The sequence below is a fragment of the Lycorma delicatula genome, chromosome 5 (genome assembly GCF_047948215.1).
Source record: "Lycorma delicatula isolate Av1 chromosome 5, ASM4794821v1, whole genome shotgun sequence".
Lineage (NCBI taxonomy): Eukaryota > Metazoa > Arthropoda > Insecta > Hemiptera > Fulgoridae > Lycorma > Lycorma delicatula.
In genome coordinates this window covers 3,095,009-3,203,382 of record NC_134459.1, presented here as the reverse complement: position 1 = coordinate 3,203,382, position 108,374 = coordinate 3,095,009, and the positions used below count along the sequence as shown (strand labels likewise).

The following is a 108,374-nucleotide window of genomic DNA, read 5'->3' as shown; positions in this document are numbered from 1 at the left end:
ATGTGACTGAATTTTGGATTAATAATAAATATTCAAAGCTTTATTGATAGCGTACAATTCAGCATTGTAGACACTTGTAATATCAGGTAGACTAAATATATGTTTTGTCATTAACAACAGAAACGCATCCAGCAGTATTGTGTTTGGACCCATCTTTATATAGTACTGCGTCTGGGTTTGTCTTCAACAGAAATTGGTAAAACATTTGTTGAAATATGAGTTTTTTTATTTTTTATTATACATTGTGAGATCATAATTAAAATTTATCAGATCGAGTCTCCACGAAGGATATAAACACATAAGTGGGAAAATAGAATGTGTCAAAATTAAAAAAAATTTTTAACCATTCAACATGGATGGTTTACATATTTTTGTAAATGAGAATTTGCGAGGACTGACTTAAAAACCACGTGATATGGTTGTCCTTTAAGATGGGCAAAGTAAGATGCTTAAGAGATATGATTTATTCTGTGGAAACTCTTGATCATATGTATTAGATTAATGTATTTAATGGGTATACTGATAAAACTCACCGTCAAACTTAATAATTTTTAACTTTCATTGTTGCATATCTTCCCTTCCATATAATTATGGAATAAGATACTTCTGAAAGTTGTATTAGAGGGTTATGTTATCAATTACAAACTTTAATAAGAATTAGAATAAATAAATATTGAGAAATGAATTATCTCCACCAATTGATGAAGGTTTAATTTGTTTTACCATCATTTTAATGTTAATTTAGGTAAGAGTGCAACAGGGAACAATATGTCAATAATAATAGATCTTTACTAATAATTGTCATAGCCTAAAACTAATTTTATGAAACTTTGAACAGTGCTGGCTACAATGACCAATATTTTAATATAATACAAATTTTTAATAATAAAATGTTATTATCTACATATAATTTTAATTTTATTAAACATTGCTAATTGCAAAAATAAACAATAGTAGTATTTAATATACATGACATATAAATTTGATATTTTTACTTATATATGATTTTTTTATATTTAAAATCTCAATATTATTAAGTCTTTTACTGAAATTATCATTGTAACCGTTGACTGTAGAAAAATATTCCAGTATCTGATAAAAATAAAAAATTCGCTTACAGTTATGGCTTACGCCTTGTAAGAATTCAGTTGTAGATAATATGGTAATTCTGCTGCAGATAATAATTATTTAGGCTTCCATATTCTTGAATCATCATAAAAGCAAGCAAGCATCAAAAAATGTAAGTTAAGTGGTTAGTAAAGTGGTCAGTTATATTTACTGAGAGACAGCTTTCAGGAAACCAGTGTTCCAGGGTAAAATCAGTCAAAAAACAATCATGACATAATTTAACTCAGGAAAAATCACCAGCCTTAGACGCTTGTAGAAACATCCTTTCTTCATTGGTTGATCGGTCACGCTAGTAATAACAATCATATCACCAGCAGACTATAAATATCTTTTTAGAGAACCAGTAGTCTAATAACTCCATGAGACTTAGCAATAACAAATCTGCTGCACTTTAGCAGAACCAATGCAATTCCTTTAGTGCAGCTGTAGCACTGTACTAAAGGAATCGGCATGATTCTTGGTTTTAAGCCCTCGTCCTAAAGACAGGGCTTGTTGTTTCGTGTGAACAAGGAATAATAAGCTCAACTTAAGTTGTTCTTTTACACTTTACACATTAATAATTAATGTAATAATTATTACTAACAGTAAATGAATTAATGTGTCTGAATTCCATTTAGTCTCAAACATTTGTGGAGATTTTTTCACATAGAAGAAATAAATGTTGCAAATAAAAATAGTCTTCAAGTGAACCTGCATAAAGATCAATAATGATATGTCTGTGCTTAAGTTAGCAGCATGCTGTTCATACTCATCCAACCAGATAGGACATGTGTCATGTAAAGTCAGAAACTCGGGTGGTCTTTCTCCTAGACATTAAAACTAACCTGAGCTCAGTTTATGGTTAGGAGTAGATAAACAGTGGATTCACACAGCGCATGAAAAATTTTGTTTCAAGATCAATTAGTGATTTTTATTTTGGCTTATCTTTAACTGTAAAATTATGCTCGGTCACTTATTTTGTAGGGTGATTATAAATAGAATAAAATCAAGATGTACGAGCTGCTAGTTTCATGATTGATGCTTTAAATACAAAATTTTATTTATAGATTATTAAACAAAAATGAGTTAAACAAGATTTAGAAAAAAATCAGCATAAAGTTCCTTTTTAAAAATCAAATCTAGAAACTGCTACTGAAATGTCAGAACATGAAAATTTATAATAGAAAAAACAATTTTCAGTAGATACCGTAGATTTTATTTTTTTCAATAGAAGTACCGTAGATTTTATTTAAAGGCTCATTTCCTCCTTAAAGCAGTGTATAAAAAAAGAAAATACTGGTAAAAAGTACAACCAAATAATAATAATAATAGGTCAGGTCAGCTGAACTTGAAGATGAATTATAAGAAAATGTTTAATGGAGTTAAGCATTTGTAACGTCCAGTGCAATGAAAATAGTTGAGCTAAATAACACATTTGATTGGTTAAACCTTATATTTACATACACAAAAATAATAAAACGTTCAGTTAGCCAAATAAATCTTCATTGCAACATTATTAAAGGCAATACAGATTGAAATAACCAGGTAGTTAGACTTTATAAAGAAAGGTAAATAAAAATGGCAATAATCCACATTTGTAACATTATTAGTAATAATACATCAATGAATTTTTTCTTACTATTTATAATAATGTTGTGATTTAACAGAAATACAGTCTGTAAACTTCATTCTTAGACCCTTCAACTAGTACATTCTCAGTCAATGTCTGACAATATTATCCTCATCAATAATAATTCTAGCAATAGGAAATACTATTCCATCAAAAGCAATATTTTTGGAGTTGATTTAAACAGGACACTAAGCATTGTGTATCAGTGCTTTTTACACCATCTCGTCAGGATGGAAAAATCGTACTACTACATAATCACCAAATACTGCATAGAATACTATATATATTAGAAAAATCAATTCCTTTTTTGTTACTGTATTTGTCCTGTCCATATTCCCCTCTATGCTAATTATGTCACAAAAAAAGTATAAAAAGTTTACCACCAAGAGTACAGAATTTAGTAATGCCTCTTACTTTAAGCTTGTTATATAAAAGCGCTTTTGAGGGTTTCACTCATCTTCAGTTATTAAAACATATTCTTTTTAAAAATCACACCTAAAAATTGTAAACATATAAAAATATGTAGTCATAAAAGTTAAAAGATAGAATAGAGTACAGTACTGTATGCGTGGCTAGCCACATATATTTAACATTTTAATCTTTATGACTGCATATTTTTATAATGTTTAGAATTTTAAGTTTTAAAATTTAATGTATGATTTTTAAAAAGAATCTGGTTTTATTAACTGATGATAGGGAAGAGGAAGGCGACTTTTGGTCGGGTGACTTTAGAGTAATTAACTCAGCGTCAAATAATGGGCAGGCAGGAGTAGGTTTCGTGATGAACAAGAAGATAGGGAGGAGAGTGGAGTATTTCAAGACGCATAGCGATAGAGTCATTTAATAAGGATAAAATCAAAACCTAAACCGACAACGATTGTTAACGTCTATATGCCTACAAGCGCCCATGATGATGATGAGGTAGAATGTGTATACGAAGAGATTGATGAAGCAATTAAACTCTTAAAAGGAGATGAAAATTTAATAATAGTTGGAGATTGGAATGCAAGCATTGGAAAAGGCAAGGAAGGAAATATAGTGGGTGAATACGGGCTGGGCAAAAGGAATGAAAGAGGGGATCGACTTATGGAGTTTTGCACGAAGTATAATTTAGTAATTGCCAACACCCAATTTAAAAATCATAATAGAAGAATGTACACTTGGAAAAAGCCAGGCGATACTGCAAGGTATCAGATAGATTATATCATGGTTAAGCAAAGATTTAGAAATCAACTCGTCGACTGCAAAACTTACCCTGGAGCAGACATTGATAGCGACCATAATTTGGTGATAATGAAATGTAGATTGGGGTTTAAAAACCTGAAGAAAAGGTGTCAGATGAATCGGTGGAATTTAGAGAAGCTTGAGGAAGAGGAGGTAAAGAAGATTTTTGAGGAGGACATCGCAAGAGGTCTGAGTAAAAAAGATAAGGTAGAAAATGTAGAAGAATGGGAGAATGTTAAAAAGGAAATTCTTAAATCAGCAGAAGCAAACTTAGGTGGAATAAAGAGAACCGGTAGAAAACCTTGGGTTACAGACGGTATATTGCAGCTGATGGATGAACGTAGAAAATATAAGAATGCTAGTGATGAAGAAAGTAAAAGGAACTGTCGGCAATTAAGAAATGCTATAAACAGGAAGTGCAAATTGGCGAAAGAAAAGTGATCAGAAGTGGAAAGAGAAATGAACATTGGTAAAATAGACGGAGAATACAGTAAAGTTAAGGAAAATTTTGGGGTACATAAATTAAAATCTAATAATGTGTTAAACAAAGATGGTACACCGATATATAATACGAAAGCTAAGTCGATAGATGGGTGGAATAAATTGAAGAGTTATACGGAGAAAATGAATTAGAAAATGGTGTTATAGAGGAAGTTGAGGAGGATGAAATGAGAGAAACAATACTGAGATCTGAATTTAAGAGTGCATTAAAAGATTTAAATGGCAAAAAGGCTCCTGGAATAGACGGAATACCTGTAGAATTACTGCGCAGTGCAGGTGAGGAAGCGATTGATAGATTATACAAACTGGTGTGTAATATTTATGAAAAAGGGGAATTTCCGTCAGACTTCAAAAAAAGTGTTATAGTAATGATACCAAAGAAAGCAGGGGCAGATAAATGTGAAGAATACAGAACAATTAGTTTAACTAGACACGCATCAAAAATCTTAACTAGAATTCTATACAGAAGAATTGCGAGGTGAGTGGAGGAAGTGTTAGGAGAAGACCGATTTGGTTTCAGGAACAGTATAGGGACAAGGGAAGCAATTTTAGGCCTCAGTTTAATAGTAGAAGGAAGATTAAAGAAAAACAAACCAACATTCTTGGCGTTTATAGACCTTGAAAAGGCATTCGATAACGTAGACTGGAATAAAATGTTCAGCATTTAAAAAAATTAGGGTTTAAATACAGAGATAGAAGAACAATTGCTAACATTTACAGGAACAGCAACAGTAATAATTGAAGAACATAAGAAAGAAGCTGTAATAAGAAAGGGAGTCCGACAAGGATGTTCCCTATCCTCGTTACTTTTTAATCTTTACATGGAGCAGTTAATGATGTTAAAGAACAATTTAGATTCGGAGTAACAGTAAAGGTGAAAAGATAAAGATGCTACGATTTGCAGATGATATAGTAATTCTAGCCCAGAGTAAATAGGATTTAGAAGAAACAATGAATGACATGGATGAAGTCCTACACAAGAACTATCGCATGAAAATAAACAAGAACAAAACAAAAGTAATGAAATGTAGTAGAAATAACAAAGATGGACCACTGAATATAAAAATAGGAGGAGAAAAGATTATGGAGGTAGAAGAATTTTGTTATTTGGGAAGTAGAATTTTTGGGAAAGATGGACGAAGCAGGAGCGATATAAAATGCTGAATAGCACAAGCGAAACGAGCCTTCAGTCAGAAATATATTTTGTTTACATCAAAAATTAATTTAAATTTCAGGAAAAGATGTTTGAAAGTATATTTTTGGAGTGTCGCTTTATGTGGATGTGAAACTTGGACGATCGGAGTATGTGAGAAGAAAAGATTAGAAGCTTTTGAAATGTAGTGCTATAGGAGAATGTTAAAAATCAGATGGGTGGATAAAGTGACAAATGAAGAGGTATTGCGGCAAATAGATGAAGAAATAAGCATTTGGAAAAATATAGTTAAAAGAAGAGACAGACTTATAGGCCACATACTAAGACATCCTGGAATAGTCGCTTTAATATTGGAACGACAGGTAGAAGGAAAAAATTGTGTAGGCAGGCCATGTTTGGAATTTGTAAAACAAATTGTTAGGGATGTAGGATGTTGGGGTATACCGAAATGAAACGACTAACACTAGATAGGGAATCTTGGAGAGCTGCATCAAACCAGTCAAATGACTGAAGACAAAAAAAAGATAGGGAAATCTTCAAGCGCTTTTATATAACAAACATAAGGTAGGAGGCATTATTGAATTCTGTATTCTTGATGGTAAACTTTTTTTATACTTTTGTCAAATGTATATATATATATATTTATCAGATCAACCCAAATACAGAATAATTGAAATAAGAGTAGGATGACTTACCTTATTTTATTACCTAAGCAGAAGTGCTTTCATGAACTTAATTCACATATCCAGCTGCATTATATTTAAATATATATATTTCAAAAAACATCATAAACTTGCCATACGTAATATCATATCGCTTATTCATTTATATTCTATGTTAAAATATAATATAATTATGTTATGTTTTTGTGAGTTTATGATTTTTTGAAATACATATATAAATATAATGCAGCTGATGTTGCAAATTAAATTTGCAAAAGCAATTCTGCTGAGGTAATGAAATAAGTCATCCTATTTCAATTATTCTGTACTTGGGTTTATATATTAAATATAAATTAATTTGTATTGCTACAGAGAGTATGGTTATTAAAAGAATTGATTTTAAAAATATATATATTCTAGTCCCCATTGCAGCTTCGCCTGTGCTATATGGTTACTTGCATTTCCTATAGCAGTCAATTCTTTTATTTGATGTTCTGTAGTCAAGTAACCAGAGACAGGTTCAGCCAGTCACAGTGGCAGTGGCTGTGTTGGTTGAGCCAACACAGCCACAGAATTAAAAAAACCCTAAAATAGTTTTTAAATATTTACTTGATGGGTATTTGCAAGGCCAAATCTACTGAATATCTAGTTTATTATAGTCTGGATTGTGAAAATTTACAATCATTGTTGAAAATTTTTTTACCTTTCTTCATCCCCTTTGAAGGTCGAATTTCCAAAATTTAGAGATTGGTTTATTGACATGACGATTACACTAGTCAAAAATCAGATTCATTTCTTCATTTGTTATCAAGAAATTAAAATAATTAAGAAAAATCAAGGATTGTTTTTAACACTTTTTATCTCTGAATTTCAAAAGATGTAGAAATCAGTTTTTAGATATTCTTATTAACATTGCACACACCAAAAATCAAGTTGATAATCTACATCTGCTACCAACAAATCAAAAAAAAAATTTATTGTTACTCCATTTTAACTTATAAAACTCAGAATGGATTTTCTTAGTATGCATTTACACCATAAGGAGAAAGTGTATAAAAATTTTCATCGATTTATCCTAAGTAGTTTTTGCTGAGTGTTGATCACTCTCATGTTATTTTATATATATATAGAGGGAGAGAGAGAGAGCATCCCCAGTCTCGGCTACACCCGAAATTATAATGTAGCCAACCCATTTTCTTACAGTATTAAATTGATAAAACTTCCAGGTATATGATAGTTTCTGTAGCGTTTTGATTTTCTGGCAACAGAATGCATAGACTTTACAAATGACCAGTTCTGAAAGTCCAACATATAATTGTCCATGAGAAAAACAGTCTGATCGTAAATCAATACAATGTGTTTGAATGTCTGGCCTAGTGCTTTATTGTTATAGCAAACAAGAGAAGTTTTACAGGGAATTGCAGCCTCTTGAATTGAGATGGTAAATCTGTTGGGATCATTGAGATGCAGAGTATAAGAGCTAGTTATCCTGCAGCTGGACCTGTCAAATAGTAGTAGCCTCAATCATGTGATTTCATATAGTTTTGAAATCCCATTACATAAACCTTGGAGGGTTAAGGTTTCATAGCAAAACAATTGGAACTCCCATTTTAAAATTGAGACAGCTAGAAAACCTGCAGGATTAAGAGAATAAAAAATTCTGAAAGATAATGGACTGCATCTTCAGTGTTGATTATAGAATATATAGATCAATATTCCTTGCTTTGCCCTTTTTTTAAACCCAAATAAACTTTTTTTTAAATCATATTAATTTCAAATGCAGAAATATTTCAAGGAGTTACGATAGATCTTTTGTAAAGCCACTTGTACGGTTTTTGTAAACGTTTACTAATCTCTGGGTAAATACTGGGAATGAGATCATAGATTGTATGCACAACGGTACCAATGTTTTTTATCTACAGAAATGTAACCATCATTGTGCGTGCCATTTCCAGTGTTTAGTAGTTGGAAGGGAAAGTTAGCATTGCCACCCCCAAGATGAACTCTCATATTAGTTCCTAAGTTAATAGTGAGGACAAATTTCCATAAGAGTGATAATTTAAGGCATGCCTGAACATCATGTCATTGTGAGAGGAACTAGTCCTCTCACAATGACATGCAATGTTTGTCGACAGTCTCCAGCAAACACAGTTATATCACCCATTAATTTACTGCATGATATAATACCTCAAAGGGTTCGATCAATGGCTTCAATATGAGCTCGATGATTCTTATTGTGCATTCATCCCACGCTATAAGTTTAGCATCTTGAAAAGTTTGTCCCAAGTGGACCATTTTCATGAATATAACAAACAAATTCTTGCCCACAAGCAAGATTTAACAGTAACTAAAAGGGGAATGTGCAGGTCCCCCAATGTTATAAATGTAGCACCTATTCCTGATTATGCTACACAGACTACAACATTTTTAGTTGAGCAAGAAGCAAATTAAGAAAGTTTTACCAATGCCTCAGGATCATCTAAAAAAAAAAATGTTTGGGTTGTTGCTAGCAATATTGTCATTTATATCATCAAATGCCTGACGTTGATCTACTACTATTTTAGGAAGATTTAATACTTGCAAATTCTTTCTGTTCATCGACGTCGAAAGAAAGTCTTTGTATCATAAGCATTAATAGCTTTTTGATTATCACGTGTTGGTATTGGTAAACTGAAATCGGATAAGTATTTTTCACTTAACGTAACGACAATATCTTCAATCTCAATGAGACCTTTGTTCAATATTTCATATGAAACTGTAATCAAAATGTTATTTGTTTGACGTCAGGTTTGATATAAAATGTCTCTACAAAATCCTTTTTGGTACATTTCCCACAATTTGTTCGGTTCGGCAGGATGACAAAAAACTAATATAACTGCAAATAATTTTCTCAATTTAATTTAATACTGACAGATGGAAGCATCAGAAAGCGCGTCTTTCCAGTAATTATCATTTTCCGGTAAGGCAAATGCAGCTTTATGTATTTGGTGTAGCACACCATCAACAGTTTTCAAATAATCAAAAGATGTAAGTCCTTAACATTATACAATAACATATGCAGATGAAAGCATTCACTTTGGTTTGGATGAATTGTATATACTATACCCAGAGCAGCATCTTTTTGATTCCAGGAAATCCTACGATGTCAGTCCACACTTTCTTCCTAAACTTTCATTATTATATAGGTTTAGTATCTAGGAACTTCAGAATATAAGTGTCTTAGTGAAATCATTGGACTGACAAAGTTCAAAAAAGCAATAAGAGTGGTTTTCTGGACTTTCAAGGACTCTGAGATTTTGTTCAGTGAAATAAATACACAATAGTTTTCTGAGTGAACAATATATGTACTAGAAAGTTAAAAATCACTAATCTGGCTGCTCAAATGTACATATATATCTACCATTAATGTACTGATTCATCTCTTTTTCTACCAAAAAAGTTGCTTGATCTGAACTTTTGATAATACAATCGCTTGCATGGAGTTGCAAAATTCAACATTTATGTGGGCATTATAGAAATGGGACGACCTATTTATTATCAATATCAGTTATGTTACCTTGCATGTTTTAAGTTGTTGTATGACCTCCAACCTTTGAATTTCTCCTGTGATATGTCTGGTTACAGACATCTGCAGTTTGAGTGTTGGAAATACACATTCAAGGATACTTTTTTGAACATTTTCCATTTATCATGCATGGTGATGAGCTATTTATATCACCACATGGTCAGAGACATAAATTTACAATGTCGTAATGATGAATCATTTTTTTTTATCGGGGAGTTCAGCAGATATGATAAGATCAATTTCGTCAGGTCATATTTTAGTTACTAGACCATTATATATTATGAACCTATTTCAGTTGTTGGACCGTACAGATTTGTGACAGAGGTAAACCTTGTTTTTGCCACTTGACACTTAGTGCATAGCAGTTGGCTAAACTAAACATTTCTTTTTTTGTTAATAATGTCTAGGAGTTTTTTCATTTTCAAATGGAAAACTCTGGATATAATATTGTGTGTTATTAGATTTTAGACCAGTAAATAGTTAATTTTTTATTTCTGGGCATTTAGGATTCCATGTAAAAGTTATAAATAGATCTGGATGCCCATGTTTACGCACATATGTCATAGCATCTTGAGATTTCTTATGCACATACCATAGTGAACCAGTAAAAGATGAGGGAAACATGACACTTTGACCCATGTTATTAGCATTACATTGGTGTCTTGTTGCACAGTACCTCGAAGATGAGTGTAATCATCGCCAACTAATTTTTTTTTGTTATTATGAATAAAGGCTAATCTTTCAGTGATCATTTTGGCCATCATGTCAACACAATATTGATTAAATAAATTTCTGTAGTAATGTAAAAGATTGTCAATGTTATCTTGAACCATAAGTTGATAAGCATAAAGTTACATGCAGGAAACAGTTTTATTTTGTTCATTATTATTTAGCGGAATAGTTAACCATCTTCATCCTTCAGAAACATAAGGGGTTATTTAAATGACCATAAGAGCGATGAAGCTCAGACAAATGTTGCGTTTGACCATCACGACAACATAAGATATATCTCTAGGTCCCATCGACCAGTAAAACAGCAACTAATGAAGTTGCTGGAGCATTATAGTGACCCCTATGCTGATTAACAGGTACACAATCAACATGAATTATTAATTTAATATCTTCCTTGTTACCCAAAGGTGTGTTGTCAATACTGTACTTAAACTCTTTGATCAAATTATGTTCCAGCAAAACTTGCTGGAGTGCTATTATTAGTTCCTTTAAATTTGAAACAATATTAGTACAAAGAAAAGTTTGATCATCAGAAAGGAAGTAAATTTGTAAAAATTGGTGATTGACACCAAGTGTTGGCAATAAATTTCTTATGCGATGGTGAACTTTACCTTGAATTTTAAATGTAGGCATAAAATTTTCTTCTACAATTTGTTTAGCAATGAATCTGAAATAAAGTGTTGTATTTTCCAACATTATTGAGAAAATGTTTTGACAAAGAAGATCCTAAAACTAACCTGTCGATTTTTTATGATAGTTCATTAAGTGTAGAAAGTGAAACTTTCTCACCAGAACACATGCCAGTTGCTTCATCTTTCCATTTCTTTGCAAAACAATGATTGTATATTTTAATCATTAGACCAATTTGTAAATCTTTACCATTAATAAAACCCAAATGCGTATCATATTCAAAAGCAGATCTGAACTTTAAAGTGCTTTCCTATATTGTACAGCAGTGTAAAATAGATCCTCATGCTCTTCCATAGTCTCATGTAAACACGATGTAGAAATTTGCCTCACAGCTGTAGTTTTTCTACCAATATTACGTCTCTTCCGTTTCGGCATAATTTTAGAAAAAGAACTCAACAAATTCTGCCAAAGTAGATAAATAAATAAATTTGAATAATCAAATATTTATTGCTGAACAAATTCCGCCAAAATCATTCTCTAAAAAAAAAAAAGAAATGGTGGTGCGTGGGTTTGTTTGTCATAGCTGCTATTGGCACAGAGCAGACCAAGGGTGGTGCACTGGGCAGCTGCACACAGCTCCCTCCATGCTAAAAGCAAAGCTTTACTATATGCTCTCTCCTGCCAGAAGCAGTTCGCTGTCAATTAATTTACAGATTACTTAATTTCTAAGTATAGATTATTTTTATATTTGTATTTTTACTTACCTACTATTATTATTTATTAATTTTATTAATAAAAGAAAGGGATTATTAATTAATATTTAGCATTAAAAAAAGGATTCTTTATTTAGCGTGAGAGCTATTGCACATGGCTCCTCCATGAGTCTCTCCACTAAAAGCAGTCGTTGATTAATTTACAGATTTAATTTAATTTCTAAGCATAGATTATTTTAATTTACTTATTTAATTAAAAAAATTATAATAATAATAAAATAATAAGCGATAAATAATAATTATTTATCGCTTAACAAATACTGTCAATATAGATAAATAACCTGAAATAACCCAATATTTATCGTGTCAATCACATAACCAATATATCATATTACCTGAGAAATCGAATACAACTGCATTAACCGAACCACTATATGTATATCAAAGAAATTAATTAAATTTGTCTGATATTCAATAATTAACAATTATCGGCAGCTTATGCTCTCATGATCAAGTAGATTAAATTTGGCACAACCTGTCCACCACTTAGCGGAGAGACAATATACTATGTAAAAAGTTGTTGCCTGAACACAACATATCAATCACCTAGTCAAGAGTCAACATACGACATATGGAGACAGTGAAGCATTACCTTTTTAACATGTTTTTTCGAGATGAAATATATATATATAAATCTTCTCAGTTATGCCAAGAAACATGGGTAAAAATTTGGTTGTGATTGATCGCGTAGCTTTTTTTCTTTATCCCAAACAAAAAACCCCTTCCTTTTTATATAATAGTATATATATGTATTATTATGTAAACTGTATCTGTGTGTGTGTGTGTGTGTGTGTGTGTGTGTGTGTGTGTGTGTGTGTGTGTGTGTGTGTGTGTGTGTGTGTGTGTGTGTGTGTGTGTGTGTGTGTGTGTGTATATAGCATAAGAGGGAATTAAAAAGTGGCATTTTAAAGTAGAAATTTTCTTTTATAATTATGTGCTAAGAAATCAGACAAAAATATTTTTTTAAATTCAAATATATTATAATTTTTCACAATACATTTACACAAAAAAGCATAATATACTTTTCACAAAATGTTATTAATTAAAAATAATGTTTATTCTACACAATTTTTTTTTTCATTTAAACAACAGGTAATCCTATGAAAAATATCTAAGCAAAAGTTAGCTAGTACTGGCATTCAGGAGAAAAAGCTTTAGGATTTATTACTATAGCAGTTATCAAAATTTCTTAAAATTTCTTTTCTTTTACAGCAAAAAAACTATATTGCTTTAGTAGTAACAAAATCAAACACTTCTGTCAACAGTTTTTACTTCTTATACTTCAAAAAATATTTTTTTTAAGATTTATCCTTTACTGTATATTACCTAAGGAATTATAACAAAACTAAACCTGAATGCCTCTTCTACAATTAATTGTATGACATGTTACCATGTTACTTAATAAAAGAATAATAAGTAATTTTTTCTTTTCCTTTTCTTTCTTAATAAATAAAATCATATTCTTATGATGATAAATTATTTTTAAGTACTAATGTTATAAAGGTGTTGTATGTTTAAGCCATAAATTAACAACTGACACGCCATCAATTTTACAATCTTTAAAACCTTTAATCGAGTTTGTAAACTGAAAAAAGCAGTAATCTAAATCTACATCATTTTTTTCACAAGCATTATTCTCTGCAGAATTTGATGGCACAACCATTTTATTTATTTCACAAGGCTTTGAATAGATTACATTGTTAGATACATTGAAATGTCTAGAAGGTGTGTCACAAAAAATAGCTACATTATCACTATCACATCCACAATGTTTTGGTAATTTTTCATGTTTTAATATAAATTTAATATGAGAAATTCTAACAGGTATTCTGTAGCTGTCTTTTTGATGAAACTTATCGCTAATTATATCTGAACCCTCTTTTACTTTTAAAAGTATAAATGTATTTGTCGGGCTAAGTTTTTTGCTGAACAGTTTATTTAATTCTTCTGATGATATTAAAGCCCTGTAAAGAAAATATAACAATTAGATATAAGCAAACAAAAATAGCACAAAAATCATTTTAACTCTAGCTAATAGTTTCATAATAACAACCAAATTAATTGACATCTTTTACAATTTATCTCATCCCAACCCCGTAGGCGGAAGACACCCACCTTGTGATGTTACCGATCGCCACACCACCCCCTCTGTTCCAAGCCCTGAAGGGCTGGCTTTACCAGAGGTTGTCTTTAGACCCTCTAACTACATCTCACAGTCATCAGCCAGGCCTCGATCAGGATGCCACCAATGTAAATGCCTCAGCAGACATTTGCATCAGTAAATACATATCAAATTTCACCTTCATGTAGGCCTCAAACATACATTTTCACATCCAACCTAACATGATTCCCTTAAACTAACTAACCGAAACTGCGAAAGCGCAAACCCCACGCCTAATACAGATTTGACAACACCATTTGTGACTGAATGTCTCAGAAAACGAATGAGTTTAAAGTTAAACCAATGCTAAACTCATACCAGTCAAAATTATGTTTTACGCGGCATAGAAATTCAGACCTACACCCAAATAAGTCTATCAGTTTAGGTCACCTAACAAGGGGAACGCAACCTCATTCCAGTCCATGCAGGAACCGGGGGCAAACCCTGCACCCCCACTCAGTCCATCATGGTGTCTCGCACGGCATTACCAAGTTACGATCAGGATCGCCACCAAAGGAGGGAAGCCACAACCCCGGTCGCACATGCTACCATACCCCGGCAGCGCAGCCACCGCCACCAGCGGGAACCCCAAATCGAATCACAAATAATACCAATATAACTGTGGCACGATGTCTACCTCCAACCAATCCAATGCCCAAGCCAGAACCCTAGCCACCCGGATCCTACCATGACCAAGTACCTTGATCAAACTCCCTCTGCAGACCTACACATCGTAAGGGCGCAAAGAAAACCAGCCACTACAGACCATTCCTCACAGATCATCCAGTTGGTACAGAGATCCAGAAAGGAATGTATTCTCACAATTTCCCTCAGCAGAATGTACCAAAAGAAGTACAAATTGAAATTAAATATTTAATATCGAAATACTTTTTGAAAAGTATTTTCATAATTATATTAGCTATCTTGATCAACAACATTGTATGAAATTTTTATCTATTGATAGATAGGCACTCAGAAATAAAGTATACTTTTTCAGGCTATACATATATCATTATTATTCACAAATATAAAATGATAGGATAAAGTGTAGCACACCAGCGTAGCAAGAAAAATTGGAAAAAAATATTTAAGATGAAACCAAAATAGGAAATAAAAAGATTATGAATAAATATTACTCGACAACTTGAAGAATTATTATTTAGATGTGCTGACTGACAATTACAGTCAACACCCTTATGCACTGCTAATACAATATTTTGATGAGGTAAACATTAAATATCAAGCAAAAGAATAAAAACAATTTTGCAGTTTAATCAGCGAAGAGAATCAACCAGGAACAAATGATTCAACTGATCTATAGATTCAATACACAAGATATAGGTCTGTAAATGAAATGCAGCTCAGATTTAATAATATGAAAGAAGAACCACAGTCAGGAAAAAATTGCAAGTGAGCTCTAAACAAAGTAGATTTTCATAAATTGATTTTTTGAAATGTGGGTTCTGGTTGGCAGGGACAACCTAATGGATAAAATATGATATAGTGCTAATGGGAACAAGTTTTTCCTGAGGAAAAGAACAATGCCCAGAGTTGGTTAGAACGGGATGTATAACAGTATATATTAAATTTACAGGCAATCAGATATCAACATGTATGTAGGTAGGTTGTATAATTGCCTTTCAGGTGGAGAGGGGATAACCCTCCGGGTTGGTCTAGTGGTTAACACGTCTTCCCAAATCTGCTGATTTGGAAGTCGAGAGTTACAGCGTTCAAGTCCTAGTAAAGCCAATAATTTTTACACGAATTTGAATACTAGATCGTGGATACCGGTGTTCTTTGGTGGTTGGGTTTCAATTAACCACACATCTCAGGAACGGTCGAACTGAGAATGTACAAGACTACACTTCATTTACACTCGTACATATCATCCTCATTCATCCTCTGAAGAATTATCTAAAAAGGTAGTACCGGAGGATGCTAAACAGGGAAAAAAAGAAAGAAAGGTGGAAAGGGGATACATGTTTAATTCTTAGAAAATATATTTATAGAGCAGTTTGATAAATATTATTAATCATGTTCATTCTATTTCACGTTTTTCTAAGACTGCATGCTGATTTACGAGGGTAAATCAAATATAAATGGTATTTAATTTTTTTTTTAATTTAATTATTGAAAAATAAAAGGCAAATATAATTTATTTTTCTACATAGCTTCCTGTTTTAGAAATATATTTTTCCCAGCAAGATGGAAGGTTTTTTATCATAGCATCTAGGATGAAGGTGGTTGCGTCAGGAGCCAATTATACATGAATCCCTCCATGCCCTCGTCATCTTCAAATTGTTGTCCTCCTAGTGCGTCTTTAAGTGGCCCAAACAAATGAAAATCCTCCTCTTGGATCGGTTGGTCTCATCTTTTGCGATGATATGCAGCCCTCACCTCATTCAACAGCTCGCAGTAGTAAGCAGCATTGATTGTGCGTTGCTCATGCAAAAAACAATGAGTAAAATCCATCGTCGGTCAAAAAAAACGGTTGAAAGAACCTTGCCGGCTGACAGTGAAGTCTTGGCTTCCACGGGGCTGCTTCCTCTTTCCTCAACTACTCCATCAAATATAAATGGTATTTAATTTCTTTTTAAATTTAATTATTGAAAAATAAAAGGCAAATATAATTTATTTTTCTACATAGCTTCCTGTTTTAGAAATATATTTTTCCCAGCAAGATGGAAGGTTTTTTATCATAGCATCTAGGAGTGTAGTGGTGGACTCACATTTCATCACAGGTGACGATCCAATTCAAAAATGCATCACCTTCTTGGTTGCTGTAAACCTCCGACAGACCACCAAATTTCTCTCAACTTCTGATCTGCGGTGAAAAGGTGATGGACCCGTCTGGCACACACTTTATGGATCTGTAGGTTGTTTGTGATGACTGCTTAACAGCTCCCATAACCTTACTTTGACCTGCTCTGCAATTTCGGATACTCTCACCAATCGATCGTCTTCAAGAATGTCTCAAACCGTGCGAATATTTTCGTCTGTAGTGCTGGTCCAAGGATGGCAATCGTGTTCCTGATTTTCCACTCATTCTTGTTCTTCCTTGAACTCTTTATGCCGGGCAAACACATGAGTCCTTGACACTCTTTGGTCCCCAAACTGTGCAGTCAATTTCCAGAAAATTTCCGTCGCTTGAACTCCTTCTCGAACAAGAAATTTTATAATTATGCGTTGCACAGTGCAGAGGTGCACCTGCTACTCAGACATTGTGAGCGTTACTGACAAATTGGTTGGGAGTGTGGAATGGCTGGCTCTCCCCACTCCTAATGAACCCACCATAGACACTCGGGAACAAAAATCCCGTTTATATATGATTTACCCTTGTACTTCCCAACATATTTCCAATTCATTTGGCCATCATTTATGTTGTTGTGTGTGGGTTTCACATTTGTTTCTTGTAACTGTTGAGTTCAAGACAAAATTAGCAAATATGCTTATTTTACTTTTCTTTTTTTTCCCCCTGTTTAACCTCCGGTAACTACCGTTTAGATAATTCTTCAGAGGATGAATGAGGATGATATGTATGAGTGTAAATGAAGTGTAGTCTTTGTACATTCTCAGTTCGACCACTCCTGAGATGTGTGGTTAATTGAAACCCAATCACCAAAGAACACCGGTACCCACAATCTAGTATTCAAATCCATGTAAATATAACTGGCTTTACTACGACTTGAACGCTGGAACTCTCGTCTTTCAAATCATTTGAAAGATTTGGGAAGACGCGTTCACCACTAGACCAACCCGGTGGGTTATGCTTATTTTACTGGTTGTATGATGGGTACCTTATTCATAATTAAATATTTTCTATACATACCATACATGCTACTAACTTTTATACAATTTTAGTCACTTGTTGTCTTTCTGTAAGAAAATAATATTCAGAATTTGTCAATGACTGCTTTAAACTTTCCAGCATTCACTAAAGTCATTAAAAAGGGTTCCTGTTTTCTTCATAAGAAGAAAGCAGGCCTGTAACTTTACTCATGAACTTTAATAAGTTCCTTAATCTAGTTATGCTAAAATAGGACACCCAATTTTTTTTCAGATATTGTATGAGTTATTTTCAGAGGCAAATTCTAGCTTTCATTATAACTGGATTGCATAAAATACAGGAAATACAAAATCCAATCTTAATCTAGCTCCACTCCTTTTAGGTTGGTTTAAAGGAAAAATCAAAAATGTTTTCTACAATGATAAATCACCATCTGCAATGAAATTCAAGCTTCCATTAAAGCAGTTGCAGAAGGTAGATGAACAGTAGGAAATACAACTTTAATTCCTTTTAACCCTCATGGTTGGTTTTAAGGGAAATTCCTTAACGAATAAATGAAAATGTGATTATTATTAAACTAAATTTTACTTAGAAATTTCAGTATTCTGAAATTGAATACTAAATGGAGATGAGACTGCTAGCTTTAAAAAATCCTTAAGATGCCTGTCTTTAGCATACCTTAACATGTTTGGAGCAAGCAGAAAAATAATCCCTTTGTTATATATCCAAGAGAAAGTAGCTACTATGTTTCAATTGCACCTCTCTTTTTGTCGCAAAATCTCTTTTTAATTTAAATTTAAAAGAGTTAAATTAAAAAAGAGATCAACCCCTTTTAGGATTGTTAATGAAGGAAATTTTTGTATTCTTTTCTTAAAAAGACTAACTCTGAAGTAAGAAGAATTAATGAGTCTGTTAGGATTTCCCATTTCTTATCCCAACTAAAGAGCATTTTCATTATTTTACCCACACTTCTCTTTCCTCATAACATGATAGGATGATGTAAAACTACAATACTTGCATAATTGTTTTTTTTTTATAAAATTTTCTAATGTCCAAACAGTGTCTTTCACCTAGACTAATATCTAAAATCATTCATATATTTTAAAATCTTTAAAGATTTTAGACTTTTTGTTTCACGTCCAAGAATACATAGCAAGAAATTAGTCGACTAACTCTTGAGTTACAGATATATTCAATTTCAAGTAGATTCTCAATTCAATTTTAAAAACTGGTATAGCCGATTCCTGGTGACAAAGTAGTCAAATGGATTTAAATTATGTTTATTTACCGTCTCCAGACTGACCTAACCAAAACTGTACTAGATTAATTTGACATGACTCAAGGTTAAAGTACTCATCTATTCCTGCTACAATGTTAACCTGGTTTACAATTAGCAATTTATTATTTAATAGCGATAATTCAAACCAGCCATTACAACAAAATCGTAAATTAAAAAATTACTTACTGAAAAAGACATGGAAGATGTTTTCTTGTCGGATGGTTTTCCTCTTTATGTTGAACTTCAAATAATGGAATCTGTATTCTAAAGATATTTTGTGCATGTGAAGGAGTTGCTCCAAACATCAGTACAATTTCATCAACATTCGATGATTCTTTCAATTCTAATTCAATATTCTATAGTAACAAATAAAAATATCATTGAATGCTGTTAACTGGATAAAGTTAAAAATGAATAAAAATGTTTAAATATAGATATGAAAATTGATTAAACAATACAAGGTAATTTATTAATTTTTTACTTGGGGATAAATGCTGGGATATTTAGTTAAAATTCAAAAATTGTGTTTGAATTATGTGTCAAAATTGTAACAGTCAATTGAGTTATGAGCTTTTTTTAGTTGTCTTAATTAGTTAATGGTATTTTTTTAGTTTTCCTATTTCACTATAAAACATTAAAAAATATAGAAGCTCTCAAACTTTCATATAAAACTAATTTAGAAAATTTGTCTTAAGTCAGATATTACGTTTTAGATGCAATTAATAGGATTCTATTCTAGGGAATAAAAATCACAACTAGTAAAGATTGAAATGTAACAGATTTTGAAGTACAACATACAGTACCAATACTTGAACGCAAAATTATAATTATTCACACAAGATTTAATAGCGTTTTAATTCATTCTACTTGTATTATTAAATACTATCATAAACATGAAAAAAACAAGCAGCTTCTTTTCCAACAATGAAATATTATTCTAAGTGAAACATCTAGCATTAATTGTAATAAATTGCATTAAACCACTACAATAATATTAATGAAGAAAAAACTAGCTTTAAAAAAAATTGAAAACTTTCAATCGTTATTAAAATAGATAATATATATAAGTAATAATTTTTACCTTAAGTAAATAATTTTGTTTGCTAAATATGAGTTGGAGTATTTCACAGTTGTAGACTTGTGTAGCATTAACTATCAAACTGATAACTGTTATACTATAACAGTCTGTGCCATAGCCTACATAGCAGCAGCATAGTGTCAAAATTATTCCTGCTTTTCACATTAACACTATTAATAATGTGCCACTATCTCAGCCAGGAAAATAGCATTACGGTTCAGTTTTATAAGAAAGTATATGCAGTACTAATTTAAAATAAATAAACTTAATCTTGATATTTGGTTTTTGTAAGACGATAAAGTATCCGGATAAAAGACATTACTCTTCTCCTCTAGTCTTACAATACTTTTCATCCTTTTTTCCTTAGATTGTTAACATGAATTTTATAAGAACTGCATGAAACCAATATCTGAATATGTACATATTCAAATATTTATATAATGTATATGTTGAGCTTATGTTTATGAGCTCATTTTACCTCGGAATACAAAACTTGAGTGTAGGGCTTGTAGTCTGAATGTAGATAAACATGTAAAACAGCTGTGAAACTTACTGCGTAAATGTATAAGCTCTACCAATTTTCATGTGTAATCTATCGTAATTTTGTTGGTGAACTCTGTCAAAAGTAATTGATTACATGGACTTCCATGGTAAATACTTCATTGAAGCACGTTACATGTGTATGGCTGTCACATTCTGACATCGCTTCAAAAGTTAAATGTAATTTACATTTCTACAAATTTATCTAATCATATTCCTAGAAGTAAAAAGCAGGTCTGTTGTGTATGAGTAATAAATGGATGCTGTTGTAACATGAAATCAACAGTATGCTATATAGTTTGTTAAAATGTAATAATAATATTTTTATCGGTCAAGGATAAAAATGTAATCCCAACAAAAAAAGATTTTTTTAAAGTACAAAATTTTCTGTAGCAAAAAAAATAAGTGCAAATCTGGCAAAACAATGAACGGTTAATCTCCACGTGCACCAAGCAACTCTTGACAAATTTTGGTAACACTTCGGGAATTAGTTAATTAGTAATATGTAATTAATAGCAATATTTAATGTAGTTATATTAATATATCATAATTTATTAACCTTAAAAGCACAATGTAAATTTTCATAAACTTCTGCTGCTTTTGTATAGTAGCGTTCTGCTGCTATCCTTGAATGCAGTGAAATGTGTTCTTCATTTTCATTAGGTGGCTACAACAAAAAATATTATTTATTTTAAAAATACAACCACAGAATTGATCTTTTCTTTAACTTAGTCCTAATGAGCTTGGTACATCAATTTTAAATTTGGATAATAAATTGTCCAAACGATCACTCTATAAAATTATTAAAAATGAACTCAGTTTTTCTTCATTATTAACATTTATGAGATTTAATTTTTAATGCTATTAAGAGGGATAATGCACAGTCCCTCGTAACTCATAAATACGGCAAAAAAGTTTGCTATATTTGCTATATAAACTTATGTTTATTTTTCCATGTAGTCACCATTTATAGCTACACGTTTCCCCCAGTGAACCAGTTTTCTCAATCCATCAATGAAGAATACTGACAGTTTCTCCTTAAGCTGTGAATTCAATGTGTCCTTTTAATTCATCACCTGTGATTAAATAAACACTCTAATTGCAAAACGAAGAGAAAATTATACAGCATCAAATCTGATGAGAATGGAGAGTGTGGAACGGTTCAAATTTCAATTTCACAAAAGCCTCAGCAGCTGCAAATGAGTATGGTTGAGCATTGACAGAATTATTGGCTCCATGGATTGTTAAACTACAACACACATCTCCTAAGATGTTTTAACCACCTCTATATGTGATGTAAGTAATTTTTAATTAATTGATCCACTTCCTTTTGGTGCTTCTCATCGGTTGCACCAAATCTGACGTATGGAGGGTGTGGAATAGATTCAAATTTCAGATTCAGAAGTCTCAGATGTTGCATGTGAAATATTATCGTATTACAGCAGCAATGATGTTTGCGAGCATTAACATGTTGCATAAATATCAGTTCCATGAATTTTCAAACTTAATACATCTCCCCTAAGGTGTTTTAACATCCTCTATGTACGATACAGAATTAACAATCGACCCGGCTTCCAGTTATTTTTTTTTTTATTGCAGTAAACCAGAGTTAGTATTTCATGCTCTGCCATTTCTCTTCTGGTTGTAATGATGCACTCAAATTTTGTTTCCAGTCACTATTATGAAAAGAAGCTTGAAAAAGGTTGGTAGGCTAGAAAATTTGAAAAGGGAAATGGGTAGGACAAATGTGGATATAGTAGGAATTAGTGAGGTTCGGTGGGAAGAGGAAGGCGACTTTTGGTCAGGTGATTTTAGAGTAATTAACTCAGCATCAAATAATGGGCAGGCAGGAGTAGGTTTCGTAGATGAACAAGAAGATAGGGAGGAGAGTGGAGTATTTCAAAACGCATAGCGATAGAATCATTGTAATAAGGATAAAATCAAAACCTAAACCGACAACGATTGTTAACGTCTATATGCCTACAAGCGCCCATGATGATGATGAGGTAGAGTGTGTATACGAAGAGATTGATGAAGCAATTAAACACGTAAAAGGAGATGAAAATTTAATAATAGTTGGAGATTGGAATGCAAGCATTGGAAAAGGCAAGGAAGGAAATATAGTGGGTGAATACGGGCTGAGCAAAAGGAATGAAAGAGGGGACCGACTTATAGAATTTTGCACGAAGTATAATTTAGTAATTGCCAACACCCAATTTAAAAATCATAATAGAAGAATATACACTTGGAAAAAGCCAGGCGATACTGCAAGGTATCAGATAGATTATATCATGGTTAAGCAAAGATTTAGAAATCAACTCGTTGACTGCAAAACTTACCCTGGAGCAGACATTGATAGCGACCATAATTTGGTGATAATGAAATGTAGATTGGGGTTTAAAAACCTGAAGAAAAGGTGTCAGATGAATCGGTGGAATTTAGAGAAGCTTGAGGAAGGGGAGGTAAAGAAGATTTTTGAGGAGGACATCGCAAGAGGTCTGAATAAAAAAGATAAGGTAGAAAATGTAGAAGAAGAATGGGAGAATGTTAAAAAGGAAATTCTTAAATCAGCAGAAGCAAACTTAGGCGGAATAAAGAGAACCGGTAGAAAACCTTGGGTTTCAGACGATATATTGCAGCTGATGGATGAACGTAGAAAATATAAGAATGCTAGTGATGAAGAAAGTAAAAGGAACTATCGGAAATTAAGAAATGCTATAAACAGGAAGTGCAAACTGGCGAAAGAAGAGTGGATTAAAGAAAAGTGTTCAGAAGTGGAAAGAGAAATGAACATTGGTAAAATAGACGGAGCATACAGGAAAGTTAAGGAAAATTTTTGGGTACATAAATTAAAATCTAATAATGTGTTAAACAAAGATGATACACCAATATATAATACGAAAGGTAAAGTCGATAGATGGGTGGAATATATTGAAGAGTTATACGGAGGAAATGAATTAGAAAATGGTGTTATAGAGGAAGAAGAGGAAGTTGAGGAGGATGAAATGGGAGAAACAATACTGAGATCTGAATTTAAGAGAGCATTAAAAGATTTAAATGGCAGAAAGGCTCCTGGAATAGACGGAATACCTGTAGAATTACTGCGCAGTGCAGGTGAGGAAGCGATTGATAGATTATACAAACTGGTGTGTAATATTTATGAAAATGGGGAATTCCCATCAGACTTCAAAAAAAGTGTTATAGTTATGATACCAAAGAAAGCAGGGGCAGATAAATGTGAAGAATATAGAACAATTAGCTTAACTAGTCATGCATCAAAAATCTTAACTAGAATTTTATACAGAAGAATTGAGAGGAGAGTGGAAGAAGTGTTAGGAGAAGACCAATTTGGTTTCAGGAAAAGTATAGGGACAAGGGAAGCAATTTTAGGCCTCAGATTAATAGTAGAAGGAAGATTAAAGAAAAACAAACCAACATACTTGGCGTTTATAGACCTAGAAAAGGCTTTCGATAACGTAGACTGGAATAAAATGTTCAGCATTTTAAAAAAATTAGGGTTCAAATACAGAGATAGAAGAACAATTGCTAACATGTACAGGAACCAAACAGCAACAATAAAAATTGAAGAACATAAGAAAGAAGCCCTAATAAGAAAGGGAGTCCGACAAGGATGTTTCCTATCTCCGTTACTTTTTAATCTTTACATGGAACTAGCAGTTAATGATGTTAAAGAACAATTTAGATTCGGAGTAACAGTACAAGGTGAAAAGATAAAGATGCTACGATTTGCTGATGATATAGTAATTCTAGCCGAGAGTAAAAAGGATTTAGAAGAAACAATGAACGGCATAGATGAAGTCCTACGCAAGAACTATCGCGTGAAAATAAACAAGAACAAAACAAAAGTAATGAAATATATTAGAAATAACAAAGATGGACCACTGAATATAAAAATAGGAGGAGAAAAGATTATGGAGGTAGAAGAATTTTGTTATTTGGGAAGTAAAATTACTAAAGATGGACGAAGCAGGAGCGATATAAAATGCCGAATAGCACAAGCTAAACGAGCCTTCAGTAAGAAATATAATTTGTTTACATCAAAAATTAATTTAAATGTCAGGAAAAGATTTTTGAAAGTGTATGTTTGGAGTGTCACTTTATATGGAAGTGAAACTTGGACAATCGGAGTATCTGAGAAGAAAAGATTAGAAGCTTTTGAAATGTGGTGCTATAGGAGAATGTTAAAAATCAGATGGGTGGATAAAGTGACAAATGAAGAGGTATTGCGGCAAATAGATGAAGAAAGAAGCATTTGGAAAAATATAGTTAAAAGAAGAGACAGACTTATAGGCCACATATTAAGGCATCCTGGAATAGTCGCTTTAATATTGGAAGGACAGGTAGAAGGGAAAAATTGTGTAGGCAGGCCACGTTTGGAGTATGTAAAACAAATTGTTGGGGATGTAGGATGTAGAGGGTATACTGAAATGAAACGACTAGCACTAGATAGGGAATCTTGGAGAGCTGCATCAAACCAGTCAAATGACTGAAGACAAAAAAAAAAAAAAAATTATGAAAAGGAAGTCATCTTGCTTGTCACTGTAACATTTCAGAAGCTGTTCACAACACTCCTTAAGCTGATGATTGTTCTTTTGAGTTTTTGCCTGCCATGAAGAGATTTTACAATAGTCCAGTTCACGATACGTGTACCTGATATTGGAAGGACAGGTAGAAGGAAAAAATTGTGTAGGCAGGACACGTTTGGAATATGTAAAACAAATTGTTAGGGATGTAGGATGTAGAGGGTATACTGAAATGAAACGACTAGCACTAGATAGGGATTCTTGGAGAGCTGCATCCAACCAGTCAAATGACTGAAGACAAAAAAAAAAAATGTCTATTTAGTAAAATTATCTTTTTCTATTTTTACATATTTTACACTATTATCAAATCTAGCACCAGTAAAAAATATATACTCCTAAATCTTAAATAATAACTTCTGTTTTTTGTTTGACGATTAACTTACCATAAAAGCTCACCTCTAGTATGAGAAAGTGCACACATTTCTAAATAAATTCAAATCAATTTATATTATATGTAATTTATGTTATGGGAATACACTTTTACCAAATATAATTTGAAAACACTCTTTTAATAGTAATAACCATTTCAATTTTTTTATGCTAATTTAAAATCAATTTAAATTTTGTACAAATAGTTTATATATAAACATATTATAATTTCATATTGTTACAATGTCCACTAAAATTACAAACATTTACAAAAGATAAATTAATAACAAAACTTTTAATTTAATTTTCATTTATTGTCTATAATAAAATCTTAGTATTTTGTCAGACATTGTTAGGGTATTCGCAAAGAAAAAAAAGTTACCACATTATGTTTACAGAATACCTTCAACAAGGTTAACAATATATAAAATACAATAATACCACAACACACACAATACAGAAATTAATCTTGCACACAGTCCAAATAATAAAGCCCACTGTGTTGGTCTAATGGTGAACACGTCTTCACAAATCAGCTGAAGTGGAAGTCGAGATTTCCAGCGTTCAAGACCTAGTAAAGTCAGTTATTTTTACACGGATTTGAATACTAGATCGTGGGTACCGGTGTTCTTTGGTGGTTGGGTTTCAATTAACCGCACATCTCAGGAATGGTCGAACTGAGACTGTACAAGACTTCATTTACACTCATACAATCATCCTCTGAAATATTATCTGAAAGGTAATTACTGGAGGCTAAACACAGGATGAAGAAAAGAAAAAGGAAGAAGTCCAAATGCTAAATAATAACAATAATCACTTTTTTATTTGACTGGCCTCTTTTGCCACACAATCAGCCCGCTCATTGCCTGACTACGGATCCAGCAGAAGCTCACAGTTGTGTTATGCCACATCATTTCAGAGATAACACACTGTAAATCACAGACAATAGGGTGTCTGGAGAACGTGTCACTAATCGCCTGCAAGGCACTCATGTTATCTGAACAGACAAGTACATATCGGAATATCGGGCTAAGTATATTTAAGGCCTTATAAATAGCATACATTTCTGCAATTAAAAAACTGGCGATGCTGTGGAGGACAAAGATGTATATTCCATTATCAACGACTAAGACACAACCAACAGAATTATATTGTATCTACAGCCGTTTGTATAAACTGTAGCATCCAGACCAGATAACCAGACCAAACCAGATAACTGGATTCATGTCCTTTTCTTAATATCTAGCAGTAGGTCTTGGCCATTTCTCATATCGATTAACAAGCTGGTTAGAAAGTACTAAATCAAAGGTAGAATGATTTGGTTGTGCTTTAACACGAGCTGCATAGGAGCATATCATTTGGTTTCATCTATTCCAAAGAGATGGTCACCACTGTCGACCAGAAGACTTACCATGGAGCTTGAGCAAAATGCATCTGTTGAGAGACGAATAAATGAATAATGGATGCATCGAGCATCTTTAAGAGCATTAGCCTGTGTGGATGAATAAGCAATCCATAGTCTAAGCAGGAATGGATCAGAGACTGGTAGAAGCGTAACATGAATTTTCGATCAGCAACCCCAACAAGTATTAGACAAAACTCTCAGCATGTTTCTAAACATTTTACCTTCAGCTCCTTTAACCCTTCACGGGTGAATACTCATATATGGGCTACCTGTACTTACGCTGGAGGGCGGAAACCACATATGAGTCTCTGAATGTGACCGGCTATTTGTCTTCATGTAGTTACATATAAATTCCAAGAGATGGCATGAGATGTTCTTTCAATCATTTTGAGGTGGGAATTCCTGATACAATGTGATTGGGAACCATTTTACTTCCGTTATCAGATGAGTTCAATGATCGTGCGTAACAAGACACGTGCATTATTTTTTCGTGTTTTTCCCTCTTTTTAAAGTAATTTGTTATAAACTGTTCCTTCCAAACCTTCACTTTCAGCTTGTTTCATTTGAATTCAAACAAAATTTTTGAGACAAAAATTCAGAAGGAAATGAATAAAAATATTTATATTATAATAATAATAAAACCATATTATTCCCTCCCTAGGTCCACAACTTTTTCAAAATTGCTATTACCATCAATGTTACTATTATTATTCAGTGTTTTTTTACATGAAAAGAACTCAATGTAAAATATAACCAAAATCATCAACTATAGTTTACGAGTGTAAACGAAGTATAATCTTGTACAGTCTCAGTTCAACCGTTCCTGAGGTGTGGTTAATTGAAACCCGACCACCAAAGAACAGCAGTATCCATGATCTAGTATTCAAATCTGTGTAAAAACAACTGACTTTACTAGGACTTGAATGCTGAAACTCTCGACTTCCAAATCAGCTGATTAGGGAAGACACGTTCATCACTAGACCAGGTAATGCTACCTAAATATGCCAAACTATAATGCTAACAACAGATAAAGAAACTAATAAGCAGATAAAGAAATGTCAACGTTCCAACTTGCAGCATCATAACGAAACATGCTTCTAACTTGCTCTGCTCAAATTTTTTCAATCCTAAATTGATCATAACTCAACAACAACTAAAACCATCTTCATCAAATTTTCAAATGCATAACTTCAGATATGCTACAACAGCATATCCAAATTCAATGAACTTGATCTAGTAGTTTTGTAGATTTAGAGCCACAAAATTTTACAAATGGGTCTATAAATATATAAGGAAACCACAATTTAAGTAAATGGTATTTTCGTACTCCTTATACCGCAAAAGGTAAAGAAAATTCATTTTCACCCCCAAACCCACCGTACGACCAAAAGTAATACTGTTCTTTCATTCGAAAAGTCGGTAAAAATAGCAACACCACACAAAAGAATAGTTTTGTTATATTCTCTGATAGTTTGTTCTACACCTAAGATGGTTTGCCTTACAGAGATAAAAAACTAAGGGGTAAGGGCGGAATTAATTGTTATAATTTTAAAGCGAATTATTGGTTTTCTTCAACAGTAACAAAAAACTGGACTTGCCTGGGCCCTTGTATCATAGAATTGATAACAATCGAATGGACAACTATCCACTAAGCAGGTTGATTTAAACTTCACTAACAGATAATATAGGTTAAAAATCTTAGAAACCAGAATCAGAATAGTCCTTTGGTCCCCTCTACACATTTGTTCACATCTTACAAGCAACAAAGATAAAAATGATGGATTATAAAATCAGTGAAACTAAAATTAATTCCATCTAACAAAATCACACCTTACAGCATTAATCAGATACATTATTATATACAGAAAACAACAAAGATGTCTGAAAATATAAATTACTTACCTTTGACATCAATTCTTTTCTCTTAGTTATCAAATATTTTAAACGTTCATACGTATACGGTATTTGTTCTCTTTGGTAGATTAAATATTTAATTAGTTCACAAACCAACACTGCACAAGATGTACGAGTCAAAATATCAGATAAATTAATTTCTATATTAATAACGTCACCTATCATGGTAAAAAGTTTCACACTAACAACTCACAGAACATCCAAAACGATAAACTACCGAAGTTCAACGGTTAACACACAGCATACCAACTTACACCGTACGTTCATTAACCACAGCCATTAACGTAAGTTTTCACACTAAAAACGTCGTACAATATTTATTGATGGATATTCATTCTCTCTTGATTAAAATTTCTATTTCATTCATTATTTCACTTTATTTAATATATCCAACAAACGTTTTGGACCATTGAAATATTATTTTATACTGAATAAAATAAAATATTATACGTTAATTTTTTTTTAATTTACCGAGTTAGTTTATGAACTCAAATTATGATAACAGTTTTAACTCAACAACCGTCAAATATTTAGTTCATAAATATTTATAACTGACAAACCGTTATAAGACCTGACAGCTGTGTTTACAACTGTTAACATGCCAAAATCAAATAGCACGATATCGGACGTGACAAATACTAAACAAATTCAACTTTTGAAATTTCGTTCTTTAAAAATTAATTTCAAAACTGTACTGAAAATGAATAAGATTTTTCATTTTCAAGTATGCTTTAACTATTGAATAAAAAAATATTTCTTTAATTTTCTAGCAATGGTATCATCTGAAGATTGCAAGTGAGTTCCTTTCTAATTTGAAAGGTTTTGACTCTGACAAGACTGTGTGTTTGCTTTACCAAGGACCATATTTTTTTCAAACTAATCAGTCATTCAGGACTAACAGGCAGTAAACCATGAATGTGACTGATTTGTGCTACTGCTCTGTGGGAGCTTTCCAGGTACAAGACAGTACTACCAGCTTGTATGAAATGTGAAATTGTGACATTAGTCAATAACAATATATCTCTCCACTTCTTAGTATAAGAAGGGCAATCTGCTCAAGAATTTCGTTGTTCAAAGCACCAGTCCTTACCAGTAAAGAGGAAAAGCTTCTTCAAAAAAAATACCAATGATCCTAGTTCGTCTGAGAAAATAATAAAGAAAATTGAACCACCTGAAAAAAGCCAAATTCATCACAGATGGGAGAAAAAAATCCATGAAATGAAAATTTTGTTTCATTAGGGATAGAAAGTGAGAGCACAAAAAAATTAACAGGGTAGACTGCAGTAAAGGGTAAAATAATTGTAGTGTCATCAAGAGTAGTTGTTTAAATTGAAACAATTTCATGATAAGGAAAAACTCAGAACAAGGAAGCAAAACCAGCAAATCTGGGTTCTTTAGAGAATACAGATAGATTGTCATCTAATCAAGTAATTAGATGACAATCCAAGACAGTAGAACATTTATCCATTTTTATATGAATACATTCTAGGTTTCAGATAGTTTTTGCATTCTCTTAAGTTCTGAAAATCACAAGTTCTGACTTAGTAATTTCATATTTTTTAGCATAGTGAATTTTCTGAATTCACTAGTTTGTATACAGACAAATGCTTACATCATCTCATACGCAAACAAAGAAACTACAGAATTAGCAGCGTACAAAAAACTTTTAGACTGAATGAGCATAGTGCTAAAAAAACCTGCCTCTAATCTAAAACTTAATTTGATTAAATTATTACTCATTACTTTATACATATTTTAGCTAAATTCTCAGTCAAAAAGGCACACACTTAAATGTGTGTGTTAAAATGTAGCCAGTACTATTCCCAGCTAAGATTTTTAAATATATGACTATAACTATTTTATTGTAAGCTTGAAATGAATTCTCTATATTTTATCTTTACATCTGTAAAACTATTTAGAATAGTTTTTATAAATTATCTGATTTTGTTTAATTACAATCTCTTTGCCAGAAATTTTACTTTTGTATTTTAAATAACTGGTCATGGACTGTCTTCTCTTTATAGCTAGTTGTAGTAAATTTAAGATATTTCCTTTACTCTAATTATACTTAGTGTTACTTAGTTTGGATGGCTAATACTATCGGTCAACCATTTATTGCCAGAGGTAGTTAACATCCATGATAACTTTTCATTTACCATGCCTAAAAATATTACACTTTAGTGTGTTTTTTTGTATTTTTCTGATAAAGATGTTAAGAACATGCAAAACATAGCAAATTGTGTTTTCAATTTAAAGCATGAAGAAGTAATGTTAATTTTTTAAGCATCCAAACAAAACTTAATGAAAGACAATCATTGTTACAGATAAAATTTCCAAATATTATAGACAATATCCATTTAACATCATGAACTTCTCCAGAACTTCAAGAACAACGTCCAGCAGCAGGATTAGGACTTTATGAAACAAGTACAGAAAGGTTACAGCATAAAAAAACTGCATACAGTGTCAAAAATACTTATCAGAAGAGAAACTAATAAGTGATTCTTGCTGTACAAACATTCTTTGCACATCATAAGAATTAAGGCAACAGTTCTGGCATACATTATGACAGTTAAAACATGTATACATCACTACCATACCTCTGAAAAATAACAATCAGAATAATAGAATGGCACATATTCACCATAGTGAAATATATTTCAATATTAACACAAAAAATCAAGGTAGCTTCTATGACAAGAGGTTTTTATTACTCAATAATGCTTTTCATTGACTTTTGTCTGCAAAAACTCACACTGAAGCTTACTGTGGTTTCAATATTGCTTACTGTGGTTTGTTATTCTATATAAATCATAATATTTATCAAATTTAAAATACTGGAAATGTGTCAATTTTAGTCTGGATTCTGTGAACAGGATGTTATATATATAGTCCATTCGGATGGACTATACTATGGCCAGAAATAAAGCGACCAATTAAATGATTATATTAAAGAAAACTAAAGACAAGAAGGCATTACAATTACCTTCCAAACATTTAATCTTATAATGAGCAATACATAGAGCCTCAGTTGGCCAGTGCATAAACTGATGTTACCAACCTTAAACATTTAGGAATGGTGTGCTCCATACCATAATGTGCTTCCACTTGATAATTAAATACCAGATAAATTATGTTTGTTAATTTTCTAGCTCTTAAAATTTAAAGCACCTTTTCCATTACTTTAGATTACTTTTCCATTATTTTGAGATTAGATATTATCAATCTTTAGACCTGTTTTCAGCAGCAATGTAAATACATAATAAGTAAACAAAAAAGACAAAGTAATGCCATACATAAAAATATATATAAAATATAAAGCAGATAATTAATTTAGCATGCACTATATTTAAACAATTTGCTATGTCAATAAATTTAGTACCCTGTTTGTTATTGAAAAAGATTATACTGTAGTTGCTTATGAAAATATATTACCAAAAAAGTAAAAGTTTAGGTAGGAGTATCAGATCAACAATTATTATAAAAATTAAAAAAATCTGTTGTGGTCACTACATGACTTCCTTTATGCCTATCAAATTACATATAACTTTTTTTTTTTAAATAAGTACATAAAATTTTATTTCATTAATAAATTATGAAAGTTTTTCATATTTTTTACTTCTTTGTAAAAGCACAGGTTTTGGTTTACAGACTTCAATGGAAATATCCATTTTGACCATCCCTGAATCCATTTTGACTAGTTTCTGCATATCTGTACATACGTACATGCGAATGTATCTCGCATAACTCAAAAACGATTAGCCATAGGATGTTGACTATCCATTTTGACTAGTTTCGGCATGATGTCTGTAATAACTCAAAAACGATTACACGTAGGATGTTGAAATTTTGGATTTAGTACTGTTGTAACATCTAGTTGTGCACCTCTCCTTTTGATTGCAATTGACTGGTCCAAAAAAGCCCATAATCCAAAAACAAATTGGATTTTGGACTTTTTGTTAACTGCAATAATAAGCTCTCATTTAGAGCTTTTTAATGATATATCATAAGTGGTACTTATTTTCATAGGTTCTAAAGTTATAGCCAAATAAAATTGTAATTAATGAAATATTTGGATCTTACAAGAGGAAGGAACATCAATGGTTTTTTGTTTTTTCTATGTAAATATATTTATTTATTAATATATTTCTTTCTTTTTATAATATACTCGTACTTAATATCTACTATATTAAGATTGATATATATAAATATAATAATATTTATACAAATTAATATATTTTTATTAATTTATTACTACTAGTAATAATATATTAGTACTAGTTTATAATATTTATAATATTATTTACTTATATTTATTAATATTTATAATATAATATTATTATTTATAATATTATTAACCTGTGATTGTAAAAACGTTTTACACATAGAAAATAATTCAATAACAATAAAAAGAAAATATACAAAAAATATCAGAAATTATTAATGAAATAAAATTTTATGAACTTTTCATTTTAAAAAGATGTGTATATGTAATGTAATAGGCATACAAGGAAGTAATGTGGTGTCCATTTCAGATATTTTTATTTTTATTATTGAATCATTATTTATTGTAATTTTTTTTTTACAATCACAGGTTAATAATTATTCATAAATCAATATATTTAAATTTAGAAAAAAAAAGTTAAAAAAAAGGGGATGAAGTTGGATTTGAACCGATGTGCCTTCCCCTTGTAAGATCCAAATATTTCATTAATTAAAATTTTATTTGGCTATAACATTAGAACCTATGAAAATAAGTATCACTTATGATATAACATTGAAAAGCTCTAAATGAGAGCTTATTATTGCAGTTAACAAAAAGTCCAAAATCCAATTTTTTTGGATTTTGAGCTTTTTCAGACACTTTTGGTTCAGTCAACTGCAATCAAAAGGGGAGGTGCATAACTAGAAGTTACAACAGTCCTAAACATAAAATTTTAACATCCTATGGCTAATCGTTTTTGAGTTATGCGAGATACATTCGCATGTACGTATGTACAGATATGCAGAAACTAGTCAAAATGGATTCAGGTATGGTCAAAATGGATATTTCCGTTGAAATCTGATAACCGAAAATTTTCACGATCACAATACTTCATTTACTTTGTACAAGGAAGTAAAAATTTTAATTCCCAACACACACACACACACACACACACACACACACACACACACCAACCAACAATATTCAATTCCCAACAATATTGACATTGACCAGCTACAAATATAAATATATTAAGATCCATTTAAATTTAAAATTGACAACTGTTTCATTTAGACTAAATCATCACTGAATATAATGCTTCCACCTCAACAATTGTAAAGGGGAAGATCCGCTCCTTTAAATTATTTAAATTGATTCAGATTACAGGCATTTCTTATAGTACCAGGCAACAGTTAAAAAACTAAAATGTTAGAAAAAAAGTTTTTTTTGAGACATTGACCAATAAGTAGTGCTGTTCCAAGGAACAGCAATACTTCTTTTAAAAGTCTACCTAGTTTTATAATAGCTTTCACTTTTAGCTATCTCACCTCCTACATTACCCCTTAATTTATAAAAAATTAGAAGTACCTTATAAACAAACAAAAAGAGATCTAATGAGAAACACAGACATTTTCTGGAAAAAGGGAAAGAATGAGTTCTCCTACTCGCACCACACATTACTTGTACAATAGCTTTTTCAAAACTATAATCAGTTGAAGATAAGTGATGTAGATTGATCCCCAGCCATTGCAATCCATAGTTTAATTTCAAATGAACTAGAGCAAAGTAAATTTGATGAAGAATATCTACTGGAAAAAATTTCCTAAGAAAAACTAGCTGAATCTTTTAGAACTACTGAAATAGTTCTAAACGATTCAAATAATATAGTATGGAAATGTTATTCCACTTTTTATTAATAAAACTTTAATAAAATTGAAATACCAGTTTTTCATCGGCACACACTAGCTATCAAGCTGGAATAGATGTGTATTTTCATCTTATATTGTTCTGATTCAAGCGTAGAAGCAAGATTATGTGAAAACACTAACACCCTTAAAATCTCAAGATAATCTGATTTTCATTTTATTTATTCACTTTCTAAACTTATAATGGTGCTTAACTAATATGTACATACATAATAGCAGATTGTAATTCATAAATGCTTGTCTTTGTAAAATTGTATGCCTTTTATCTACTTTATTAACCTTACTCTGTAGGTTTTGAGTGAGTAATAATGATCATTACTACTCTTGTTCTTACAAACTAATATTGATAATAGTACCCAACTAGATGATCTAGTTTTATAGGCTAAATTTAGAAGCTATATTACTGCAACATTATAATTCACAATTCTTCAAAAATTTTTTAATGACATACAAGGCTTGGCTGAAAAATTTTTGCACATATGAGGGTAATTCAATTATTATCTGCAGTGTAGTTATAAATTTTATTGCAATACAAATACGAAACTTACATGTACATCATTTTTCAACATAGTCCCCTTGCATTGCACTTGGTCCATCGTTGCACAAGCTTCCTGATACCCTCATAAAAGAAGGTATTCGATTGAGCTGCGAGCCAGGAATGCACCACTTCTTTCACTGTTTTGTCCGAGGAAAATCGACGGCCCCTTAATGCCTCTTTGAGTGGACCAAACAAGTGGTAGTCAGAAGGGGCAAGATCAGGACTATACGGAGGACGAGCCGGTATTTCAAAGTTGAGTTTCTGGAGTGTTTCAGCAGTATGTGGACGGGCATTGTCGTGCAATAACACAACACCTTTCGACAGCAATCCTCGGCGTTTGCTTTGAATTGCAGGCTTTAGCTTGGCAGTGAGCATCTCACTGTAAAGCGCACTGTTTATTGTCGTGCCCCTTCCTCATAATGTTCCAGTATCCAGTATTGGGCCTTGTGAGTCCCAAAAAACCGTAAGCATCAGTTTTCCTGCAGATGGTTGGGTCTTGAACTTTTTTTTTGCAGGGCGAATTTGGATGTTTCCATTCCATACTCTGCCATTTACTCTCCGGCTCGTAATGATACATCCATGTTTCGTCACCAGTGATGATTCTGTCTAAGAAGATGCCCTGTTTGTTACCATAGTGATGCAAATGTTTTTGGCAGATGTCCAAGTGCGTTTGTTTATGCAACTGTATAAGTTGTTTTGGGATCCATCTTGCACAGACTTTATGAAACCAAAGTCTGTTGTGGATAATTTCGTAGGCAGAACCGGGACTAATTTGCAGACAATGTGCCACTTCATCAATAGTTACTCGTCTGTCTAAGAAAACCATGTTATGTGCACACTCAATGTTTTCCTAATTTGTGGTGGTAAACAGTCGTCAGGCTCCTTCATCAAGCATAACATTTGTGTGACCATTTTTGAATTTTTCAATCCATTCGTAGACCCTCCATTGCGGCAGTACACTTTTCCCATACTGTACCGAAAGTCTTAGATGAATTTCGGCCTGTGATACACCTTCTGACCACAAAAAACGGATCGCTGAACGTTGCTCTTCTTTGGTGCAAACAGAAAGCAGAGCAGCCATGGTGAACGGTAGGGCAGTGATAATGGAACTAACCTAGCAGCATCAAACCTGCACAGACATAATAACAATTAAACCACGCATGCATCATCTACACAATACGACAGTACTACCACTAATAGCAACACGATATTATGACTACTAATAATTGACTTACCCTCGTATATGCATAGCACGGGAAAGAAAAAAGATATTGGAATGAAATAAAAAATGAATAAAAGTGCATAACCTTAGCTATAAAATGCAGTATTTATTTTTCAATATAATCTCCATTTACACTGATATATTTTTCCCAATGTGTGACAAGTTTTTTCATTCTGTCACTGAAAACTTCTGGCAAGATCCAAGTGGCCACAGCTTCCGTCACCTCATCATCAGTGGTGTAATGATTACCTTTGAGATCCCTCTTGAGGGAAAAAGTGGAAGTCACTCGAAGCCAAATCAGGCAAGTATGGTGGATGTAGAATAGGATCAAACTTCAACTTGCAGAATCATCAGAGAGTTTGCAGATTTTACGGTAACCCAATTGCTCGATAATATGGCCTACTTGTTCTTTAGATATGCCTAACTGAATAGTGATGCATTGCTGGGTGATTTGCCAGTCACTTTGAAGCAAATCGTCCACCTCCTCTCAATGTTTCTCGTCAGCCACAGAAATTGGTCGTCCAATGCAAGGTGCGTCCTCAATTGTTGCTTTATCAGCTTCACATTCATGAAATTTCAATGTCCACCTATTCACAGTATTCCTGTCAACAGTTTCACTACCATAAACCACTTTTAAACGATGAAAAATATTCGTAGGATTCACATTTTCTGTAAAAAATTCGACCACTGCGGCTATTTTAACTGTATTGACATTCGGGCATACTCAACTCCATTTTAACTGCTACTGAGAACAAACCAATACATGGATTTCAATGCATTATCGTAGGTTTGTAGGGGGGGAGTTTAGCTATCATGTGCTGTCATGGCCAACTCGATAGTACCTTTTGTCACCGTGTAACATGCTAGTGTACAAAATTTATCAGCTGAGCCTCGTACCTCAAAGCCATCTAGGTTTTTATATACACTTTTTTTACAGTACAGTTTTCTACAGTTCTAATAAATACATTTTAAACGAAGGCACTTAAAAAATCATGATCTGTTATAAATTAACTTTTGTGATTTTTTTCATTACTTTTTTTATAGCTATTACCTATTTTTAAGTAGTTTTGTAAGATCCCTATCATTATGGATTAGGGATTATATTCTGTGCACTGCAAGTAATGTTTTCGTCCAAGGTGGTAATCCATCATTGTGTGGAGTTTGATTCTACAAGCTAGTCAGGCTAGTGACCTAAGACGAGAAGACATGTCTGGTTCCTTGTTCCTTATTTAGTTTGAATGATTGAGACCATGCTAGTTCAGAATGGTATTAACTTTAGAACAGTGAATATTTCTTACTGAATAAGTCTGTAAGCATTTCACATTGACAAGTTCATGAGCAGACAGTGAAAGACCAATGTTCCATTAGATTTCTTGGTACACTGGTTCCTAATCAACATAGTGGAAGAAAGGTAATCAGTATTTGATAAAGAAAAACTGCAAGGCAAACAGATGCTGTACAACATAGTTCCAACAAGTTCATGCAAAATTTGGTCCAACAGAAAAACATCAGTGTTGCTACTTGATATAAGGCAGTTCATAAGAAGCTCAGTTTCATACTGTATAAAATGAATAAAAAATTATTGTACACAGACTGTGGAAAGCAAATTCAATGCTGTAAATAGTTTCAAGACTTTCTAGTGGAAAATTCTGATGATATTTTGGACTAAGTTTTCTGTTTTCTATACTGATAAGTCATAATTTCATTTATCCGGGTATATGTACACATAGAGCCATGAATTCCTCTATATAACCAGAAGACTGAGGTTGGACTGCAACATCCAGTAGAAGAATAGTCAGCCCAATATTCTTCACAGCCTATAAATCCAGCTTGTTGTAATGAAATCATTCACAAATTCTTGGGAGAGCTTACAGAGGATGAAATTAATAATGCTTGGATTGAACAAAACAGTGTGACCGCACATACAGCAAGATGTTTTAGACCATCAAATAATTTCTATAGGCTTGTGGCCACTTCATTCTCCATACTTAAGATTACCAGATTTGTACTTCTGGGGTTATGAAAAAAGTAATGTTTATTGAGGAAGCTATCATCACAACCTCCAGGAAATTCAAACTGCTATTCATGATTTCACCAAGAACATTCCATATGAACAACTTGTGAGAGTCTTCAAGAATAAGAAGAAATGCATCTTAGATATGTTTGAATATTTATGGGGAACAATTACCAACTACTGTAGAGTTAGTTAATATTACAATTGTTGTGCTAGTGCATGACAGGAATATAGTTACTTTTTGAAAGCGCTGTACATTTTATATTTTTAATTTATATTTTCTAACAAGGAGTGTGTAATATTTTACCGATATTACATTGTTTTCTTATGACCTTTGGTCACTAAAGTAATAATTACAAACAAAAGATATGCTCATTTGATTTAGTGTGTACATACACATCACGTGTGTATTAATTATTTAGGGAGAAATTAGTATTTTTTTATTTTTAATTTTGGTGGTCTAATTTCTATACATACTTCAACTTTTACTAAATTAACTGTTATGTCATGTCTGTTATGTCATGTTTTGCTACGAAACTGGATTTGAATCATTATCTTTTTTTTTTTCAAAACGGTCATTAAATCAATCTTAATCTACTAGTTTGAAATTTTGTAATTTTAACAACTATATTAAATATTATTCATGCTTTCTTTACAATTGATATTTTAAACCTTTTACAATTTGTTCCAGACCTAAAAAACTTACACAAGTTCAGCCTAACAAAGAAAAACTAAATTAAAAAAAAGCATTTTGTAATTTTATAAGAAAATAGAAAAAATCTTTTACTTATTAAAAAACTAGAAGCCACAAAAGAAACTATAAGACAATTTATTCTTGAGTAAAGAAACAAGTTTACTATAAAAGCATCAAGAAGGAACTGAAAGAAAAACAAGCATCAAAGCTCTGCATTACATAGAAATATAACATAAGGTATCTATAGTTAAACAAAAGTTAATCTAAGATAAAATAAAACAGAAATAGTAGAACTATCACACTAGGGCAGGGAATGATTAAGAGTGGTGGGTTAGAGGGCCTATCCCAAAAATTCATGTTTTTACTTTTGGATATTCATTATTTAAACAATTACGTAAAAAGTAAAATTAGATTGTATTACATATCTTTAACTGTTTTGCAAAACAATCTGTATTAAATATCACTTTTTAAAAAGATGTTTAAGAAAAGCATTGTCCTTTTTATTTATATTATAAAAAGTTAACCTGTTTATATTTAATAATTCATACTATGATTGTATAAATGTGCAAAAAATAGAATATAAGGGCTGTTTTTTTTTTTCAACCTCCGATGAGTTATAAAAAAAGACACATTGACGTAACAAAAATGGATTTTATTACTAAAAGTTGAGTAATACCTTACTTATTTTTCTACATAGTCGCCAAAACGACTGAAACATTTGTTATACTGTGACATCAGCTTTTCGATGCCTCTTCAAAGACATTTGTCACCAGTCAGGGAAGGTACATCTTGACAGCTTCCTGAAGTTCTTCATTGGTGGTGAAGTGTTGTCAGTACAACCATGCACTCAATTCTCAAAAGAGGTGAAAATCGCTAGGTGCTAGGTCTGGACTACATGAAGGATGGTCCAAAACTTGCCATTTGAATTTTTTGAGAAGGTCTTGAGTCACATTGGTAAAGTGCAGTTGTGGATCAAAACCGTGCCAGACGAGAGCATGCTAATCATTTGTTCTGGATTGCTCTGTGGAGGCAACGTAAAGATTCACAATAAACTTTGTTATTGTTATCTTCTGCTCCATGAAAACCACCAGCAAGACACCTTTATGGTCCCAATAAACTGTAGCCATTGTTTTCCTGTTTCTCAGTGTCTGTTTGAAATTTTTTGGCTTGTTTGGAGAAATGTGTGCATCCACTGCTTAGCCTGTTGTTTAGTTTCTGGATTGTCATACTGGATCTAGGTCCCATCACCAGTAATGATAAACTTTAAAAACTCTTCCCTTTCATTATTTTAATATGTGAGAAACATTAAGACTAACGCCATTTGCTGCATTTTGTGATTATCACTCAACATTTTTAGGACCCAACATGTACAAAGTTTCCGGTATCCCAGGTCACAATTGTGTACAGAGAAGACCTTGAAATTTCTGTAGAATGTTCATTTATTGTAAACCTCCATTTGTCACCGACAAAATCATCAACACGCTCAACCAGGCGTACAGGCTTGCATCCTTGCCCAACTTCATCATGGAAATCCATTCGTCCTTCTTAAAACTTCCCACACCATCACTCATAATGTTTTCACCACACACTAGGCTCATTCTGCAAAGGATTTCAGCAGCACTACATCCTGCTGCTTACAGAAAATCTATTACACGTTAAACTCACACTTGGCAAGAGCATCAATCGTAGCGGCTATGTTCAATTGCCTATAGTTTGGCTGACTGACGCAATGGAGCAACTGGCAAAGGTTGTGGTAGGGGGATGATGCAATCGCACGACGTGCATACCTCACTCCTGCCTATTTCTTGTTTACTTATATGGACAATTGGAGGTTGAAAAGAAAACAGCCCTCATACATGAATGAATGAGACCAACTTAAAATATAATGAACAGTATCACTAATGAATAAACAGCACATAACATATTGTTTTCCTCAGATAGGAGAATATCAATTAGCTGCTTTATACTACGTTATGTTATTTCCATTAACGTGATACACGAAATGTATCTAAGGTAGAAGCAGAACTAATCAGTATGTTTTCTTTTAAGAGTAACGACATTCATTGCGTAGTCAAACTGCGGTGAATAGAGTAATATAGTCAGTTGTAGGACTAAACATTATCTGTATTTCAGTGGGCTTTACATGCTAATTTGCTAGTGTGTTCCAACTCTGTGAAAAGCCACTTCATTCCATACTCTCCTTACCAAGCCTAGCATGGGATTTCATAATTCTTGGTAATTTCTGTACCAGTTTTGGGAATGATTTAGTCTTGGTTAAGGTCATCTATAACCACTGTAGTTATGAGATCATGACTTACAAAAAAAGCTGACCACACAGTTGTATAACTTTCCTATCACACAGCTTACACACACAACTTAATTTAAAATATTTATCATTTTATTTAAATAAAATATTTTTTGCTTATTTAATTTAATAATTCTAACTACAGTGTACGCACATTTAGTATTTCATTCACATGGGTGTGACAGTACTAGCAGCTACTTTAAATACTTTTTTACACTTTAAATATTATTCATTTATTTAATTCTATTGCTAACCTCTGATGCCACAACATAGCAGACTACAGCAGCTGTACATTAGTGCTCCTTGTGGTAAAAGGGGAGATCACTATTGACACAGCACTTAGCTGCTAGTTTATTTAGAGCATTTTTGGGGATGGGGTGCAATTTTTCAAAGCTTTTTTTGCAAATATTGTTATTTTTTAATTATTAACAAATGTGCCTAAAAAAAATATGACCTTAATTAGGTGAAATCTCGAGATACTGAGGGAGACCTTGCCTACAGCCACACCCCCTTGACCTTTTAAGTTGAAAATTTAATGGCATCACATATAGAAGTAATCTAACCAAGTTTGGTCAAAATTGGTGTAGTAGTTCTGGAGATATAATGTGATTTAGAGGAAAACACTGAAAATATATACGAACATCCAGAAAATTTCCATCCAGCTTTTGGGTTTTTTGGATACCTTAGGTGTCAAAACATAAAGATAAAGTGAAAACTGCCTATGCCCAAATTATAAAAATTACAATACTATCTCTTCTAAAGCTATAGCGCAGACATGAAAGTAATTAATAGCAAATGTTTTCATCTATTTAATTTTTAAACATGTCAAATTTCATACACAGAAGCTTTTAAATTACACTGACAACATCCTTTTCAAATATAAAAGAAATCACACGCTGAAAGGTTAGATGACCTGACTGGCTACATTATGCTCCCATATAGGAATAACATATACCTATATTTAAACTTGTCTGTCTTACACTACCATCTTTAAGGTATTGTATCTTTAAGGCACTACAATAGGTATTGTAGTGCCGAGTAAGGAAGGTGTGACAGCAGCATACTGAGACAAATGTTGTCAGGTCCAGGGGAGATGTTTAATTTGTAAATATTTTTAAAAATGTAACAGAATTTTTAACAAGTTAATAAAAAGGAATCATACCAAAACCAAGACACAAATTTCTTCGATCATCTTCACTAGCTTTATGGCAAAGAGCAACCAGATTTCCATTCATTACATCCAAAATATCTTCTTTTGTCAAATTCTCATTCAAAACTCCAATATGAAGATTAGCAATACTAACCCTGCACAAAAATAAACAATATTAATAAATAAAATATACTGCAAGACATACTCTACAATTATACTATAGACAGGTAAATATTAAATTTGTAAATGAATTATCCAAATACAATCTAAAATTCTAAATCAGCAGTATTACTTATAGATATTATAAGTATAAAGATCTTATAATTTAAAAATTTACATATTTTAAACAGATTATAGTCAAGGTAACAAAAATTTTTTTTATGAAAGGTATCAAGATATGAGTACACAGGTTGAATTCTTTATAACAAAATCACCAGGACCGCTATGATCCTTTCGTTATACATTTAATTATGTAGTAGCAAATCTTAAAAAATAAACAAGCAAAATGAAATTTTTGATTTATTTAAATGATACCAGTACAACATTAAGGAAAACTCATTACAGACAAAACAGAAATTAGTGAATCATTGTCCCCTGTTAAAAAAATCTGTAATCTTTTATTGCAATGCCTTTTAAGTTTCATCATTTAAAATGAAAATTTGAATGAAATTAACATTTTGAAAAATATTTTCAGAACATCTGGTAACAAAGTGAGAATATTTATTTATTAAACTTGTGTTTACATCAATCGGAGACAATTTTATTTATCGTCTTCATTTTCACTGCTTTCTGAATCACAAGCTACTAAAACTGAAACAGATGTAGCAGAAATAGGCTTTATGTTCTCTACAACTTCTTTGTCACTTATTTCATTTGCAACATAATTTCATTTCATCCATGCCAAAATAGTCCTGGAATGTCACTGATTTTTGAATAAGAGCTAAAGAATTCACTGCTGAATCCTGCAAGACCCTCCCTTTCAGGACTATCATCTTCAACGTAAGGTTCATCAAGGTTGCTATTTGTGCAGTCAAATATTTTTGATTTTCCCCAACATTTTTTACGGTCAATTCTTTTACCAGCGACCACGAATCTGAAATCATTTTGCAAGCGTGTTTGACATTTATTTTTTCATTTGAATTTGAATCTATACAGAGTAGTATTTTCTTTCGATCTGTACTGTACTTTTAAATACCCAGATCAAGTGGTTGTAAAACAACAGTGCAGTTTGCAGGAGAAAATTCAACATGAACATTTTTTAATCTGGTTGTAACATTATAAGCAGAGCAAATATTTACAAAAAGCAGCTTCAGGAACGCACGGGCATCCCGGTGATTTTGTATGTTTAACAGAACAACCTGTCTCAATGAAGGTTTGATGCCAAGAGTAAATATTGTAAGCTTACTAGAAAGCTTGCTACCCTACTCTCTATGAAAATTACTTTGAACTGCAGTTGCTGACTGCAAATCATGAAACCAAAACACACAGTGAGAACATTCCACACCAGTAAATGTATCCATTTTTAACAATACTGGTGGCATACTTCAAAACTAATAAACTATATAAATCAAAACTTTGTGTTTTGCTACAAAATGAGACCTCAACTGAATTTGTAAGTTATCTAAATAAATTTTCATATGCTTTTAAATTTGAGAAATCCTTTTTGAATCGTCCAGTACTTTGGTCACAGGATAACTTAGTGACACTGTCTCAAGTTCAAACTAGACAAAATTAAATAGGTGCCAAAGCCAATTAAGATGTAGTATATTTTTAATATTAATAAATTAGTAAAACTTGCATGAAATTAAAGCTAACTGAAATAAATATAATATAATAAAACATATCAACAATTTACTTAAATTTTCTTTTAACATTTTTTAAGCTAATTAAAATCACTAGCAAAAGACAATCTTAATCTCTCAGCTGTATCGACTAATATTATATTTAATATTGTATTTCCCCTTTATTTCATTTATCATATTTTGTAGCCAGTGTACTGATTAGCAAGCTGGTCTTGGGTTTGATTCTCAGCCAAGATCAGACATTTTTACATCAGTTATTTCATCCAACATATCTTGCTATTAAAATAGATGTAGAAACACGTTTGTAGTCATAATACAGTTAAAAAATTATAAATTACTTCAAAAAATGATTTCTCATTTCACTAATATTTGTCTGCATGTACTGGTGATTTCCACAATTGTTGCTGAAAAAATATTTTGTAAAAAAATAGTTTTCTTATAACATTGTAGTCAGAGAACCATTCTTACTTATAAATGTGAGTTTAAAAATATATTAATCAAGGCTTCAACAATTAAAGGATATAATTACATTTTTTAAATCCTTCATTTCTTAAACGTACCAAGTCTGTGCTTGCTGTTTCTTTTTATTCTTTTTATAAAACCCTATATTTTCTACAGCTGATGGTATAGGTAATAATTCATAATTGAGAACTTTTGGGTCATGTTCACAGAGATTTAAAATGTTATCTTCAACAAACTCAGGATCTAATAAAGCAGGAAAGTTACGAGCTTTATGTTGTGACTCAATCTGTACAAGAACAGTCGGTGATACTTTTTTAATCATACTTGACACAATAAGAACACCCATCCCTGTAAAAATAAATAATTCAAATTTATTTGAAAACAAAATCATAGCAATACAATTTTATATATCATTACTAATTGATGTACTTCCAAGTAACTATCAGTCTAATTTTACATAAACTAGAAGTTTTTTAACCAAGAAAATATAAATTTAAACTAAACTGATAAAAATGTAAAATAATAAACTGTTTCACAATGGCCCAAGACAAAAATGTATAATTATGCAGCCAGATGTTAATGGTTCATTAACACCTGAAATGTCTCAGACAGTAACATCTTTGAAAATAAAACAAAATGAAATGCAATATAATGTGCATGGAATGACAATTTAGTATCTATATATAATCATCCGATATATAAGGCTGCTTTTCTCATTTTACAGTACCGTTTTACAGTACAGTTTGTGATATTATCATGGCTCAACCAATCTCATTATCAACTTTTTACATTTATCCTTTACTTTTTCTATTTATTATCATTATTATTGATATTTCATTTTCACTTCCATTGCTATTTTTAACAAATTAATGCAGTGTAGGACCCTGTGAGTGTGCCTCCTAGGAGGAACATGTTAACACTAAATGGGGGACGTGAGCATATCGAAAAGAAAATATTATTAAAAAAATGTATTAATTTACTGAAAGGAAAGCAAAACAAAATACAGCTGACATAAAATACACATTTACACTGACATAATGCACTTATAAATAGGATTGTATCAGTACTGCAAAATGTACTTAATAATTAATTTATCAATACTAAATTAAAAACAAGTTTAATAATTATTAATGACTCCCTTGGGCCTGCCTAGCAGAACAAAGTTTTTCAAATGATAGTTTAATATTAGAAATAAACATTCTAAGTTCTTTTTCTACATTTAGCTGAGATCTATATTTTGTCTTCAAAGCAGCAATAGCAGAAAATCCAGTTTTGTAAAGGTAGGTTTTGAAAATGGTAATAGTATATGAAACGCTCTTGTTTTCAGTGCAGAAAACTCATCATCCACCCCTGCTAAATATTCAAAGAGCAATTTATTATTAAATTATCTTTTGTTTTTCCACTTACCATGAAGTCTATGAAGATTTCTTTTTCGGCAGTTGAGCGCCTTTCAGGAGTATTTAGAAATGGATCCCTAACCCACTTGTAACTTGCTATCAAGGTATAGTCAGCAAGAAAATCCTTTTTAAAATTCTTTGCCAGCATGGCTACATGATTTTCAACAGTTACAAAAACAACTTTCACATGCTGTTCTTCATCCTTGTAAGTTTTAACACATTCATCCACATCTGTAAACATTTCTAAGGTGTTTACTTTAAATTCAAATTTTTTACAAAAAGCATTAATTTTATCACTCGTATCCAACATATGTGTACTTGCTCCTTGGAGTTGAAGATTCAAAGTATTTAATTTCTTGAATATGTCACCCAAGTAGCTGAATTCCATCACAAATAAACCACCTTGAAATCTCTCGGCTTCTGGTCAGTTTTCCTCTTCTAGAAAAATGATGATTTCATCTCTTTAATTCATAAACACATTGCAAAAATTTTCCATGTGACAATCATCTTGCCTCACAATAAAATAATATCGCTAAATGTACTGCACCCATATCTTTACAAAGTGCAGAAAAGATTCTTGATTTTAGGAGTTTCATTTTTATATAATTTACTATGGTTACAACCAATGTTAACACAATATTCAGACCAGGACTCATTTCTTTGGAAGCCAAAGCTTCTCTGTGGATCATGCAATGTATCCAGATACACTGTGGAGATTTTTATTTCACAAGTGCTTGTATACTTTGGAATCTTCCAGACATTGAATAAGTACCATTGGTGCATATTCTGACGCAATTTTTTCACTCAATGTTTGCCTTGTGTATAAAATCATTTAAGATAGCAAATTAGCAAATAAAGCGAGTGCTGTTGCTTTGAGTTCTATTGGTTTGCAGAAGAGTAGTTCTACTGCTGACATGTCATCACAAAATTGAACATGGGCAATGAGACAAGCATATTTATTGCTTTGCCTTATCAAGCTGAATTGAAAACAATTTGTCACACAACTTTCCAAAAAGCTGATGTTGTACATCTTCAGGTATATCACCAATTCAACAGGCAGCAGTATCATTTGATAGAGGTATGAACTGCAATTGTTTGGCAAAATTATAAACATAATTTCTACAATCTCAACTGCAGCTGGAAAAATAAGCTCTTCATCAATAGCATGAGGCTTTTTACATCTGGCTATTTTATATGAAACTGTGGCAAATAAAGCTTTCATTCACAAAGTTTTTTTTTTAAATGTTGTTTGCTTTTCATACAAATTTAATTTTAATTCAAAGAATTCTCAGGGTTTGTTAACTTACTCACTATGAAGTGTTTCCAAATGTTGTTTAAGTTATTTTAAGTTTCATGCTGTCTGCTGCCAAAATTTTTGAGCAAATTACACACAGGAGCCTTCTTCTTCATTTACTTCATTAATGGTAAACCCAAAATTTAAGTGTTCTTGGGAGTGTTTCTCAATTTTATTTTCAGAACCATACTCATCTGTGTACGTTTTGATGCTTCACTATCATCTAATGCTCGCTTCTGCCCACTTAAAAATGTATAAATGTATTGTTGTGAATATTTCATATCATGAATAGCAATTAACATGCAAATTACAACATACACATTGATGATAAGATTTGATAGCAATAGAAGGACTCAACTGAGACTAGCTGGAATTGAACAAGATGCAGCATTTATACACATTTGTGCAGACGTTCAAGAATGTTCGAGACAAACTGGAACAGTTTCTCTCGAACATTCTTGAAGTTCCTTCTGCGAGAAGTTCCTTCTCGCAAAACTGCAAGAATGTTTGATATGGTGGAAATAAGACAGAGAGCAATATAGAGGCATCAATTTTGGTTTTGTCAATGCGGTGGGGATCGGTGTTACCAAATATCAATAAATTTACTTATTCTTGAAAGTTTGTAATTAAGGTTGTAGTGTATTTTTAGCTTCAAAATACATTATTATTGTACGAGAGGGGGGCACAATGAAAATTATGATTAAGAATTGGGTTGTAAATACTGAAAGGTTGAGAAACGTTGAATTAATGACCAATCTAAAAGATTTTCTTACAAATTTTTACAACAAAGGTAAAGAAATTTTCTTTCACAGAAATCTTTACCCAGTCAATAAAATTACAAATAAAAACTTTTCTGCATCTTTGTTTAATGAGTACAAATACGTAGTTAAATAATTTACATTAGTTCTTTCTATACTGTTATTTTATATTTTCAAATAATTTTTTTATTATAAAAATTGTTCTTTTAAAGTCGAAATGAACTTTAATTACATTTATTATAATTTTTTATAATTAGTTGTACATTTGCCCCTGCTCTGATGAAGATTTTACCACAATCACTTATGACCCACATAGGCAAATTCAGACCAGATCCTTTTTATCCACGGAGTAGAGCATTACATTCAACTGGAATAAAATATTTATTTACTTCTGGAAATAGCAGCATCACTTTGTCCTCAAATCCAAAGCATCAATAACAATATTTATTAAATGAGTGGACCAATTTAAAAAACTTCACAGGTCTGAAGCCAAACTCATCAATTTCATATCTGTGTCCGTAAAAATAAACTTCAGTTGTCCAGTACAGACAACTATCTTGAAAAAGTTTGAAAGAATTGCTAATACAGCAATGTTCCTATATTTTTCTTGATTTAAGAAGCATTTTTTTAGAAATAGGAATAAATGTGAACGTTATAAAGGGTTTGAGGCATGAATCCCTTAATCAAGTTATCAATAATAGCAACTTGTGGTTTAAACGGTTAGAAGTACATATCTTAGAATGACATCATGCTGTACAAAGCAATTAGGCTGGAAACTGATCATAACTTCACAAGAGCAAAAACCAAATATCAGAATGAGTAGTTTGTACATATCAAATCTTGATTATTTGAGATTCAATCCTTCTCATAATCAAATCTTGACTATTTGAGATTCAGTCCTTCTCATAAATCACTGCAAGTTAAGCAAAGCTGAAGGTAAAGTAATTTGTTCATGTATCCTAGTGATTGTACAAATCATAAATAATAATAATAATAATATAAACTGTATACAGTAATAAAATTAAGGTTATAGATACTGTTGTTAATTGATATTACCTTTATTATATCCAATAGTATTAATAAACCAAGGGATATTTTTCAATTCCTCCTGGGAGTTACAATAATCAATCACATTTTGAATACAAATAAAATAAAACTTCAGATTATGGATAACATCAACGCTGCCGTAAAAGAAAGATCTGAAACAAAAATATAAACATTATAAAAAAACTTCTAAATTAGACAATGAAATAAAGAAAAAACACAACTTCATTTCACATACCAAATAGAAACAGGATGTGTATACAAAGAAATTAACTACAACATGCAAATTTTACATAAGCATAAGTTGTAAAATTAATATACTAATCTGAACACATGTTACACTGGTTACCTAGCCATCTTCAATGCCACTTGCAGCATCAATTAGCATAAGACTAGATCATTGCCAAAAATAAATTATGAAAGAATATTTACAGCTACTACGAAAGTGAGTCTCAATTTTAAACATTTTTATTTTTTTAATATTAAAAAAATAACCATCAAAAAATAATCTAGAAGTGTATATTGGATGTATCAAACTGTAAAGCAGTTATATAAACTATGTAATTTTTTCATTTTATAATTTTATTTTATGTTTTCTACCAATGTAGAGATGATTCAGTTTATTTTTATAGAATACTATTATTATATAAATGTCCACAACATTTACATTTTTTGATAATAATAATAATAATAGATTCTAGATTTGAATCCTAGTCATGTTGGGCAGTTTTCACACACTACCAAAACACATCTCTGATCACATAAAAACGTTAAGTTGACTGAAAGTGTAAATCAGCTTATTGTCACCAATACAATAAAAAATGTAATATCACACAAAAAAATACTGTAATAATACAAATCATAATAAAAATAATATATTACATATTCAGTCCAATCTTTGTCTTCCTCTACTGCTTTCACTCTTTACTCATCCCTCTATTATAAAAATTAACTAACCTTAAAATCTTCTTAATACATTGCTATTTCATCGTCTTAAAGGATTTCGCCAGAAATTTCTCTTCTCTTCTATTTATTTAAGACTTCTTCATTTCATTTTATACTTTATTAACCACCCTCCTAATTTTCAACATCCTCCTAAAACACTGTTCAAAATTCTACGTCAAGTTCTGTGTCAAAGTTGTCTGAAACATTTTGAGCCTAACATAGAAAGACATTTTTTCTGTCAAATATGGTTTTATTTTTCAACAAAGTCTCCTTTTAAGTCGATACACTTTTTCCAGCGATGCTCTAACCTCTTTAACCCCTCCAAATAGTAGCTGGTGTCTATCTGCAAAACAGACATTTATATATGCGATAACCTCCTTGTCCGATGAAAATCTTTTTTCCTCCAAGCAAAACTTTAAGGTTAGGAAGCAAATAAAAGTCGCTCGGGGCCAGATCTGGTGAATACAGTGATTGATCAACTAATTCAAAGTGCAATTCATGAATTTTAACCGTGACAACCATCAAAGTGTGGGCAGGCACATTGTCCTGATGGAAAAGCACTTTCTTCTTCTACAAATGTGGTCACTTTTATGTAATTTCTGCCTTCAGCTTTCAAGTAATGATGTGTAATACTGTATCATTCATTAGTGTTTTAACTTTTTGAAGATAATCGATAACCAAAATTCCGTTACTATCCCAAAAAAAATTCGGCATCACCTTCCCGGCCGATGGAACAGTCTTTGCTTTTTTCAAAGCAGATTCACCCTTTGCAGTCTGTTTTGACTGTTGTTTCATCACAGGAGTGTAGTGATGGATCCACGTTTCATCTACGGTTATGAATTGATGCAAAAAATCTGACTCATTCTGCTTAAACTGTTCCAGCAGGGCCTTGGAAATGTTCATTCAAATGCGTTGTTGGTTCAAAATGAGCAAATGTGGCATGCAACACGCGGATAGCTTACACATATCCAATTCTTCAGTTAATATATGACAAACATCTTCATTTGATTTGCCCAAAGCCTCTGCTATCTCTCTAACCTTAATTTGTCGGTCATCCAGTACGATTTGGTGAACTTTTTCGATATCGTTAGTGGTTGCAGTTTTTGGCTGTCCCAAATGCTCATCAACCAAGCTGATATGACCATGTTTAAATTCAGCTGCTCATCTTTTCACAGTGACAAATAATAGGACAGAGTCCCCATAAACAGCGTTCAACTTGGTTTTAACTTGCAAAGGCGTACTGCCTTCAAATGCAAGTATTTAATCACGGCATGATATAAATACTTATAAATTAATAAAATTTTACATTTTCATACCATTCAAACAATAATCTAATTTCATTTAACTGACAATTACATAACGTATATACACACACACATATATATTTAGCTCGCTTATTTTTACCCATCTCTGTAATAAAAATTGTAGTTCAGTATTGTTAGTGTGAAACACTCTTATACAAAATCTATATCAAAAATGCTTTTACTAGTCACACCTGAGGAGGATGATCAAGGACTTTTATAGATAGCAGTATGTTGTACCACTGCTATCTAAGTACAACCCATTGGGGTGGTTCTAATGGTGAATTTGTCATCGCAAATCAGCTGATTTTGAAGTCGAGAGTTCTAAGGTTCATATCCTAGTAAAGGCAGTTTCTTTTCAACGGATTTGAATACTAGAGCGTCGATGTGTACTTTGGTGGATGGGTTTCAATTAACCGCACACCTCAGGAATGGTTGATCTGAGACTGTACAAGGGTAAAGTAAATAAAAAGGAGTCGATGCTATCACTACAATATTTCTAAGTGGTAACTAACTTTGGTGTGAAGTTGCAAATTTGTTTTTCCAGAAAGGTAGTTAAAACTTCACTGTTAATAAAGTGAAGCCTGTGAATAAAGTGAATATATGATGAAACTCTGGAAATGCAGTAACCCTTGGAAATCACCTGGAAATATTTTTATGTTACACTGCTGAGCTGGATTTCAGAATGGAATGGCGGAAGATTTTGGAGTGACAACATGTAAAAGTAGTAACAATGTTATGGGTCATATTCTTGAAAAAGCTTATAACTCAATTTATTTTCCCAGTAGAGCACAACAAATAAATAATGCAAAGTTACTATGGCAAATGTACTATCATTTACAAACTTTTGATGCATTAGATTGCACCCACATAAAAATAAAAAAAAAACCAACAATGTTTGGGGACAAATATATTAATTCCAAGGGTTACACCAGCATAAACTTTCAGGTGACGTGTGATGAGGAAAAGTGTACAAGCATTAGCACCGAGTGGCAGGGCTCTGTTTGAGAATACAGACGAGTGATATTCAGGACATTATCTCTCAATGTGACGCCACTGCTTATTTGCTAGGCAACTCTGGCAACAATATATCTCCATGGATGATCACGCCATTCAAGACACCTGAAGGCAACATTAAATATTGATTTAACAGCAAACAAGCTAAAGAAACAGTCATAATAGAAAGAGTGTATGGTCAGCTCAAACAGTTTCCCAATCCTTGGTAACTGCATGCAAATATCACTAGAAAAGGTACCAAAACTAACAATGAGCTTCACTGTGCTTCACAATATTGCCAAACATCTTAGACTTATTTCATTTCGAGGACATGGAAGAAGGTAGAGAGGAATATGAGTTCACCGAAGAAAAAGTTGGCGAAGAGATAAGAAAATACAAGAAAATTATGTTGGGAACAGAAACAGTAGTATATGTTACATTTTATTTAATTTGTAATGTTTTATGCTGAATGTTGAACCTAAATTTATTGTTTGGAATACATATTGTATAGCCTCAATTACAGTACAATCTGTTTTTTAAAATCATGATTACAGATTTCTACAATACAAAATAATGAGAATAATATAAAAAATTAAAATTATTTTTTGATAGTCAATAACCAGCTAGCTACTTTACTGGTTGGCCTATCAATATCACATCGCAGTTACATTCTTTTCTTCACTTGAACTACAGAGATTTCAATCCCAGTACCTTGGGGATACATACTACATACATCTTCCTTCTTTTTTTCATTAATAACTTTTGGCACTCTTGACATTTTTTTACAACATTGGGTGTTCTGCGAGTAATTTGATGAAAAAATAACTAACTGTCCACAGTGTTCTTATCGTACCCTTCACTTGATGACATATTAAAAAAATCTAATGTAGACATCACATGACTTCCTTGTACGCCTATCAAATTTTATGTACACATTTTTTGTTTCACTTCATTTAAACTTATTTCATTTGAAAGTGAGGTATGATCCTCCAACTCTTTAATAAAGTGAACATTTACACAACTGCTAAAATATTAGTTAACATCAAACATTTATTTAATTATTAATTCTACAACCTTACTTGAAATATTAGGATAGAGTAAGTCCATTTATTACTCTTTAAATAAATGTATGTCTTTATCTAACACTATGTTTTTCTTAAATTATTACAATGTAACCATCAACAAAATGAAAAAAAAAAAACTATTAATCAGATGTTTCACCAAATATGATGTGGACACCACATGACTTACTTATACACTTATTAAATTACATAAACACATTTTTTAAAAATGAAAAGTACATGAAATTTTATTCCATTAATAACTCCTGATATTTTTTCATATATATATGAAAAAAATTTAATTGTTATTGTTGAATTATAATTTATTGTAAAAATGTTTTACAATCAATATACTTAAATTAAAAAAAAAATAAGTTAAAAAAAGTAGATGAAGTCTGATTTGAACTGATGTGTCTTCCCCTTATAAGATGCAAATATTTCATTAATTAAAATTTCATTTGGCTATAACTCTGGAACTAATGAAAATAAGTACCACTTATGATACATCATTGAAAAGCTTTCAATAAGGGCTAATATTACTGAAGTTAAGAAATAGGTTTTTTGAATTTTGGGCTTTTTTGGATATTTTTGGTTCAGTCAACTGGATTCAAAAGGCGTGTACAACTAGATGTTGTAACAGTCCTAAATCCAAAACTTCAATATCCTACGGCTAATCGTGTTTTAGTTATACAAGATACATACATACAGATGTCACGCCGAATGGATATTTCCATTGAAATCTGAAAAATATCTAGATGTAGTGTTGATTATTCACTTCAATTTGACTTAAAGTTATCACTACACTCTAGATTTTACTATGAAGTTGCTATGTTATATATAACTCACCCTTCATTTACATTCATAAACATCATCTTCATTTATCCTCTAAAAAGTAATACCTTAGGGTGGTTCCAGAGACAAACAGAAAAAGAGAGTCCTTAGAAGTACAAAACCTTCTAACCCTACTTCCACAACAATTATTCCTAATGCAAAACAAAAAAAAAACTCACCCTTTCACTTTTTCAGATGTGCTCCAACATTTGCCTAAGTTGTTTAGTAAATAGTGAATAATTTGAACTACTTATAAATATAACCAATACAAACAGTAAAATATTTGAATTTTTAAACTGTCGCAAATTAAGTTTCCTCGAGTAAAAACATTATTATATAAAAATATTAAAGATTAATTTTTAATATAATAAAACTTTCAGTAGTAAGAAACCGTTAACAGAGTTTACTTCATTTGAAAATTTTCCCCTTCTACACAGGTCTGTGTCTGCACATATTCATTTTTAAATGTTTTGTACATATTCTCACTCATTCTTACTTTATTGAATTGGAATTCATGTAACTTTCTTTTGTTTTAGGTTAAAAAAACAATCCCCAAATCTATACAAAATTATACATAATTTAATTATTGATTTGTGGCAGAAAGTACAGTTTTATATTCTTGAAGGATGTCATATGAGAAAGGAACAATGGTGAAAATATTAACAGAAATATTTTTAAAAACCAATTTTCAACAATAGTTCTGAAAAAAATTATTTTGTTTCATGGGTTTTATTAATAGCAAAAGAAAAATTATTTTAACTAACCTTAATGGATTTGAAATATGAGTAAAATTAGGTCCCAAAAGAGGTGTATTAATAAGAAATGCAGATACACATCCAGGAACTGTGAATTCTGACTGTCCTGGATCAAAATCTATCACCAAAACTTTATCCCAAGATGACAAACTACGATTAACAAGATATCGAAGCAATGTAGATTTTCCTACACCACTACCACCACAAAGAATAGTCCTGGATCCTAGAATAACAAAGAATTGAACAATAACAAAAGAATATATGAATGACAAAAAATACATGTACATCACAAATTATATTATCATGATATTACTAACTTGCACATTTCTATTATAGTGAACAATAAACCCACAATGTCTACTGGAAACTTCTGAAAAGCATACAGTACAGGAGCCAGAGAAAAATATCATTGTTAGGAGATATTTAGATCAAATATTTCAAGTTTGTTTTAATTTTATGACCCCCAAAAAATAAAAAGAATATATAATGAATATTTCACAACCCCCAACCTCAACCCAATAAAACTTAATTAAAACTATTTTAGCTGCACTAATAGCAACAGGTATGAACACGCATGTATGAAGTACAAAAACTAAGCAATTTACAGGTTCCAACTTGATATGTACGTGCTCCTTGTAATTTAGTCTGCTTGCATAATATTCACTATTAAGACGTTATGTTCAAACATGCATGTGATACACGCTTGAACACATCATGCTCACAGCAGTATAGAAAAGGCATAAGGGATTGCAGAATGTCCGTTTAGTTTCGAATGCAAAGCAAGTATCTGGTGCCTTACAGTTTTTAAAAGTGTAGTTTCATTTAAAATAATTTTAGTTTCAGTGTTGTCAAACAGTGTAACTTTTTTTCAATTAAATTCTTATGCAAAATGGATAGATAATTTTTGAAAAAATGAAGTAAGCCATCTACATCCATTGAATTGCCTGGTAAAAAGGCAAGATTGTACAATGAAAGTTATTTAAATTGCGGTTTTACCACATTCAATCGAAAGCCACACTGTGGCTTTCAAGTCCTCTCCAATGTAAGAATGAAGCTATCAAAATTAATTCGACACTTTGAAACTAAACAACTGGATCATAAAAGCAACCTGTTGACATTTTTTTAAAGATTACATACTTTGAGAAATTAGCAAGCTTCTATTTGTAAATCAAGCTATACTGATATAAGTACACTTGAAGCATCTTATCTTACCTCATAGCATTAACTATGGCTAATATGTCTAAACCCCATAAAATCGCAGAAAACCTCATACTGCCTGCTGCAACTGATATGGTCAGTATTTTAATAGGCATCAAAGAAGCAAAAGAATTGAAAAAATGTGTCATTTCTAATGAAACAGTATCAAGGAGAGTCGTTGACATGGCTGCCAATGTTCATGATCAGATAATTCAGCAAGTAAGTTCAAGTGAATTTTTTAGTATTCAGTTTGATGAATCAACAGATATAGCAGACATTTCTCAGTTCTTATGTTTTGTGAGATATGAATGCGATAAGGACAGATCAATCAAAGAAAATATGTTGTTTTGCAAATCAATAATACCTGGTCAGGACAATGTTTTTTGATGTTTTTTTTTTTTTTTTTATGAAAGTACTAAAAACTATAACATAGATTGGACAAAATGTATTGCAGAATGTAGTGGTGGTGCCAAGATGATAACAGGAAAGAACTGAATTTCTGAAAAAATGAAAAGCTCTGTCTTATACCAAGGGTGGAATGGACACAGTGCTTCTTTCACAGACATGCTCTTACCACAAAAAAATTCTGAAAAATCTCAAAATCAACTTAGTAAAGCTGTAAAAATGGTTAATTTTATTAATAGCTGACTGTTACAGAATAGGCTGCTTGCTGAACTATGCGATGAAATGGGCGAAAAGAAAATATTTCTTTTTTTCCATATAGGTCAGATGGTTATCACAGGGGAAAGTGTTAACCGGTTATTGAAATAGCAAGATGAGTTAATATTTTTCCAGGATAAACGAATGCCATTCTCAATTCTGTTACAGAATAACAAGTATATGCTACTGTTAACTTACATAACTAACAGCAAACTTAACCCAACATATGTATTTTTGAATTTAAAACGACTTGGATGTGAATTTACAAGTGCCTGATCAAAATATTTTATCAGACAAAGTTCATGCTTTCATCAAGAAGCTTGATATCTGGATTATTTGCCTTCAAAGCAAACATTTTGATATTTTTTCACTCACTTCCAATTATACTGAGAAAAGTTTGGATGAATAAGAGACACATTCACCACAGTTTGGTTAGCATGAATATGTACTTGTGCGAGCAAAAAATTCAGTCTGCAGAGTATTTACCAAAAGATAAAAAATCACTTCTCAAAGAGATGGGTATTGAATTCATTTACTGCTAAGTTACCAGTTGAGATTCATAACCAGCCCATTAAAATATCTACTGATAAAACATTGCAACTACAATTCAGATGTTGTGAAGATTTAGATACATTTTAGTTTACTTGTCGAAGTGAATATGGAAATTTAGTAAAAGAAGCACTGAAAATATTAATCTCTTCCACCACATCTTACCTCTGCAAAAAGGATTTTTCATCTATGGTTGCACTAAAAACTAACTATAGGAATGACTTTTATAACTTGAAAACAATTTTCTTTTGTGTGTTTCTAACATTGATCAATGTATGGGGAAACTTTATAATAAATGATTTTTTTTCCCATAAAATGATTTCATTATTGTTTTTTTTTTCTGAATTTTTACGGGCATCGACTGCTAAGGTCATTAGCCCTCGTCACATTCTTTAAAAGAAATTATTATCTCCATCAGGATCGTCATATGTAAGGGTGTAAAGGGCCCTTACATTTTATTTAAAAACACAAACTTCACAATAAACATTAAGACATAAAAGACAAGGACAATCACAAACACTTATGGGGTGTAAAGGGCCCCGATATTAAAATTTGAGATAAGGTTCTCAAAAGACCATGAAATTAAAATTTCAACTTATCAATACCATTTCTTTCTTTATATATATAAAAAACTACCCCTTAGAGATTCTTTTATCACAACTTTAAACTTTCATTTTATAGACTTTTAAGAAGTCCACTGGCGTGTAAAAATGCAACTATATTTTCTTCATTTCCATTATCCCAGATCAGCACTAATATTATTTCTAAGACGGAACCTCTTTCTGAGGTCCTCATATATGGTACACTCTTCTATTAGATGCTTGATTGTCAGTGTTTTATTACAAACACCGCACATTGGTCTCACTTCGCTGGTTAACATATATAAATTTGTTAATCGCGTGTGACCGATTCTAAGTCTGGTCACTGCTACTTGTTCACGGCGAGTCAACTTAAAGTCGCTTTTCCATTTATAAGGAGAAGTTTTTACTGAGTTTAATTTTGTATTTAAACTCCTCCATTCAGCATTCCACTTGTTTTTTACTATGTTTGTTAGACGGTTTTTAACATCTGCCACTCTTACAGGATGCATCCAAATCATCGCAGACTGTTGCCTTTCTGGCAGCTTCGTCTGCGATTTCATTACCTGTAATACCAGCATGCCCCGGAGTCCATACAAATACGCATCGCTGTCCTCGTTGTTTTAGAACGTATAAAATGGACAGGATGTTTGCAATTAGGACATCCTTAATGTTCTTGTTCCGAATTGCGACAAGTGCACTTAAAGAATCGGAACATATTAACACTCTCTCTTCGCAATAGTGTTCAGTGTAGCGAAGAGCTTGCATAATTGCAGTGAGTTCTGCCGTGTAGACACTGGCCACATCTGGCAGTTTCCAAAAGTGGGCTTCTCTATTTACATGTATTGAGCATCCAACACCATGTTCGGTTTTAGAACCATCAGTATAAATTCTAATATGATCTTCGTAACTACTGACGGTTGCCAAAAATTCCTGTTGGATGATCACTGCTGGTTTCTTTTTTATTTCTCCTTGAGAGAGATCCAAACTTGTATTTACCGCTGCCAAGAGCCATGGCGGTATTTCTCTAGTAGAAATTGCCAATGTATCTGGAATGGCAATTTCGTATTTACTTCTTAATTCGTGGTACCTAATTCCGGCTGGTCTGGAATAGGTAGCACGACGTTCGTATAATGCAGCCATAGGATGGTTATTGAAAAGTTTATTATTTATATGGGCAGGATAAGCCCAAATATTTTCTGCGTATCTTAGTAAAAGGATCTCTCTTCTATAATGTAGTGGCATTATTCCGACTTCAGACATCAGACTAGCCGCCGGACTTGTACAGAAAGCGCCAGTTGCATATCTTATTCCGTTATTATGAACTACGTCTAACTTTTTTAAATGCGACTTTCTAGCGGATGAATATACGATACATCCATAGTCTAGTTTAGATTGAACCAATGCTTTATACAATCTCAATAATGTCTCTTTGTCTGATCCCCAATTTAAGTTCGATAGACATTTTATAATGTTTTGGTAGGGCTCTTTTGCATCTATCACTCAAGTCCTGTATATGTAATCCCCATGTAAGGGATTTATCCAATACTAGTCCTAAATATCTTACATTTTCTTTATATTGTATTGGATTATCATCAATTGTCAACGCAGGACTTTGATGAGGAATTCTCTTCCTACAAAAGTGTACACAGCACTTTTTTCTGGTGAGAATTGGAATCCGTTATTCCTTGCAACTTCATTTAGAGCATTGATCGCTCGTTGCAATTTGTACCTCACCATAGCAGTCTTGTTGCTGGCATACATAATTGCCAGATCATCAACATAGACGCTTTTGCTGATTTCTACTGGAATGGCTAAATGGCTAATATCAATTTATTAATGGCAATGGTAAACAAGGTACTGCTCAACGGCGAACCCTGCGGTATGCCATTTTCCAAGATTCTTTCACATGAATATTCATTGTTGACGCGTACTTGGAAGGTACAGTCATTCATATAGTTGCTGAGCAGTATAGGCAGATTGCCACAAATGCCCCATTCATGTATCTGGAGCATTATACCATGACGCCAGGTCATATCGAAAGCCTTCTGAAGATCAAAGAAGACTCCGACACAATGTTTCCTTTTAATGAAGCTGTTATATATAACGTCCTCTAAGCTGATCATTTGATCAGTGGTAGAATGGTATTGTTTACATGTAAAGTAGAAGGCTATTGCGATCTCCCTTTCATATCACCGTGACTCCCAGAGATTGAGAAATGCTAATCTAGAGGATTGAAAAAACATATTACTTGATAATAACAAACTTTTATCTCCATTACATCATCACACTATATTCTGAAAATAAATTATTAAAATACTTAATTAATTTTTAAAATACTTATAAAATATTTATCAAAAATAAATTATCGTGATATGATCAAATTACTAGTACATAATATATGTTGGGGAACAAATGAATCCCACTAAATTCAATTGTATAGAATTTTATTTAACAATATCTTATCACTGGATATTAACCACTATTAATCACTGCTTATTAACTAAACTGAATTTTTAACAACGAACATAATTAAATATAACTGAATTGTATAAATTAAAATCTGTAATTGTTCTGGTTGAATCTACTGATTATGTATCATGTTAACTGTATGAGCTCTGCATCTGAATTGAACTGCCAGCTCTCCGTGTTATTTCAGCAACCGCCCGTAGAGCAGCACTCAACAACACAACAATATATTAGATCTAAACTTAAGCATAATGTGAATTACAGTAGGGTAAAGAAACATTTTTCAATTACTGATGTTCCATATAAATATCAGATCAATCTCAGTCATATCTCTTTAGAATGATAAGTTACGGAGTAAAAATGTAAATTTATATTACAGTTATTATTCATTCGGTTAATCAGTTTATTTCCATTTATATTTCATAAATAAAATAAATTTCCAATAAATTTCATAAATAAAAATATTTTCATAAATAAATGCATTATATATGTTCCACACAATTAAAAATAAAAATGCAGAATGATTTATAAAAAAACAAAACCCTTCATGAATTAAGTAAATTTAGTATAAACAATTTCAATCTTTATTTTAGCAATAAATAATAAAACCTAGCATGCATATTACTAAAATGAAATGTATTAAGCTGAGAGAGCTAAGAAGTTTTCTACTATTTTACATTATGATAATGAATCACAATTGAAAGAATCATAAATCACATCAAAAATTTACCAACAAATTTAGAAATTTACCAACCAGCAACTCTGCTGGTTGGTTAGAAGTAGAACTTTCACTCAAAGAAGTGAAAGTTCTACTTCTAACATAAACATAAAGGTGAAATAGATCCTCTACTACCTAATGTAAAATAGTATAGAATGTTGATGTAAATAAATCTTTTTTTTTTCTTTTGTTCCTGTTTAGCCTCCAGGAATCACTGTCAGGTATTACTTCAGATGATGAATGAGGATGATACGTGTGAGTGTGAATGTGTGGTTAATTGAAACCCAACCACCAAAGAACACCGGAATCCATGATCTAGTGTTCAAATTTGTTTAAAACTAGCCTTTACTAGGATTTGAACATTGGAACTCTCGACTTCAAAGTCAGCTGATTTGCACACACCACCATGTGACACATTCACCACTACACCAAACCGTGGGTCTATATAAATCAATCTGTTCACTGTGGAGTACACATTCCACAAGTTTAATGCACCTAATCAAGGACTTGTAATGCTACATGTACAGTTTAAAGGTATAAAACCACGTACAGTAAAACCTTTCTATGCAACCTCTCAATATAATGCTAAAAATTTCAGATGCAATCACATCATAATGGATAAGGCCCTTAATAAAGCAGAATTGGAAAGCTTATTTTACTTTTTATTAGATATTTTCTTTTATAAAGTGGAAATAAAAGAAAATATTTTACTTTACAATTACAGGAGTTAAATGAAGGAAAAATATGTAACATCAATAATAGATAATTCTTTCCCAGCCTTGCAGGCGTGATGTTTTAATACATTATATGTTTTCTAGTACACAGAATTCTAAAATGAATTGTACAAAATAGGCTATTTCCACTCTTAAACATGATTCTGAATTTAATTTTAAATTAAATTTACATTGGCAAAAGTTAACATACTTGCCATATTTTTGAAAAGATATTCAAAATAAGCACAGATGTACACTTTTGTGCTCAAGTGATATTGCAAGTCATCTGATACAATACGTTGCTGTCAATGACAACAATTTCTTGTTGAATGTTCACATTCAGTTCATCAATACTGTGGCAATTTGATTCATAAACTCTATCTTTCAAATAGCCCCAAGGAAAAAAATTGCAACTAGACAAATTTGGGGAACACAGAAGTCACCAGCTGGTGACCTCCACCAACAAATTTATCTAGCAGAGAGTTCTGCTGATAGTTCATTCTTCTGTAAATGAAAAAATGAACACATGCTACTGAACTCTTTGATGTGTGACACATTGCTCTGTCTTGCTGGAAGAAGCTCTACTCTTTTTCCTATCTGTTAGCTGAGCATACAATTCTTCACAACTGTACAATGCACTTATGTACTGATAAGGCTGGTCAAATAATATTGGCTCCAATATACAATTACCAGAAACAGCACATTACACACCAATTTTCTCAATGTTAAGTGAATGCTCAAACATCTTATGAGGATTTTCAATCACCCAGTACCTAATGTTGTGTAAATTAACATGCCTCGTGAAACCAGCATTGCCTGATGTGAAATACAGCATCGGGTCTATCTGTCTATTAACAATGTTTTTGAAAAGCCAGTTGTAACAAGTTTCAGTTTGTCCATTCTCTTAATTTGTTTGGAGAACTGTTACACATATGGTTTAAAATTTAAATCATGAAGAACTTATGGTAAGATATGTATTTTACACACTTGTTTTAATAAATCATACAAATTTTTTTTCAGACTGGCAGAAATTCTTCTTTGAATATTGGCTCCGACTTCTGGACTACTAACAAAAGGCTGCCTATTTTGTTTTGTTTTGAAAACGACATTGTTGTACTATTTTTTAACCAAATCATGTGTACTACTTCTTGCTTTCGTTATTAGCAATTGAAAATTTTTCAGAGAATATTTGACATGTTTCTTGAAAGGATCCAGAACACACATAAGCTTCCACAACAGCAACCCTTTCCTCAATCGAATAAGGCTATTTAGAAAAACACAATTGTAAAGAATAAAACGATACTCCACTACAACATGAAAAATTTACCAACTCACAATAATAGACAAAAGTAGTAACATATACAATCAGTAATGGTGGTATTAAGAGCATTAAAGGTGATCCTCAAATAACTGCAGTTCAAGTTGGCTCAGATCGGTTTTAAGTTGCTCACACACTGTATTAGTTGTTTCAAAGGTTTAAATGTTTTTTAAATAGTATTTTCATTTGAATTTCATTTATTTTAAGTAAAATTTTATATCAAGTATAAAACACTAATTACGAGTAAAATATAATATAGAATTACATACAGCACACCAAATTTTATATCACTTTAAAATATCACTGTTTTAAAACACAAACATGTAACAATTAAAATAAAAATGTAGTAAATATAAATGTGAAAATAAATCAAAGCTGGAAAAATGGTAAAAAAATTATTCAAATTTTTAAGAATTGAATACTTAAAAAGTAAAGCAAAATATAACATCAATTTTGCAGCAAAGCCAATGACATTAGTAGAATGGAAAAGAAAAATATTCTCACCGGTCAAAGATACAATATAAAGAAAAGTATACTTATGAAAAAGCTGGGTCATTTTTCAGGTAATTGTAGTCAAAATTCTTGGCTGAAAGTATAAATCAGATAATTTAATAAGTGCTTTCAACAAATAAATTGATAAAACTTCGGTGACATATATTTACAGTCCCATCTATACAAAAGAGTCCCCATTAAAAGTAATAACCATCAAATTTTTTTAATGCAGAAAATGTTTCTTGCATTTCAATGGTTTCCTCTTTTTTAAGGTTTTACATTATATAAAAAAAACAGTAATTTTAAAAAACTGAAAAGAAGTTTTTCAAGTTAAAAAAATTTACTACAGTCACCAGTAATGATAAATTTCAAGATTACAATCTTCATAAAAATAAACAGAAAATTAACTTAATAATTACATACCTCCTTTCACATGAGTTAGAATATTGTTCCATTCTAGCATTTCACGATACAATTTAGTATTTTGTGAGTGTACCTGGAATGCACTCTGTAACACATTCTCAATTTCATTTCCTGAATATAATGATGGTAATAAAATCTGTTCTGAATATCTTTCGACAAACTTTGGCCAAATTATTGAGGAAATATCACCTCTTTCCTTATTTAAAATCAGCATAACAAAATTATTATTAAATTTTGTAGTTATACTATTAACTTTTTCTTCAGATATTCCAAATCCTAATATATGTTGTAAAGAAATATCATCTAATTCCTCTTTTTCTTTTGTTGTAATGCACAAATGACCAACACCTCTAGGCGAGTACAATATCTGTTTTCCAGATAATCTATCAATAGTATAACCAAGTACATTGATACTTCCAACCAACACTTCTATTTCAAGCACACCGATTAGATATAATGAAAATGGATGCATTAATGACAGTAAAACATGGTTTTACCACTATTTTTATTATTAAATAATTGTTCACGTTCCTTATTATAAGTATCATTGTGTTCATTAATACAGTTATCTTCATTACTGGCTTCATCACAATTATATGAAAAACCTGTTAATTCATTTTTATTAATACTTAATTTTGACACAGAAGGCTGCAATAAATCGGAAGATGAACATGGAAGATTTATTCCATCTTCCATACTTTTGTTTGAAGAAAATTTTTGTTGCGATTCATTTTTAGTTTTGCCACATACTTTATGTTTATGCTTCTTCTTACGGTTTACTTCATTCTGACAATTAGTCACATTTGCCGTATCATAACTATTATGAAAATGTTCACTTGTTTCTACAATAATATTAACATTTTTAGAATTATCACTTTCTAATACATTACTCTTAAAATTTTCTAAATTGGATTGTTTCAACTTTTTGAGTGCTTGTGTATCATCATTAAATAATTTTCTTTTTTTAAAGATTTCTTTTCTTTCAATTTAAATTTATCAGCTTTCCTTAAAACAGTTAAAATTTGATGTTGTAAACTAAACAATTTTTTAGTCTGTAATTTAATTTTTGAATTTTTGGATTTTGTAATAAAATGTTTCACAGTTTTAGTATGTTTTAAACATTTTTTACCTTTCCCATCATTAATATTATTTCTTATTTTCATTCTGCATAAGGTTATTTTCCTGCAACAAATTAAATAACATTAATATTTTAAGAAATATATTGTTAAAATACTCAAGCTCATGTGGCACAACATCGGTAATATTTTTTCAGACTATACATATAAAATCAACCATATACATATGCTTCCATGAACACACATAAAAAATTTGTACTATCAAATAAATCCATTAAAAATAGAACTTAATACCAAAGAAAAAGTTGATTGTTAAATTCATTACATAGAATAGAATATTCAGAAAAAGTATTTTGAGGTGTTAAACAGAAACCAATTAACAGATGCTAAACAGAAAAATAATATATACTCATAATAATACACTAAACCCAGCCTACTGATAGAATCACTCATTTCTAGTGTCTTGCAATACAAATTTATTTCAACGCACTAAAAAACAAACGTGTAAAGATGGGAAAATTCAGACAATATATACTCATGGCAACACAGTCAATGGCAAACCAAACAATCCTCACAGACATCTCACACAACTCCCTCAATTGACAGTTTACTGCAGAAAGCCAATGAAAAAATAATAACTCAGTAGAAATAATAAGACCTAAGTGTTACACCTTCCAGTACAACTGAAACTCTTATAGACTTTATGACATATCACCAAAAACACCTATTAATATTAAACACATGCTGTTGCATTGTCTTAATCATATTGAAAATCAACCAATAATTCAACAAAAATCTAAACAAAATTAAAATCTAATACATGTTAATGAATACTACATACCTACGCTAATACAAAATTAAAAGCATACCAAATTATATTTGTATATTATCTAACCCATACAGAACTGTTGAAAATTTCTGAAACTTTCAAAATCAAAAACTACACACATTTAAACACAATGCTTTAGCATGAAAAATTAAACTGCAGTGACTATCAAACATTATATGAGCAAACTAAACTCAAATTCAACCACAGATTCAAAGAAAATAAGCAAGTAAAACACATAAAAACAGAATTAACTATTTGTCCTAAAGAAAAGGGATATAAAAACAATAATATTAATCAAAATATGCATATCTTATAAACAAACTTAACATGGTCAAACAATACCAAAATTTCTCTAATTTGACAAACAACATATTAAAATCAATCAACAGAAACAAAAATAATAACACATTGTAAGTTTCCTATTTCACAATGGAAAAAATCAACAACAATGATACTACACAACTGTTTAAAATCTGCACAACCACTTCAAAACCATCTTCTGGAGACACATTTTATATATTTAGAAACTTAACTAATTTTTATCAGGTTATCATTTCCTGAAAAACACCAGCAGTAAAAAAATTATAGTTTCAACCTATGATAAAATTTGATATATTATATTAAATAATTAACTTTGTATACTACAGTAAATAAGGTTCAGATGAAAGCATGCACTAACCTTTAAAACCACTCTAAAGAAATCTATATTAATACACATATTCTTTCTTCTAGCCTAGACTTTTGTACAACTGCATTCTAGTTTCTGGCATGGAATTGCATTTGTAGCCTTTCAACAATTATGAATGAATAGCTAAATTTACCTGACCGAACTTTCTTTTTCTTTTTCCTGTTTAGCCTCCGGTAACTACCGTTTAGATAATTCTTCAGAGGATGAATGAGGATGATATGTATGAGTGTAAATGAAGTGTAGTCTTGTACATTCTCAGTTCGACCGTTCCTGAGATGTGTGGTTAATTGAAACCCAACCACCAAAGGACACCGGTATCCACGATCTAGTATTCAAATCCATGTAAAAATAACTGGCTTTACTAGGACTTGAACGCTGTAACTCTCGACTTCCATACCTGACCAAACTAAATCCATTCTACTTTACGTTAAATGGCGAAAAAAAAGGTTCTACGTTTGCTCTGTACAAAACACATGAAACTATAATTTTAACACTAGGACACATGCAGTATCTCATTACTTTTAGTTTAAAATTAACATAAAGAGGAAATAAATTTGCAGTGTGTATGCGAACGTAAAAGTCAAAAATTCCATTACTTAAATTTAAACATAGTAACTTTTAAGGTTAGAAGAGGTATAATGCAATGTTTACAACGTATAGTTAAAACAATGACCAAAATAAAAAAATGCAAACTTGTATCACACGAACTGTTACCTTAGAATAATGAGACCTCAGTAGTATTGAAAATACCTACAACACCAGAAACACAGCACTCTTTCGTAAACATAGCAACGTGCTAATACAGATATCCTTGCCACAAAACTCTACGTCTTTAGTCTTTACCCTTTGTAACATGCAATCCTTCGTATCACAAATAGACAACTTCCAAACAAAATTCCCAATCTGGAAATTAAAATTTTTTTCAATATATTATTTTTTTTTATTGTTTTGAATCAAATCGACTTAAATTTTCATAAAAGGAAAAAAATGTTTAATTGTAATCAGCATTATTATACTACATCCTACATTTATTTATTTTATACAAGCCTTGTTTTTCTCTAGTTTTTTCTTCTTACACATCCTTAATGACCAAATTAAATAAACTTGGACCTTGATGCAGCCTACAAATCTTTGCCTTTTCAAGATTATTAAGCAATCTCTCTCAACTTTTCGTCTTAAGACCTTTTTATTTCATCCTTTCATTTTCAAATTAAATTTCTTTCACCAGCAAAACATATATTACATTTAATACTTCTTTATATTCAAGTGATAAGCAATGGGACGTTTTCATAAATCTAAACCATCGATGTATATAAATGGATTGCGTGGACAAATTAGATGCTAATCTCACTGCTTTTTATATTTTCTGCTTTACTTTGTCTTCTACTCTTATTACTTGTTTTGATTATGGCACAGATTATTTTCGTTAAGTTTAGTGTTGCAAATTTTACACACAGCATGCTAGTTATGAACATATACCAATACAAAAATTTATTAGCACATTAAATATAAAAACAATATTAAATCTATTAAAACAAGGATGAAATGTACAATTTATTCAAATGCTACATAGATTTCCAGACTTTAAGATACGTAACACCAATACCAATGCATTAGCACTAAGAATAAGACTGCATCATTGCCTTAAACAAAAAATCAGTTACTTCAAGGAAAAATACCACTTAGAAAGCAAGCAGTAATTTCTATTAATCTTTTTATAAAAATAGTCTTCCACAAAGCAATTTTGAAGACGTATGGAACATTTAAATATTTATAAGTATGCATTTTTTTTGAAAAACCTGTATTTTATGTGAACTTCAAAATTGAATTTATTCAATTATATTTCTCTTTTTAATCTTCTATGAATATGATGTACAAAGAATGTGATTATAATATCATACATCTGTCAATGCCTTTGTACATTATACATAGTGTAACATATGCAAAAATGTTAAATAAATGAATGACAAAGTTTTCAATATCTAGAAACTGTATAAATTTATAATGATATTATTTATCTCTTAACACCCACCATGTTTTGTTATCTTCTGTGCATTAAATAATGATACTGTCCCTAATGTTAATTATAGTGATTTTCATTTAAAATCTCAAAATTTAACATTATTTCTAAACAGATCATTCTAGAAGATTTAAAGGGGTGGCTGTATTAACGTAGAGTTATTTAAGAATTAAATAATTTGAACTTAAATGTGTTGATAATTTTAACAAATAAATCATACAATAACTTACAGTTTATTTTCAAATAGCTCTAAAAAAGGCATTCATTTCATACTTCAACCAAGAAAATCGATTAAAATAAAGTTTAATAGTCTATCTTGAGTTCTGAAGAACAGATTACATTAATTAACAACTGTCAAAACTAGTTTATTATCTTGCCATTGCACAGAATTGTGAATGGTCAAGTGTTTGAGACCAATATAATCTACTTCAATTTTAAATGAAGTTAGAAAAGTAATAATCTGATAAATTATTACTTAACATTTCTTTGTTAAGTTGTGAAAACAATAAAAGTAAATACAGTTTTATACTTTAACTTAACAATTAACTATAAACACACACTGCAAAATAATGCCAGAAGTAGGTGTAATGGTTGGAATGTTGTCTTCTTGATCACCTGATCTTGAGTTTGATTGTGGGAGTTGGCACTTTCATACTGATTAATTATTTAATTAATATTTATTTTTTAAGTTTTAATATTTATTGCTTAAAGAAACCTCAGTTATTGTAGGAAATGAAGTAAGATTAAATCGTTTATTTACAAAAAATAAATTAAACTTGATCTCAAATTGTCTCTAACAAACACAACTACACATTTGGCAAAAAAAAAGAAGTATTTTATGAAAATTATAATTTTTATTAAAATAAATACTATAAAAAATAAGTAATGTTAAATGTACCGCATAAATAGTCTGCATTAAATCAAAATATATACAATGCACTAAATTTGTCCTGTGATAATGCTTTTAGCAGGTGAATTTTATAGGAATGATTTATTTTTTTAAAGCTTTGTGTTAAGCGTTTTCATTCATTAATCTAAGCATACATAAAAAACGTTTACACAACCTTGAAAGCTTTGTCATTGAGTTTGGCCTATTTGTATGTGGATGTTTTACAGAAAAAATTGTACATTATTTTTCCATTTTGACATTCAACTAATTATTTATATGCCTTCATCCTCAACTTTGTTCTGTTCTCAACAAATTCAGCTGTCAGTGATTTATGTTTTTTGAACATTTTTAAAATTCTGCAATGCAAGCCATTGTTTAAAATGCAGAAGAAAACTCATCTATAGTGAGCTCAGGGATATAATAGTTAATTGAAGATTTTCAAGTAAAACTGTTCATATCTTAAGGCTTTTTTTACAATTCTATGTATATATTGCATTGAAAGTAATTCCACAATTAAAGAAATTTAATGAGTAAGTTCTGTTTTAACATTCAGAAAATAGAAGTAAGTTTTCAGACGTGTCACGGGTATTTGTTTTTCCCTTCTCATAATAATTGATACAACACTCAAACAACTTCTTCATTCACTCATAAGTCCGGTTAAACTTTCTACACACTTGAATTTTTGTAGTAGAACTATTTCATGTTCTAAAGAACCAAACTACAATTTAAGCTTCACAGTTGGCAGGATTATTTACATAGCACTCGCAAATAGATCATATAATAATAATGATACTGAATAGTTACAAATTATCAAGGGCATTTTACAGATGAATAAAATAAAGACCAAACAAACACAACCACCTCTATTTTGCTTAAGATTATAAGAGCAGTTGCACAAGTTTGTGATAGCCTTGACTAAACATAATCACCACGGTGCTGAATAATGTAATCTGACTACCAAAGTGGCTATTGTACAGGTTTCATGAAAACAAATTTGTTTTCTATTAGAATACAATCAGGATAAGGATTCCAAACAAGTTAGTTTCAAATTACAGATACAGGAAGTGTCAAACATAGGAAACGTGATGAAAGAGGAGCCAGTCCAAAAATATCAAGGTATTTTTGTTCAAGTTAGAGAAGCTTGGGTAAATCAACTCATTGTGTGACTTTGGAGTTGGGAATACCATGATTGATAGTTACAAAGTCTTTGCATAAGGTCTTAAAACTTCATGTGCACTAAATTCTGTTGTTAGATGCAATAGACACTGATGATTGTACACTGTTATTATTTTGCCTAGTGCATCATTAATGAAATCAACTAAGACTACACTTTCATAAAAACATAATCTTCTTTGATGAAGCACCATTCCCACACTTCTCATAATATTGCCAAAATAGTATAGAAAACTATTTTGAGTATTTGGAGTATAGAAAACTCTCCAGAGTTTGAGAAAAATAAGATAGCCCAAAAGTTAGAAAGTGGTATTCATGTCTGTATGAAGTAATTAGACCATTCTTCTTTACTGTATGTACAATGACTAGAGCTACAATTCTCAACATGTTAAGAATTATGCATTACCAACCTACAGTCAGCAAAACCAAAAGCTTTCTTCCAGAAGGTAGCACATCTCCACACTTGGATTTAATTGTTTGAGACTACTTGTAGGAAAAAATCCTGGACAATGGATTCACCAGGGAGGACCAATTTCCTAGTTTCCTTGGATTTCCCTTTTCAGGAGTTGTCAAAGACATTGTATATGAAACTACGATTTGTGATGAACTAAAAAGTCAAATCAGTGTGACATCAATTGAGGAATAACTGCCAAAGTGCTCTAAGATATATGGCATAAAATTTAATACCACCTGGATATTTTACATACAATACATGGAGCTCACGCAGAAATTTAAAATAAAATTATTATAAATGTAACTATCTGAAATAACATATTTAAGAAAATAAAATTGCTGACTACTAGTATATATATACACACACAAGGTGTGTAACTTTTGTTTTTTGGAAAGAATTTTATTTATTTGTCTACATTAATGTTGTTATCCTCTTCAAAATAGTACCCATTAGATATACACTTATGCCTGTGCTTTTTCCAATCCCCGAAACACATCTGGAACTCGATCTTTGGAATAGTGTTTAGTTCTTTCAGCTATTTGCCTTTAATCTCATCTATGATGTAAAACGACGGCTCTTTAAGGTTCTCTTTATTTTTCGGAATAGAAAAAAGTCATGCGGGGCCATGTCTGGCAAATATGGCGACTGTGGTGTCATTTCAGTGTTGCTATTTGCTAAAAATTAATGAATAATTAATGAAGTGTAAGCAGGCGCATTATTGTGGTGCAAAAGACATGAATTGTTTTGTCACAAATGTGGGTGTTTTTTCGAATTGCTTTACACAATCAGCATTGAACTTGTAGGTAATATTCCTTATTGACCTTGTGACAAGAACTCATGATGCACTATGGCGTTAAAATCGAAGAACATGATGATCATAACCTTCACATTCGACCATACTTGTCAGAGATTTCTTTCAGTCTTGGTGATCCAGAATGCCTCCAATGGGACGATTGAGCCTTAGTTTCAACATCATATCCATCAACCCATGTTTCATCACCTGTTATGACTTGCCTACTACTTTCAGTAGTTCTGCATCGTTGTTGACTTCATTTAGAGAGTCCTGAGCAACTTCCATTTGCTGCTGTTTTTGTTTGAAATTCAATATTTTGGAACAAATTTTGCTGCCACACATTTCATACCCAAAACATCTGAAAAAATTTCATGGCATGAGCCAATTGATATCCCAATATCATCAGTGACTTCTCTGATTGTGATCATTCATAATCATTTCTTTTATTTTTTCCACTTTTCATCGGTTGTTGATGTGCTGGGGCGTCCAGGGAGCTCATCTTCAACATCTTCTTAGAAACACTTATATCACTTGTAAACCCTTGCTTTACTCATAGCAGACTCACCAAAAGCAATATTTAACATTTTTAAAGCATCGCTACACTTTATTCCATTCTTACAGCAAAATTTAATACAGATTCTCTGACCCATTTATACAAATAAAAAACTGCCAATCATACCAAAACATACGTTGTACTTTCGATAGCTGACAACAGACTAAACATCCAATATGGTTAAAAATGTACAGATACTTTTCAGACATGTTTACCAATACAACAACAAAAGAATCCCGAGAATTGAACTAATACAACCCACAATTTTGAAATTTCAAAATTCTTGTTACTTTTTGAACACACCTCGTATATATATATATTATTAACAAATAGATATTTAATGACAACAGATACATTCAATAAAAGGTTAAAAACACTCAAAGGTAACAACTGTATGTAGTGCTTTCAGAGTTTAACTCCTGTCAATAGCAGACCAGATTACAAAAAAAAACATATAATTATTATAAATAATGTACATTTAAAAATATAGTTTTTTTTAAAAACTTATAATTAAAATCGTTAGAATGTACATACTATTGTCATACTTCCTAATCCATCATGGTTAAGATAAAGAATCCGTTAAAAATTTTAACTGTTTGGGTTTTTAAAAAAAGAATTATATTTTTAACTACATATTTTATTTATAATTATGTGTATTTTATAAGAATTGTCTGCTGATGATGGAATTATAGCTCTAAAAATGCTAGACAGAGAGGTGAGTGTTATTATTTTTTATTGAACTGTATCTGATGGATTTTCTTATTCATAAATAATTAACCATCAGCTATCAAATGAACTGATTTGCAGAAACTTGATCCTTCCTCTAACACCGAAGGTTTCACACAAAAAACTTCCTACATCTAATTTCAATTAGATTAAGCACTCAGATCATTACTTGATTGAGTCTTTAAACACTAAAAATACTACCCTCATACCAACAACGTAATTGTTGATCACAACAATGGCAATTTTGTCCTACAATTCAATTAACTCAAGTCCTCCTGATATACTTAAAAATCAAGAAACAGATTCAAAATTTAATAAGCCTGCAATGAAAACACCCACCCTATTTCTCTCTGCTCTCCGGTCTATTCAGGAGCAAGGTCAATGCCTACATCCTCCCACACTGTAGATCCATCACAGAATTCTCCACACATCCATCTCACTTAAAACTATATAGAAATAATAATGTATTTTATCAATTTTAATACATTTTATGTATTAAAATATTAATTCCTTAATTCCTGCATCATGGATCAGCTATATTGAATTTCTTTTACAGCAGTCAGATTATCAGTATATTCCTTTTATAGTAGTAATATATTTAATTATTACATAAAATGCTGTTTAATCTTTTGTATTGCAAATTAGTTTTTACATTTATAACTTTTTACTTATGGTTTTTTATTATTTTAATCATCTGCTTGATATTTAACTTCCAAGCCTTAAATACTTGCAGTTTTCTTAAATAAAAAATTGCCTTTTGAACTAATGACCTTAATGAACCTTAGTCAACAATCCCTTACAAAGCAAAAGCATTGCTTTATAACAGAAGGAAATGTGTTAACGTTTTGCTTTATACAATAGTTTCTGCCATAATGTAACGCATATAAAGTAGTTTAATTGGAAAGAGTTACCAGTTGGTATACTACCAAATTCCATTGGTATACAAAGTGAAGATGACATCAATTGTCAGACTGAATATCATCTTAATTTCAATAATGTTCAGTATTTAAAGGCAACAGGAAATCATTCTACTCTTTCCTTTTCCTACTATCTCTTGTACAGAATGTTTCATTTCTGATTATGATTACACCATTCAGGTATAGTTGTACTCAAAAAACAAACTGAATGCAATCATGCAAGTTTGCTTACAATTACTAAAGTTATAGGACTAACATTTAGGTAAAATGAAATCCTCTACAACCTTTAGTTCATGACCTGTCTCAACTCATTTCTCTACAAAGTAAATAATTAAAATATTTTATGTCAAGAATAACTTCTTTAAATATTCATTTATAAAGCACTTTGATTTAAACCGAGAGATTTTTCATTTCATTACAATAATTCTAATTTATTTAAACTATGACAAAAAAACAATGAGTTTATGTTATTTAAGACAACCTCTGTAACGAAATAATCAGATCTACAAAATTCTATTTTTTATTTGTAAATTAAATATTCAGAAACAAACTGTACAGAGTAATTACACTCATGTCCTTACAAGTGACATAATAAAGGAATAACTTTATCAATGGAAGTGCATCCACTGGAAATATACATCTATGTAAACCACCAGTCTAATCTTTTCATGGGAGGCTAATTAATCTCTTGTGGAAAAGCAGTTTTTGATGCAATATTTAAACTAATGAATGCACAGTCATCGATCAATTATGTGCTTTCACCTGGTTAAAAGAACGCTGATCTCAAATCCACTTCCTAAAAGGGATCCTGAGCTTTCTTTCATTTAAATTGAGGGGGAGGTTGGTTAAACAGTTTGTAGTTTGGATAAAAATAAATTCTAAACAGTTAAGTGAATGAATATACTAAATCATAAAAGAATTAAAATAATGAACTTACAATTACATAAACTACAACTACATACACTTATCTGAAATAAATATGAATGAAGATCAAATCAAACGATTCTGTTACTTAAATTATTTATTTGAAGGAAATATAATTTTTTGTAATTTGTCATGTATTATCTTAACTGTTCGTTTAATAGACAGAGAACATTGATGAAAAAATGAATGGCAGTTTCTTTAACGTGTGTTATCAAACAATCAACAAAAAACATTTCTTTTCTTCCAATATCAAAATAAAATCATTTTTAATTACTACATTCAGTATTTTATGTTAATTATAATACTTAATGTTAAATTAAAAAAAAAAAATTAAGGGAGTAAAATATGCACGATGAATGTTTAAGAAAACACTTATTAACTTGTGCACATTAAAAGTTTCATTCTTCCTTAGTTTTTCCTTCCAGCCACAAAATAAATTCAAATTGTTTCATCAGATTATATCACAATTAAACTATTTAAATATACTTCCTTACTTCAATTATTATTAAAATAAATTTCAAACTAAAAAACACTCAAAAATTATTTACAAAGAATGTTATTTGAAATCTAAAACTAAATGTACACTAAAAAAGATAATATGATAAAATAATAATATATAAAAAACAATACTTACAAAATGCTAGCAATAAGTATTTCTTCCAGTGCTTGTAAAATAAAACATTTCTTAAACGATGTTAAATATATTTTAGCTTGGAGGATTACAAAGGAAATTAATTTTCTAACTTTATAGATAGAGTAGACGATTAAAGATTTCTTGTTTTTTTCATTTGTTTCAACATGTAACATCTCCAATGAGCACCTCCATTTTTACTTATGAACCTGATTTACAGTAAGATCCTTCATTTCTTTTCTAACTAAACCTATCATTGCATCCCTATAATAGTTCCATTAAACATTCATATCTAAGAATTTAAGATTTATATCTCACCAGAAAATTTAAGAACCAACCGGTATCTATAACTATATAGGCATTCTTATGTCTGCGATTTGCAGAAATTTTAATACAATATATTTAATTTTAATCTTATATGTTTTGATTCATGTTTCATATATAATGACAAAGACGAGTACAATTTTCATATTGCTCGATTCTGTACTTAATTGCTGTAACATGCTTGGAAATTTTTACATCACCACCATTATAAAATATACGTATTTTAAATACCAGTAGAGGTTCTCTTTTGATTTATAAGTGTTGTTTATTTGTTTTTAATTATTATTTTATCATTATCTTTCTTTTATTTTTATTAGGCATTAACTTTTTTATATACTAATTCCTCATTATCTATTATTGATAAATGTTTAAAAACTGAAATGGTCATCTAGGTTAGATCTTACATAACACTTTTGCAAGCTTTTAAACATTTTTTAGTTTATATTTAATTTTTTATTTTAAAAATAAAACTGAGTTTTTTATTTTTAAAACTTTTATTATTAATGTTTTTATTTATAGATGAATCAATGCAACTTTAGATGAATTAATGCACCTTTTCTTTAAAGATTTAGTATACAATTTCTTCTCATTTTCATTTAAGATCGGCAAGCTCTTCCTATCTGTGATCTCAAAGATAACAATATAAGTATGAAAGGGTAGGCTATTTAAGAGATGGTAAAAAAAATTTTATGCAATTTAAAGCCAGAAAATATTTACTAATGTATTATCAATTATTTATTAAAAAATTCTATTATGAGTGTATTTTTTGATGAGTAAAAACATTTTTGTCTTTTATCCTTAACCAGCCAAAAGATGATCTAAAATTGAAAACTTTATTGTAAAAATCCATTGTCAATATTTTTTAATATCAGAAATACTTTGAAATCATATGTTTCAATACCGAGAGCTATTTTTCCCCTTTAGCTTGTTTCATAATTTTGAAAAATGTAGTTTGTTGACTGTCAAATAAATTATGACTGTTGTGAAAAACTCATTACTGTAGCTTCTACTACATTGTAGTCATTTAGTGACAACTATTATACTACATAGGTTTGCTATTATGCTCAGAAAAATTAACAGGAAAATACAGTTGACAATACTGTTAGAAACAAAATCATTCACAATAGAATATTACTATTAATATGTTGTTCAGTATACACATACTGTATAATTAAATAACTATTCTTTAATTTTGCATAACAAAAAACACAAGTCAAATTTTAGTTTTTGTGTTAGCACAATTATTATTTTTTGTTTTAAGTATTATTTTTTATTATTTGTTTTTTAGTACAACAAATTAAAGATCGTTTAAAAAAAGTAAAATTGAAATATATCTATATGTAATTGTTTTTTTCTTGTTAAAAACTTGGTTACAGTAATTGTTGTTCCTTCAATTTCTCAGATCTTAGCAGATGCTAAAAAATCATTTTTTTCTCCTGCAATAACAGTTTCAGTTTCCTCTTCTTCTAATTATAATGGGTATATCTGCAGTTCCCTTGACCGATTCAAATTTTGTACAACTATAACACAACTCAACGATTGAAAGACAAATTTTGATCATAAATCTTTGGTGATCATGACTGATATCTGTATGAATGAGAGGATTATCATCCTGAGATTTTTTTTAATTTTCATGGAAAGTGGTTAGATCTTCTTTTGAAAGGTTTTCTGTAGCTCAAGAACAGAAAAGTAAAGGTAGGTCTTTTACTCTAGCAATAATACTCATTGAATGATTCAAAATGGTACCAATTTTCTCAGTGTGGCGTTGTTTAGTCAAACAGATAAACAATATTCGGCAGAGAACAAAAAAGACAGGTCTGATGTTTTTAAATGGCTTCTCATGTAGCACCAGATAGCTTGTGCAGGATATTTGTTTTTACCAGTTTTGAGTATAGTATATAAAATAAACTTGTTTCTCTTATTTGTAACTTTATTGATTCATGTAAATAATAAGACAGTGCATCAATAATTCATTTTAGAAATCGCTACACTTAATTCCATACTGTAATAAATCTCAGAAAAAAATGAAATACTTGCTTTCTTTCTAAAACTAATGATCTTTTTAAATCCTAAAATATTTGAGTAACTGGATGAATAAAGTTATTCTACTTTCCAAATGCATTTTGAGAAGTTTGCTTTATATGATTAGAATCTATTTGAATTATATCAACAAATAACTTTGTACTAAAACTGATATACACTGATAAGCTGGGTGGAATATCTTCCATAATAAGATAACAATTTCAGATCTTATTTATGGTTAATTTTTCACCCAACAATTAAAAAAAGTAGATTTACCTATAAATGTTTCCCAAAGATGTTTACATTTTCTACTAGAAAAATTCATTCACATAAGTTAAGATTACTGATATACTACACTGCAAAATTTATAAGATGAGCCAAATCATCTAGAGTAATTAAAAATTAGTTGCATCACAAAAGATGAAATGAGGAATGCAATATACATGGATATAGATCACTACAATTTTTTTTAAATACAAGCTCATAAAAATTATCTATATTTTCTAGATTCTATATCCAGAATAAGAAAAAACTAGCAATTTGAATCTGATTCATGAAAATATGTGGTTATGTTTGTAAAACTTATAGTAAGTAAATTTCTACATAATTATCCAGATTTGGCCTTGTAAAGGTTCATCTGGACGATTGGTGTTTCACTGTATGCAGAATCTAATATCCTTACCACTTCATTTTCAACTTCTAAATTTTCTAATTTAATCAAGTTGGTCTCTTCAATTGCTAAACGATCTTTATCGATATTAAGTAGTTCCTCTTCCAGCTGTAATAAATCTACTTGCTGTAATATAAAAACAAAAAAATGAATGTAACAAAATAAAGATTTTTTTTTTGTATAATTTATTAAATAAAAATAAATTGTTCCTGTAATTCGCTTAGCATACACATATAGGACAGCCACAGTTAAATTATTACTATTATTATTAGGTGACTTTAATACGCCAGGTTTTGCTAAATATTATCAAAAAATGTTGCAACTCATCTTATAGATTTTTCTACAAATTGCAATCTTTTACAATCAAATAATCTGTTAAAACTCTTGTGGTAATTCTCATGAGTTTGTTTTTTTTTAATCTTACTGAGATTATGTTAATATTGCATACAGTAAAATTTTTTATCATGGTAAATATCATTTACCTTAGAGATAATATTGCCTAAGATTTTGAATTCTAATCTTATAGCTAATTAATTCATACCAGATATTTTTATAACATTCAACATTTACTAAATAGGAGTTTGATTGTAAATAATATTTATTTTTTATAATGCCACATAATATTGAAGTTTGTGCGTGAAACATGGAAATTGAATTTTGTAGCAAATGAAAAGTGCCATGGCTGACTGGGATTTGATATTAATTACTAATATAGAATTTTTTTTGAGAATTGCTACTACATATTAACAATGTTGTTGATAATCATGTACCAAAAATATTTATAAAAAATGTAATTGTTGAAGCAGTTCTCTACTGAGAATTCACACAATTATTAATTAGAAAAACTTCAATAAGTTTCAAAAACAACATACATCTATCTTATTATTAAGAATTACTTAAGAACAAAATATTTGTAATACTCTTAGTCATAAGATTTATTTTTTAATTATACTGTTAAAGTTGAGGAATCTTTATCTAATGATTCCAAAGATTTTTAAAATAAGCTAACAAAAACGATGATAGATCTATTTTAGGTGGCCACAAAGACAGAGGGAATGTCCTCAACACTGATGTGGCTAATGGCCAATGTCAGAGGTCCCAGGGCATCCAAATGCAGGATATTAGAATCTACGGTGGTGTTGGCTATATAGCCGACACCACTGCTATCACATACAATATTGTATGTGATGGCAGTAAGGTGGGAGCCCTTCAGGCTGAACAGCATGTATAGGAAGTTGGCAATCTGCGTGACCCAACTATATAGAACAGTCTCCTTGGATGCTTCACTAGTGTCGGTGGGGGGAATGCCACCATTGGACCTCATCGCCAAGGAAAAAAGGGACAGGACCACAGAAGGCAAAGAGCCGCATGTTTATTGAATAGCAGGAGGTGGAAGAATTCAAAAGGACATTAGAGCTATATTTTGATCCCAGAGGTAGCTGTATTGGTCAATAGACCATGGGTCATTTGGGGTCTACATCTGCAGGATTGGAAGGAGGTGTACAGATCAATGTCAGTATTGTGAAGAAACTAACACAATGGAGCACATCTTTTTCATGTGACCCAGGTGGAAGGAAGAATTGCCATGTGATGGTTTGGACTCGCTGGGGGGGTCATGCAGTTGATGCTCTTGTCTGGTGAGGGTTGGACCATGTGTTCACAGTGGTTTCAGGTGGAGTGCTCCACCAGAAACTACTAAAGGAAGAACATGAGGAGGGCAGCATGGATGTCAGTTGAGGGTAGTGCTGGGCACCAGTCATTGGGGGCAGGTGGCAGAGGTACCTCGACATTGCCATCAGCAATGGCTCCCATGAAATGCATTCCTGCCATCTAAGACCAGCATAGCTGTGTGGGGTTAAGAATCTACTTGTATAGTATATATTGTCGTAAATATCATGTGAATGTGGTGTGTAAATATTTGTATGAATGTGAGGTGTACCTGTGACACATGTGGTGCTAAGGTTGAGCCTTTACGTCAGTTCCAGCACCACGTTGCATGAGGGAGTGGGTTTTTAGTGGGCCCACTGCAGTAGGTGGTGAACCTTACACACCCAGTATGTATGGGCTAGTTTTTTACTTAAAACATAATCACAATTTCTTTCTCTGAATGCATCATAAATGATACTCGATGGAATTAAACTTTCTTCCTTCAGATTTGCCACAATCATCGTTTTAAATCTGAATAGCTTCATTCTACAGTTGCTTGTCCATAAGAAAACATTAAGATAAGTTGTACCATATTCCAAATATCACTATACTCTTTAAAAATTAATTACCAAAAAAAGCATCCAGCCTTAATTTATCCCTCTGAAATTCATTGAAATTAATTGGGCATTCCAACATTTCCTTCAAGAAACAATTTAAATTGCTGTAATACTGTATTATAGATATTTGAATTGATTATGTACAGTGTAATAAAAAACTTGCTTTAAAAATTTGCAAGCCATCAACGCAAAATAGATAAATTTTTATCAAAAATGATTCATGAAAACTAATTGAATGGATTTTTTTCAAAACTTTATTTAAATAAAATCTTTCTCCATTTACCCAAATATTACGGTTAACTTAGCGTTCAAAATCCCTTGTATTTGAATAGATGCATGAAGTCACGTGAAAAACTGCAACTCAAATCACATATGCAGGAACCTATGGAGGCACAGTTTATAATATTTAAACTACTTCGGGAGAGAGTTGCATGTAAATTTCATTTTAATAAAGAACAAAGTTAAATACCTAAGAGACTATGCTCATCCTGGTAGAATAAGTAGGGGGTGTTTATCAATTCACATATTATTTCTACATCGTGCAAACCAAAGTGATTCAAGCATTCACAATAAAGCCTTATACTCCTGAAAACATATGATATTTCCGACATGAATTCACCACAGAAACCTATAATATGTCATAAAAATAATAACAGTGAAAATCAATTGAAATAGTATCATAATATTATAATACAATTTGACAGAAGTTTTTTCAATATTTCTCAAACATCACAGTGTAAACTAAACAAGAACATTATGAAATGATGAAAATTACACGTGGAATCAATTGTTTTCTTTCTTAGACTTTTAGTGGATACAGTATACCTTACATCTATTCAACCACCCATTTTGTTACCTTTATTTACAGTAAAAATTTCACTAAAAACAAACTTAGTTAAAATACTGTAACTTTAGAAAAAGTCAAATTTTACAATATCTCCAGGGCACAAATAAATATTCCTGGGAAAATAAGCAAAAATACAGAATTCCAGAACATTTTCAGTACTGAAAAACGACTTCTAAATTCCAAGTTTCAGAATGCACGGGAACCCTGTGTAAAGAACGGAGTGCTATTCAATCTTTTAATGGTCAAAAAGTGAAAACGATCAATATTTATCATCAATAAAAGCAGATTTATACTGAAATAAAGAGTAAACAGAATATGGAAAGGTGATATAAATTTGTAATTTATAAACTGATGCTCAAGAATTATCATTGAAGGTTTGAATCAAGTTAATAAAATATTGGAAACTAGATACAAAACATTTAGCGAGTAGCACATTTTCTTCCTAGTCATGCCAGTACCTCAATGAAATTGCATTGAAAAACTTGGACTACGACAAAATTTGTACACAATACATTTCCCACCAATTGTCTGACCGACACAAAATCAGGTAATATTGTCAGTGTGCTTTTTCAAAAAGAATCATGTAGATTATGTTTAGTGATTTTCATGATCAGACTGTTTTTGGTAGTAAGATCTAGGTGCCTCATTACATTCCAAAGTAAGAAACGGTCACTTGAATGAAATCATCCCAACTCTTAAAAGCACAACAATCCAAGCACATTCTTTTATGTCACAAAATCTCATGACGGAAATTTGTTGGGATTGAAAGGGCATTCTTTTAGTAGAGTTTTCATAACAAATGGTACTACAATAAACCCTGATTAGTATTTCTTGAAGCATTATTGTTCACAACAAGTCTAGTTTTGTACTGCAGCTACAACTCAAGCTTTTTTCAGTAGTTTTGGACAAGAAGTTCTCATTCACCCATCTCATAGTTTGGTCCTTGCTCCAAGTAATTTTCACTTATTTCCTAAGCCTATGAGTTCAAAGGTAGAAAATATTTTAGAAGTTAACTGCTTCCAGTCAACAATCGGTTAAACAAATTTATAGAGGATAATAACAATAGAATTTAAAGCCAAATAAATAGATATAATTAATCCTTAAATCTAAATTACACAGAGAAATAGTTTCAGACACTGTGTGTTTAAACAAATACAAACCACAAAAGTAGATTTTTTTTCTTAATTTTTTTACAGTTAACAAATGGTACTTATCCTCTGTGTCTTATCCTGGTGACTTATCCTCTTACATGTATAGATTTCTGAGAAAACCCCTGTCGATAAACTAACAGCTGACAGCATTTCTCCACTAGCAAATATAATCATTTATTTACAGGTTAGAATGGATAAATTATTTCAATTAGTTATTTCAGATTGCAAAATTTAAACATCAAATGTTTTCAAATTTACCATAATAAATCCTGAAAAATTAAGTCTAATCCAATTTAAAGAAAGGCATTCTCTTTCAATTTTATTTATTAGGGGATAAATTTGCAAGTATCAATAAATGATGTAATTTACAATGTTAAGAAAGTAATATAAATAACTAAAGAAAGTAAACCAAACAACACAGAGATAATAAAAAGGTTATTTTTTTGTTTAACTTATTCATAAAATTTGTAACAAGATCTTTTTTTTTTTTTGTCTTCAGTCATTTGACTGGTTTGATGCAGCTCTCCAAGATTCCCTATCTAGTGCTAGTCGTTTCATTTCAGTATACCCTCTACATCCCTAAAAATTTGTTTTACGTATTCCAAACGTGGCCTGCCTACACAATTTTTTACTTCTACCTGTCCTTCCAATATTAAAGCGACTATTCCAGGATGCCTTAGTATGTGGCCTATAAGTCTGTCTCTTCTTTTAACTATGTTTTTCCAAATGCTTCTTTCTTCATCTATTTGCCGCAATACCTCCTCATTTGTCACTTTATCCACCCATCTGATTTTTAACATTCTCCTATAGCACCACATTTCAAAAGCTTCTAACCTTTTCTTCTCAGATACTCCGATTGTCCAAGTTTCACTTCCATATAAAGCGACACTCCAAACATACACTTTCAAAAATCTTTTCCTGACGTTTAAATTAATTTTTGATGTAAACAACTTATATTTCTTACTGAAGGCTCGTTTAGCTTGTGCTATTCGGCATTTTATATCGCCCCTGGTTCGTCCATCTTTAGTAATTCTACTTCCCAAATAACAAAATTCTTCTACCTCCATGATCTTTTCTCCTCCTATTTTCACATTCAGTGGTCCATCTTTGTTATTTCTACTACATTTCATTACTTTTGTTTTCTTCTTGTTGACATTATTTAAAGATATTAAAAATTTATATATTTTTTTGGTAAGTTATTACAGATAAATTTTCACAATTTTGATTCAAACAGTATTCTGAAAATCTCTAGATATTTGGTGTAGCTTTCTTGATTTGGGATCAAAATACAGCTATCCCTTATACCTATAGCAAGTGTACGTACAGTTTTACATCTCTGGATTGCTAAGCCAAAATGTGTTGTTATTCGGAATCCAACATGAGTGATATTCAGAAAACAATTAAGGAAGTACCAAAAAATAGCATTTTGAAATAGATAGACATACAATACATAGCTAAATAAAAATTTTACATCTAAACAGGGTACACAATTTAAAACCCAAAACAATAAAAGGCTAGTTTGATCAGTAAATAAAGACACTCATTCAGTACCTATAACTTTAAGCAATTTACTATATAAAAATATAAAAGCTATTTACTTTAAAAATATATAGAAAAACCACTAAATAGTCATTTCTTGAATTGAGTCCTACATACACACAAGGCCAATTTGAAGTTGTTTAAAATCCTAACAATCTAGAATTAGTTAGATAATTTATAAGTATTCATTTACTAAAATACTCTATAAGAAAAATTTACATGGTTTATTAACACTATGAAATAATCATCTTATTCATCAAAATTTAGAAACCATTAACTCAGTCTACAAGGTAGAAGAAGTTTCACTGCTGACAGTTCAATTGAGGGGATAATGTATTGTGACATAATGTTGTAGGGGTTGAGAATGAAAATATTTTTACTATTTTGTCCACTGTGCAAAAAACTGAATTTAATTTTCCAGGTTCAGTTACAAAATTTTTATAATCTCCTAGTTTTCAGGGAATAATCTTTTGCCTTTATCGTCTATAATCGTACAATAATGTTTCCAACTGATTTTTCATAATATTAAGAGATAATTTTGTTATTTATTTTTCTTATTTTTCACTCTTCTGTTGATATTAAAGTATTGGAAAGAATGTTTAAAGATTTTAAAACCAAATACAAAAAAAATATGTAGACAAAGAGTTCAAAAGTAAATCAGTAATATAAAAATGCTGTCAAGTCTAGATGAGCAAAATATAAGTATCAGGGAATTGAAGGAATTAAAAGCCGTTCTAGCGGAGCAAAAAAAAAATCACTAGAGATTACTGAAACAGAAAAATTTGATCCTCTATGAAATTGAAAAAACTGAAAATTAAGGCAAAAAAAATTCTACATGATATTATTCAGCAGTATTAAATGGTAAAATGCCAGTTCAAGTGTCTGTGGATAATTTAAATTATATAAAAAATATAGGGTGATTATTTTGATAAGGCAAACTGTAATGTTATTTTCAAGATTATACAAAAAAATGAAAATTCTCTGGAACACAAATAAATTGGAGGGAACCAGGATTTTTGTTACGGAAGAGTGCAATAAGGAAGCAAATATGATGAGAAAGAAGGTAATTAAGATATAAGTTAGGCAGCAGGAATCAAACAAAACAGTAAAATGAGAGGGAACAACTTCTTTAGAACATAGAAAACTGCATTACACAGAACTATTGAAGGTACATGGAGAATATATACAAGAGAAGAATCAGAAAAGGGAGCAAGGAAGCGATCGGCAAGAGTTTTAAATTATATTAAGAAACACAAGATCATCAAGCAGAACAATTTTATGATGATAAAGCATGTTTTATAACATCTTAGAATACGGAGGAGTTTTGCAATATACTGTATTTAATCTCACTACTAATGAAACAATGTGCATTCCACTAAAACATGAAATAATTTGTTTTTTAAAAACTTTCTAATTTCTGTGGTAGTAAAGTATTCTGTGACCAATATGACTGATACATTATGACCAAAAAATAAATTATATATATAAATAAACAAATGGGTAACGTAAATAGGAATATGTCAATTTTTGGTTAAAAAAGTTTCATAACAGAAACCAATAATTAGTATAACAAATTTATGGCTAATATAAATTACTTTTCAGGTAGGCCAGTTTGATATTATATATGTGTATTTCTATTAGTAGTAATGTTGGATTAGATCTAATGCATTGTAATGATAGTATTAAAAACAGTTCCTAAGCAAAAATATTAATACCTATTTTCCAAATCAGAATGATTGGATGAATTTATGACCAATAACATATCACAAATCGGTTTTGTAATTACTGTATTATAAATATCACCATTTTAAAAAAAACGCACACAACTAATACAATAAAATAAACTAATAAATGAAACTTTTACATAACATAATAGTCTCATAAACACACCAAACTTTAAACGCAAAGTAAACACTGAAATATAGAATACTGGAATGGACACTGTCTATGCCCAACGTAAGCGGAAAACGAACGTTAGACAAATAGATTTAGAGGTATAGTTTTCATCGTGTCGCGCAATGCAGCATTGTACCTAACGTACCGTCCTTTCAGAAAGTGATTCCATAAAACTTAATTGTAGTTGATATTAAGTGATAAAATCTCATAATTCTATTTAATTAATAGAAAAATTTCAATGTTTATGAATATTAAATAAATGTTGAGTTAATCATTGTATCATAAATGTTTTTATAAAAACGAGAGATCGTCACAAACTTTTTGAACGGACTGTTAACAAAGAGGTATACCTCTAAATCAGCTGTCTTTGTTGGCACGGATTTCTAACGCTATAGCCCATTCCAGTATTTCTATATTTCAGTGAACGTAAACGACTTACATAACCTGAATATACACGTATTTTGTTTTCAAAAAATATCCAGTAAATGCGGTAAAAAATTTTAATTCGTTCTTTATCAACAAAAAACTTTCCTACGAGTTTAAAATAACTAGTTCCGTTCTTTCTCGGTTACCTCAATACAATTAAATATTTAATTATTTTTACAGTAATGGAATATTGAAACTGTACAACATCTTTAATAAAGAAAATTCATTCCAATCAGGTATAAAAATTATTTTTTAAATGTATGTAATTTATTTTAATCTGATTATTTTTTCTTCTATTGCCGATTGAAATTTTGCAAAACAAATCGGTGTACATAATATGTAATTAATATAAGTAAAAACCACAATCAGTTGTGTGCAAATGGACACAAACAACATTTTTTGAACTTGATCAATGTGCTATTTTGACTTCACAGTCAATTGCTTTATATAAGTTTTAGATATCCTTGTTCAGTATTAAAAAAAATATGTTTATCTACATCATATAACTTCTATAAATTACAATTCATATTTCCTGCTATCAAAACACAATCAGATCTACCAAAATTAAATAAATTACTTTTACTAATTTCTTCAATAAAAATAAATTATCTGTAATCACTTAACTGAAATACTTTTAGTTCAAAAATATCAGATTTTAACTTATTACAGTATGCTTATTCATTAAGATTCTACTAGCACATATAAATCTAACCTGGTTGTTAAGCTTGTGATATCTCAATTTACAAATGAATATAATTCCTCTACCTTGAGTACTGACTACAGCTAAGCCCAATTGCAGTTACCCAACCCTCTTTTTCTATTTTAAGATAAGAAATGAATTCTGTACTGTGTGAAAAAATGCCAAGCCTGATCAGGATTTTTGAAAGTTGTGGATAAAACAACTCTTTTTTCTAAATTCAGATTGTTAACAACAATTTAATTTTACGTAAATTATCCTTATTATAAATAAAATAGGTAAACAGTGCTAACTATTATAAACAGTTTTGTTTCTTATAAAGAAATCAAAATTTTTCCTTAATGCTTCATATATTTTGATGAAATAATAAAATAACGGGTTTATTTAATAGTGTAAAGAAAAGATTTAGATAAATATGTGTACAATTTTAACTGCATTTGGTTTAAGCGTTCAACATCTTATGTATTTCTTAAAATAATCACAGAAGATCCTTTAATCTTACAACCCAGACTTTACAATTCTGATTCTCAAATGTCTGTGTCGTTTTCTTAGTCTTTCTTACCATTTCATAAACAATACTCTTCCCAGAACATAGATTAAGTATACAGGTATTTTACATGACATTCATGTGGTGAATTGAGAAATTTATTTTAACATGTCTTCTTTTTCTTAGATCTTCATTGATGCTTTTTTTATTAAATTTCACTAATGTAAATAGTGTTTTTATTGAATCCAGCTTGTTTTTAGGGATTGTTACGGATCTACCATTTATCTTTTAATCTTGCAGACCAATTTCCCACACAAACATTTCTTCATATATTCATTACTACTACTTTGTTTCAAAAAGCATATCCTTCAGTTCCAAATTTGTTGTCTTAATGTTCTTTTTTTGGTTCATAATAATTTAATTATTATTATTATTCTTTAATTTAATTATTATTATTATTCTTTAATTTAATTATTATTATTATTCTTTAATTTAATTATTATTATTCTTTTAAAAATGTCTTCCAACGTTACACAGCTGTATTTATATAAATGGTTTCTCTACAGTCTTGATGGAGATAGATTTTCTTGAGAAATACTGAAGACATAATCAGCCTCGGTAATGTTCACTGAGCTTTGCAATTTAACATTAAAGAGAGTAGTCAATGGAGGTCCTCTTTATGCAAGGACCATAGGATGTTATTTTGTTTTGTTTTTTTTTTGTCTTCAGTCATTTGACTGGTTTGATGCAGCTCTCCAAGATTCCCTATCTAGTGTTAGTTGTTTCATTTCGGTATACCCCCTACATCCCACATCCCTAACAATTTGTTTTACATATTCGAAACGTTGCCTGCCTACACAATTTTTCCTTAAAGCGACTATTCCAGGATGCCTTAATATGTGGCCTATAGGCCTATCTCTTCTTTTAGCTATATTATTTCAAATGCTTCTTTCTTCATGTATTTGCCGCAACACCTCATCATTTGTTACTTTATCCACCCATCTGATTTTTAACATTATCCTTTAGCACCGCATTTCAAAAGCTTCTAATCTTTTCTTCTCAAATACTCCGATCGACCAAGTTTCACTTTCATATAAAGCGACATTCCAAACATACACTTTCAACAATCATTTCCTGACATTTAAAGAGAAGACCAATTTGGTCTTCTCTTTCTCCACTTTCCTCTCAATTCTTCTGTATAGAATTCTAGTTAAGATTTTTGATGCATGACTAGTTGTTCTAAGAAAATTTTCGTATATTTTTTGTTAAAATGCAAATTGAAAGCAAAAAATTAAAAAAAACAGACAATGCATAAACATGCATGATTTAAAAATAAATATATCAAGCTAATAGAAATAAATATGCAAAAATTAAAAAAAGCTATCAATGCGATCGATAAAATCAGATTTATTTTCCTAAGTTTAAAAAAAAGAGAAATAAATACTGTCATTAACTAATATTCAATTAAATCATTAATCAAAAAATTAAAATGTTACAATTCAATTATGCATAAATAATATTCAATGCATATATATTAATTATTAGTTTCAGGAATGTTTCTGTATGGCTATCCACACTGCAATCCTGTTTATTAAATTCTAACTTGACATTACAATGACCTAAAAACCGCTTGGTCTATTCATTAACTTTATTTAAAAAATTGTGACAGTGTATTCTAATCTATATTTAAAACAGTTATTTATCTTGAACCCTAATATAGATCTTAAAGCAGCAGATATTTAGACACAGAAAAGAATTATTTTATTAAATATTAAATTCTGCATATGAATTTTATTAAATATTAAATTCTGCATATGAAAAAAAGTACTTTTTTAGGAACATATTTCTTTTTTCAAAATAAGACAGAGATTCTAAGCAACTGACAGCTAATTACAGGTTATTTTAATTAGAAGGATCAGTCAATCACTAAAGAGGAAAATGGCAACAGAGGAAAAACTGTTTAATAGAATAAACTTAAACTATCTGATGTTCAAGTCCAATACCCCTGACATAGAAAATATCAACTGTCCAAAAACAATTTCCTTCATTACAACTCTTTTGTTTATTTCAAAACGCTGGCACCATTCAAAATCTGTAATGTAATCTGTAATCTCTAAATTAAACCAACCAAAATTCACTAGCAGCTGTGGTATTTAGTGTATTAATAATGCAAATTTTTCAAAGCGGATCGGGCAGAACAACTGTAATCAATTTTCATCATAGTAGAAGACTGATGGAAGTTTCTATTGACGCTTTGCAAAATTGCGTTAATGGTCTTTGTCACAGACAGATGCATAAAAATTTGGGAAATTACTGAAATTTGTATTACAAGTATCAGTCTATTCCATCATCCATAATAAGCTGAAATACTGCAAAATATATTCAAGATGGGTGCTGTGAAACAGTCAACTTGAATTCAAATATGTATGAAACTTAAACAATGATTTTTAATGGATGGTAATGCTTTATTAAATCGCATAACTTGGATTCATCATTTTGATCTAAAATTCAAACATCATACCCACCAGGAAAAATTCATTACCTAGACATTAACCGGTAAAGTGATCCTAACAATGTTTTGGGACTAAAAGATACCATCTATTCCTATTATTTGGAAGAAAAATGTACGTACAGCAAGTACTATTGTCAGAGGCTAGAAAATAAAATGAAATCCCCCAATAAGGACATGTGCCCCCACACTGCACAAGAGTCATAAGCTATTCAAAAGTCAGGTCGGGAAGTGTTGCCACATCCATGTTACAGTCTCAATCTCACACAATCAGATTTTTTTTTGTATCGTCCTTTCGAAGAGTTTTTGTCTCATTAAGCTTGGCAATAATAAGCAGGTCCAGAATGGCTCAAAGACTGAGGTAAATTACTCTTTATTACTGGAATAAGAAAGCTCATAGAAACATACAAGAGTTTACATATAGCCAGCAAATTATGTTGAAAGTAGTGTTATTTGGAAATTGCAGTGTAGTTTGAAAGTTTTAGTGTAATAGTCCTCCTCTATGAATCATGAGACCTTGCCGTTGGTGAGGGGGCTTGAGTGCTCAGGGATACAGAGTAGCTGGACCGAAGGTGCAACCATATCGGAGAGGTATCTGTTGAGAGCCAGACTAAGGAATGATTCCTGAAAGAGGGCAGCAGCTCTTTCAGTAGTTGTTAGGGGCGTGAGTCAGGACGACTTAAACGGCCGTATCAACATCACTCAGTCCTCTGAGTACTGCGCAGCTGAAAGCAATGGAAAACTACAGCTGCTTTTTTTCCAAGAAAATGTGGCTCTGCATTTTCACATATACAATAATGGAGGCGCCTTCCTTGGTAAAATATTCCGGAGGTAAAATAGTCCCCCGTTCGGATCTCCGGGTGGGGACTACTAAGGAAGGGGTCACCAGAAAATTAAAAAATAACATTCTACGAGTCGGAGCGTGGAATGTTAGAAGCTTAAAAAAGGTTGGTAGGCTAGAGAATTTAAAAAGGGAAATGGATAGGGTAAACGTGGATATAGTAGGAATTAGTGAGGTTCGGTGGGAAGAGGAAGGCGACTTTTGGTCGGGTGACTTTAGAGTAATTAACTCAGCGTCAAATAATGGGCAGGCAGGAGTAGGTTTCGTGATGAACAAGAAAATAGGGAGGAGAGTGGAGTATTTCAAGACGCATAGCGATAGAGTCATTGTAATAAGGATAAATTCAAAACCTAAACCGACAACGATTGTTAACGTCTATATGCCTACAAGCGCCCATGATGATGATGAGGTAGAATGTGTATACGAAGAGATTGATGAAGCAATTAAACACGTAAAAGGAGATGAAAATTTAATAATAGTTGGAGATTGGAATGCAAGCATTGGAAAAGGCAAGGAAGGAAATATAGTGGGTGAATACGGGCTGGGCAAAAGGAATGAAAGAGGGGACCGACTTATAGAGTTTTGCACGAAGTATAATTTAGTAATTGCCAACACCCAATTTAAAAATCATAATAGAAGAATATACACTTGGAAAAAGCCAGGCGATACTGGAAGGTATCAGATAGATTATATCATGGTTAAGCAAAGATTTAGAAATCAACTCGTTGACTGCAAAACTTACCCTGGAGCAGACATTGATAGCGACCATAATTTGGTGATAATGAAATGTAGATTGGGGCTTAAAAACCTGAAGAAAAGGTGTCAGATGAATCGGTGGAATTTAGAGAAGCTTGCGGAAGAGGAGGTAAAGAAGATTTTTGAGGAGGACATCGCTAGAGGTCTGAGTAAAAAAGATAAGATAGAAAATGTAGAAGAAGAATGGGAGAATGTTAAAAAGGAAATTCTTAAATCAGCAGAAGCGAACTTAGGCGGAATAAAGAGAACTGGTAGAAAACCTTGGGTTTCAGACGATATATTGCAGCTGATGGATGAACGTAGAAAATATAAGAATGCTAGTGATGAAGAAAGTAAAAGGAACTATCGGCAATTAAGAAATGCTATAAACAGGAAGTGCAAACTGGCGAAAGAAGAGTGGATTAAAGAAAAGTGTTCAGAAGTGGAAAGAGAAATGAACATTGGTAAAATAGACGGAGCATACAGGAAAGTTAAGGAAAATTTTGGGGTACATAAATTAAAATCTAATAATGTGTTAAACAAAGATGGTACACCTATATATAATACGAAAGGTAAAGTCGATAGATGGGTGGAATATATTGAAGAGTTATACGGAGGAAATGAATTAGAAAATGGTTTTATAGAGGAAGAAGAGGAAGTTGAGGAGGATGAAATGGGAGAAACAATACTGAGATCTGAATTTAAGAGAGCATTAAAAGATTTAAATGGCAGAAAGGCTCCTGGAATAGACGGAATACCTGTAGAATTACTGCGCAGTGCAGGGGAGGAGGCGATTGATAGATTATACAAACTGGTGTGTAATATTTATGAAAAAGGGGAATTTCCGTCAGACTTCAAAAAAAGTGTTATAGTAATGATACCAAAGAAATCAGGGGCAGATAAATGTGAAGAATACAGAACAATTAGTTTAACTAGTCATGCATCAAAAATCTTAACTAGAATTCTATACAGAAGAATTGAGAGGAGAGTGGAGGAAGTGTTAGGAGAAGACCAATTTGGTTTCAGGAAAAGTATAGGGACAAGGGAAGCAATTTTAGGCCTCAGATTAATAGTAGAAGGAAGATTAAAGAAAAACAAACCAACATACTTGGCGTTTATAGACCTAGAAAAGGCATTCGATAACGTAGACTGGAATAAAATGTTCAGCATTTTAAAAAAATTAGGGTTCAAATACAGAGATAGAAGAACAATTGCTAACATGTACAGGAACCAAACAGCAACAGTAGCAATTGAAGAACATAAGAAAGAAGCCATAATAAGAAAGGGAGTCCGACAAGGATGTTCTCTATCTCCGTTACTTTTTAATCTTTACATGGAACTAGCAGTTAATGATGTTAAAGAACAATTTAGATTCGGAGTAACAGTACAAGGTGAAAAGATAAAGATGCTACGATTTGCTGATGATATAGTAATTCTAGCCGAGAATAAAAAGGATTTAGAAGAAACAATGAACGGCATAGATGAAGTCCTACGCAAGAACTATTGCATGAAAATAAACAAGAACAAAACAAAAGTAATGAAATGTAGTAGAAATAACAAAGATGGACCACTGAATGTGAAAATAGGAGGAGAAAAGATTATGGAGGTAGAAGAATTTTGTTATTTGGGAAGTAGAATTACTAAAGATGGACGAAGCAGGAGCGATATAAAATGCCGAATAGCACAAGCTAAACGAGCCTTCAGTAAGAAATATAAGCTGTTTACATCAAAAATTAATTTAAATGTCAGGAAAAGATTTTTGAAAGTGTATGTTTGGAGTGTCGCTTTATATGGAAGTGAAACTTGGACAATCGGAGTATCTGAGAAGAAAAGGTTAGAAGCTTTTGAAATGTGGTGCTATAGGAGAATGTTAAAAATCAGATGGGTGGATAAAGTGACAAATGAGGAGGTATTGCGGCAAATAGATGAAGAAAGAACCATCTGGAAAAATATAGTTAAAAGAAGAGACAGACTTATAGGCCACATACTAAGGCATCCTGGAATAGTCGCTTTAATTTTGGAAGGACAGGTAGAAGGGAAAAATTGTGTAGGCAGGCCACGTTTGGAATATGTAAAACAAATTGTTAGGGATGTAGGATGTAGAGGGTATACTGAAATGAAACGACTAGCACTAGATAGGGAATCTTGGAGAGCTGCATCAAACCAGTCAAGTGACTGAAGACAAAAAAAAAAAAAAAAAAAAAAAAAAAAAAAAAAAAAAAGTGTAATAGTGTGTCATTGAATAAATAATCATTTTTCTACAGTCATTTGTTACTTAAATTTTTTAGCAACCTCGTAGATTTGATGAATGAAATAAATTAAAGTAAATACTAATTGTAATTCTTTAGGACATTAATAGAAATTGTAAACTTTGCAATATACAATAGAAATTGTACATTTATAGAAATTGAAAACTTCTGTTATGGCATTTGTTTATATAACATAAAGAATACAGCAGCAGTCTGATGAATGGTAATTCATAGTAACTCCTAGAATTTTTACAACACAGTTTATCTTCTTAAAGGGAACAGAAACGGAAGATGAGAAAGATGACAATCCATTCCTTCCCTTTCTGATGGTTTTTTTTTTATTTTGATAAAACTGATTATGCTCTCAAAATGAAAAGATAAATAATTTCTGCACACGTAACTAGTAGAAATTACTTATCCCTTACATTGTTAAATGACTACATTAAAAATAAGCCTATCCCATAAGCCTTGTTATATATGTAATTTTTTTCCTGTTTAGCCTCCGGGAATCACTGTCAGGTATTACTTCAGAGGATGATATGTACGAGTGTAAGTGAAGTGTAGTCTTGTAAAGTCTCAGATCGACCATTTCTGAGACGGGTGGTTAATTGAAACCCAACCGCCAAAGAACACCGGTATCCGTGACCTAGTATTCATATCCGTATAAAAGTAACTGCCTTTACTAGGACTTTAACATTGGAACTCTCGACTTCGAAGTCAGCTGATTAGCAAAGACACGTTCACCACTAGACCAACCTGGTGGGTTGTTATATATGTAATTAACTAAATAAACTCACAGAGAAGATCATAAGATCAACTTAAAAGTCACGCATTAAATTGTTAAAGACTAAACAAAAGTAATAATTAATTAGATATAACACTTCAAAAAACTATTCAAATAACAAAAAAATAAATATATTAAAAGAACTATGTTTTAAACACAACACATGATCAAAGAAAAAAAAGAAAAAAAACAACTTTGAGATTTACCAGTAACATTGATAGCAAAAGAATAATTTTAACAAAGATGTAATTAAAAAGAATACTTATTACAAAGTAGTTATAATACTTATACTAAATAAATAATGTAGAATCATAAAATTGTAAAAAAATGTTATTAACATCTGTTTCTAGTTACAGGCCAATTACTTATTTTGACAAACCTTGTACAGCTATTTACTAAAAACACTACAATCGTTAAAAACATTATTTAAAAATTATTAAAATAACAAAATACGAGTTAAAAAGAATAAAGACATTAAGCTCATTTTACAAACAACACATATGAAAAAAGCCAAGATGAAAATAGATAAAGTTTTAAAATTAGTTCATATGAAAATTAAGTCAATATCACAACAATGACATATCCCAAGATATAAAAAAAACTCATACTACCTCCTAGCTGATAATAATTAGCTATATAAATAAAAGTAGCGTTATAATTAGATTATCCAAAGAAATTGTTAAAAACTAGTTTAATTATAAAATTACAACATTTATATATAAATTTACTAATTTAATGTCCACATCTGGTAACAAAATAATCTATTTTGACACCCTAGTATAGTTTCACACCAAACAGTAGTCGATTAAAAAATTAAAAAAACAGTTTTAAGATTTTAGCTTTGTTTTAAGTAAAATAAGACTAAATTAAGTTTTTTTAATATAATTACAATAAATATTTTTGTATTTTAAATGTTTAAAGTAATTAAGTTAGGGCCAACATTTTTATTGATCTCTTAAATCCACAAAAACAATCATTATCTAACCGATAAAACAATAAATATATATATATATATATACAGAAATTTATTTAACAGATAATACGGATAAATGAAGAATTTCAGCGATTAAACATTTTTTTTTTTAAATTGAATTATATTTATACAAATGTATAATTTCAACAAGTTAGTAAAACGATACAAAAATCTAAATAAAAATGATAGTTATAAAATAACCCTATTACAAAAACTTGAGAATAAATGGTTTAATATGTGAATGCACTCTGGTGGATGTTGTAGAATATATAGTTTAAAAACAGTAGGTGGTAAAAGGGACAGATGTCATATGTTAATTTATAACATAAAAATAAATTAAAATTATGGAAGAATTAAGAAGTCAAAGGGAAGAGAATTATTTAGAGATGCCACATGAAGAAATCACATAGTAAAATCACATGAATACCTATGATAAAAATCACACGCTACTTCAAAAATATATAAAATAAAATATCGTTTTTTTAATTGTGCAACAGAAATTAAAATAAAATTTTAAAATAAGCGTGTTAGATAAGGTAACCACTACCACCGGCATTTAACGACCATAAGATTTAAAACTTTCATACTAAAATGGAAATACCACAAAAGCAAACAGTTTATTCTAATCGACACCATCACAGAATGTGTATAATTACTTAGAAAATAAAAGGGGCTGACAGAAAATGAAACACTGATAACAAAAGAAACCTCTAAAAAATCAGTGAAATTCTATTACATACATAAAAGGTGAAAAAAAAAACAAAATATGATATTTACCTGCAATAACTGTATTAACACATTCATAAAGAAGAGACATAGCTGATGTACTGAAATTAAAAAAAAACACAAAAAATTAAATCTTAAATGCAAGAACAGAATCAATGCTTATAAAATAATTATTAATAAAGAAACATGAAACTAAAGGTGAAATCAAGTAATTCCAAAACTAATCTATAAAAAAAAAGACTTGCAGCATATCATCAGCACGAGTACATACAAGTGGTTCTTTTATAACAATTGCAATACACAGATTTTATAACCACGGGCTTGATCGATCATATCAGTAATTTCATTGTGGACACTAAAGTAGAAGAGAGGTAATATTAATTTTGCTTTAACACTATTGAAATCCTTGAAGATCTACGAAAGGACTAAGCAGGCTTATAGCAATGAAGCAGATAAGGTGTTTCAATAAGCAATCAGGTATCAACAAGATGAAAGCATTATTTGAAACAGCACAGGAACTCATTTCTGTTTTAAACATGCATCACCATCTGCCAATCTTAGCAGGTTCAGTTGTCCAGAGATCCTGAGTTAGGGCAACTGACTGTCCAAAAATCCTGACGACTTTGAACAATTTCAGTTGAAATTCTAAATTTGTCAAAATCATGTGGAGGTCATATCTAATACTGAGAAATGGATTTACGGTTACAATCCAGAGACTAAGCAGTTGTTTCACAGTAGAACAGTCTTTCTTTCTCATTTTCATGGTGAAACTTATACTGCAAGATAACCATTCTTGTACACCATATCTAGTAGCAGTAACAAACCAGAAGAACGGTATACAACTTCAAAGGGAAAAGATATTACTACCAAATTAAAGTGGGATTTTTTCTATAATAGACTTAGTCTTGGAATTAGTTGACCGCTTTATATTACTAAAAAAAACCAAATTGAAAAAACTACATCTTGAAATATTTTATGAAAATTCAACAAATATAAAGAATTTTTAACTATACATCTTTTTTAGTAAAATTAAAAATCTCCCTACATTTATTGAATTTTCATCAATATTTAAAAATATTATCTTCTTTCAGTATTATACTTTAATAAATGTGCTAGTCTAAAAAAATAGATTGTTCTATTAAATATTACTTTTTTTAAAAGATGACATATCTAAAGTAGACACCTGCATATTGAAAAATCATACTGTAAAAAGAAATTGTATAAAAGTATTAATATCATTCTCATAACAAACTAATCAAAAATTAAATTAACTATATATAAAAATATTATATGTCCAACTTCACTAATAAACCTACTTGTATAAGAACTAATGAAATCCTCTAAAAGAATTATAACAAATAAAAATACTAACTATAAAAACAATCAAACAAAGTGAAGAATTAAGCTATTAAAAATTGTATGATAAATTTGATACGATAACAACAAACAAAAATTATTATTTTTCACTAAATTTTAATTAATAAAAAAAATGAAAGATTAAATAAAAAGTAATATTTTAAAGAAAAAATTAAACGGAAGCAAAGTTTTAGTATCGGCACACCAAGAAGCCTAATGCAAAAAAAAAGTTATGAATTTATATTTATTTATTTTTTTAAAGAAAGTAAATAAATATCAGTTTGTTAGATTCACAAAATTAAAAAATACAAAATAATAAACCTTTTTATTTAGTTTTAAAACTTACTGAACCTCAAACTAAACTGTTGTGCTGTGAATTATATAGAGTTTATAACAGAAATTTAATTTATTCATAAAAGTTATTTTTTTTATAAACACATGATTACACGTTCTATAGAACACACATTTACATCACATGTATTATTTGTAATACATGTGATAAACCACAGATAATAAAAAACTGCTCAGACAGTGAAAATTGTTAAAAGATTAGAGCAGTATCACAAAATACAACAATAATAATAAGCAAAAAATAATAATAAAGTGTCTGATTATATTAATACATAAAATAATAAAACTATATGAAAATAAATAAGCAGATCAATATTAATGAAAAATTATTTTCCTTCATGTTTCTATCATTCTTCATAACTGGTTGAAAATGATGGTGAATATTGAATTCACCATATTAATACAATATTAATGTAAGGTTTTTATTGAAAAAAACCTTACATTAATATTTGTGTTATTGTAAATATATTAGAACTCAAAAATAATATTTCATCATAAAAAGGGTATTTGGAAATTTAATTTCCGTTTAATGTTAATGAATAGGACATATCTCGAAACCAATGGAATTTGATAAAAGTTGTTTCAACCACCTTATAATACAAAAACATGATTGTGTTACCCGGTTTAAATAATTTTAGAGAGCTGAAGAAACGTTAAATTATACAGCATCAATCTTCAATTATTCCACAATTAAATTAAGTTAATGAAAGTACCCTCTTTGTATAGCAATTGTTTTTGATATGAATTGTTGCAATATTTCCAATGAAAAAGATACTAGTGTGTATGCTGACAGTAAGAGCTCTAAATTTAGCCTAAACAGTGCATTAATAATGAATTACTAAAATAAAATATCAGCTGATAAAATAGGCTAGCTGAATATTCAAATTTATTTACTTTTTATATTAAGAAATCATTAAGAAAATGTCAGCTGCTGACTGAATTGTAACAACTTAATACTTTAACAGGTAAGAAGGGCAATTCTTTTAATTATAAGCATAATGAAGAAGAATCAATGTTTGAGTCTGAACACCTACAGTCTATAGCGACTAGGATTTCTTTAAATATGTTAATGATGCAGGAGAAGATGTGTTCAGTGGTCCTAATAATTAACAGTAATTGAAGTATTGTGTTAGGTTACATGAACAATCTGGTCTGATTTAAGGTGGATTTGTTCTATTTTTAGTAGTATCTCTGACACTTATTTTAATCTACATTAAAATAATATATATATAAAAAATTCTTACCTCGACCAACAACAAGGGTAATCTATCTAAAATAAACGTATAAGCATATATATCCGCTGGATGGAAAGATGGCCGCTGGATCCATAGCTTCGTTCTGTTACGCACGTAATTCACTGTCTCTCCCCATCCCTTCCACAACTAATGTTTATAGCTTGGAAGGTTTATTCTATGTAAATGTTGAATGTCAAATACGCAACGGAGTAAATTACCTGATGCCGATTTTGGCAGGCAAGGGGCCAAGGGTGAAGTAAAAGACAGGTTAATTGGCAACATGGCACCTGTGAATACCTAATGTTAGAATTATTTCTTATATAAGCTTCCTATTAAGATTCTCCGTATATTAAGAGAGGGGGAGAATGCAGAGACTCTCTCCCCTCGTTTGACTCTCGTTCTCTTGGCTCGTGTCGAAATTCATCAAACTGCGTGTGTCAAAATGTGTGTTAGGATGATGAAAAACTATATTTGTTTATATTTTCTTAGCTGTTTCCATTATATTCAGCGATGTAGAAAAAATAAACAAATCTTACATAATAATAATATTAGCTTACATTTTATTTCTGGTAATTTATTAATCTATTAAAAGTGTTGTTAACGAATAACGTTGTCATACAGTAAATAATGTTTTATTTCTCTTCTGTAAGTGTTTTAAAAATTTTCTGTAATGTTTTAAAAATCGTATCAAATTTTGATTATTTGTATTTTACGTGAATCTAGACAACCGTTTAGAAAATAATTGTACGTGTAAACTAGGTAAGTTCTTTCAAATAATAATATTTTGTAATAAGAAAAATGGTACACAAATAATGTGATTATTGGTTAACTTATGGGAATTTAATGAACTAAACGTTTTGCACATTTTGTTTTGGCAAAAATCATTTTTTTAGATTAGTCAAATATATTTTTATTCTTGTTATTTTAATTAAAATTAAGTATCTGTACTTAATTTTTATAAAGTAATCTGTTACTTTATAAAAATATGTAACTAAAATAATTTGCTTTCAAGTAAGTCCCGATATATTAGAACAGGGAGTTTGGTGAATATTTTGTATACTAAACGTTTTATTTACGTATTTCTATTTAAAAGTTAATTATTTCGGGTATCAATATTCTAATAAAGTTCTGTTTTTTTGTTTAGATTTCTGTTAATAACAAAACCTTTTGCCTGTGTCTACATTTGGTGATTAATAAATTAGCTATCTATTTTAGAAACATAAATTGCCTTCGTTGTTTAGTATGAAATACTTAACAAATATTTTCTCACTTTTCTTTGAAACCTACATTGATATGTTCTGCAGATCAAAACGGTCGGTTTTTATGTTAGATGGTCAGACTTATTAACTTTTTTCGACAAAAATTTAGCCAAAAGTTTTGTTCTGATTTTTTATTAGCCAGCCGTGATAACTTACAATTGTACAACATAAAAGGGTAATGATGAATGAGGCTTTCAGTTATTTAATTTTACCTAATATTCAATTTATATATATAATTACAACCGAGCACATAAACGTGACGATTGCACATTTATATAAAATTACATTCGTGTGCGCGGTTTTATAATTTTTTTTTTTACTAAATATTTTTTAGTAAAAAAATATTTATTACATCCTTACGAGTGATACGTAAGGATGTAATGATATGATTTCACTATTTCTAAATTTATCCAACTTAGCCGACAACCCACTTCTACAATGCAAATACGCGCGTGCGCGCTCACACGCACTCACACACACACACACACACACAATCAAACAAAAACACACACACAGTGGAGAAACAGAATAGATTTATTTGTTCCGTTTTACAACGAAGGGAATTTTTGTTTAGCTTTTATTCATAATTAATTCATATAACAATTGAATTGCACAATAAAACTATGCATATTTTACGGATAAATTAAACACGGAAGTCCGGGTAATTGAGAACCGGATTAGTAAAATAACTAAGTGTTATAGTAATTGTATCGTTTAATTTTTTGTAGCACGGTGATCCGAGCGGTAACGTAATCGTATATTCATTTAGACCAACACGGTGGGTTAATTTTAAAACGGTTGTATTAAAACTTATTTGGTTACTGATCTAGGTTAAAGTTTTCAGTATTTGGACTACACCTTTATCCGCAGGTGCAATTATCAAAAGGCACGTTCTTAACTGCTTTATTTGAACAGAAGTAAAAAATTGTACATTGCAAGTAAAAATAATTTAAAAAAAATGAAATAAAGTTAAAAATTAAACATTTATATATTTATAAATTCTGTATCATAGCGATCATTAGAAAATAAATATTCACAGTCATTATAACATCTTGAAAGTAGCAGACACGAATTCATAATTTGGAGAAATATTTAAATAAACTCAAATAAATTTTGTAACATTGGATAAAGGTGTATGATTATTTTATATTTTGGATACCGGATGTAAAATTAGACGATTATCTTTTCTGTTTATATAAGTTATTTCTTTTAACGAATAATATTTAAAAAAAAAAAAACTTATTTTACAAATTAATTCTTTTACATATAGATACACGAAATTTCTTAATTTTTCTAAGTCGACAAAATCATTTACGTATTACGTAATTCCATAAAATTATCTTCAATTATATAACTGTTTTATGAAACTAATAATATTTGTACTAACAATTTTTTATATTTTTCTCCATCATAGCATCTAAATTGGTAGTAAAGAATTTAACAATCGAACCGAGACCGTTAACAATTCCTCTTTTATTTACTTAATTACTTGCCAAGACTATTTTTAACTTTTCATTTATTAACATTTTTGTACGAATAATACTTCTATCTCTAGACTTACGACTATTTTTACTTACATTATAGAATTTATAATTAAAAGTTACGATTAACAAAATTTAATACATATTCAGAAATATTATTCAAATTTTATAAACGATTTAAAACTTTATCTATAATAATGTTCGGTAAGAGGCTTCTAATTTGGCTAAATCCAATTCTATCGGGATCATTTACGAATTAATTTCAGCCGCTCCAGGATGAATTCATTTAGGAACAGGACCTGCAAGAGAATTCAAATACCGATTAGTTTCTGTATTCGGAAGATTTTTCTGTTGTATCTGTTTAACCTTTCGAGGTCGTTAAATGTATTTTGATTTTTTTATTATACGTCGTTCATCTATTTCTGCTGTTTTTCACTGAACTTACTTTTCCTTCGTCCTATCTATTTTTCGCTTTACTTCGTATTTGGAGAGTCTTGATATAAACATCAGGTGGGATATCCAGTAAATCTTTATTTATATTTATTTTTCCTTGAATTTTTAATTTTTATTTTATTCATTAGTTTCCTTTACTTGTTTATGCAATTTTTTCACCTTTTCTTTACGATCGCTAATGTAATCGTTTATTACCTGCCGCTGTATATCAGCTTCTAATAATGAAGTCGGGTTATGTCCGTAAAATTTTCCAACCGTTTTAATTTGGTAACAGAATAAACGCTACTGTTATACGCAATAACTGCATATTTTATTTTATTTTTAAGACTTTCGTTTTTTTACTTCTTGGCGGTTGTTAAAGATTCTAATATGTTCGATTAGCGTAGACTGAAATCTTTCACGTTGACGATGGATGTTGTGCTTGTAAAATATATTTTAATTTTATATATCCGCATTAATTTTTTAATTATTGAACTCGGTGTCGTTATTAGAAATAATTTTTTCAGGCATTTTATAACGAGTTAATTAATTTAATAATTTATCAGCTGCTTCGGTCGATTGTGATATTTCAATCCGTTATACTTGTGTATACCTAAAATACTATCTAAATTGACAAAATCTTTTGTTTAAAAAAAAAAACGCTGTCTATATGAAGTACTTTCAGTGGTTTAGGTGTTGGAATATAATTCATTTCTAAACTTAAAGGAATTCTTTCACGATTTGTTTTTAAACGAATTTCACTGTACAATTTTAGATATGTATTTTTAAATGCGAGGTATAATATTAGCGGATCTAAAACGATCAAAAATATGTTCCTCTAAACCAGTTGAATAAATGATAAACAGATTAATTTTATTCTGAATTCCAAGTAGTATATTCATGTGTTGGAAGGTAGGTAAGCTACCTTACCTACCTTCCAACACATTAATGAAATCTAAAGTAGATTTCATTAGAAAGCTACCTATTGTAATGGATACCGTGATTCGACTTCGGGAAAATTTCGATATATCTTCGCGTTTCACATCCTGCAGACTCCAAAGCCACCTTCAGCTCAAAAGCATATATATATATTTAACTTTCTCGTGGACAAGATAAATGCCGTAATTTTCCGCAAATCACTTTCAAATTGTTCCCTAAAAAAAAATGCGACCAAAATCTCAGACGAGTTTGTTAACGGCCAAAATCGGTCCATGGGGATGGAAATGGGGGGCTTTTTCGAAAAAAACAAAATATTGCTATAACCTTTTTATTAAGTAAAATATCGAATTCGTTTATGTTCCTACGATTCTTTGAATAACAGCCTAAAACATTTGTAAGTTTTTTGATATCACCAACCGTTGGCTCACGGGGTGGAAAAAATGAGGTTTTGAAGACAAAAAATCATACCTCCCTTAAAATAGGCACAGTAGCGCATCGCTTTAAAGTTTTTATTTCATAAAATATAGCCTAATCTAAGTACATTAAAATTTGTCGCATCGAGTCCAGTTCATATTATTAATCGATTCATGAGAGGCGGAGTGTGGTTCGATTCTTCAACAGTTTTACAAAACCTTGAAAATTTGAACGCGTTAATTTTATTCGCTGTACGTTAATTTTATTCAATATAATTTAGAATACATAAGAGTAGTGTCCTGAATAATGACAACCCATTTCTTCTCCTCTTTAATGAAGATATTTTCAACAGTTACAGGCTTTATACTCTTGTCTAACATGTTATAAATTTTAGATCCTAAATAGACAAATGATTTTCGAAACCGTTTTTTAAATACAGCCGGGATTTGTGAGTTTTCTGCATCCATCCTTTTTTTATTGTACGCATTGTCTATTTTATGATTTTTACAACTATTGAAAAATACTCTTGATAATTTTTATATGTATAGATCCTTTACGGGTAAAATATTCAGCTTATCGGAAACCTCAAGAGATGGGTTGAAACTGCTTTTGAAATCAATAATTCTAATTATTAGAATAATTAGGTGCTGTTTCCACATTTAAGTGAGATTTATAAGCGTCTGCCCGATGTTCGGTTCCAAATTCAAGACTAGATTTCATAAGTGCATTATATACATACAAATCAACCGTTTGTAATCGCAGTAATTATTTTTAACGTTAATTAAACCAGGTTAGCGAGCGAAGTGAGTGTAGGTTATTCCTTTTTTTTAGTACTTATTTTTTTACCAGGATTTCTCTTAATATATTAACCTTAGAGATTGGTATCGGGTGATTTTTTTTCTTCTTAATTTTAATTTCTAGTTATCGTTTCGACCCCCGCCACAGCTTATCGGTGTTTATCGACATATACCGGTGAAGTTCCGAATATATAATAATATTAGTAAATATTTCGATATTTCATCTACGTATTTGATGCGTGTCTACATTCACTGGAGAAATGTCGATCGACATTCTTAAATTTCTATCTTTCACGTTTACATGTATATTACACGCGTGTAGTGCAAAATAACGAAATTTTTGGTGCTAGTAGTTCGTGAATTAGGAGGGATTTAATTCGGGCGAAAGGGATTTCTAACGAAAAATTTGTTTTGTAACTCGTAACTTACGTCTTAAATAAGGTAACGATATTTCAAATTTTATAAAAATCAGAGGCGAGTCCATAACAATTGTAACTACCGTTACGTTTATCGTGCAATTCTAACCCGGTATTAAAATAATCCCGTTAGTTAAAGACCATTCTGTACAAACGGGAATGATTATCGCTCGACAACGAAGGAATTAACAGAAAAACGGGTTTCACCATTGTTTTTCCTGTAAAATTTTAAATCGAAATCGTGGGTCCATTTCTTTCAGTTTCCAGATACTTCTCACATATGCAGCAAAAAGCTGTTCCCGAACTTAAATATCACCCGGTTTGTATAAAAGAACATGTCCTGAATGATCGACTGATTCGTCAACGTCCAGCAAAAATGAGTATATGTTCTTCTTGCGGTGTTCCATTTCAATAAAATGGATTTTTTAAACATTCCGAATATAAAGAGTTAAAACGGAGTAACAATGAAACTTAATATATATATATATATATATATATTTTTTTTAATTTGTCGGTAACAAATGAAGATATCAACTTTGCTTTTGATGAATGTAATTTTCATTTAAATATTTAAAAACAAGTTTCTACATTTTTGTTGAAAATCAGCATTGAAAGTACTAAGAAAATTAAAAAAAATATATTTGAACATTCCTTGCAAATTTTCCCCATTTCCGACAATGTTAAACGAGATACGTATTCATAGATTGGGGCTTTCAAATACTCCTTCAGATATATATCGAAAAAACAGTTTTCGGTATTTTTTAATAGGTGTGACGACTTACAGCACAAATGAAAATTTTCTAAAATATTGGTTTTATAAAGATTATTAGAGTACTCGAAAATATTAATAAAATTAGGATTCTGTTCCAAAATATGTGTGGGAAAATTAGATCGTTCTTTGTGTCTTTATACAGTTGATGTGTTCTTTAATCCTAGTCGAAAAGGATAACTCGAAAACGATTCCCCTGCAAGATGTTGAAATTTTGGATTTAAGATTTTTGCAATATCTAGTTTTGTGCACCCCTCCTTGAAGGCTTTTCAACGATATATCATAAGTAGGGTACACTTGTTTTCATCGGTTCCAAAGTTATAGCCAAATATTTTTTTTTTATTTAAATTTATTGATATATTACTAATTATTAACCTCTGATTCTAAAAAAAATTACATTAAATAATAATTGCATAATAACAATAAAAAAAATATCATAATCTGTTAATGAAATATAATTTTATGTACTTTTCATTAAAAAAAAAAAGTGTATATGTAATTAAATAGGCGTACAAGGAAGTTATCTGGTGTCCACATCAGATTTTTTATACGATAAAATATTTACAAAAATGCCTCATCTTTTCAAAATTTAAAAAATTTCCTTTTTAAATCGGTTTATTATTATTTTGAATTAAAATTTCATCGTTAAACGTGAACGCACGATATTTTTGATAGCGATTAAAATGCTCTAACTCGATTCCCCGGTATAAATTTAAATAATATTTTAATTAAACGGTTCGTTTCTTTTGCGTATGTAATGGTTTTTCATAAAACGGGAAAACCCTTTTTCGACATAAAACACGTCTTAAAAACTATTAAATGAATTTATTTAAATATGTCATTTTTCTTATCTTAGTTAACGTAGACGCTACCGTTAAAATATAAATTTTTTATTATTGTTTGAAGATAAAGTTTTTTTAAATTTCATGGAATTTTTTTGTGTTTCCATAGCAACAGCTATTATATTGTCTTCCACCTACGGTTATTTAAAGTAATTTGTACGGTTGAACTGCTCAGTATTTCGTATAGTTTATTGTTTAATTACTATTTGGAATTATTTTGTATTAAGTTTGTTACTTCTTATTTTTTTCTTAGTATGATCCGTAATGTTTTATAAAATTTTGATTGTGTATTAAATTATTACGTATATATATATATATATATATATATATATATATATATATATATATATATGTATACTGTATATTTACTTCTTTTTTTTTTGTGAGGTACTGGGGCATTATGGATTTTAGATTTGGCAAATGTGATTTTTTTCTTATATTTATGCTTTTTTATATACCATTCGTTTAATTGTTATTCTGCATAATAATGACGTTTATTTGTTTCTGCTAAAATTTGTAATAACGGAAATATTATATTTCATATTTTACTTTCTGTTTCA

The 108,374-nt window shown here is 30.7% G+C and overlaps 1 protein-coding gene across 9 annotated transcripts; it reads right to left on the bottom strand.

Moving 5' to 3' along the window:
- Positions 1-19,422: 19,422 nt before the first annotated feature.
- On the bottom strand, positions 19,423-100,827 carry LOC142324667 (polynucleotide 5'-hydroxyl-kinase NOL9-like). 9 transcript variants are annotated; one of them, XR_012756350.1, is made up of 9 exons: positions 79,412-79,525; positions 68,018-68,206; positions 64,711-65,892; positions 55,603-55,816; positions 49,717-49,859; positions 45,310-45,559; positions 42,960-43,102; positions 21,382-21,489; positions 19,544-19,560 (listed from the first exon to the last, which is right to left on the bottom strand). XR_012756350.1 is itself a non-coding variant. In XM_075365540.1 (9 exons), the coding sequence occupies exons 3-9, from the start codon at positions 65,180-65,182 to the stop codon at positions 21,482-21,484; spliced, it is 1,311 nt and encodes a 436-aa protein (XP_075221655.1). In that variant the 5' UTR covers positions 65,183-65,892; positions 97,575-97,624; positions 100,475-100,827; the 3' UTR covers positions 21,467-21,481. The 9 variants fall into 9 exon arrangements, 7 of the variants coding, with proteins under 7 accessions (XP_075221658.1, XP_075221655.1, XP_075221654.1 ...); XM_075365540.1 differs by lacking the exons at positions 19,544-19,560; positions 68,018-68,206; positions 79,412-79,525 and adding exons at positions 30,205-30,285; positions 97,575-97,624; positions 100,475-100,827 and having other exon boundaries at positions 21,467-21,489; XM_075365539.1 differs by lacking the exons at positions 19,544-19,560; positions 79,412-79,525 and adding exons at positions 30,205-30,285; positions 97,575-97,597 and having other exon boundaries at positions 21,467-21,489.
- Positions 100,828-108,374: the final 7,547 nt, after the last annotated feature.

What these genes read in the sequence shown, in the direction of transcription:
- LOC142324667 (XM_075365540.1), bottom strand. Translation starts at nt 65,182, where the DNA reads ATGCATCCATTTTCATTATATCTAATCGGTGTGCTTGAAATAGAAGTG. An exon ending in AAACAGCAAGCACAGACTTG is followed by an intron (nt 43,103 to 45,309) that starts GTACGTTTAAGA and finishes ATTTTTGTGCAG; the next exon opens with GGTTAGTATTGCTAATCTTC. An exon ending in AAATTTGTGTCTTGGTTTTG is followed by an intron (nt 30,286 to 42,959) that starts GTATGATTCCTT and finishes GGCTTTTTTCAG; the next exon opens with GTGGTTCAATTTTCTTTATT.